This window comes from Haliotis cracherodii, unplaced genomic scaffold (assembly GCF_022045235.1).
Source record: "Haliotis cracherodii isolate W230 unplaced genomic scaffold, xgHalCrac1.p SCAF_15, whole genome shotgun sequence".
In the NCBI taxonomy this organism is placed as follows: Eukaryota; Metazoa; Mollusca; class Gastropoda; order Lepetellida; family Haliotidae; genus Haliotis; species Haliotis cracherodii.
Window position 1 is genome coordinate 8,698,712 of NW_027266270.1, and position 112,853 is coordinate 8,811,564.

Here is a 112,853-nt window from a genome sequence, read left to right on the forward strand (position 1 = left end):
GGTTATAGCCTAAGTTCCGGGTTCGATTCCCATGGAAACAATGTGTGAGACCAATTTCCATATGCCACATGGTGGGTACTGTAATGCGTGTCATTCAGGTGAGTGCAAGGTTTAGTTACTCGTGTCGACGATATTAACACATCAAAAATGTGTACAGTTTACAGTATACACACTCCCTAACCAAGTCTGTTGACTGGCATTAAGGATGATCTAAGTAAATACAATAATTGAACCAACACCAGTTCACGGACTGATATGCAGAGACAAAGACACTGATCCCTAGTTTGACAGGAGAGGGTAGAGCTCTTGACCCAAGCAGTGATAACTCACCGGATGCCCATTGTGTAATTCCTATTCTTGAATGAACTTGCAACTTGCTTCTCAATAAACGCTTTTGTGTATATATTCAAGTTGGCATTTCCGCTATCCAAAGTGTGCAGTGAAGCCGTCTTATCGTTGATAGTCATTTTGGAGACATAAATGCGAAGTTTCATTAATGCGAATAAAGATCACTCGCATTTTTTTATTTAATTCATGCTTGTGTAAATTTCAAGATTTACAGTTCTCTTGTTGCTATGCAGAGCGTACTTTTAATCAAATTAATATCATGCTTCTACCCCCATCACTTCAACCTACTCCCGCCTTGTTAACGGAACCACTGCTTTTAGCAACGATGGTTCGCGTCCATAAATCTAAGACAGCACGCCTCCAATATAGCAATGTATATTTGGGGATGGAAATCCAAGTTACCATAAAATACCACAGTATGCATGGTATACAGTATCGATCTTTCACGGCAACAAATCCCTGTTGACGTATGTTGTCAGTACCAGAATGACTTACAACAGTTGCCCACCAGACCGCTGAATCAACCACGGACTCCAATTCCAAGATGAATAGTTAAATGTCGTCTTTCAGCGTTACGTTAGCAAACGTCAAACGGCCTTGACCCGGAGGGCGTGGTTACCGGTTAGCAAAGTTAAAATGTATAAATGTAATGGAAAATAAAAAATGTTTCCTCAAAAATGCTTATAGTAGCTACTTGTTCGTTGTTTCTAATGTTGGTGTTTTTAAATTGACGCATCAGTGACATCGATGACAAAAGTGATGACCGATGCAATTCCCTATGATGACTTGTGCCATACTATTATGTTCCCGTGTTTTTGGATGAATAAATGACTTTCCTTTGCATGTATTTGTGACGGGTGCCACCGGTGGGACAGGGTACGCTTATCTTTTCGCGAACACCTGGTGCCATCACTAGTTGAAAGTGAATTATAGGCACCTGCTTATGATCTATTCGGGATCGTACAAGGGATCGTTCTTATGAATATGAAAATGTTTAGGTTGTTTATATTGAACGAAATGCACATCGTCCAAGAAAAACCTTCAATATGATGAAGATAACATATTAACAATCTGGTGATATGCTATTCAGGTGGAATGGCACCGTCCCTTATAAATGGTTTATTGTATAAACTGATAAACTTACACTTTTTTATTGTCATTGTTATTTCCGGATCGTCATCTGACAAATGATAAATGGTCCCTGTTTAGTTAAGTTTTTTTAAGAAATAAACTAAATGTTCTATTGAACGATAAACAACTCTCACTCGTCGTTTATTTCTTATATCAGATATCAACATTTTGTACAGCCTTTTTAATGATGTCAGTAAACTGACATGCTTTATAAATACTTACCTGTATGTCCATGATGATGACTCCCTGAATACAATCCGACCTCGGCAATTCGGACAAGTCCATGTCATGTCCAGCGGGATTATGTTTGGTAATCTCCCAATGTTCTCCCAATACCGATTGTCGTTTCTCGGCCACTTTTGGATGCGATCATTCGGCCAAAGCGTTTATCCACGTTATCCAGCTACATATACGGGGAACAACTCACTTTAGGAACTTCCTTCTAAAAAATAACGTCGTCCAATTTACGACGTCATCATGGTTTCCCGAGTAGCCAATGAGTGATTGAGCAATATCAAAATCGAGCCGGGGGACACCAGAAATGAGCTTCAAACATTGTACCGAAACGGCCCTGGGTCTTCGGCTTGACGAGCGAACGCTTTACCACTAGGCTACCCGACCTCTCCGAGTAATCTGTGGCAGCATGGCACGTCTCGCACCTTTCAGTTGTTCAAAGATCCGCTGAACATGTTCGAATCACTGATTCGGTCCCATAAGGATCCTTGGTTTGTTTGTACCAGATCCGTTCTCGTGGATTCACTAAGGTGGGAAACGTCGTAGACCTGCATCACTTTCGGGTTTTCTTCCACATCAATAGACCCACATCAATTTGTTTGTTTGTTTGTTGCTTAACGCCGCACTCAGCAATATTCCAGCTATATGACGGCGGTCTGTAAATAATCAAGTCTAGGCCAGACAATCCTGTGACTGACATCATGAGCATCGATCCACGCAAATGGGATACGATGACATGCATCAACCCAGTCAGCGAGTCTTACCACCCGATCGCGTTTGTCGCCTCTTACCACAAGAATAGTCGTCGCCTTTTACGGCAAGCATGGGTTGCCGAAGACCTATTCTACCCCGGATTTTTACGGGTTTCTTCCACATCAAGCTGACACGACGTGATATAACTGGAGTACTGTTTGGATGTCAAACCCTACTCACTCACTCACTTACCCAGTCTAGTGTCTCTAGACCCCTTATTCTTGACATGATGTGGAATTGAAGCAAGATGGGCGGCTTGGAAAACAATTCTTCAAAATGTAGAAAGCTGCACTTAACTAGCTTCGATCTGGATTGATCTCCCTAACCCTATCCTTAACCCTTTAACATTATCATCAACTAAACGAAAATCGCTTAGATTCCTATAATGTATGTATGAATCATGTAACTGAAACCTTGAGTTGCACATGTTCTTTATGAATTTGCAGTGACGTCGCCATGACAACGTTCGACAACCGGATCGGCTGTTTATGACGTCATGATCATGTCCTTGAAGTGACTGGATGTCAACAGATAGCCAACGACACCAAAGAATAAATGACATGTACATAAGGACTAAATGTAAAAAAGACATGTCAGTTTGTGAGCTACGAAATTTTATACTTTAGTACACACGTGATTGAGGTGGGAAATGTCAGAAGAGTTAAAATTGATCCTCATGACTTTTGTTCTACATATCCTTCAAGGCCGACGATCGACCTTTTGAGCTACGGATCAAAAAGGCTGTATATGATTGAGACGTTGTTGGCCAACATATAATCTCTGAGATTGATTTTAGCTTTTTCCTGAAATTATCTTATATTTTTGGCAGATATTCTGTATGAAAATGGAAAGGGTTTCTTTCTTTCATTTACAACAAAGTAAATCTTTATAAAGGCTGTGTTTTCTACGAGTGAAGTCGCAAACACATTATATTATACACATATAAATTATGTCTTGTCAAAAAACCGGAATGATCTTCCGATCTACCATTACTATTCTTCATGATTTAGTGATGTTACACATCTACCTTATCCATTACAAATACTGCAAAAAATAGTATGTCAGCGAAACCAAATCCACAAGTAGCATACAAACAGATGAACATGACGCCTGAGCTAAAACCAGGCCCTACATACTGTTACAGCATACCAGTGGGGCTCGGGGTTTCGTATAAACTAAATCAGTATCCAGCCTAGACTTGCATAAGTCTCGAAGGCAATAATTATTAGTTGAAATGATAACATCTAGATTATGTAAATGATAAGAACAAGTTGTCCCTATAAGAGACTGGAGCCCTGTCCACTTATCTAGACTTGCCTAAAGGGAGGATATAATTACTATAAATCCATGTACTTTTCTTTCAGCCATGGACTTTTCTTACAGCCATGGAGCAAGGCTATATCCAGCCCTGTCCAACACAACACACGTTAGACGTCATATCGAACGTTTAGGGAGCCAGAACATGGGGCCCCTCTGGATGAAAGATATGGAATGTTTTTGAATATGGAAAGTTATTTCACTGATTTATTTTATATTTTCAGTTAAATAGTGCTTCATCATTGATAAAAAATATATCTACATATGTATGTTTAGAAAGCTGTATTGTACTGTATCACAATTATACACGGTCAGTCTTTAACTGAGTGAGTGAGTGAGTTGGGTTTAACGCCGCTTATAACAGTATTCCAGTTATATCGCGGCGTGTCAGCTTAATGTGGGAGGAAAGCCCGAAGTAATGCAGGTCTCAGACGTTTACCGCTTCGGTGAAACCCACGAGCACGGGTATGGTGCTGACAAACCTAGAAACATAATCGTGGCGAACCGGGATTCGAACCCACAATCATAGGTTTCTGGCGTGTCCGAGGGACGCAATCTGTACAGCGAATCGAGGCGCCCTTGACGACTGCCCACCCACTCCCCCACCCCTATCTTTCATTGAGGGAATTGTTTAATTCCATCTCAGGAAATGGAATATATTTTACTAGCGGTTAAATAGACTCGTCTTGGTTCTTATACACCCTTGTACCGTTGTTTCCACGTAAAGGTTGTTTAATTCAAGTGAAATGTGCATCACATCAAGCAGAAAGGCGGCATCTTTGACAGCTATTTGGACCGATTCTCGACAGGAGGGTCTGCAACATCTTTGTCGTGTTTACATGATCTATACCTAGCCTGGCTCATCTATACCGACTCACAGTCGCCGGAGAGGTTTTGGATGTATTTTTGGCAGCCTAAACTATCCCACTTCCGGAAATACTTCTGTACAACAATGGCCCAAATGAAACTGACAATGAGTCGGTCATGGCATGTGATGCACACATCACGGCGTGGGTTGAGTACTTTACTCTATTTCATGTGATGTTGCCTCACGACGCGGGATGCATTCTTTATGGCGTAAGATGCGTAATTTTATGACGCGGGATGCATGGTCTATGATGTAAGATGCATACTCTATGACGTAAGAGTGAGTGAGTGAGTATGGTTTTACGCCGCTTTTAGCAATATTCCAGCAATATCACTGCAGGGGGACACCAGAAATGGACTTCACATATTTTACCCATTTCGGGAATCGAACCCGGGTCTTCGGTGTGACACGCGAACGCTTTAACCTCTAGGCTACCCGACGTAAGGGGATACTTTATGACGTACGATGATACTTTATGACGTAGGATGCATACGTTATGACGTAAGATGATACTTTATGACGTATGATGATACTTTGTGACGTATGATGATACTTTGTGATGTAAGATGATACTTTATGACGTAAGATGCATACTTTATGACGTAAGATGCATACTTTATGACGTAATGTGCGTATTTTATGACGTAAGTGGACGTGAAACTAGTTGGAGAACATAAAACATATCTGACTTTAAGACAACGATACAAAATGGAAATGGTGCCAGCAAGTTAGGCCACGATTCTAATGACCATGGGGACTTAAAATGCCTCTGCTACCTGCATGGTACCGCAGCAGGGTTTACGCCTCCCTCAGGCTACTGGCGAGTGTGAGTAAGCCCAAAATTCGTACTCCACGATTCTGATGCGTCCTGTATGACGCGTCATGTTTACTTCGTGACGTGCACATGGGATGAATACAATATGACATTTGATGCTTCTGTTTGACGTGTGACACGTACTATATGACGTAAAATGATACTTCATGACGTCGGGTGCATATTTCAAGACGTGGGGTACATATATAATGACGTTTAATGCTTCTTTATGAAGTATGACACGCAATGTATGACGTCAAATGCTACCTCTATGATGTGGGATGCTAGTTTCCTCACGTGAGGTGCATTCTTCATATGTGTACTGCATACTTCATGATTCGCATGACGTTGATTCTTCTTTCATGACATGACGTGAAGTTATTATCATATATTATATATTATTATTATTATCATTATCATTATCATTATTATTATTATTATTATTATTATTGAAATAGCATCTACGTGCACGGGCGCGTGTGTGTATGCTTGTAATAGTTTAAAGCCGGTTTTATAGTGCTAGCCTATTGATATACCATACCGCAGTTTAACATGGATACCCCATAGTGTGACTCCAAGTCGTCCTTGATTCATCTAGTTAATGCCGAGCGCAAGGCAGGGTAACAACAAGTACTTTCTTATAACGTCCCTTGTTGCGCGGCCGGGGATCGATCCCCGACCAACCGCTCTCCACAAGACCATGGAGACCACTCAGTATAGGAACCAACCGCTAAACATGAATGAGATACCATGTTGCATGTAGCATGTTGTTAAATTGCCACCCAATTTATATTGTAACAACAGGCATATTTTAGTTGGACCTCATGATTTAATGTGAAATATCTTCTGTATTAGATACAGAGGATACCATTTTTTGTTTGTTTGAAATGTCCATCAGTGAAATGCACAACATGCTGTCTGTTCCCTATGAGCTGATGCGACTCACACTGCATGGAGCTATGCTCTCCAAGCCTCGTTTACGATCCAAGATGGCGAAAGTGTGAAAAAGGTCAATACACCTTTGTTACCGTTGTTTCCATGTAAAGGTTGTTTATTTCTATTGAAATGTGCATCACATCAAGCAGAAAGGCGGCATCTTTGACAGCTATTTGGACCGATTCTCGACTGGAGGGTCTGCAGCATATTTGTCGTGTTTACGTGATCTATACCTAGCCTGTTTAATGCTTCTTTATGACGTATGACACGCAATGAATGACGTAAAATGTTACCTTCATGATGTGGGATGCGTGTTTTACATTCTTCATATGCGTATTGCATATTCATGATTCGCATGACGTTGATTCTTCTTTAGCGGCATGACAGTTCAAAATTATTGAAATAGCATCTACGTGCGCGCGCACGTGTATGTATGCTTGTAATAGTTTAAAGCCGGTTTTATAGTGCTAGCCTATTGATATACCATACCGCAGTTTAACATGGATACCCCACAGTGTAATGACCGTAACAACAGACACAGGAGGAGTATCAATACAGCGATCGATTGTCAGGGAGTAGACATTTATGCGAGACTTGTTAAAAATATTAATAATTCATGCAATTTGATATGTAGTAAATGACTGTATATTGTATACATTAAAGAGCGCGGTGGTGTAAATCGTTACATTGTTTAATTGATATGGTAATGTCACACAGACATAAATACCGGCTTGTTCCGTGAACAATGAACGAATGGGGATTTGTTCTTGGTTACATGGTTACATGGTTACATGATGAGAACTATGCGCGCCGATACATCGATATTTAAGTGACGTGCCGGACCTTTTTTTCCGATGCATAAGATGCACCTTTCATTGCTTGGTGACGTCAATGCATTATGTTTGAACAGAGAGAGGACACACATTCAATAGCCAAAGGGTTTTAGTTTATTAATATCTGCGGAAAAAGCGGAGGGTTAAGTATCTTGTGAAAACAATGGTAGGTTCAGAGGTCATATGAAGACAATGGTAGGTACAGACGTCATATGAAGACAATGGTAGGTACAGATGTCATATAAAGAAAATGGCAGGTACAGACGTCATATAAAGACAATGGCAGGTACAGACGTCATATGAAGACAATGGCAGGTACAGATGTCATATGAAGACAATGGTAGGTACAGATGTCATATGAAGACAATGGTAGGTACAGACGTCATATGAAGACAATGGTAGGTTCGGAGGTCATATGAAGACAATGGTAGGAACAGACATCACATGAAGACAATGGTAGGTACAGACGTCATATGAAGACAATGGTAGGTACAGACGTCATATGAAGACAATGGTAGGTACAGATGTCATATGAAGACAATGGTAGGTACAGATGTCATATGAAGACAGTGGTCGGTACAGACGTCATATGAAGACAGTGGTAGGTACAGACGTCATACGAAGACAATGGTAGGTTCGGAGGTCATATGAAGACAATGGTAGCTACAGACGTCATATGAAGACAATGGTAGGTACAGACGTCATATAAAGACAATGGCAGGTACAGACGTCATATAAAGACAATGGCAGGTACAGACGTCATATAAAGACAATGGCAGGTACAGACGTCATATGAAGACAATGGCAGGTACAGATGTCATATGAAGACAATGGTAGGTACAGATGTCATATGAAGACAATGGTAGGTACAGACGTCATATGAAGACAATGGTAGGTTCGGAGGTCATATGAAGACAATGGTAGGAACAGACATCACATGAAGACAATGGTAGGTACAGACGTCATATGAAGACAATGGTAGGTACAGACGTCATATGAAGACAATGGTAGGTACAGATGTCATATGAAGACAATGGTAGGTACAGATGTCATATGAAGACAGTGGTAGGTACAGACGTCATATGAAGACAGTGGTAGGTACAGACGTCATACGAAGACAATGGTAGGTTCGGAGGTCATATGAAGACAATGGTAGGCACAGACATCATATGAAGACAATGGTAGGTACAGACGTCATATAAAGACAATGGCAGGTACAGACGTCATATAAAGACAATGGCAGGTACAGACCTCATATGAAGACAATGGCAGGTACAGAGGTCACATGAAGACAATGGCAGGTACAGACGTCATATGAAGACAATGGCAGGTACAGAGGTCATTTGAAGACAATGGCAGGTACAGAGGTCATTTGAAGACAATGGCAGGTACAGAGGTCATTTGAAGACAATGGCAGGTACAGACGTCATATGAAGACAATGGTGGGTACCAAGGCCATATCAAGACGGTTGTACGTACAGACGTCATTTGAAGAGAGTGGTAAGTATAGATGTTATATTATGAACACATTGGCATACAGACGTCATATCATGAAGACAATGGCAAGTACAGACGTCATATCATGAAGACAGTGGTAAGTACAGACGTCATATCATGCAGACGGTGGGAGGACCAGACGCCATATCATGAAGACAATGGTAGGTACAGACGTCATATCATGAAGACAGTGGTAAGTACAGACGTCATATCATGAAGACAATGGTAAGTACAGACGTCATATCATGAAGACGGTGGGAGGACAAGACGACATATCATGAAGACATTGGCATACAGACGTCATATTATTAAGACAGTGGCAAGTACAGACGCCATATCATGAAGACGGTGGCAAGTACAGACGTCATATCATGAAGACGGGGGCAAGTACAGACGCCATATCATGAAGACGGTGGCAAGTACAGACGTCATATCATGAAGACGGTGGCAAGTACAAACGTCATATTATTAAGACAGTGGCAAGTACAGACGCCATATCATGAAGACGGTGGCAAGTACAGACGTCATATCATGAAGACGGTGGCAAGTACAGACGTCATATCATGAAGACGGTGGCAAGTACAGACGTCATATCATGCAGACGGTGGGAGGACCAGACGCCATATCATGAAGACAATGGTAGGTACAGACGTCATATGACGACAATGGTAGGTACAGAGGTCATATAAAGACAATGGCTCCCTCAGACGTAATATGAAGACAATGGTAGGTACATAGGTCACATGAAGACAATGGAATACAGACGTCATATTATGAAGACAATAACAGATACATACATCATGTTATGGAGACAATGGAATGCAGACGTCATATTATGAATACAATGACATACAGACGTCATATTACGAAGACAATGGCATACAGACGTCATATTATGAAGACAATGGAATACAGACGTCATATTATGAAGCCAATGGCATACATACGTCATATTATGAAGACAAAGACGTACAGACGTCATATTACGAAGACAATGACAGGTACATACTTCATATTATGAAGACAATGGCATACATACATCATATTATGAAGATAATGAAATGCAGACGTCTTATTATGAAGACAATGACATACAGACGTCATATCATGCAGACAGTGGGGGGTCCAGACGTCCTATCATGAAGACAGCGGCAAGTACAGACGCCATATCATGAAGACAGCGGCAAGTACAGACGCCATATCATGAAGACAGCGGCAAGTACAGACGCCATATCATGAAGACAGCGGCAAGTACAGACGCCATATCATGAAGACAGCGGCAAGTACAGACGCCATATCGTGAAGATGGTGGCAAGTACAGACATCATATCATGCAGACAGTCGGAGGTACAGACGTCATATGACGACAATGGTAGGTACAGAAGTCATATAAAAACAATGGCATCTTCAGACGTTATATGAAGACAATGGTAGGTACATAGGTCACATGAAGACAATGGAAGGTACAGAGGTCATATGAAGATAATGATATACATACGTTTTATCATGAAGACAATGACATACACACGTCATATTATGAAGACAATGGCAGATACATACGTCATGTTATGAAGATAATGAAATGCTGACGTCATATTATGAAGATAATGACATACAGGCGTCATATTATGAAGACAGTGACATACAGACGTCATATTATGAAGACAATGACATACAGGCGTCATATCATGAAGACAATGACGTACAGACGTCATATTATGAATACAGTGGAATACATACGTCATATTACGAAGACAATGACATACATACGTCATATTACGAAGACAATGACATACAGACGTCATATTATGATGACAATGGAATGCAGACGTCATATTATGAAGACAATGGCATACAGACGTCATATTATGAACACAATGACATACACACGTCAATTATGAAGGCAATGACATACAGACATCATAATATGAAGACAATGACCTACAGGCGTCATATTATGAAGACAGTGATATACAGACGTCATATTATGAAGACAATGACATACAGGCGGCATATCATGAAGACAATGACGTACAGACGTCATATTATGAATACAGTAGAATACATACGTCATATTACGAAGACAATGACATACATACATGTACGTCATATTACGAAGACAATGACATACAGACGTCATATTATGATGACAATGGAATGCAGACGTCATACTATGAAGACAATGACATACAGACGTCATATTATGAAGACAATGACATACAGACGTCATAATATGAAGACAATGACCTACAGACGTCATTTTATGAAGATAATGGCAGATGTAGATGATATACCATGAAGGAAAGGGCAGGTACAGATGACATACCATGAAGACATGGACAGGTACAGATGACATACCATGAAGACAAAGACAGGTACAGATGACATAACATGAAGACAATGACAGGTACAGATGACATATCATGACGTCATATTATGAAGACAATGACATACAGACGTCATATTATGAAGACAATGACATACAAACATAATTTTATGAAGATAATGGCAGATGTAGATGCCATTCCATGAAGAGAAGGACAGGAACAGATGACATACCATGAAGAGAAGGACAGGTACAGATGACATACCATGAAGACATGGACAGGTACAGATGGCATACCATCACGACAATGACAGGTACAGATGACATACCATGAAGACATGGACAGGTACAGATGCCATATCCTGAAGACAATGACAGGTACAGATGACATATCATGAAGACATGGACAGGTAAAGATGACATATCATGAAGACAATGACAGGTACAGATGACATACCATGAGGACAGGGACAGGTACAGATGACATACCATGAAGACAATGACAGGTACAGATGACATATCATGAAGACATGGACAGGTACAGATGACATATCATGAAGACAATGACAGGTACAGATGACATATCATGAAGACAATGACAGGTACAGATGACATACCATGAAGACAGGGACAGGTACAGATGGCATACCATGAAGACAATGACAGGTAAAGATGACATATCATGAAGACATGGACAGGTACAGATGCCATATCATGAAGACAATGACAGGTACAGATGACATATCATGAAGAGAAGGACAGGTACAGATGACATATCATGAAGACAATGACAGGTACAGATGACATACCATGAAGACAATGACAGGTACAGATGCCATATCATGAAGAGAATGACAGGTACAGATGACATATCATGAAGACAATGACAGGTACAGATGACATATCATGAAGACAATGACAGGTACAGATGACATATCATGAAGACAATGACAGGTACAGATGACATACCATGAAGACAGGGACAGGTACAGATGGCATACCATGAAGACAATGACAGGTACAGATGACATACCATGAAGACAATGACAGGTAAAGATGACATATCATGAAGACATGGACAGGTACAGATGCCATATCATGAAGACAATGACAGGTACAGATGACATATCATGAAGACAATGACAGGTACAGATGCCATATCATGAAGACAATGACAGGTACAGATGACATATCATGAAGACATGGACAGGTAAAGATGACATATCATGAAGACATGGACAGGTACAGATGCCATATCATGAAGACAATGACAGGTACAGATGACATATCATGAAGACAATGACAGGTACAGATGACATACCATGAAGACAATGACAGGTAAAGATGACATATCATGAAGACATGGACAGGTACAGATGCCATATCATGAAGACAATGACAGGTACAGATGACATATCATGAAGACAATGACAGGTACAGATGCCATATCATGAAGACAATGACAGGTAAAGATGACATATCATGAAGACATGGACAGGTACAGATGCCATATCATGAAGACAATGACAGGTACAGATGACATATCATGAAGACAATGACAGGTACAGATGCCATACCATGAAGACATGGACAGGTACAGATGCCATATCATGAAGACAATGACAGGTACAGATGACATACCATGAAGACATGGACAGGTACAGATGACATACCATGAAGACAATGACAGGTACAGATGACATATCATGAAGACAATGACAGGTACAGATGACATACCATGAAGACAATGACAGGTACAGATGCCATATCATGAAGACAATGACAGGTACAGATGCCATATCATGAAGACATTGACAGGTACAGATGCCATACCATGAAGACATGGACAGGTACAGATGCCATATCATGAAGACAATGACAGGTACAGATGACATACCATGAAGACAATGACAGGTACAGATGACATACCATGAAGACAATGACAGGTACAGATGACATATCATGAAGACAATGACAGGTACAGATGACATACCATGAAGACAATGACAGGTACACGTCTTGAATGCACGGATGACGAGTGAACACATTTTACATGTTCACTAGACACGTCATGGAAACGTTATGGTATGGACACATGCCACATTATGTATACGTCATGATAAGGACACAGGGCACGCCATGAACATGACATCTAACTCTCCTAAACTACAGCTATTTCATCAAGAAGAAATGTCTAATTGCAAGACGTATACGTGTATTAACGTCCTCTACAATAACACGACGAAGTGTGAGGCTGTGTCCTATCTTTTAATCTTGTTGGATTTTACAATCTGCATCAAACCTCATCCATATAGCCCAAACAAAACATATAAAAGCATGTTCGTTTGAATATCCCCAGGTGCCAATCAATTATGAGTAAAGCATGTTCATTTCACCCTCTCAAACATGACTTGGACACCGTCGATGTGCGAGCACAACACACGGGACGTCAGTATGGGCAGGATAGTTCGTCATTCTGATAATCACAACACAATAGACATGAATATTACGTATGCAGTTATTCTGTTCATCTCCGGCGCCTTTTTAATGGTATCTATTTAGTTGTGTTGTTTGCTCGTGTATTTGTCAATTGCATCGAATGCATCAGCATCAAAGCATTGAAATAGCTTCCCTTGTTCCGAACCCTCAGCCAGACAGAAATCGACATCATTATGCAATGTACAACGATGAAGAGATCTCTGAGGGGCAGTTGCCATTGCTGGGGTCAGATTGGGCTATGTATAACCATGCATGATAAATATGATGAAGTTATATATTTACATTGATCAATAAATATTTCTAATATTAAAAAGATGAAGATCGCGTGCGTCACGTTATCTGATTTCTAAATAAGGATAAGGATTGTGTCATCATGTCAAAACATCTAGGCGCAAATCACCTTAAGACTGCATTTTGTTTAATAAAAATATGATGTTCACATGTCGACCTTCAGTGATATTGTGTAAGGTACGGAAACTTATAAAGGCAATCACAATTGTTTTTAAATCACAAAATTTCTAATTTTCCATTTCCAATTGTGGAAGACATTAAGTTGACATTTAAAGATGTTAAGTGTGTTTGTATAACATACTAAGTTCAACGTTACGATGTTTTGATGCAAATGAAATGACCATTTCGACAATTTCTTTCAATGACCTCAACAGGCTTCCGTAGGACTGCGCAGTTTTTCGAAAAAGTGTAAGGTCACCCATGTACCTACTGAGGTGGAAAATGAAATCTGTCGTGGTATCATCGATTTAGACAGATTGCGTCTTGGCGTCTTTAACCGTGCATGCCTACTGCGTTGAATAAACTATATCCTTACACGCAATTTGCCAAACAGTGGCTCGTTTAATTAGATTTTTCTGTCTGCGTGTTGAAGAGGAAAAACCATCAATTCACCTTTTTTTCGAAACAGTTTCAAGGTGTTAAATTCAGTGTACATACACACTAAGAATATATTAGCTTATAACACTTGAGAAGCGGTAATTGAATCTGGAATGCGGACACATCAGTTTTTATGCAAATAGTGGGAGTCGGGTTGGGCAAGAAATGCTTTCTCCTTTCGCGAACACCTGGTGTCATTATGATTTGCAGTGATCCGCTCATATAATATGCACCGCTTTTTTAGGTCTTTTACGTACAATGGAATCTGTTTCGGTGGATGATCAATACTTGACAGGTTTTTAAACTACGCGACTACACTCCAAAAGGGCTGAAACGATATACTTTGTAGCGATACGATACATATTTCGATATTCATGTTGCGATACAATGCACGATACGATAATGAAGCCTCGATAATTGATATGTTAATGAGAAATTTCCATCATCAAATGAAATACACACTAAACACATTAAGCCGACTTGAATCAGTTCATAAAAATGACCTAAGGCCTCTTGTATATACAAATACAATTTTATTGTACAATCTATCCCCATATTTTTACATTGCACATCTGTATACAAGCGTACAGAGTGTGATGATGCATCGACTATTTGGTAAATCGTTACATCCCTTCCCCAAAGTAAAGATCCGGGGTAGAATAGGTCTTCCGCAACCCATGCTTGTAAAAGGCGACTGTGCTTGTCGTAAGAGGCGCCTAACGGGATCGGGTGGTCAAGCTAGCTGACCTGGTTGATGCATGTCATCGTTTCCCAATTGCGTGGATCGATGCTCATAATGTCAATCACTGGACTGTCTGGTCCAGACTCAATTATTTACAGACCGCCGTCACATAGCTGGAATATTGCTGAGTGCGGCGTTTGACAACAAGCAAATAAACAAACAATCAAAATTATAGATATGGAAAAAAATGTTTTTTTTTTACATTTTCATAACATTTGCAAAATAAATATATTTTACGGTTATGTTCTCTGATGCCTCGACCAATGATATTGCTATGTATATATTGAGATACGAAAGTCATCTGTTAAAATTAAGACAATATATATTTTAGACCAGCTTTGAAATGTAGTCAAATCACATAAACACAAACTTAAATCAACAAACAACCCCACACATCAAGTATTTATATTTACACACGTGTGTAAATAAGGAAAGTTGTGACAGATAATCGATGAACTGCATGTTTCCGGTAACTGTTTTCAGTGGATTTCAATCTGCAGAGGGAAAAGTTATTTCTCATCTATGGCGAATTCAATACCATAAAGACTTAAACGTGACAAAAAAACGAACGATTCGACAGCGTCAAAGCGTGTTTGCTTTAGTGAAAAATCAATTTTACCCAGTACGTAAACAGAAGGGAACAGAATGAGCTATTTGTAACCTGCTTCATGACAGTGTGTGACAGATCTTTATTTATGCAAAAAAGACGAAGAATGTTTAAGCCTACATTTCCTCAGAAGGCTTTTTATTTTAATTTACAGTTTGATTGATATTCACCATGGTTACGTATTCTTTTCGGCCCCAGAATCCCCATTGAGGAGGAGTTTAAAAAGGGTTTTAAGGCGCATTCACGATTTTTCTAAAGGGACTTTGACCAAAAAGTTTAACTTAAGCAAAAACAAAAATAATGATAAAAAATGATGCAATTCCTTATTTTGACTTGTACCATATTCTCACGTGTTTTGTCAGATGAACAATTGATTTGACTTTGCATGTGTTTGTGATCAGGGCCGCCGATGGGACAGAGAACGCTCATCTTTTCGCGAACACCTGGTATCATCACTATTTGATCGTGATTCATATCCACATGATCAGGATATAGTCGGAATCGTACAATGGACTCTGCTTTTAGCAGACATTTCTTAAGAATATGGACCGGATTTGGTCGCTGTCATACACGTGTAAAGAGAGGTAGCCAGACACTGTTTTATCCTTTATGCTAAGTACAAGGCATGGTAACAACAAGTACATTCTTTTAACGTAATTTAGCATGGCGCGACCTTGGGGTCGCACGGCCGACCTTCCGCTCTCCAGGCTGACGCTCTATCCACTAGGCCATGGAGGCGGTCGCACGGGCGAGGAAAGATACATGTCTACCTAGTATAAGTGACATTCCTTTCTCTGTATATATAGTGTCGCAGAAAGTAATAATTCGGGAAAATTACAAATGGGTGGGATTAGGGAAGTCTAACGAACAGCTTTAAATCAGGGGAGAAATGTAATTGTACCTTCTGAAGTTGTGGAAATTACAGGTCATTAACTTATTTAAGAGATCCGGAAAAAGCGCCATGACTACGGGTTTGTTTTATCAAGCTGTCATCTGTTCAAACAGAAAACCGGTCTCTAAATTTGGCTGGGAATAGGAAGTTCGATTAAAGGAACTGAAATAACAAACATTTTGATACACTTAGTCCTATCAGTTTGAAATTGGAACCGCCGTGGTCTAGTGTTAGAGCGTCCACCCGGAGAGCGGAAGGTCCGGGGTTCGATCCCAGGCCGCGTCATACCAAAAGACGTTAAAAGATGGTACTTGTTACCCTATCTAGGGCTCGGCATTAAGGGGCTAAAACAAGGACTGGTCGGCTCGGAGTCAGTATACTGTGTCTGAGTTGGGGCATGGTATCTCGGTGTGCTAGCACTATAAATCGACCTCAGTCCGGACTAGTACAAGCAGCCACACATACAGACACACGCGCGTACATACACGTCGCTATATAAGTGCAACAATCTTGGACGCGCGTTAAACCCTATTTCACCTCACCTCACCAGTTTGAAATTGCCACACACACACACACACACACACACACACACACACACACACACACACACACACACACACACACACACACACACACACACACACACATACACACACACGTATTTATGTATAGTCTATGTGACCTTGTTACTGATAAAGTATCCCAAGCGGTTATATTGTCATTGATAGGGTTAATATCAATGACCATACTCACCCACTCGCAGGTTCCGTGATCAACTTTTCACATGTCAGTCAGTTAACTAGTGCATTTGAAAACTGCCAAGATACTACAATGATGTAGGAAATCAGGCTATTGGGGAATCACAAACATCAGTGCCAAGGCATTTCAACAATACCCAGAGAACAATTTGTGGACTTTGGGTTTGATGTCGGCAACATATGGCACCGTCAGATCGTCCAAGGTCACGGAGACACCCCCCCCCCCCCCCGACCCCCATCAACACAGCAGCCCCGATCGCTGCATCCGAGACAGTCACCTTCGAAAAAGGTCACTCACTGCAACACGAAATCCTAGTTTACATTCGATATCTGCACATGCTGTCCGTTACCGTTTTCGAGCTGCCCGAACTTAAGCAAGTACATCCTACATTGGTCTTATGTTACATCATCATCGGCTGCAGTGGTGTCAATAAATTCATCATTGACTTCCCTCATCATAGGAATCCGTGTATATCGGCGTCAGAATGAGGCTTAAATACCGCTTGCAACAGGTGTACGTTATCGTGACCAGATCTCACGTCCTCGCTTTGTCCCTGGTCTGCAAGCACCAGGCACCATTTTGCAGCAGGACACTGCTCGCCTCCACACGACGCAAGTCTGAACTAATCTCTGAGAGCTCAGAACAGACACGTACTGCTGGATCTCAATTCAGTCGCACCCGTGAACATCCGAGTTAGAATAGGTCTTCAGCAACCCATGCTTGTCGCAAAGGCGACTATGTGTGTCGTAAGAGGCGACTAACGGGATCGGGTGGTCAGGCTCGCTGACTTGGTTGTTGCATGTCATTGTATCCCAATTGCGTAGACCAATGTTCATGATGTCAATCGCTGGATTGTTTGGTCCAGACTCGATTATTTACAGACCGCCGTCATAAAGCTGGAATATTGCTGAGTGCTGCGTGAATCAACAAACAAACATACAATTAAATTAACCACCTTCGGGATGACACATGAACAGACTTCTCTCTAAACGTTTGATGAATATTGTAAACTTCAAAACACACACACCATGTCTCACCTATCGCTTTTAAAGCAATGAAGAGTCACATATGCATTTCTTTTGAGGGGAGGACAGTTCCGACTTTTTTTGTGTATCTGGACCATCGTCTCTCACGAGACACAGCTACATCGTCTATGACAACTGGACACAGTTACATCGTCTGTCATGACTGGACACAGCTGCATCGTTTGTCATGACTGGACACAGTTACATCGTCTCTAACGACTGGACACAGCTACATCGTCTCTCACGACATGTCCTACACTACCGGTAGCACCCGACGCTCACACAAATTGGATAAAATAGTGAGTGAAGTAACTCCACAGAGAATACGCACCATGTGGACCAACACCGGCTCGGGGCCGATGCGATTCAGACGCAGCCAGGCAGCGACTGTGCGATACATATGCACATATCAGTATTTAACTGTTGGAATTGAGGTAACGTTCATACAAAAAACACACTTCATATTTGTGACCCATTAGAATTACTCACCCTTTGGTTTGATTGCCTGAATAGAAGTCATCTATCACTGATAGAATTTTGATACATTTATTGTTTGTTGTTTGTTACTTAACGCCGCTAAAAACCCCCCCAAAAAAACAGCTGTATGATGGAAGCCTGTAAATAATCGAGTCCGGTCCCGACAATCCAGTGAGTGAGCAACTCGTCGAAGTACGATGACATTCGAACAACATAGTCACCTTGTCTGACCACCCGATCCATAAGACCAGCATCGCTGGCAGGGGACCATTTCTAACCCGGAATCCCCACGTAGTCTTTCGATACAAACATTGTAACATGTAACATGAACCCACATAAAAATAGTGCGTTGTTCATGTGCACAGGCCTTATAAGTAATGTTCATAATAAACAAATGACAAAGAAACAATAAAAAACAAGGTTTCCATACGTTGCCCGTAATTAAATCAATTCGTAGAAAAGTGAACAAAGTGATGCTTTGATACCGCTAGTGCTTGCCCAACATTAGCCTGTCGCTGTCATGACAACCCTGTAAACAAAGACAAACACACGCTGAGGTCAAGAGAAGGCGATTTTCGGATGAACTATTGATTGACATGTAATCGTGTGTTGATTTCTGCAATGAGTGTTGTGTTTCAGGGCGGTGAGGTTGAAGGATGTTTCCGCATGACAAGAGGCTGGTCAACGCAGGGGTCAGCGGTCATGCTGGAGTATCAATTGCCACACAACGCGTCTGATTAATGCAAATACAACTGACCAGATGTATTCGATTTGCTTGACACGTCAGTGGGCGGGGGTTATTAATTGTAATCTCTCTCTCTCTCTCTCTCTCTCTCTCTCTCTCTCTCTCTCTCTCTCTCTCTCTCACTCTCTCTCTCTCTCTCTCTCTCTCTCTCTCTTATGGGCAAGAAAATAAGAAAGTATACATTTCATTCCACATATATTCAGAGATGTCTTTTGGAAATATCTAAATGTTGCATTAACCTTAATTTGATAAATGTCTGAAATGTACCTGATAAACAATTGTTGTTAGAATCCTCTATCTTCCAGATGCTCTCTCTTCCTGGGTCCCAGCGCATGATCTGAAGATGTACAGGAAGGACTTGAATATCTATTGCCTGGAGTTGTCACAAAATATGTCTTCACGAGATCGATTTTAGCTCCTGTATTTCAATATCAGTATGTCACTTAGTAAACAAACATAAATATGTTGCGTCAGGAAATAAATACAGGATACTATTTTGTACGGATATAAACTACTTAAAAGAACTCCAAGAACATTCGATTATTTCACATTACAATAGTTAATCTGTCGGTAGAATTATGAAAGAACCGGACCTTCGTTAACTTTTTTTCAGTCGTATCTATCCGCAAAAATAGCATTTTTCATGCCATTACAGATTACCTATACGTTGAGTAATTAATATATCAAAAGGCGACTATGCCTGCCGTAAGAAGCGACCATGCTTGTCGTAAGAGGCGACAAAGGGGATCAGGTGGTCAAGCTCCCTGACTTGGTTGATGCATGTCATCGTATCCCAATTGCGAAGACCGATGTTCATGATATCAATCAATCACTGGATTGTCTGGCCCAGACTCGATTATTTACAGACCGCCGTCATATAGCTGGAATGTTGCTGAGTGCGGCGTTAAACAAACAAACACACTTAATATATATTTAGCTTAATCAGTTTTCAGGTGAATAAATAGATGTGCTTGCTGTACTGGTGTAATAGCATGGGGTCGCGGCCGTTGGATCTGTATGAGGATGAGGATGAGGATGACGTAGGTGAGAATGGGAATAGGGGTGAACACACGGACCCATCTCAGTAGTTTCCGGTACCATTAGATTCTGAGAGAAAACAAGAAGCCCTGTCAGATTTTCACCAGCCCCGGATTAGCGGTCTACATGTAATCGAGTCCGGACTAGACGACCCCGTGAAGTGATACGCGATGCGTAAGTGGAATTTGGCTGCTGATGTGGGTTAGGATGCTGTGGATATGTTGGAAAAGAAATTGTCTTTTTGTAAGAGACTGGATAGTTTTTCGGACACGGCTTCAAAACATACTTCTGTCTTTGGATCTGAACAATTTAATCTTTTCACAACACAGGATATCCAGCGTTTCCAGTGAGTGAGTGGGTGAGGGAGGGTAAGTGAGTGAGTGAGTGAGTGAGGGAAGGAGGGAGGGAGGGGTGGGAGGGTGGGTGTGTGAGAGTGAGTGAGGGAGGTAGGGAGGGAGGGAAGGTAAGTGAGTGGATGTGCGAGTGAGGGAGGGAAGGAGGGTTAGTGAGTTGATGAGTGAGGAAGTGAGGGAGGGGGGTAAGTGAGTGGATGAGTGAGTGAGTGAGTGAGGGTGGGGGTAAGTTAGTGGATGAGTGAGTGAGGGAGGGTAAGTGAGCGGATGAGTGAGTGAGTGAGTGAGGGTAAGTGAGCGAATGAGTGAGCGAGTGAGTGAGAGGGTATGCGAGTGGATGAGTGAGTGAGTGAGTGAGGGTAAGTGAGTGGATGAGTGAGGAAGAGATCGTTAGCGTGTGGATGAGTGAGGTAGGGATGTGAGTGAATGAGTGAGTGAGTGAGTGAGTCAGGGCGGGTTTGTGAGTGAGTTAGGTAGGGTAAGTGAGTGGATGAGTGAGTGAACGAGGGAAAGTAAGTGAGTTGATGTGTGAGTGAGTGAGTGAGTGAGGTTTTACGCCGCTTTTGGCAATATTCCAGCAACATCACGGCGGAGGACACCAGAAATGGGCTTCTCGCTGTGTACATTGTTTTGGAAAGAATCCCAGCCCTACCATCCCAACATATGAAATTTGGATGAAGATGTACCAGCTTAGGTCCCCCCGACACATAAGAGACTGGGGTCAACACCACTCCTGAAGTTGAAGTCCAACCTCTCGCCTTTGCTGGCGGGACAATGAACTAACAAGTGGGAAGATAGTTCCGACAGGACGCGTTGATCGTGTGATACCGGAAACTTCGTCTTGTTAGAGAACATAACCTAGTGCAGTCATACTTCCAAGGCACTTAACGCCAGTTTCATAATAACTATATCACACAGCGCAGTACGAAACATGTGACTGCGTGAGTGTGTGTGTGTGTGTGTGGGGGGGGGGGGGGGGGTACAGAATGAGTGAGTGCATGTGTGAATGCGTGAGTGTGTGTAAGGCGGAATGAGTGAGTGGGTGTGGCTAGGTGAATGAGTGCGTCTGAGTCGGGGTTTGGGGGTGGGGGGTTAGAGTGAGTGTGGCTAGACGAATGAGTGTGTGTGTGTGTGTGTGTGTATCGGGGAGGGGGGGGGGGGGGTGTATGGAGGAATGAGAGTAAGATAACGGCTCCTCAGACTACTGAACCACCGAATCCCCGAAACGTGCACATGACCTCTGACCTGGTGTTGCTACTATCAATCACAATACCGACTATTTCGGTTTGACGGGTGTGAAGAAACTTTGTATCATCAGCACCGTTAACATCCGGGTTAGATCTGCGTTGTACCCTTCTCTAATCAATGTTCATGGTGTCAATCACTGGTTTGTCTGGCAGGTTATTAAGAAACTCGTTCTCAAGCTGAATGAGGGATTTGCGTATCAGTGTCTCATTTCCCCAATCTCATATTTACAAATACAACACTGTAGTTCTTTCGACAATAACACATAACATTCCATCGCTATGACTAACGTTGGCATCACTTAACACTGTACCTTTTTCGAACCTAAATATGCAGAATATTTTTGAAGCACGCTCAGTTTAAACAACGAAACAGTGCTTCCGCAAACGTCCACGCTTTGTAAACGTAATTGGTGCCAACCAATTATAATTAGTTAAAGAGTCTATCCGTTCCTCTGTTCATATATGTCTACAGGGAATGGATGAGGGGGCATGAGATTTACCGTCGCGTTCAGGACTATTACACATAAATAAAGCCGTGCATTAATGCGTAACCCGTGAAGATCCGGGTTAGATTAGGTCTTCGGCAACCTATACTTGCCGTAATAAGCCAGTATGCTTGTCTTAAGAGGCGACTAACGGGATCGGGTTGTCAGGCTCGGTGTCTTGATTGCGTAGTCCCAAGAGCTCTTTGTGGACCTGTTTTACAACAAATATAACCGAGTCAAGTTGAATGAACTTATAAATATCGTGTTTACCAACGCTATTAAAAACTGATTTTCAGTACCTATTTCCACATAATAGAGATGAAATGGTGAAAGCCAGTTCATATTTCGATTTATGGTTGGTTCATTAAAAATATACACTTAACGTTTACATCCGTGAACAAATCTGATTGTATTGCTTTGAATCGGATATATCATTTAATAATCAAAGGAATAGGCGTTAGAAATGTATCAGAGCTATATCCTGCTCATATTAATGTGTGTCTTAATAGGATCCGGTAATGTTACACCCACTGGCTACGTAAGCAGGATTTAATACGGTATCTATTCATATCATGGTTTTTCAGCTTGCCGTGCTAAAAGTCCAAATATGGGAATGTCACAGATGTTTATGGTCATCTTTATTTTAACATACGTTTCAACATAAAGATTATCAGTTATAGAGTGGAAAGGAATACTTGTCTCTCCCATCCATCCCCCTCTCTCTCTATCTCTCGTGAGAGGAGTAAGCTTTGTATAGATTTTAGCGTGGAAAAGAATACGTTTCTCTTTCGCATCCACCTCGCTCTTTCATGAGAGGTGTAAGTGTTGTATAGATTTTAGAGTGGAAACGAATACGTCTCTCTCCCATCCACCTCTCTCCCTCTCTCTTGTGAGAGGAGTAAGCTTTGTATAGATTTTAGAGTGGAAAAGAATTCATGTCTCTCTGCCATCCACCTCTCTCTCTCTCTCTTTCTCTCGTGAGAGGAGTATGTTTTATAGATTTTAGAGTGGAAAAAAATACATATCTCTCTCCCATCCACCTCTCTCTCTCTCTCTCTCTCTCTCTTGAGAGGAGTAAGCGTTGTATAGATTTTAGAGTGGAAAATAATACATGTCTCTCTCCCAACCCCCCTCCCCTCTCTCTCTTTCTCTCGTGAGAGGAGTATGTGTTTTATAGACTTTAGAGTGGAAAAAAATACATATCTCTCTCCCATCCACCTCTCTCTCTCTCTCTCTCTCTCTCTCTCTCTCTCTCTCTCTCGTGAGAGGAGTAAGCGTTGTATAGATTTTAGATTATCGAAACAGGCCAGCTCTGCACGATAATTGATATGTCCATATATTTCTCGTGGGTAGTTATTTCATTTAACACAATCGTCTCCACTTGGAGACCGCCTCCGTGGTCATGTGGTAGAGCGTCCGCCTGGAGAGCGGAAGGGCCGCGCCATACAAAAAGACGTTTAAAGATTGTACTTGTTGTTACCCTGTCTGGCGCTCGGCATTAAGGGGCTAAAACAAGGACTGGTCGGCTCGGAGTCAGTATACTGTGTCTGAGTGGGGTATTCATGTTAAACTGCGGTATGGTATCTCAGTGAGCTAGCACTATAAATCGGCATCAGTCCGGACTAGTACAAGCAGCCACACACACACATACACGTGCATGCACGTCGCTATATAAGTGCAATATTCTTGGACGCGACGTTAAACCCAATTTCACCTCACCTCCACTTGGACGAAACCTGGATTCGAACCGATCAGCAAATCCGCAACGGTCAAGGGACACCACTCAACACGACAAACTGCGCCGACTAGCCCCGAGGCTACCGGTGTCCCCGGTTAGATAAGAATTATCAATAAATCAATGTGTATTGTTTCAAGGCAAACTAACAATAATCCGTACAATCACAACGGCACAATGTTAACTGTGTGATTGGCATTCCAGAAGTTGGGGAGTGAGTAAGAATACGTACAGCATTCTTGATAAAAACTTCAGGTTTGTTGCATATAGTGACGTTTCGATGTAGATACTTACACCGTTATCAAGCTAGAGTACATTGTTGTATCACACGCAGTTGCCTGATATCACAACGAATCTTAAAGACATTATGTAAATATTTTCCTCACATGAATGGTCTATCAGTGCTTCCATTTAGAAATAATGACTCAATGCAAGCTTTATTGCGTAATATAAGTAGAGCAGGGTAGTCTTATTACGTAATGCGATTAGAACAGGGTACAGACATAATACGGAATGTACAGTCTTATTACGAAATGTAAATAGAACAGGGTACAGCTTTATTACGAAATGTAATTAGAACAGGGTACAGCCTTATTACGAAACGCAGTTAGAACAGGGTACAGCCTTATTACGAAAGTTAGAACAGGGTACAACCTCATTATGTAATGTAATTAGAACAGGGTGCAGCTTTATTACGACATGCGATTAGAAACAGGGTGCAGCCTTATTACGTAAAGTAATTAGAACAGAGTATAGCCATATTATGTAATGTAATTAGAACAGGGTGCAGCTTTATTACGACATGCGGTTAGAAACAGGGTGCAGCCTTATTACGTAAAGTAATTAGAACAGAGTATAGCCATATTATGTAATGTAATTAGAACAGGGTGCAGCTTTATTACGACATGCGGTTAGAACAGGGTACAGTCTTCTTATGTAATGTAATTAGAACGGGGTAGTCTTATTACGCAATGTGATTAGAACAGGGTACAGCTTTATTACGAAAAGTAATTAGAACAGAGCATAGCCATATTACATAATGTAATTAGGACAGGTTAGTCTCATTACGTAATGTAATCATGTCAGGACTTCGTACTTCTTCATATAATGGACAATGAAAGGGAATGTTTTTCATCTTTAATTAGGCTACACAATTAACAATTTGTTTCGACATCTTCATCGCACAGACCTTTTCTAACATTGTGTCTACACAGATAGTAAAACGAGTATCTAAACAATAGCAATGCCTTCCTAGATTTAGTTTTATTAACACAGTATAAATATACCTCTGACGTTTGTCTACATTCCAAAATGCTTAGCAACATGACTTTCCAGCAATAAGTTCCGAATGCCAGTTCTGCTCAGCAAGTTAAGAATCATCACTGTACTGTTTTGTTTATGTCAATATCTACCTCGACATTTGGCGTTCTGTATAATTCTGTTTGCTGTTTAACGTCACATTCAGTTTGTTCCAGCTATATGGAGGCAGCCGGTAAATAATCGGGCCTAGACCAGACAAGCCAGTGATTGACATCATGAGCATCGTTCTACGCAACTTGGATGCGGTCACAAACATGAACCAAGTCAGCGAGCCACAACACCCGATCCCGTTAGTCGCCTCTTACGACATGCACGGGCTGGTATTATTCTGTATTGGCAGCTGTTCAAACGGGATGATATATTTAGAGGATTCATATTTTCATTTTGAATTCTTAGTTAATTGTATTTCTTCGGTCAACGAATTTTTTCCAAAGAAGTACTGTTTCTCATATTTTTTTAACATCCGCCGCCAACCTGTGTCGAAAGTCTCCCCTCCCGTCTACAGTCGGGGGGGGGGGGGGGGGGGGGGGGTAGTTGGAACAAGGGGTCAGTGGTAGGAAGGATCTATCTATCTATATTATATATATATATGCTGTCATATATCCAGTTTAAACTGTTAGTTGATTGTATATCTACGGTCAACGAATGCTCTGTGAAAGAAGTACGCTTGTCCATATATTTTTAAAGAAAGGAATAGTTTGTTCCAAAAAATACAGGAAACAAATATTTTTGTACCAAAGATGTCATGTAGCCGGGCACGAAGGATGCTCTGAAGAAATTAAAATACATAAAAAAGTAATTAAATCAAGAAAAACCGTAAAAATACATGTTTCCAGAAATTCCGTGGTATTTTAAGTTCCGTAAAGTGCGTGACCTCTCTCACATTTTCGGAATGAAAACACAAAATCGTCAACAAAGATGGGGGATGGGGGACTTGCTTTACTGGACGCGACGTTTTATAACATAATCCTAATGAAAGTAAAGCTTTTCTGACGATTTAAAAATAATTTGTACCCATTCCAATACATCCAGTTTGCACAACCATATATCGCAGTTTAGTTGAAAGATCTTGTGCCATCTTCATCATCGTCTCCCGGCTTCAAAAGAATACCAAGCATTGCAACAAGCCCTTAGCCGAACTGGACCAGCATGCTATTTTTAGACTACAAGCGTATCACCACGGGCTGACAAAACACACTGCGCAACCGCTCCTGGGAAAGTCGCATGATCACGCTTACCTCACACAACTTTAAGTTGTAACAGTGAAACTGAAAACTCCCATTGTTAATATTTATCTATGTTAGATGACTCGAGTTTTTCAAAGAATTCCCTCTGTGATTCACTGCGGCGCGCCTCGTGACGTCACATCCGTTTAATCTGCAGGGCTCTCGCTTGCTCAGTCTGAACAATCGATAGCTGTGCTCAACAAGCCTACCAAGGATATACTCTCTGGATCTGTATTTTGTCGTGTGTCTGGATTAAGGATTAACTAATCATGGGCTTAGGAAGCTGTTACACCTGCATCAAGTATTTGATGTTTGCATTCAACTTTTTATTTTGGGTAAGTGATAATTTTTTCTGACGTGTCTCTCTTCACTAACGAACAACACTGGTCTTCTACTGCTTTGCGACTGTTTTCAACTCCGATCGTCTCCACATGCACATATTGTGACTGTACACTGCCTGTACGGGCCGCTCTGCTTACAGTCGTTCGTGACAAGTGCGTTTAAATGGATGTATACATTGACGGTGCTAAAATTAACTCTCACACTGGCTGGAGGCCTTTCAAGGTATCGCGACCCACTTTTCCCCACACACTGTGCCACAGCCCATGCCTGAAGATTGTTGTTGTAAAAGCAGACCACATTTTGCATTCTGCATTCTTTTTCAGTTTCGTTTTCACTTACAGGCGAGTGTGGACAGTTAATGTTTCTAGTCACCTTGGTATCTATCCAATTCACTTGATAAGAATAATCGTTGGTCTCGGCTTGAGATATTATTCACTTTGAAGCAGACAGCTGCAGCCTGTTTTGAATACAGCGGTTGTCGTCTGCTTCAACCTGTGTGTGTATTCACCACGATAACCACTTAAAAATCATGCATATCGTGCAGGAGTTAATTAGCTGGATAGAACTACAACGGTCGGGATTGTAACGGAATTTGTAGTGTTGCAACGGGCGGAGCGTTTGTTTTGAAAATGCAGACTGTTGAGACGGGTTTTTAACGCATGGATGCCCAAACTTGCCCTGTGTATGCCCGCCATTCGCCGCCCACCTGTGCCCAAAGGCGCGTCTCCCGCCTCCAGCCGGGGTGGGGGCTCGTAAGAGCCTGGGGGTCAATGATAGGACGGATGTTGGATAAGTTCACGTGGCCTTTTATTAGGCGATCGTTTAATTATTGGCATATTAACAATGACCACAACAGCTTTGTCATCTTGATGTGTGTAACTATGCTGGTGTATTTCACGCTGAACTAGCGCTCTCCTGTTTGGCCAATCATCACGAAGCCGAATGCGTTTTACTAAGTGATCAATATGTACGTTTATATTTGAGAAGGAACTTAGTAACGACAGCGATAGTAGTCTCATTATTGATCGTAAAATTCTCAAGAGACGTAAAATATTGTTGATAGTCGTAATTATGTAAAACGAATTGATATACAACCAGTCCTCACCAAATGTTATTATAAATTCGGAACAAAGTCCGGGAAATTTCGTACCACCGATTGAAAGCACACCTCGACCTTCAGACAAGACAAGTGTATTCATCTGATACTACACATTGCTATCGAGGCAGTGTTTGAGATAGAACTAGCTATATCAGATTGAATGTGATTTTAGGTTTTTGACAGTGGTTTTGTTTACGTTTCTTCAAGCAGTGTCTTTTTTTGCCTGGGACGTTTATGGTTTGTTTACTCGTCAGGAAATCTACACTGCGATCTAATAGTTTCACTTAAGAAAGCACCCGTGAGCTTGAACAACTTTATTTGTTGGCCGTGAAGGCTGTTTTTGCGCTTGAGGCATTTGAAAGTTGCGCATGTCATGATAATGTTATTGTCATGGAAGCAGTTATGAATGGATTATTGGTAACAAATCCTCAACGCCATGCTGCAATATCTTGATTGTGATTCAAATTTAAACTAAGCGCCTGGGTGTTAATTTCTTTCGAAGTACTTCATACACTGAAAGGAAAAAAATCAGTTTTGTTTTGATACATCTTCGAGGGTACATGTAAATTATGGAATTTTGTTGTGAAATATTACTGTACAAATATACTAGATCCAAATGGATCAAGGAAGATTGTAGTCTGAAATAAAATAATTTAAATATCCATCCATCATAAACGTTAAACATTTTAATGGCAAATTCGTTTTGTAATGAAATCCAAACTGCCTTGTTGATTTTGAAATTTCGATATTTTTGCACTGAGAAATGAATTAATTTTATTAGAACTAATTAGGGATTAGCACGAGCTTAGTATAATCCGATATTCGTGATATGCGCCTTTTCGTCATATTTCTGTATTTATATAAATGATCACAATTTCATTATTTTTATTCTACAATGCATAACCTTGAAAGTCCGGGGAAGAATAGGTTCCATGTTTGTCGGTGGGCAGGTTTCGTGACTGATCGCGTGTTTTCCTGCCCCGGTGGCATAAACGCTTGTTCATGTTGTCAGTCACTGGTTTGTCTGGTCCAGACCCGTTTATTTGAAGGTCGCTGTGATACAGCTGGAATGTTGCGTAAAAGTAATATTCTTTTAAACAGCGATAGAAATGGAACACTCTTAGTCATGTAGTCCTCATAATGATTGCAAAGCCCTTAAAATGGCACATCTCAAGTTGTCTTTTTGATAGTGGCAAGTTGCCTTTTTCAAAAGTGGGGCGGTTTGGCAATGGCTATATGACTAGAGCCAAATTCAGTCGCTGATTCATTCGCCCTGTAGTGTATAACCCTTAGGTTGGACTTTGAGGTAGCAGTTATTATCGCCCAAGGAAATAGGCCTACGCAATGGCGCTGAGTGCACGTGTAAATTATCTCATGTGGATGTGTATCCCAACTGTTACACGTGTATCGAGTCACCGTGACTTTTCTGCTGGTGAATTGTGAGCATGGGTTAAACATAGACCAAAGACGTATACCAGATACACTTGCCCAAGGCTACATCGGGGCTCCTTATCTTGATTTAGCGTCTCAGTAATAGCATTTCGTAACATCATAGTTTCGTCAGTGTAATGGGTTTAAGCAACAACCATCATCATCATCAACAACAACAAAATACCAATAATGACAATAATGACTTACAGGGATAGCAAAGTGGTTTATTCTGAGTGTCCCAAGGGACTCTCCTAAAATGTTAAAGGTTTCAGTGTACCAACAAGAATACTAGAATACTTCTACAAATAACAAATCTCCAGTTTAGTACAGTTTACTTGAGTAAAGGTTTATATTCATCATTGGCTTCATGTAATCAACACCACATGCTATTTTAGAGAAAAAGAGTCGGATATGTTGTCGATGCTAAAAGCACCAGGAACTATTCACCATTCACCGGGCTATAATGATTTTTACCAGCTTTTGGTTAACGCCACAATAAGCAATATTCCAGCAAATGGCGGCGATCGGTAAATAATCTAGTGATTGACTGGGATACGATGACATGGGTCAACCAGGTCAAAACCCTAACCACCCGATCCCCTCAGTCGCCTCTTACGACATGCATGGTTTGCTGTAGAACAATTAACGACGTCACGGTGAGGCGGATGATTGATGTTTGTTTGTTGTTTAACGCCGCACTCAGCAATATTCCAGCTATATGACATCGGTCTGTAAATAATCGAGTATGGACCAGACAATCCAGTGATTGACAATGCGCATCGACCCACGCAATTTGGATACGATGACATGCATCAACCAAGTCCTGTTAGTCGCCTGTTACGACAAGCATGGGTTGCTGAAGACCTATTCTACCCCGGATCTTCACGGGTCCGGATGATTGATGATGCAAGTGAACGTTCACGTTGTTGTTGATACAGGATTTAACGATGGCATTACTGCTCGTTCGTTTTACTGGGAATGTCCCTTTAAGTCCAGCAATTGATGGTCATAGGGTGTAATTAGCAAATGGATGTCTGACACCACAAAGACGGACAGAGATAATTGCACAATGTTATCAGGAAACGGGCGTTACAGAAATTGCATTCTGCCAGCTCGAGATTCAGATTTGCAGTCACGCCAAAATATGGTTGCATTAAAACAAAGACACAATATATCCAGGGCGTTGTGCACATTCCACAAAGGTTGTACGTACAAAAAATATTCGCGATGGTGCTGTGCTTGAATAGATGTGAATTGCGAGACATGGCATATAGCTATGTTGAAATATCAAGATGCTAAGTTGAAATTTCAAGATTCTATGTTGAAATTTCATGATACTAATAAGTTGAAATTTCAAGTTATCATCTCAAAACTTCAACTTAAGTAACTTGAAATTTTAAGTCAGTATCTTGACCATTTACCATTGTTTACCTTTCAACACAATATCTTGAAATTTCAAGAAAAAAACCCAGAAAAAATTGCCCTTTAAGGCTTCCGTACGTGAACCAAAGGTGGTGAATGATCAATTTGAATGTTCTCAAAATCTCATGGTACTCTGAACAAATTATCGCTACTCAGTTTGACATAATGCACGATAAGGGCGTTTGGACGAGGCGACAGGGTCCGGGATGTGTGTTATGTTAATTAAACACCAGTTTGTAAGTCAGGCGGTGCACACGAGAGGGTCTGGTATGCTGCTATATAAAACCTGACAAAACCACAGCTTGTGTCTTTCAGCCTGTTTAAAAATAGCCAGACTCATCGTTACACCTTTTGCAGAAATGATGAACAGGAAGCATTCGGCCAGTGTTGACGATATACGCAAGGGACGAGTGGTGCGGAAAACGAAAACATATGGTGTATATTTAGAGTTGTTCAGCATTATCATGATAATTGACACCATTGCTGTGACTTGAGGTCGATGCAATAGCAATGTTTTAGCCAGTGTTTTAGCGTCGTTTGCTTTTATTAGAAGGGAGGAACGTAGTTTTCTTTATGGCAAGATACATGTAGGTATTTTAAGGACAAGGCACATCGGAGAAAGTCAATTAACATTAAGCTAAACAAATGTCGAGTCTGATTTTTTTCTTTCGTTTGTTATACATAGAGATTAAGTTGATTTTGGTTTCTGAGAGAGAGAAAAAGTGATTACAGTAGCAATATCAGTTTCAAATCTAATTTGAAGAACTTTGTATCGATAATTTAGGGAGCACAGGTGGTCCAGTCATCTAAGGTGCATACCAGAAACCTATGGCCTCTGGTTCGAATCCCTGTTTAACCTGATTAAGATTGTTGGTTCGCCAACAACACACTGGTCGTTGATTTCACCTACTTGGTAACTATCTGAGACCTGCATCACTTCGAACTTGCCTCCCGCATCTAGATGACACACCGGGAAATAACTGGACCACTTAAATGTGATGTCAAACTCAACTCGTTCACTCGAAAATTGGGACTAGATTATATCACGCTGCTCCTCAAAGTGACGGGTCTCTGCGTAGAATTACCTCCCTTAGCTACCAGGATCCTATTAATTAGGTTTCGAAGATTGCCAAATTCACCGTGATTGCGATCGGATCTTTGTTGCCTTAATGGCAATGGTGTACAATCCTGTGTATTTTCTGCCACATTAAACTGACAGCTATGAAACGGGACATTGTTCAGAGCACACACACGTAAAGTGTCAATTAGACGACCCGAAGGGCCGGTAGTGCACTGAAAAACAAAATTGTTATTGATGAGAAAATGTGCTGATGTCGACTAAAGATCCCTTACATTTCTATTTAACAAAGCCTTTCCTTCAAAAATTCAATTCACGACATATCACCGACAAATTCCGACAATAACAATGACAGTCGAGTCAGTGATCACGACATCTGAATGTTGTAAATAATTGTTTCTCCTATCGTTATTCAGTTTAGATGTCGCCAAAAATGGAAACCCATGAAAAAGGAGGTGTGAGGATCAATATCTTCAGTGTGCTTATCGATTAACTTAATACTCAAGACAGCATGTAACTGTTGTTCATCCACGGATGACGAGACACCAACACTCATTTGTGATGCATTGTTTTAGAAACTGTGTCAGACAGCTGTCATAATGTTTAAAATCGACTGCGTCTGATGCCTCGGTCTTGTCCCTTTCGCAATCCGCTCCAGTTCAGGTCGATTCCTAAATTAACTTAATAAAGATGTTTCGTCATTCCATCAAGCTGTTAACGGTTGGTGTATTTTACCATGGCATCCTGGTTATAAACTGCATATTTTAAAAATAGTTTTTAAGCTCGCAAATTTTGAGTAATTATTTCAGCATGTAGAAATAATTTACTTTAAGTTGAGTGTTTCAACCTTGAACTCAGGATTAACGATATCCGCGTATTTGTACTGTGTATTTTAGGTGCAGTTTAATGTAGGATTGTCCTCGGTTGTGATGTATACTTTTTAAATGTTTCCCCTCGATATAACGCCCTCGAATGTGACTATAACGTTAAGCATGCGGAATCTGTGCAAACATTCTATGATGAACGCCCTACCGAACTATTTATGGTTTAGGTGCATGTATGCATTTTATCCGGTGATTTTAATATATGTCATGTTCAGCATGATCTCTGCGCTGTTGGAATAGTTTTTTTGTGTTTTTTTTTTATCGGCGACTATCTTTCTTGATCGCTTTATTTGCCTGGTCAGACAACTCTTTTTTATGCAAATTGTGTGAGTGGCGGGTGCTACACCGGTGGGACAGGACATTCTTGCTTTTTCGCGAACACCTGGTGTTATCACTGATTTTCAGTGATCCATTTATATAGTTTTCATCGCTGTTTTGTGTAGAGTCCAATAGACACTGTTTCAACGGAATTTCGAGACTGGCTATTCTCTGGCGTTGACGTTTAATATTATATTGTATAATACGGGCCCAATGATGAATGGTTTTGACGTTTTAAATGGACGCCCTGACGCCAACGAAGGCCTTGAAGTGTGACGCAGAACACATGCCCGAGTTTTAATGAACGCGGATAACACATCCTGACTTTGTCGATAGAGTTCACCTTTCCAGTTACACCATGTTCAATTCCTTATATACCGCGTAAACAACATGAAATAAAAAACAAAACTAATCAGAAATCCCCGTGTCATCGGTTAATGCGGTGTAGAATTGTTTCGTCAACGTGTTCTACAATTACGACATCGGAAGGTTAATCACTGACGACTACTTGAACTTGTCAGGTGTGTTCAACATGTTGCGCATGCTTGCGACTGTAGTACGTTTGGGTTTAATGTGTCAGGCATTTTACAAGGTCACGTCCGACGCTTTGATCCGGGTGAATTAAAACCCGGGCATTTCTCCACCGTCGGCACGTATGAGGATTCTCAACGCTTGGAAACCGACGAGATGACGTAGGAATGCCGATCACACCTTCTTGGGGCTATAAAACAGCATGAAGGGCACACCGTATGCCCTTTGGCCGCGGACTGATCTCCCGAGTCCCCATGCCTTAAAGCCAAGGCTGGAAATTATGGCTGTTGGAAGCCCGTGGAGATTTGTGAGAAGCGTGAGGTGTTTTACACTAAGCCAAATAATCAACTAGAAATAGTTCGCCTCACGGGGTTGGATTCCTAAATACATTGTTAATACTTGGTACAACATCTTTATAACGTTCGAGCGGACAGCTGACTTGCCTCTCATAGAGCAGCCTTGGGTGGGGTTTCGGTGGGAAAATAGTCGTGCCTGGGGGAAGGATGCAAAAGAATAATGTATCTCTTTATGTTTGAAAAAGTGCTTTTCTTCTTCTTCTCACAGGGGCGGCCGGGTAGCCTAGTGGTTAAAGCGTTCGCTCGTCACCCCGACGATCCGGGTTCGATTACCGACATGGGTACATTGTGTGAAGCCCATTTCTGGTGTCCCCCGCCGTGATATTGCTGGAATATTGCTTATAGCGGCGTAAAACCATACTCACTCAATCTTCTTCTCATCGCCCCTGACGGGTACAGCAGTGATTGTCTTGGGGAGGTTGATTCAGAGCTACAGATAAGCTGCGTATTTGCGCAAAACACTCCCCAAAATACTGAAAACCCAATTACTTTCAATCATCTTGCGTTCAAAAACGCGTACATTAAAGAAAAAACTCAAATGTATAAAAAACAGCACGCGTAAAAACCCAATGAAGCTTATTTAGCTTGCGTGCAACCTAATTGAAATAGAAACCCTAGAGTAAAAACTCAATTGCTCAAAAAGTTATCTGGAGCTCTGCTGGATTCTAAGTAAATTGTGATGAATTAATGAATCTCCGAAAACTCAAAGCATTTCATGATATTCCACAGAAAAAATACTTTCCTTTGTAAGCCGACCCGAAATTCAGCTGTGGCAGTTGCACCTAAACATCTTGGTGAATCCTGTTTCAGGGTTAAATCTGCACAGGGTGTGTCTGGTTATTTCAGAAATATGGACAGAAAACTGATCGGTTTCCTTGCGATTACTATGATACAACTGTAATATGTCAGTGATATATATGAACGCCACTCGAACAATCATTGATGTCTATAGTCAGCCCTTCAGAACCTAGTGCCTATTGTTTTATTATCAGTCACGCCATACCCTACTCATCCTCTTCTCAGCTCCAGCAACATATACCCATATACAGCTGGTGGCTTTTTGTTCAGAATCGCGCTTCCCTAAAACTCGAGAGTTCCTTTATGAAATTATTTTATTTAACCAAATACATTTCATTATTGACCCGTAAAGATCTGGGATAGAATGGGTCTTTAGCAACACATGCTTGTCGTAAAAGAGGTCAGGATCGCTGACTTTGTTGCATGTCATCGCATGCCATTTGCATGGATCGATGCTCATGATGTGAATCACTGGATAGTCTGGTCCAGACTCGATTATTTACAGACCCCGCCATATAGCTGAAATATTCCCGTGTTTGGCGTCAAACAACAAACAAACAAACGTAACAAAACTAACATTATTTCGGAAATCCCTATATGTTACGATTTCAACTCCAACTACACTGAAGTTGATATCGAGGTTATGTGTGTTCACTTGCAAAAATGTTTCTCAGTGTGTATATCGATCCGCTTAATTCATCTGACAGTGCTTTATTCACTCAATCTGTTGTGGCTATGCACCCAACCAATGCACCGTCCTGCTGTAGTCGGGCATAGGTATTGTTTGGTCATTATTGCTGTGCATGCGAGCATATTCAACCAGTCAATACATACATGCGTTAAAACGCTCTTAACGTTTGTAATTCATTGCGTCCCCAAGGCTGCTTGATAGCAGTTTATAGCGACAACTGCTGCGCGATGGCAGGCTAGACGTATATCGCTGATATATCCTGACATGAAGGATCGATACAGTTATATCCTTTGCTTGGATAAAAACCGTTACAGAATGTGCAAATTGGCCTGTCACTTACCTTCAATGCCATGATAGATGGTTGCCCTCCGCTGTTGACGTTCGAATTTCAATGTAAAATGGCATGTGTAATGTTACAACAGTGTGTGCACTTGTGCTGCATTGTACCCATAATATTGGTCCTCCATTTTTGGATTGGTAACTTTAAGGGAGTGGCATTTAGCTATATTCCAGCAATATCACGGCCGGGGACACCAGCAATGGGCTTCACACATTTTACCCATGTGGAGAATCGGACACGGTGTTCGGCGTTACGAGCGCACGCTTTAACCACGAGGCTACCCCACCGCACAATGTTAAGGGATTAACATTTAGAAACGTATGAGTGAGTGAGCGAGTATGGTTTTACGCCGCTTTTAGCAATATTCCAGCAATATCACGTCGGGGCACACAAGAAATGGGCTTCACACATTGTACACATTCGGGAATCGAACCCGAGTCTTCTGCGTGACGAGCGAACGCTTTAACTACGAGGCTTCCCGACCGACCCCAGAAACTGAAGAAAGCAGAGGACGTCATTCGACACATTTTTCTGCGATCTATTGGAGAATAATTGGAAAAGGTATGTTTGTTGTTTATTGCTGGCGTAAAAGAGGAGTTATTTGTTTGTTCTGCAACAACACTTGCATTCCCCCAACACTTACAGGAACTGTTGCCATGGTGACGGCATCGAGAAGTTATCAAGAATATTTTTGTCTCCTAATCAACATTAATACCCTCAAGGCATCGATCCCTCCATTGATGACTCGGATGATGTTAGAGCCATTAATGTATCCTGGATGGTTTCTCAGATGTTAAATGACAGGTTTACTGTGGGTTTAGATTCTGCCCACATTATTTGGTTAGGAAGTGTGTAGCCATGCACAGGATAGGACGACACAGTGAATATGCTGGAAATATTTTTTTCTGTTTTTCACAAGGATGTGTTCTAAAAAGAATATGTTGTGCGTCCACACAAATGATTGGCTCTAGATTTCAGATAGAAATATTTATGTTGGCTGGCCCCGTGAAGATCCGGGATAGAATAGGTCTTCACCAACCCATGCATGTCTCGTCCCGTGAATATCCGGGATAGAATAGATCTTCAGCAACCAATGGGATATAGGCGACTAACGGGATCGTATGGACAGGCTCGCTGACTTGGTTGAGTCATGTCATGGTATGCCAATTACGTAGATCGACGCTCATGATGTTAATCACTATTGTCTTGTCAAGACATGATTATTTACAGACCACTGTCCTACAACTGGAATATTGAGCGTCGCGATAAAAAACCACCCGATCCCGTTAGTTGCCTCTTACGACAAGCACAGTCGCCTTTTACGACAAAGATCTATTCTAACCCGGATCGTCACGGGTCTGCAGATCTGATGATGTACACGCCACGTGATATAGATTGAATGTTGCAGATAGCATCTCCATCACGCGCTGAATCTTTTAACTTAATTCGCATCAGGAATCCCAAAGGAACGTTTAGTTCATAAAGATTCATTACATGAGTTTTAAAGACTCTGATATGAAAATATTTTACAGAATAAACATGTCAAATTATCTCAATAAAATATACAACAGGAGCCCAGAGACATATATTTGAGAAACTGCAGTAATCTAGACTTGCTAACTGTTATAGACTTGCTTTGGACATATTGGATATATTTGTTTCAGAGTCAGAATGACGGACTACCACTTTAACGGTGACTAACTGAAAACCAACGTTTCCTGTAACGGAACCAAATGTCACTGCTCAACGCTCATTGTCTCTATTTGAGGGGAAATAGAAAAAGACCCAGTGCCTACACGTTGACATTTATCAGTTACATCTAAGATGTTATCACATGTATCAGATTTCGCACCTTAATTACTTCACAGGTTGACTCATCTCCAAGCCTAACCTTACTTTCGAAACAAATAATCGTGGTGGTTTTCTACGTGTATTTTTACTTAAACAGGTGTTTGCTGGTATTAGATGCAAATTTCATGATAAAGTGTCGTGATTGAAATTAATATGATTCCAGGGGATGGCTGCCAAGACCACATTCGTACACATTAAGGGTGTTTAAACATAATCACGATCAATCATCCAATTTATTTTGGTTGCATTCTCTTATAACAAAATAATGGATCCCGTGTATATACCCCAGATAATCGAGGATGGCTTGAATGACTTCAAACCTGCTTGGACGGCTAGTGCCAATTTCTATTAAAACATAATTTCAATATAGCGATAAATGAGTTTTAGGAATGCTAACCGAAGTGAATGACAAAAATTTATATCATGGAATTGTGTTTCGTTTTTCGTGTTAAGCCTAGAGGTTGGGCCTCGTCACACCGAAGGAACGGGTTCGATTCCCCACATGGGTACAATGTGTGGAGCCCATTTTCCGATTTTTCCCGCCGTGATATTGATGGAATACTCACTCACTCACTTGTTGATGATATTAATGATGATCGGGTGGTCAGTCTCAGTGGTCGTCACCTTATCCCAATTGCGTGGGTCGATGCTCATGATGTCAAACACTGGATTGTCTGGTCCAGATTCGATTATTTACAGCCGTCATATACCTGGAATATTGCTGAGTGCGGCGTTAGGCAACAAAGAAGCCACCGAGCCTGAAAACGTGCAGTTAGATCAATTTAGTGACCCTTACGACCAGCATAGGTGGCTTGGAACCAATTCCTTCCCGGAATCCTCATCGGGAGATCCGGGTTAGAATAGGTCAAATATAATGAAATCTTTTAATGTAATTTAGAAGTGACATACACTAGAGAGAGAGAGAACTTGTGGATGTCAACTTGATGAAGGAGTAAGTATATACTCCGAAACATTGTGTTCCTCATATTAATTGGTTGGTTTGTTGTTTAACGCCGCACTCAGCAATATTCCAGCTATGTGACGGCGGTCTGTAAATAATCGAGTCTGGACCAGACAATCCAGTGATTGTGTTCCTCATAATAGAAAGGTTGACATCCATAAATTCTTTCTCTCACTTATTATGGTTTTATCGTTTTATCATTTGTGGTGAAATGGGTGTGGGGATGTGTGTGTGTCTAAAGTCTGCTTGGTAATATGATCAGCGAGGGATAGGTCGCTAATCTCAAACGATACACCTCTTTAGGCAACGTATTTCCCAATAACCTAATGACCTTCCACTTCATTTTGTACATAATACTTTTGATAACGCATATGGAACAAACAATATGATCACGCCCTGAAATCGGCTGTGATAATCTTATTAGATACACTTCATTTGCCAGTTTGTTCTTTCTCTATTCCCAGTTATCACCTACGTCGGAGAGTATTAGAAATAATGGGGATTAAAACCAGCTCGCAGCGTTAGTCCCCCCTACAGTATTATTTATGCACGCAATTGCCGAATGACCTCCGTTAAGTAGACTTAAACCAAGGTTGTGATCACGTGACTACTGGATCGCGTATATCATCAGGTGTCTGCCTAAACTTTAAGCGAGCTCGAGTGCAGTGTTAATTACGTCATTGTTACGACGGGACGTTGTTGTTGGATACGACCTTGACCGTCGACGGTTTGACGTGGAATGATAGCGCATAGATTTACCTTTTTATAGCCCTCAGAAAGTATGTGCGTACCTGGCACTGACACTACATATTCACATGGTACTGTTCCGTCAATATATTTATGAGGAATGACAGGATGTATTTACCCATAACTTTCTGAAACATTACACATTGATCATATTTTGATACATACGCGGAAACAGCTGGAAAGTTGCTGAAGCGGCGTAAAGTAATACTATTGATTCATTTGATAAATGTTTTCGATGCAACTAATACCTGATGAGAAATTTGTAAAGCAACACTGTATGTTAGTTATTCTAGATGGATACAGGGATTTGTTCCTAGGATATATGATGCAAAGAAACAGGGAAGCAATGGAAGCGGTACTCAAATAACTATTGCGATGTGGCAGCTACAAAACATTCTATTAGATAATCGAGTTGAGTTTCATTATGAGTGAGTGAGTGAGTATGGTTTTACGCCGCTTTTAGCAATATTCCAGCAATATCACGGTGGGGGACACCAGAAATGGGCTTCACACATTGTACCCATGTCGGGAATCGAACCCGGGTTTTCGGCGTGACGAGCGAACGCTTTAACCACTAGGCTACCCGACCGCCACTCATTATTAGTATGTGACGTATTGAACTAAAGCAAGTGTGTCTAGTCAGACCGTTAATGCAGCACACATTTTGACTATAATGACTTTTTTTTTATAAAAATATTTTTAAGCGCTACTTAACATTTTAACAAGTGGGTATGTTTAAATGCGTGACCACCTTTATGTATTTCAATACTATTGTGACGTAGATTGAACACTGATCGCATTGTTATACGATATGTTGAAATCTATTAAGGAATGGTAAATGGGTCTGTTATAAATCAGTTTTAATAGCATCAGGCAAATATTAAAACGTTAGCTGTAACCCAATATTGCATGTGCGTAGAGTAATGTTGGAAAACGGTCGTGTTTTGACAGCTTGTCATATTAAAGGGTAATTTGTTCTTAGTTTAATTCTCTCGTAAATAAGGGATATCTATTTCTACGTTTCCTTGACATTGGTTACCAAGATACCACTGTCACCTTGTTCTGTGTCATACCCAGACGTCAGGGGTGATATGGGGTAGTACAGGTCTTCAGCAACCCATGTTTGGCGTAAGAAGCGACTATGCTTGTCTTAAGAAGCGACAAACGGGATCAGGTGGTGAGGTTCGCATACTTTGGTTGATGCATGTCATCGTATTCCAACTGCGTGGATCGATGCTCATGATGTCAATCACTGGCTTGTCAGGTCCGGACTCGATTATTTACAGTTAGACTAACATCTAGTCTCTGAAATGAACATATCGTACATAAAAAAATCATTTTCTGATACTGCAGTGATCTAGACTTGCCAAACATTATAGACTTACATGGGCTGTATTTGATATATATTTGTATCAGGGTCTGTAAGATAGTTTAATTCTCTCGTAAATAAGGGATATCTATTTCTACGTTTCCTTGACATTGGTTACCAAGATACCACTGTCACCTTGTTCTGTGTCATACCCAGACGTCAGGGGTGATATGGGGTAGTACAGGTCTTCAGCAACCCATGTTTGGCGTAAGAAGCGACTATGCTTGTCTTAAGAAGCGACTAACGGGATCAGGTGGTGAGGTTCGCATACTTTGGTTGATGCATGTCATCGTATTCCAACTGCGTGGATCGATGCTCATGATGTCAATCACTGGCTTGTCAGGTCCGGACTCGATTATTTACAGTTAGACTAACATCTAGTCTCTGAAATGAACATATCGTACATAAAAAAATCATTTTCTGATACTGCAGTGATCTAGACTTGCCAAACATTATAGACTTACATGGGCTGTATTTGATATATATTTGTATCAGGGTCTGTAAGACAGACTAATTTACAGTCCGCCGTCATATATCTGGAATATTGCTGAGTGTGGCGTTAAACAACAAACAAACTAACATCAGGGTATCCTGCATCAATATCAAACGGTAAAAAAAGAGATCTCCAAGTCTCCTGAGGCGCCACAGTTGGCAGTGCAGAGTTGCAAGACACCAGTGGAGACTAGCTTCGTATAGGCTTGTGGACACTCTTGCCTCGGGAAGACGTTCAGTGTTGGACAAGCCCGAAGCCCTCGACACTCGCATGACTAATGCTTATATACCTCTCCTATTCACGTTGGGTGTTTCAAATGACATTATCCAGTATGTAACAAATCTGATTTACCCATTGAAGTATCCACTAGGAAGGGCCGCTATTCACCACTCCCGGCCGCACTGCCCTCCCTCGATAGTATCCAGATAACTGTCACTTTGCTGGTGTTTAGATAGAAAGCAGCGTCTCATGATATTTATTCGTGCTTCCAGGCCGTATGTACTCCTCGGACACAGACCAAGACAAGTGTTGACATACACAAACGTATTCTATTTATTCAGCTTTTCTCGAATAACTTCGCTTTCATGTTGGCTTCGCGAGGTATCTTGTCCTGTGCATTAATCGTCTGTGCGAGGTTTTATGGGTTAGGTTTTCGCGCCATTTATACGACCTCACTCGAGTTTACTTGGTGTATTGTCAATCATCTAATAATCGCATAAACTCACTGAATCATTTTGGGTCTATACAAATGGTTTTCCTTTGGCATAAATACAATTATATTTTCAGTTAAGAAGTCATCTCGTGCATTTCTTAAGATTCACCTTCCGTGACGTCCATTTTGAAGTGTACACGTCGCCAAAGATATTGCTAAGCAACTCACAGACTTGTATCAAAGAGACTTTGTTTTATTATTCCCAGAACGAAAAGGTTATTTTTTGCTTCTGAAATTTATTCAGCTCCTCAAACAAGTATGGAGGATGTGGCAAAATTTACATTTCTCACCAGTAGTTGAAAATCACAGATAGTGTGAATATACGTTAACACTTTCACTGATAAAAAAACTAAATATAATTAATTCTCTTTAACCCCGACATCTTCAAGATAAGTTGAAACGTAATAATGCTCCTTTGTATATGTCCAGACGCTCCCAAAATTCCAGTGCGGGGATATCCGGACTGGCTTGTCTTCGTTCTATGAAGGTTATAGAGAGGACACTACACGTGCCCAGTGCTGTATGTTTAGTGTGAGATGTAACCGTTTGTGGTGTTTGAAGCATGCGGGGTTAAAGAAAGCGGCGACACTCGCCCACGACAAGCAGAATTGTGCAATGTTATCACGTCATTTTACTGTTGGGTTATTCGTTGTCATCCCTGGTCCGGATGGGACTTCCGTCCGGCCACGTATATTCTACATGCTGCGTGTATGGGGCAGCCCAACAATACAACGGCTTATCTTGCTATGCTCGACACCAGTATCCTCACATTTGCTTGGAGATCGAAAGACCGGAACGTTTGTAGAAACATACAGTTTTCAACTCAGAAAGGAGCAACTTATTTTGGACGCCTCGTCTCGCTTTGCAGAGTTCTGTCCCTTATCCCTGCCAGGACCCGCTCCGGATATAAGTTCAAATCCCACTTTTCCTTGGATCCATGCTCAGAAGCTTTGCATGACTTGTAACGTAACCGACTCGGATATATTCATGGCTTTGCTCTCATTCTTAGCCCACTTGCGTAGATCGATGCTCATGATGTCAATCACTATTGTCGGGTCCAGATTATTTACAAACCGCCGTCAGAAAGATGGAATATTGCTGAGCGATGCGTTACAAAAAAACATTATGCTTCCGTAGAAAGCGGCATTGAACATAACTCACTCACTCACTGCAAGTCATTTACGTATTCGTCAGATTGTATCAGCTCCCAGTACAATGCGGACGTTAAGTAATTGTACTGACGGTAGACTGATCCCGTCTGAATGGCCCTAATCAGTAATGCCATTGACTAAGTATCAGTGCAGCTAAAACTGGCTTTGTAATAGGCTAACTATCGGTGTGAAAGCGCAACAGAAAGTTCGGTGATTCACGGAAATGAAGTCAAACCGAACGCGACATAGAGGTATTTGCTAATATTTATCTTGATTAAATGAGGACCAACAGTTTCTATAGCTTCATCCTTGACACTGTAATGTAACTATCAATTTATGTAGAGCCACCGCAATTACATTTCCAGGTCCATTGATTCTCCCACATTCAGTGTGATATGACTAACCATGAGCGACACGAACAGCTGCTTCAGTAAAAAACATACTATTTAGGTTAATGTTAATACTTGTTCGCGTGCCTGCTTCCATGCGTGTACTCGTAGGATACTGCGCATGTGTACAAATGTCCGGGAAATTGAGCGGGAAGATCAGTTGATTTGTTAGATGAGGAGGATAAGGGTTTTTTATAAACATCCAGTGATGCATTACCATCATTACAACAGGTTGTTCTTTTCTCCGAAAATCTCTCTGCCCACGGGATTCTCGAGCTGTGCGCTTTTGACTGAGAACTTTCGAGTGCTACAATTGAAATTTCAGAATTAAAGTTATGTCATGTAAACAAAAAAGCATCTTCATATCTGTCGGTTTATAAGTCAGATATAAACCTTCTCCTATGGCTATCCGTGAAAATAATGCACTCCAGCGCAGGAAAAGCCCTTGGGCCTACGGCCCGCGGGCTTTTCCTTAACCGGACTGCATTATTTTCACGGATAGCCCGCGGAGGCGGTTTATATCCTTTACTTACACTATATACCGGGATATTAATGGTTCCCAGGTGGCCTAGTTGCTGTGCAGAGTCAAATCCCGGTGGTTCGAATCCTAGTTTGCCCTCATTGTTTCCAGGTTGCGTGCTTGTGTGTGTGTGATCAAAGTAGTAAACGTCCTTGACCTGCATCATACTGGACTTTCACCCCGCATCTAAAATGCCGTCACATAAAACTGTTCAAAGCGGTGTTCAACCCAACTCACTCGCTCATTCAACCCAACTCATCCTGTTGCTTGAATACCAACAGTTTATTTAACTTAACATGTACTCTAGGGTCTGGACGAGCGAATTCTTCGAAAACAAATCAGTCATTTTCTCGGATAATGGAGAACTTGATCCATGCGTTTATTTTAAATAGTTTGGAACGTTTTTATGACTGTTTTGACGCAGTTTCCACTTCAGGGGTGACAATCTGTTTTCAGCCAAACTTTATTTTGGTTCGTGGTCATAGAAACAAAACTTAAGACTTTTAATGAACCTCTATCAATATATTACACCACAGAAATTTCTATCAGCGTGGTCATCGCTAACATGTGAATATCATTCTTTGTCTCGTCATATGGCTGGTGTAATGTTAAAAGCGGTGTGAAGCCCAACACACTCACTCACTGAAGTCTTTTCAACGTTTCCTCAGTGAAGTAACCCCTTTCGACATGCGGAAATATTCTAAAAGCGTAGCTCAGACGTGAGTGCAAGCTGTTGTAAAGTACATGGGGTTTCACAATCCAGCTCTGTCTAGCAGCTGCCCGTGAGGTTAGCTATCGACCTCAGAGGACTGGATTACCATAAACCTTTCAACTGTATCTAGGCCGTCAGTTTGCGTATTCCGTGTACGAGTTGCTCTATTTCCTTAAATATGTCAGAAGACTAACATTTCCTCTCTCAAATGAAAATATGTATTGTCATGAATATCCCATGTACAGAAGAAAGGAGCGCAAGGATCTCTTCATTTTCAGAAAATGGAAAAAATCTAGACTTGCCAAAGTGTTGTAGACTTGCTTTTGTAGATTTGATTTTTTAAAATATATTTTTGTTACAGGGTCTTTATGAGAGACTGATAAGCTTAGCTTATGAATAGGATCGTTTCAAAATATTTATGGGTGGATTCGGGGCAGAATATCCCTTGGCTGACGTAGGATTCGGCTCTTATGGGATCCGGTGGCTACACTGGGTGGTCTGTCTGTATTGTATACCCCGACGCGTGTGTCGTGAAATTCAAATTAATTAATTGGGTTAGACCTTATGGCTCTCCTCATCGCAAGGTCAAACATACACATTTTCACCAGCCACAATGTGCTTGTCAGTTTTGTATGAATACAAACATCAACGTTCCTTCATTATGACCGATTTATTGACATCACAAGGGATACTCATTGTAAATAATTACGCAGACGAAAGCGTGAGTGGCTGCTTTTGTTGACGAGTACTGGTCGATTGAAATGTGATGATGTAGTCAGTTGGGGTAAAGTGGTATAAATCACTATTGTAGTATTTGAAATCGTTGAGGGCGGAACGCTGGACGCGTGGACGTTCGTTGACACATGTGACCAAATGGAACAGCTGTCGCACGTATATCTGAAATCCACATGACTCATCACCTGTCACAATGACTGACAGTTGATGTATATTCTTCTCCACTGGAGTGTTTGAAAAGGTGACGGCTGACGGTGACTAATACTGACAGATATATGTGATAACTAAAATCAAGCTGTGTCTTTAAATCCATTTTTGTCGTTACGTCTAAGTGAGTGAGATATACTAATCTTTTATATTCAACTCAGCGGGTGGTTGTCATTTGTGAAGCAACTTCTGTATATGCGTTGAGCCGAAGCGTCTATGTGCAATAACTTGGTGTTCGTGTCAGTAACTTTGTGGTTGAAATTTGTTGCTGCTTTATATATATTGTAAAACACAAGTTTACCTGGATGACTGCAATAGCGTTGTAACATTTCGTTTGTTTGTTAGTTTTTTTAACGCCGCTCTCAGCAATATTTCAGCTAAATGGCAGTGGTCTGTCTAGACCAGACAATCCAGTGATTGACATCACGAGAATCGATCCACGCAATCGATACACCTTCCCGAGGCAAGAGAGTTAACTAACTTTAAAAGTCCAGTTTCCACCCTTGACGAACTAGGCTGGAATTCCTGGGCTCGATCGTAGCGCCACCACTGGTTATTACGAGTTATGTCCCTTCTAAACCTCTCCTATGGACCAATCAGATTCCTACTCTCGTATCACTCAGCAATATTCCAGCTATATGACGGCGGTCTGTAAATAATCGAGTATGAGCCAGACAATCCAGTGATTGACATCATGAGCATCGATCCACGCAATTGGGATACGATGACATATATCAACCAAGTCAGCGAGCCTGACCACCCGATCCCGTAAGTCGCCTCTTACGACAAACACAGTTGCCTTTTACGGCAAGCAAGGGTTGCTAAGACCTATTCTACCCCGGATCTTCACGGGTACAAGCATAATCAGGTTGCTGGGAACGCGGATTCTACACGGGGAGACCGCGGTAAACTCGAATAACAACTCTGTATTAAACCTAGCCGTACCAAACATGTTTGGCAAGTTATGTTTTATGTGCATTCTCGGCCAAATGGGATGACTAGAGTATATTCATGTTAATATGGAGGCGTGGGCGACAGTCAAATGTTGTTGGATTCATATTTTTTGTTTGTTGTTTAACGCCGCACTCAGCAACATTCCACCTATTTGACGGCGGTGTTTTAAGAATCGAGTCTGGACCAGACAACCCAGTGATTGACATCATGAGCACCGATCAAATTGGGATACGGGATGCATCAACCAAGTCACCGAACCTGACACCCGATCCATTTGGTTGCCTATTACGACCAGCATTGGTATCTAGGGACCTTGTCTAACTCGTTATTCCCAAGGGATGGGAATTGATATAACGTGGACAGATATTGCCATTGCTCACACTTGTCTGACTCCCTACGAGGGTCAGAAGGTCGAACGGAACATAAACCGTTATGGACTGATAACAGGAGTCCGGGTGGTACAACGTGGACTGTTTCCTCGACTCTTTCACAATCAGTGACGTCCACTCGCTGTGTGAATGTGTTTCTTTATCAACTGTTATCATGATGTACAGATAAAGCATTTCTAGAAGGTAAACTTATGTGTAAGATAGTTTAAACACGAAGGAAAGATAGTGCTGACTTGCAGATTGTAACTTCAAACAAAAGTCAGTGCATCAGCGAAGTGTTGAAATGTTTCTGACGTTCTGACGTCGTCTCAGAATGAGAATGTCGCTTTTAGCAATATTCCAGCAATATCACGGCAGGGGACACCAAAAATGGGCTTCACGCGTCTCAGAATGAAAATAGTTTAAGATTTGCAGAGAATCTCTACATTTTCATAAGAAAACTTGACTTGTGGCGAGTTTCTAATTTTTGTTTCAGTCTCTGGGATAGATTACAAGGAAAGCGTAATTTACGCGTATCATATTATTAAAACCAAATATTAATCATGCAAAATAAGTTCATATGCAAAACACGTACGACATCCCTGACAAAAATGTTAAATTTATACTAAAATTTGCTCTGTCAGCAAAACCGAACAGACAGTTTTGGCCACACATGTGAACGTGTCCACCACCTGATTCCTTTTGTCAACAATACGTAATGCTCAATGCAGCGAATCACTCAACAGTGCAGTCACGTGATTATCAGGCAACAGGTGCTGGGCGTGGCTTTTACGGTGCCGTGTTGAATACGTTTCCATTTTGCCAGACTCGGTCAGCTATTTTTAGACGGTGATTCATATATTTATATCCCCAATTCCTCGAGGAATCAGGAAGCGGGCGGACGAGACGGGACTGATGCTTACGATCCATCACATGAGTACTTAACGAGAGGATAGAATTGCCACGAAATTGTCTCTGTTCTTTTGTGCATCTTCCAGCGGAAGTTCAGTTACTAGACTGACATTTGGGCTCCTTTCTGTGTTATCTAAAGAGACTGAATATAAGTCTAACATGTGATCAGCTTGCACTAAATGGGGGTACTGTATGTCAAGTGAGACACATTGCCGTGTGAGTGATGTAATCTGAGCGCTCATTGGTCTCAGCACTCGCTGATTCCCTCTCGCTGGAACCAGGCCGTGATTTCATTGGTTGGTTAGAAATACCGACCACACCACAGGGTTAGGTATACTGGTGTTTAACGTTGCGTTCAAGATAATTGCACTTATATAGCGACGTGCGTGTGTGTGTGTGTGTGTGTGTGTGTGTGTCTCTGTGTGTCTCTGTGTGTGTGTCTGTGTGTGTGACAGTGAGTCTTTGTATGGCTGCTTGTTCTAGTCCGGACTGACGCCGATTTTATATTGCTAACACACTGAGATACCATGCCGCAGTTTAACATGAATACCCAACTCAGACACAGTATACTATCTCCGAGCCGACCGGTCCTTATTTTTGTCCCTGATAGCCGAGAACCAGACAGGGTAACAACAAGTACCATTTTGTAAACTTCTTTTGGTAAGACGCGGCCGGGGATCAAACCCCGAACCTTCCGCACTCCCGGCGGACGCATGCACTTGTGTGTGTGTGGCTGCTTGTACTTGCACGGATCCGTGGCGGTGTTACGTTGTGGATTGACGATGCACATGAGGTAACTGAATCGTGACGCATCACAACCACAGAGCATACCGGCCTCGTGTATTCACGGGCGATGGAATAACGAAGTCCCAGTGACACATGAGTTTCACTGCACAGTGGCATTATCATCATATTTCAAGCGTATATTTTTGGGATGGAAAAGACGTGTCAACAAAGACGGGCAGCGGTAAATCACTTTCATACCAAGGTGTACCTACCAGTTGTGGATGTTGATGTTGTTAAACGTTCTCTGACGTCCAATCATATTTAGCACAGGAAAGAGGGCTTGGTGTCACAAGGGTGGAAACAAGACTTTGATAAAAGGCGCTCGCTGACTTGGTTGATGCATGTCATCGTATCCCAATTGCGTGGATCGATGTTCATGATATCAATCACTGGATTGTCTGATCCAGACTCGATTATTTACATAACGCCGTCATATACCTGGAAATCTGGAGTGCGGCGTTAAACTAACAAACAAACCAATCAACCAACCCATATGCATTTCAGGTCTGTGTAAGACCTATAATTGTTTAAAGGCGGGACATTACATGAATGCGATATGCGCAAGGAAAGCCTGTTGCTATCACAAGCACATCTTTGAAGGACATACATCGTACATTAAACATGGCACACACTGCTCTGACCCTTCCCGAGATTGATTGTTTAAATAACGCATGTAGTCGCATGTTTGGTGTATTTGTCTGTTGTGGGTCTCGGCTTGAAGGGCTCTTTTGTCTGTCCTGTCCGTGATGTGAGGTTTGACAGACTGGACATTCACTGACCTTGAGCTTATTGAAATAATAAAGCTTACAGTGTAACGCTGCATATGTTTGTATTGTGCAAACATGCGGTCGTCAGGCAAGGCATGTCTGTCAACAAGGCTGGGTTGTGTGGCGTGACAAATTACAAACACCATGTACTGTAATCATACAATCAGAGAAGGTAAATGAACGCTGTATTGTGGCTTTCCATGCATTATTCAATAGGTTGAAATATCGATGTAGTGTGCAAACCCCTCACCCAAAAGCAAACAGCACCAAATCTCCCAGATTTACACATTAATATGCAGCGTTGATAGAGATTCAACAGCACAATGTCCTCCAACACCCTACAACCAACAGACATGTCCAACCTGACGACAGCGTGTAGCCACCCCCCTTTCCCCATGCTTTAGTGAGTGAGTGAGTGAGTTGTGTTTAACGCCGCTTTGCACAGTAATCCAGATATGTCCCGGCGTTTCAGCTTGATGTTGGAGGAAATGCCGAAATGATGAAGCCCTCGATCACAGGTTTCATGCCTACAAACCAAGAAACATAATCGGGGCGAACTGAGTGAGTGAGTGAGTATGGTTTTACGCCGCTTTGAGCAATATTCCAGCAATATCACGGTGGGGGACATCGGAAATGGGCAACACACATTGGACCCATGTCGGGAATCGAACCCGGGTCTTCGACGTGACGAGCGAACGCTTTAGCCACTAGGCTACCCGACCGCCCCCGGGACGAACTGGGATTCGAACCCACGACAATAGGTTTCTGGCCGTGATCCAAGGGACGTAACTCTGCTCAGCGAATTGCGAGGCCTTAGACAACTGGTCCCGCCTCCATAGTGAAGAGACCCGAGTTATGTGACCTGGATATCGAGGAATGAAAGTGCAAAATTTGGCTGATTGTCGTCCTACCCGGCAGCGTGGATCTTGTGCTCATATTATCAATCACTAGTTTCCTTGGCTCAATTTGAATTATTTACAGGCCACGTGTACTGTGGTATGTCAGTACCACTGTACTTGTGCTGAATATGACGAAGCATCGAACGTGAACGCGGACGCATTTGTCGAGAACCGTTATCAGGCCTATGCAAACATCAAAGATAAATCTGTACCAGAATAAAACGTCCCTTTGATGAGATTTATTATGTATGTCAGTTTGTTTGCAGAAGTTATGTAACGCTGAACACATGTCACACATAACGGTAAAAAAAAAATTATGAGTGGATAAATGTCTACATCACAAGGGATTTTTTCTTAATGGCTACATCGGCATGCCGGTGCATACATCCATATGCCAGAATGCCACTTACAACTATTTATGCTGTAATGGCGTTCTATTCTGATAGTCTTTCGCGTTGGACTTTGATCAATTGGATTGGTGTGAAAAGTTTATTGATTTGAATAGGCTCGAGCAAAATAGCCATCATGCAATATTTGTAAGAACTGACTGTTAATTAGATTCCCAGCTGCATAGCTCGGCCATTTTCGCGAACGAGTACCCGCCGAGTAAATAATGAAGTGCAGCGTGTCTCTATGCGGCCGTTGTAGGTGTCGAATGATTGCTGATATCCATTGACAAAAACCTAACAAATCATCTCCATGATGAATCAAGGTTAAAACTGTGCACCTCTGAATCAAGACTTGCGTATCTCCAGCCAACAAACAATACTGCTTATCTTATCGGTCGAGTTTGGACTCATTGTTTGCCGTATCGACAAATGGCTGACCTTGGCGACGTCGTAGCTGACCTTGTATAGCGGATGGATTAAGAATTGAGCATGTCAGGTCACCTTGTAAAGACTCGGGCGTACAAACAGGCTGTATTTGTGTGTTCGCACTCACAAAGAACTCAAAACGTTACTTCAACACTGTGCAGTTAAAGGCGACTATGCTTGTCGTAAGAGGCGACTAACGGGATCGGGTGGTCAGGCTCCCTGACTTGGTTGATGCATGTCATCGATCCCAATTGCGTGGATCGATGCTCATGATGTCAATCACTGGATTGTCTGGTTCATACTCGATTATTTACAGACCACCGTCATATAGCTGGAATATTGCTGAGTGCGGCGTTAAACAACAAACAGACAAACTTCAACACTGAGAGGGCGCTGGGTAGCCAAGTGGATAAGGTGTTCGCTCGTCACGTCGAAGCCCCGGGTTGGATTGCTTACTTTGGTACACTGTGTGAACCCCATTCCTGGCCTCTCCCACCGTGATATTGATTGAATATTACCCTAAACGGCCAAAAACCACATTCACCCACTCAGCATTGACAGTGTTTGAAAAAACTTGACAACAGGTGCGTTGTATACATGGTCGTGTATATATCATGTCCGCGAATTTTCTATAGCAACTTCTGCATCGAACATGCTTTCGTGACAATGATGCAGCATCTTTGTCTGCAATAGGTAGCCCCCTTTATTCCAATTTCCCTGTTTCGGACTTCCAGTGTTCCCCATTGGGGTGTAGGTGGATCAGGTGTTCGCTTGTCACCACGAAAGCCCAGGTTCGATTCCCTACACGGCACAAATAGTACAATGTATGACATCCAAGTGTGGTGTCTACCGACGTGGTGTTCCTGGAACATTGCTTAAAGCGGCGTAAAACCTACTTCACTCATGTATATGTTTTGAACATACTTTCAGTAACTTAGTTCTTGGCTAAACCAGTAGACATACAAATGATCACATCCGACCACACGTAGACACATCTTACTGATGTGTGGATTGATGGAGATATAGCTAGGTGTGTTATGTCTGCAACAAGAGCAGTTTTTATAATGATTCGATCAAGCATAACTCAATATGTTCATGGCAAAATGGGGGTGCTGGTATAGCCTGGTGGTTAAAGCGTTCGCTCATCACGCCGAAGACCGGGTTCGATTCCCCACACGGGTACAATGTGTGAAGTCCATTTCTGGTGTCCCCCGCCGTGATTTTGCTGGAGTATTGCTAAAGGCGGCATAAAACCCTACTACTCACTCAGTCATAGCAAAATGGGCTCAATGAATTCAAATGTTTGTGGTGCGCTCGATTCTCTCTTACAGACCCTGAAGCAAAAATATCCAAAAATTCCCAGGAAAGTCTACATTTCTTCAGAATTTATTCAGTTTGATATCATCTAGACTCCTCATACCAACGTAGAACCTCTTTAATCTGTCCTAATCTGCCCACTTTTCTGTCCTCTTATTTTTTCTCTCCCGAATGTGGAATATAACTGGCTTGACTTGCTTTGTATATAATCTAGATTCGTTTCTTGTTTAAGAGAACATAAATATTCCACAGTCATGGTACAGGACTAGACTTCTCGCCATTATGTATTACAAGGCAACTGGAAAAATATTGATATTTTTTCATTTCAAAGACTTCATGTAAGTCTAGACTTGCTTATACTACCATTTGTCAAGACTGGCGTTATGCATTCATGGAATGGATATATATGAAAAAGCAGCTAAATGTAAAAAATCGAACACGAGTCGCATCTGTTGCTGACGGCTGCCAAGTTGATGTTCAGGATCTCTCCCCATGCTGATCACATCGCTCTTGGTATTCATGACGTGAATGTGCTCGGGGTATTGTTATTTCGCCAGCGTGAAGCTGTTCCATTGCATTGTGAAAGGCCATTTGGTCAGGGGATATGAGAGTTAGGTCATTTAGGTGGTAGACAAGATGCAATTTCGGTCTCATTGATTATAGATAGCACCTATACATGTAAATAAAACGTATTTAGTTTTTCTCGCATCATCAACCGATGGTCTTTTGGGAAGATACTGCTCTTTGTACGTAACAAAAGGGTCCAAGGTTTATTTTCACCGGATTTGAGCGTTAAACTTCCATTACACGTGCATGAGACTCCCAATCTGCTCAGTCTCGGGGTGACTAGTCAACAGGAGTAAACAGTTTCGGCCTGGTGATTTTCACGAGGGATCGACCATTTGGGGAGTATGTTTTTGTTTTAAGGAAGAATATTGTTATCAGCCCGTTGATATTCCGAATTACAATTGGTCCCTAGCTGGTCGTATGAGACGACAAATTGGATCTGATGTTCAGGTTTGGTGGCTTCGTTGACATGACGTACAGCCACGGCGTGGATCATTGCACATAATATCAATCACTAATCACTGGATTGTCTGGTCCAAACAAGCAATTGAGGAATGTAGAGGGGATATATCCTTTATGTACAGTGTACGATATATTTTGGGTTAAAATCAGGGGACAAGTTATCCCCCCCCCCCAAAAAAAAAAACAAGAAAAACAAACAAAAGAAACCCAGCCCCATCCCCCAATCGAAAAGGTCGCCACTTAAAGTATGAAGTCCATTTTTGCATGGCCTCGTACAAGTCGCGCCTTCACAGCGTTTCACACATGAGCACCACGTGCGGGGTGTGAAGTAATGTAGCCAGCGTGGAGAGGTGTGTGTTGTGTTAGATACAACAACGTAGGTGTGTTGCACATGACAGTGACGTTCCTGGCATTTCGGTGCTCACTTAGGGTCAGACGTGATGCAAATCACGCTATTGTGATACGTCTATGTCCTCGAACTGTGGGAACTGAGTTGGTCTAAAAACTCCGGCTAGACTTGCCAAAACTGATTTGAAGTGAGTAAAAGTGTTATCACACGTCTAAGCCAAATCCATCGTAGAAACGGGTAGGAATGAATGGAGTTTCCCCCTAACTTAGCACAAGCTTTCTGCGACCCCCGTTGCTTTACAGGGTCTAGGATTCCCGAAAGTCTAGCCAACTCGATTATTTCCACATCTCGAAGCCCCAGGCATCTCAAAAACTACCTGGAAGCTACAGTCATCATGAGACCCCTTTCTCTCGAATATTTTGCCATCTCGAATCTCCAGCAATTTAGGATGTCCAGCCATCCCGAAACTCAAGTCATCTCAACAACAACAACAACAACAACAATAACAACATCCCGAAACTCAAGTCATCTCAAATCCAGTCGTCTCGTAACCCGAACCGCTTCCAACACTTTTCTGTCACCTAGATCCCCTTCGTTATAGAGCCATGCAGAACTGAGTATCTCGAACTCCAGCCATGTCGAGACACAAGCCATCTCCAAACTTCCCAGATCTCGAAAACCTCTCTATTGGATTGGATGTTTAGCCATTTAAAAGAACCAAACTTGTTCTGCTGTATGAAAGGACACCATCAGTTATTGTTCCTTCATCTTACGTTAGACACAGGCATGGATGTTAACTGAAAAGTTAAGATTAACAGTGTAGTGAAGATATCGCCAAGCAAACTATTTTAATATCAACAAATCTTCCTCACATATGTGCAGATCCACCACATGCAGCACTCGGACCAATCGGAAGACATGCTGCCGCATTTAAGAACAGATTCCTTGAGGCATTGCAAACTCCAGACTCTGTCTGGCACCGAAATGCATCAATACCAAATTCGTTTGGCCGTAGTCGACCCAGTCTTAATTACGGCTCGTATGGCTATACTCTATTTGATCAGATGCAGCCGTTCAGTGACAACTAGAATCGAAATTCGTGGTTTTCCAAAAGGGCTGATATATAGATGTACCAGTACACGACATGCAACTCCTCATTGCAATGTATAGGTTCTGTCGAATACTGCTTCTTTTGTAAATGCAAATCTCCAGATAACCCAGCTAATGTCTAGCAGTATGCTCCTTCCGTTTCCCAAGCTGCCTGTTAAACCCGAACAGACGTCCTTTGAAGATAATGTAAATAAAAAAAGATAAGAAGGATAGCATTTAATAACTTTAAGTACTGTGTAATCAAGAATTCTCTTGGGCGAACAGATTCCATAACAGCCATACTGTCGAAAATAGAATTTGATGCTCACAATGACTTTTAAGTATGAATAGGTCCTCGGTATTGGCCCGACTTGACAAAATATTAACCCATTAAAGACCCTGCCATCGTTGTTCTTACCTTTATTGCCATTTTGTATGTCTTTCTAAGTCACCATGATAGCTCAAAGGCTTCAGGTATTGAAAACACTTCATGATCGTGCACCGTCACACCCCGGTTCGATGACGACATTCGTTGCTCGGCTATCGACCCCTGCCTCCCCACCCTAATTCGGGGTAAGAATATAAGTTCTCAGCAGCCTAAGTTTGCCGTCAGAGGCAATAAAATGGATCGGTATCCAGGATCTGTTTTTGGGGGATTGCGTGTCATCGTTTCACGATTGTGTGAATCGAGGCTCATGATGTCAATCATTGGATTGTCTGTCTCAGACTCGATTACAGTGTATTTAAAGGCCGTCGTCATATAGCTGAAATGTTGTTGAGTGTGGCTATAAACAAGAACCCAACCAAACAGTCATAACGCTACGATCCCTGTGTGTGTGAGTGAGTGAGTTTGGTTTTACGCCGCTTTTAGCAATATTCCAGCAATATCACGGCGGGGGACACCAGAAATGGGCTTCACAAATTGTACCCATGTCGGGATTCGAACCCGGTTCTTCGGCGTGACGAGCGAACGCTTTAACCACTAGGGTACCCGACCGACCCCCTGTGTGTCTGAACCAGACTCGATAACGTATCGCCACGACGTGACGTCAACAGTTCCCTTCCGGTGAACGTAACGCTGTTCTCCGCCATGTTTTGACGTTGGTTTATGGACGCTTCCTTGGATTGTGTGTTCAGTACCCACTTACAGTTTCAAGCCTCCGTGTCCCCGTCTGTTTAGAAAGTCAGATGACCATACTGCCTCCACATTGCACGCTACGTTTAACGTCAAACGACGCCTAAAGTTGTGCCGTCTGTTGTGTGTCTTGTAATCCCCCGTCACCCGTGTTGACACAGGGGTCAAGGGGGTGGGGCACACACGGATCGCTTGTAAATCTAGGCTGACAATGCGCTACTGTATACCTGATGTAGAACACTTGTCAACGGCTGTCAAGGTTAAACTGGGCGCGGTCTTACTGGCGCGGTTTTAGACAGTGTTTCCAGCTAATCACGTTGTGACGCACGTCAGTCTTGCTGCGCATACCACATATCAAGAAAAACCAGTTTGCATACCTTTTGTTATCCTGTATTACTCGACCAACGACTATTGCTAAAACTGTCGTTGAGGGTTTAAACTATTTTGACAAACTTCAAAGGCCAGTGGTATTCTTTCATTAATATACGTTTATATGACTTTATGATATACATGATGGGCAAGTGTTTTCTCAGGGTCACATCAGGGATGATTAAAGCTTAAATTGACCTGCCTGTCTTGTGTGTTATGGTAGACGTTAATAGATGGTACTTGTTGTTACCCTGCCTGAAAGGATTGGTCAGCTCAGGGGGATCCGTGTTAAAGCTGCAGCATTGTATCTTTGTGGGCATGTATCGGCGCCAGTCCAATATATAAGTGCAATAATCTTGAACGCGACTTTAAACCCCATTCGGTTCACCTCATCTCGAAGAAGAAAGCCCCAAGTGATGCAGAATTCAGATTGATAAACCAAGAAACATAATCAGGGCGAATATGGGAATCGAACCAACGATTATAGGATTATGACACGCCTAAGGGGCATTTGCCAGAGACGTCTTCTTCAAAGAGGGCTTATAGTGAGGACTTATGCCAACGTCTTCAGCACTGGCCGATTGTGAGGTGTGGGGGGGAGGGGGGGGGGCCATCTTTTGGGGCGATGTATCTCCACACTGATCCTGCCTTCATTCGACGACGTGAGGTTAAAGTCGATCGAATATTCGCTTAAATGTATTTACTTATACAAGACAAGTGGGAGATGGAAGCCCGAATCGATATGTCTAGCCAATAGATGGATATTCCATTAGGATATCAGTTTCATTGATTGATTGAAAATAACGGTTTCTTTGTGTCGCCCCCGTTGTCATTCTTGGGCAAAATAGATCCCAATTACCTGTGCTCGCCTACTGAAATGAGAATCGGAAGAAGACCATCCTGGAGGGGGCACGGGTGGCTCAGACACCCAAGGCGCCGCAATTCGCTCTGCAGAGTTGCGTCCAAGAAACCTATGATTGGTTCGCATCCCGGTTCACCACAATTATGTTTCTAGGTTTGTCAGCACCATACCCGTGCTCGTGGGTTTCACCGAAGTGGTAAACGTCTGAGACCTGCATCACTTGGGGCTTTCCTCCCTCATTAAGCTGACACGCCGTGATATAACTGGAATACTGTTAAAAGCGGTGTTAAACCCAACTCACTCACTCACTCACTACTTGTAGGAAGTTGCCAACTGCTTCGCTTGTCAAATGAGTTCAGATCATCGACCAAGTTGAATACTGACATGGTTTATGTGATTAAATACCACGCCACACGAATCCCATCACTCGGATGTTCTTCAGTCAAGTATGGCGGACAATTAATCTTACTCAGGTGTGTTAATGTTTATCGCAAGTCACGTGGTTTGACATGTTCCGCTCGGCTGGGTTAGGGTAAGATCGCCCGGGGACATAAACAGTGATGTGGACTCAGCAAAGTCAGAGAGACAGCTATGTCGGCAAGTTTGAAACATTCCTCCGAATAAACAACCTCTCTCGGCCTAGCCAATAGCCAGTGAAAACGATTCTTGTTTCTCGTGACTTCTTTTCATAACTGACTAGGTTTTCTCACTTATATTTCTTTCGTCGGATAGAAATATATAATAGTTAACTTTACGTTATATATTTAGGCACGTGAGCTTTAATTTGCTTTTTGTTTTGCTTTTTGCGTTCACGAACGTGTTTATCTGACTGTTGTAATTCACTTGTTTATCTGGTCACATGTTTGACATGACAGACAACTCTCCTGACCGAGGTTCGTTTTGTCTGCATTGATTGAAAAAATGAAAATGCGTTAAGATAATATTTTAAACACTGCTAATAAATCGGAGGTAGGGGCAGCTTTAGTGGGGGCTGGAACGGCCATGAGAAGCAAGACATGTATGTTTATTGGCAAGCCTTGACTATACACAAAACCGGCCTGTTGATGGCCATACAGGTTTTGCCTCGAATGATGTACGATATCATGTCTGGCGAGTAGTGTCATAAATCCTACGGGTTCAGTCATAGGAACTACATTCCACGTCGCTGTATCGGCAGGGGGCGAGATTCCACGGGTTTTCGGCCCCCTCTACAAAAATGTACCCCCTTTCTTACGCTGCTGTTGTTATCCTTGCCGAATACATACCTCTGTATGTCTGTGGCAGGGCGAGGGCGTTGTTGTTGTGTAAGGTGGAAACTGGCGGGACGCGCTACAAATACTGGCACGACGCGCTACAAATACTGGCACGACGACCCTGGAAATAGTTAGAGTTATTTCCCTTGGCAAGGAGTATTAACTTTAGATATTGACCGTCCATTTGCACTTTATAAGGTAACAGACCCCTCGTGCTTTGCTTCTTTCAATGAGTTGTTGGCAAGACTAAACAAAAATTACAAAAATGGTATTTGTAGTCCTAATATTGTGGCATGTTCCCCAAACAGACCAGTGTCAAGGTCAGTCTGTAGAGGTGCAATACACATTGTTGTCAGCAAATATTTCTGCTACTTGACATGTTGTATACTGTTCAAAAGAAGTTAACGAACACCCGATTCGTTCAAATTATGATTATATAATAGTCATCTGTCCTGCCATGGCAGATAAACTATTGAAATATGAAAGACTCGTGTGTATACAGTATATAATATATATATGGAAAACTCGTTTATCCATACACCTCGTAATGTAAGACAGGTACTTCGTTGACCTTGTTGTACTGACAAAACCCTTATTCATACGGTGAGATCTCGTATCCCCAAAGGTTAACACCCCATGCCCCCAGTGTATAGAATTACATATCCCTTCTTATTTCAATCCCGGATACCATCCATAGTATTTGCCATGCCTTCATATGTTCTGGCGAGGAACAAAGCTTACTCTGATCACACACGTGTGATAGAATGCGTAGCTAAATATATATAGATGAATGCGCGCTTTGTCGATCTACTTAACACGCTTACAGCTCTAACCACTTAACCCACACTAGCCTTGGCTAGGCTGTACTGAAAGAAAACTCCATGGATGTGTAGTAATTCTACCCTTCAAATTGGCAAGTCTAGATTTGTGGAAAGTACTCAAGTCTCTTTTTGGGACAACTTGTTATTTTTTACATAATTTAGAAACTATGATTTAAACTAGTAATTATTGCCTTAGAGACATGTGCAAGTCGAAACCCATCCCTCTGATGCAGTGACCTACATTGGATGAAGGTATTCGACTCATGAGTAGTTTTGATGTAATATACGCAGGCGATGCATGTACGCGTGTCGTATATGTTCTATTGAAACTATCATTTACATATATACTGGCTGATCGAATTATCAGATCTATAATGTGTTATCGCCTGATGATAAAGGTTTCAACGTGTGCTAAACAGATACAGGATATTATTCGTTTACATATAGATCTTGACATGCTTTCTCGATAATTATGTATATATGTATGTGAATTGTCAAGGGCCTGAGGCGATGTTTTCTTTTTCCTAAGGAATATTATGAATTTTAAAATGCTCGTTATCATGGAAGCAATATTGTCCAGGGCCTGAGGCGATGCCCAAGAAAGTTTTTTTTTTTTTCCCTAAGGAATATTATGAATTTTCAAATGCCGTTTATCATCGAAGGAATATGGCTGAAACCCCAGTTGTTATTTTTGAAGTAATGTTTAGCTTATATGTGAATACAATGTTGTTTAAAGCGACCAAAAGTTCTAATGATCAAAATCAATAAACACCATCACTAACACGTAATTGCAGTTTCATATCTGTTTATTTATTCATAGAAATGCATGTTTAAGGGTTACTTTGATCTGTTTTGGTCTGAGTGGTGGGTGTGTAAAATATGTGTTGGGCGATCAATTACATGTACAGTTGTAGATTATGTATGTACATGTACATTGCACGGCCGTTCCTAACCGCCCACTTCTACCATGGCAGGTGTGCAGTCGCGCACGGTCCCATCCTACGTTTGACTGACAATGCTTGGTGTTGATTTAACAAAGAGGTGTGTGCATTTCAAGCATGTCACGTGTGGCGCTGTTTGCTTCCGCAGGAGTATACCATTGTCTCAGAATTGTAATGTTACGTTAAGACAGGCTGCATATATGAATTATTTTATGATTTATCATTATTATATCAATTGTCAACATTTTGAAATTCGTGAACTTGAAAATAAAAATTGTTGATTAAAAATACATACCGGGTCGGGATACCACGCTTATCTTACAAGATGATCAGATTGAGTGGATATGGGGTCCGTTCCTCAAAGCGATATTAGCGGTAAGGTGATCGCAACATGGACTTACGACTATCGTAGCCCTGCGGTCTCGTCGTGGAACGGGGCCCTGGTGGACACAGTATGACATGGCTGATAATGGGAAGGTGTTAAAAGTTGCTCATGCTATCAACCACTGTTGCGACTGATCAAGCATGAGTAAGTTAAGGGCCGCCGCCACGCAACTTGGAAGCGTTCACTCCAACGTCATATCCTGAAACGAAGCTCCTACAGTAGATTATCCATTTCATATCAATATTTGCGACAATGATTGCTCGAGTGTTGGAGGTTAACCCATAAAACGTTCACAACTGTGAGAGCGAATATCTGGGGCTTGTAATCACATCGGAATCAAAGGAGGCTGAAAATAACTTTTAAGAGGGTTCACCAAAGAAAATATGTTTCTTGGTCAGCAAATCATATTGATCTAGCTATGTGTAGGCGGACAGAACTGTCTCAATCACATCAGATCACAGCATTTACTTCAGCGCCTGGTGTGTTTGTGTGGGTGGGTGAAGGGGGAGCAGGAACAGGCTCTTTTCAACATGATCTATCTACGATAAAAATATTTATTACTCAGAGCTGAAGAAAATATGATTTATTAAGACAAAAAACAACTTACAGAGTATGGCCCAGTTCCCCAAAGCAATCTGAGCTCAACGGTACCTTTAGATTATGTAAACGTATGGGAGTGGTCTGTCATACAGTCCCTGAAACAAATATATCAAAAATTACCCATGCAAGTCTATCCTAGTTGTCAAGTCTAGGTTGTTGAAAATAAGGGAAGCTGGGCCCCATTGTATTCCGGGCATTGAGACAGCAGCCATGTCATCCCTAGGCGTGTGAAAGGAAATGTTAAAATGTGTATCATCTCATTTTATTTTATTAATGTTGTTTTATTCACGTTGTTTTATTTATGTTGTCTTATAAAACTCAGCACCATACCCCTGACCGCGTGTTTCACCACATTGGTAAACGCCTAAGACCTTCCACGTCGGTTATCTTCCCGCATCAGGCTGACACGCAGGAAATGTATAATCCTGTTCTAAATGTGCGTTAAACCTAACTTGCTCACTCCATTAAGACTCCAATCCTTCAAGAGTGGTATGTGAAGGTTTTGTCCTCTTTGAGATTTTCTATAAGAAAACAATTACAATTTTCGAAATCTCGTTGTGAGACCAAACGTGTTTTAGCCACCGTGTTATTACCGCATCTTTGTTCATCACGACCCGGAATTAAAGAAATTCAATAAAAAACACTCACGACCGATAAACATTCTGACATCCATCATCCGCCTGTCAATTACAAAATATAGGTCACCTGACATCAACTCACCTCGAAAGTTCGCGTGTCGTCAAGCATTGGTTTGTTGACACGTTGCTTAGCAACAACTTCCACGAGCGTCTTGGCTATTCGCATGAATAACCAATGGTATTATCGACTTAGCTATAAATAGATTCTAATGTAGGGTTGATATGACAAGCTCAGGCAGACTGACACTTACAATGTTTTGATTGATTGAAATACGCATCGAATTGGTCGTAAGTTTCCGTAATCCTGGTAAGTTCTAAGATGAACTGGTTCGCAAGGATGAACTTGGAAAGATTTCAAATGTGAGGATTAGAGATGCACTGACAGATCTGTGTTACATGTAATTGGGTTGATTAAATTATTCAAACGTTGTGATGAGCAATGTCTTTTAGTAGAGAGTTTGTTTGTTTGTTTCATGTTGTTTAACGCCGCACTCAGCAATTTTCCAGCTTTTTGACGGCGGTCTGTAAATAATCGAATCTGGACTAGACAATCCACTTATTGACATCATGAGCATCGATCCACGTAATTGGGATACGATGATATGCATCAACCAAGTCTGCGAGCCTGACTACCCGATCCCGTGAGTCGCCTCTTACGACAAGCATAGTCGCCTTTTACGGCAAGCATGGGTTGATGTTTGGTAGAGTGAGTGAGTGATATTGTTTTCACTCGTTTTTGCAGTATTTATTCATTATGACGACTAGTATGACCAGGAATGGCCTTTAAGTTGTCAATCATTGTTGAACCATTCGATCACCTATCGCGTCATATCAAAAGGCGTTTAAAATATCATTTGTTGTTACCCTGCCTGGTCCTCGGCATTAAGGGGATAAAACAAGGTCGGCTTGGAGTCAGTATAATGTGTCTAATAAGGTCATCCATGTTCAACTGTGGCATGGTATCTCAATGAGCTAGCACTTTCAAACGGCATTTGTCCGGACTAATACAAGCAGCCACACCGGTACGCTCACACATATATGTTGCTGTATAAATGAAATAATCTTGAACGCGACGTTAAACCCCATTTCACCTCACCCTTGTTAGAGACAATATGTTTTGGTACCACTGCGAAAGAACCGACACTTGTCTCTCTGAAAGGCGGATGAAAACAGGTTTCGTTCACAATGCATTTTCCAGGACAACCAGGACATGAGGCAAAATGTTTTTCCACAATTTTCAGGAACAACTTCTATTTCCAAAGCTGCCCAAACTCCCCTCCCCAAACCCCCGAACATGAAGTTGTTGCTCTCCAAGTACGGTCGTGATTATCCAGAGTTTGATGTTGAAGGTTCCGCTAGTCCCCAGAGAACCATTCAAATTCAGGTGTCAAATGTATCTTATAGCGGAGAAGTAGGTTAACGACCAATTGCACTTTGTAACAGCCCGTCTTTCATATTGTATTCAGGGAGTTATCTCACTTCTGCAGAGATGAGAGTTTACACGAGGTTGAACAGACCGAGGGGACGATTTACCCAAATGAAATATTAATCCTGCTCTCATTGGTGTTGTACTGGAGGCTCGGTGGGTTCTTTGATCTCGTAATTACTTTACACTGTTTAATAAAGATTATCGCCGTTCTTATTACGCCCGAGTGGGACAGTGGAAGATAGGGTTAGCGATGTGGTGTAGCTACACACGAGGCGGTGCCCATCCTCGGTTGTCCAGGGAATTATAATTTCCTTCTTTGGGATAAATACCTTGGATCCATTCTCTGGTCACACTAGACGTCATAATGAATAAATACTGCAAAAAGCGAGTGAAAACAATACCACTCACTCACTCTACCAAACATCAGCCGATGCTTGTCGTAAGAGGCGACTATGCTTGTCGTAAGAGGCGACTCACGGGATCGGATGGTCAGGCTCGCTGACTTGGTTAATGCATGTCATCGTATCCCAATTGCATGGATCGATGCTCATGATGTCAATCACTGGATTGTCTAGTCCAGACTCGATTATCTATACAGACCGCCGTCATAGAGCTGGAATATTGCTGAGTGCGGCGTAAAACAACAAACAAACACACAAATCATAGGGAAGAGGAGATCGACATTTATTAAGGGTATATGTCCAATGCTGTAAAAAGTACCTGTAACTAGTGGCCTGTATCCAGGCTTAACAATACATTCTGAACAGATGTTCACACAATGCAATGTTATACCTGCTTTCCACCTACAACCTGTTCCAACGGAGATATTTCCACCACGTCGTTATTCAGCAACAGGGCACAACGCTGAGTGCAATCGGGAAGACATCTTGTAATCTCATTCACTGCCTTTTGCTTCCGTGTCTGATTGACTTGCGATAGAGTGGCGCAACTCAGTCTTTGTTGACCTGGAACCTTTTAGGATCAGTGATCCCTCAGGCTCTCTATTCAAGAGACAATACCATTACCTGTGATCGTATTCAGACAGGGTAGTCAATTCCTGCTCTTGAATCATGAATCCGAATGATGCCCACTGTTTCCTTGTGAGTAGTTGTGGGAAGGATTGATTCCTCAACAAACCTATGTGCTGTGCAGAGTTGCGCCTATAAGATAGAATCCGCTTGTCTTGGTTCGAATCCCTCATTCGATTAATTGTTACCCTTCGAATGACGGAATCATGTAGGGTTTTGTTCTGTGCATAGTTGCGTCCCTTGGCCGTGAAAGAATCCTCGGATATTGGCTCGAATCGAAGATTCACCATGATTATAACTGATTTTGACAGCACCCTACCCATGCTCATTTGTTTCATGGAAAAGGTAAATATCGACTTTCATCACGCTGGCTTTCCTTCAACGTCAACGTCAATGTACTGATGTAACAGAATTATCATCTAAAACGGCGTTAATGCATGGCGTTGACTAACTTACTCACTCACAATCCGACATAACCGCCTCCGTGGTCTAGTGGTAGAGTCTCCGCCCGGAGAGCGGTAGGTCCGGGGTTCGATCCCCAGCCGCGTCATACCAAAAGATGGCACTTGTTGTTACCCTGTCTGGCGCTCGGCTTAAGGGGCTAAAACAAGGACTGGTCGGCCCGGCGTCAGTATACTATGTCTGAGTGGTGTATTGATGTTAAACTACAGCATGGTATTTCAGTGGGATGGCACTATAAATCGGCTTCAGTCCGGGCTAGTACAAACAGACTCACACACACACACACACACACACACACACACACACACAGACACACACACACACACACACACGTGCATGCACGTCGCAATATAAGTGCAATCATCTTGGACGCCCATTTCATCTCACCTCACCTCACAATCCGACATATCTCGGCACGAAATGGTAAATGCGACGTCTGTTTTCATGGAGTATGTTTAACTGGCCTGTAGATATATCCGTATCCGTTACCAGTTCTTATCGTGCCGTGAAAGATGCTCTGAGCTCGAGATTAGAGAGTTCAAAGACAGCGTTGACCTTGAGTAATGTATATTCGAAACGAACAATCTTTCAATGATTATCTGCACTGGCGTTCCCTGCTGTTAATGGTATCAACGAAGGAATCGGATTCTTATGGTAACAATGACTATGTGAAATCGACAGGAAATACGCCTGCAGATCTGGAGACGTTATCCGCACAAAGGCCCCTGCTGTTATGGACAGAGTGAATTGATTTGAAAACGGACACGAAATGAACACGATTGGTGTGAACGCCCTCTGCGCGTGTCACGTCGACATATCATCTCTCCGCACACTGTTACTTCTCAAAAACAGTGTGAGAAGTTCTTGGAGAGCACCGACTGAGAACCGACTGGAGTGAGGTCTTGAGTGGCTGTCGTAACAGCGAACATCTTAGATTGGTGGAGGCACCCTTAGCCCGGTCGTCTGCATCCCCTGTGCAGATTGCCGTCGGTTAGGTGAGTGAGTTGGGTTTAACGCCGCTCTTAACATTATTCCAGTTATATCACGGCGTGTCAGCTTAATGTGGGAGGAAAGCCCGAACTATGCAGGTCTTAGACGTTTACCACTCCGGTGAAATCCACGAGCACGGGTATGGTGCTGACAAACCTAGAAACATAATCGGGGTGAACCGGGATTCGAACCCACAATCAAAGGTTTCTGGCGTGTCCAGGGGACGCAACTCTGCACAGCGAATCGCGGCGCCTCAGACGACTGGGCCACCCGTGCCCCCCGTCGCTTAGGCGTGCAAGAAACCTATCATCGTTTGTTGGAATCCCACACCCCGAAATTATTCCTGGGTTTGTCAGAATCACATCCGGGCCTATGTAACTCTCGTAGTGTGTTATGCGACCAGCCTAACGTTTACGCAGGTTTGGAGAAGTGCCGATTGAGAGAGGGCCTTTTGAAGGTTTACTGACGGTGATGATGAAACTGTGGGCTGACCATATTATATAAACCCGTAGAACCCATGACGTCAGATTGGACATCTTGGTGGTGTAACGAGGGTGATAAACTTACAGGGTCCACATGCACAAAACGATCTTAACGTCACGATTATTTCATTTGGATGTTTCAATATGTACTTGCGATAGTCGTAGAGCTAAGATCTTTTTGTGCAGGTAGGGCCCAGTCCCCGTTTATTAAGGTGATCTTAACTCGAGGACGACTTCAGCATAGACTTACGACAGACTTAGTACTAAGATATTTTTGTGGAAGAGGGCCCAATACACTGTTACAGGCACTAGCATCAGAGTTGGACAGTTTGCTGTATAACGAAGGCGATGTCAATTTACAAGACACACACACGCTCATGCAGTCAACAAATAATACTTTCCTAGCTTCACCGCTGATGTCCGTGTGGAATATTTGTTTCGACTGGCCCTATTGGCTTACTGGCCAGTGGTCACGTTAGGCAAATGACCAGTACTCTTATCTCACTTGACCCTAGACGTTTCTTAATCGATAACCGCCAAACCTTTGCCAACACCGATTCTTCTTAATCCTAGCACTTATTCGTGTTCAATTTAATCAGAACAGAACCTTTCAATGCTGGCACATATTGCTAAACGGCATTTCCGGAAATGTTAACAGCTTTCTACGATGGCTTCATGCCGGAGTCTTCAAGCGATGGTACGGGAGTACTGGGTCCTCATTAACGTAATGGTGACGCTGTTGAATTATATCACTATATTATCATCATTGTCACTGTTGGTGTCTCTTGGATAATCTCATCGTCATTATCATTATCTGGGTAGAATGTTTAAAGCCCATTTTTGATGTCCCCCAGATCATCATCATCTGGGTATAATGTGGAAATCCCATCTCTGATGTCCCATCATCATCATCTTCATCATCATCATCATCATCATTATCATCTTTCAAAGCTGCATCGGTGCCCCCACTCGTATTAGCGTCCCAACTCGCTGTCCAGACTTGATCACATGTTCGAATCCCTTGATTTTGTTTTTAAGTTTGCCTGTACCAAAGTAGTTCAAAGCGGCGTAAATACCAACTCACTTACACACCATCATCACCATTATCATCAGCATTGTACTCAAGACAAATATCAAATTTCCCTTTTCTGTCACTTCTGAGAAAGTCTTTCGGGGGAAAAATATCCAAACGTTCTTGTTATGTTGAAGAATAAGTCTTTACCACCAAGCGGACAAGTTAATGCCAAGTTGGAAAAAAGTAACTGAAGAAAATAAATTCTCAGGCAAAACACCTTCTGTCCTGTAAGTCCCCTCCCTAAAGATAAAGTGGCTTCTCTCTCCTGACCTGATTAACTTGGACATGACTGCGTATAAATCACAGCCTACACAACGTCACACAAAGCCTTGAGACAGTACCCGCCAACATGACACATTCCAGAACTGTCCCATGACATCGTTCAGTTCATCACAGATGACAGAAGCATGTTCGGCATACCGCACGGATGACCACGTCGAAGGCCCTGAATTTATGATTCCAAAATAAAGAGATAATTATTGTGGATGTCAGATCGCTGAGGAACTCGTTATGATGTTCAACAATCATCCGCTGTAATAGCCTTTGGAGGAGTCTTTGTTCTCAGTTGTCGGGCTTTGGGGAATGTCTGATATGGTAATTGATGCCGCTATTGACATGATTGAGTTAATTATAAACATGTGGTGATTTGTATGTAGATTTTCATAATAAGCATTGTCATACGAGAGTCAGGAATGAGAATCTGCCTGTTGTGCAGAGCTGTTGCGAATATGGGGTCCCGTGAACATCCGGGGTAGAATAGGTCTTCAGCAACTATGGTTATGGTAAGAGGCGACTAACCGGATCGGGTGGTCAGGCTCGCTGACCTGGTTGATGCATGTCATCGTATCCCAATTGCATGGATCGATACTCATGATGTCAAACACTTGATTGTCTGGTCCATACTCGATTATTTACAGACCGGCGCCATGTAGCTGGAATATTGCTGAATGCGGCGTTAAACAAGAAACAAACAAACAAACGAAACGAATATGGGTGGTGTGTATTGTTTTATTTTAGGCCGCAGACCCATTGACCGCAGTGTACGTACATTGTTCGTGGCAACATTGCAATACGAAATGAGTCACATAGATTAAAAAACAGGTTAGGCGTTGTAAATACACGCAAAAAAAGAAGCTGGATGTTTATGTAACATTGTCGGATAATAAATGATAAGTTTAAACATATGAAACTGAAACAGTACACGATTACGTCGTTTACATGAAACTCAAGTCTGAATTGTAATTGTTACAGTTTGTGCCGGGTACAGATTATTGGACAAGCTTCTAATGTCGATTGTTGTTTAACATTGTGGTTAAAGTGTTATTTGCTACATCCGGCGTAAACTTTACTCACTCGTTGACTAGTTTTACGCCTCCAGGAGACAAAGGTTGGTTTCATACATGCGTACAATTTGTGACATTTATAATATGGTTTCACCAAAGTGGTAAACGTCTGAGACCTGCACCACTTCGGGCTTTCCTCCCACAGTAAGCTGACACGCCGTGATATAACTGGAATACTTTTCAAATCGCGTTAAACACACCCCACATTATTATGTAAAACACTGTTACAGTTCTACTAAACTGACTACCCCACAATGAATGAAGCCCACGTCTAGTGTCCCCGTCGTGATTTTGCTGGAATACTGCTAAAATGTGGCGTAAAACCAATCTAAAAACATCCTCCACCGTCATCATCATCATCGTCATCGTTGTCGTCGTCGGTCAAAGAAGCATTGGGGCCCCAGTCGTCTATGGCGTCGCAACTCGATGTGCAGACTTGGTTCCCTGATACATGCCAGAAACCTTTTAATCGGGGGTTCGAATACCCACTCACTAACTCACAAACATTACCAAGTCAACGTTAAACCCACCTGATGACCCATTCAAGTTTGTGACATTGTTGTGGGCAGAGAAAAAAAGATGTTTGGTCCACAAAGAGATTCAGTAGTGAACTTCCAATATTTCCTCTGTTGTCAACCCTCAGGATACGACGTGTCGGGGTACTCAATAACCACGCCCAATCACTGTCAGTTTTTACAATTCGCATGAATAGTCCTCAACCCTCTCAGTGTATTCGTAGTGGTTTCATTCAGATAATTATCGGGCTGTTCTCTCATTTCCTGAACGATTGTCCGATCGATCTCCATTGCCTGAAGGTCTAGAGGTGCTACCTTGGCTCACAAACCTTTGGGAAATCAATGAAGAAATCTCACGATGAGAGGCCTCAGCTGTATGGTGGTGCTAGTGCTCTCACAAACTAGTCTTTCATGACTACTGTGAGTTTGACGCGTCCGATATCGTTTTTGTTAAGGGCTGACATAGATTAACCTGCCCTTGGCCCATTACGAGATGATGGTTGTTTTAGAGGACGAGCAGCCGTGGAGATTCAGACATGTTGTTAGGACCCTTTGTCATGGAGTTTGGACATGTTTATGTCGTGAAAGCTGTATAGTTGGTATAAAACAAGCAGTTATATATGTTTTATTGTTGTTTAACGCCGCATTCAGCAATATTCAAGCTATATGACTGTGGTCTGTAAATAATCGAGCCTGGACCAGACAATCCAGTGATTGACATCATGAGAATCGATCCAAGCGATTGGGATACGATGACATGCATCAACCCCCCGATCCCGTTAGTCGCCTTTTGCGGCAAGTATTGGTTTTTGAAGACCTCTTCTACCCCGAATCTTCACGGGCCAGTTACATATGTATTGCTGTTTACCGGTGGAACATACAGTTCGAGTGCAAATGTATTTCTCTTCTCGTACAGTTGTGAATACGGTTAATATTCTCACCATATTCATCTAGTCAAGCTCAGATCATTAACGAGGGCGCGCGTGGCACAGTTATCAAAGGTGCCACAATTCGATGTCAGAGTTGCGTCCCTTTGACACGCCATAAACCTACGACCGTGGGTTCGAATCGCGGGCAGACCAGATTATGTTTCTGGGTCTGTCAGCACCATACCCGTGCTCATGGCTTTCACCAAAGTGGTAAACGTCTGACACCTGTATCACTTGAGGTGTTTCTCCCACATTACGCTGATACGCCGTGATAAAACTGGAATCCTGTTCAAAACAGCATTAAAACCAAACTTACTCAGACCATTTGCAAATTAGAAAGATATAGAATCTATTGTGTGACAAGTAACCTTGCTCCAAGGCCGTACTGAAAGATAATTCCAGGTTAGCGGACAGTATAAGGCCGCCAGTCTCTTATAGGGACAACTTGTTCTTATTACTTATGTTATGTAGAAAATAAGATTTAAACTAATAATTATTGCCTTACACATTTTGGGCAAGTCTATCTAATAAGCAATATGACTCCTTTGCATTATGCCTGTGTGAGGCGGACCGACGCATTGTGTCAAACCAAGACCAACACTGCTGGGCAAATAAGCCTTTGGGACACTGTTAGATTTGCACAAGAATCTAAGGCAATAATTATTAGTCTAAATAATAATTTCTAGATTAAGTAAATAATAAGAACAAGTTGTCCCTAATAAAGATTGGAGTCATTAGACTGTTCACACATCTAGACTCGCCTAAGAGGAGGAGAGAACTACTAAACATCCATGGACTTTTCTTTCAGTACAGTCTTGGCGCAAGGCTTTGTCAATGTGCATGGCACTGGTGGTGCGGGTGTTGTAGGAGAAGTAAACGTGAAATGTTTGTCTTCTGACAGTTGACCAGTCCTTGCCCAGAAGAACTACCGAAGCAGACAAACGTCATGCGTACAGCAGGGATGGGCGACTTGCATATTGATTTCATATTTTACGGACATTAAGCATGCCATGTTTCTATACTGGGAGGATATAAATGCAACGGAAATGACACCCAGTGATTCCGGTATCCGGCTTTGATGTGTTTTCCGTCCACAAAAGATAATCTGCTGTCATAACTACTTTGCTGAATCTGTTTAAATTGTCACATTGAAACTTGTTAGTACAGTGGCAAAACTGTTCACTCGTCACACGGATTTTCTATGTTTGTAAAAACCCACCCCAGTTTGGCGTCCATCGGGTGGTCATACGGGTGACATATGGCGTAGTACCCCGATGGCGCAGATCGTTGCTCATAATATCAATCACCGGTTTTGTTTGCCAGGACACTGCTCCTAGTACTCACAGGCCGGAATATTCCTAAGTGCGGCGTTAAACAACCAAACATAACAGAAACAACACGGCTTCTAAACTCTTATTGCTTCGCGTATTGTTTTGTCTCTTGCTGTCCTGTTCGTCCACCTCTTGTATGGCAAGTGGCCCAGTCGTCTCAGGCGCCGCGATTCACTGTGCAGAGTTGCGTCCCTTGGGCACGCCAGAAACCTATGGTTGTGGGTTCGAATCCCGGTTCACCCCAATTATGTTTCTAGGTTTGTCAGCACCATACCCGTGCTCGTGGGTTTCACCGAAGTGGTAAACGTCTGAGACCTGCATGACTTCGGGCTTTTCTCCCACATTAAGCTGACACGCCGTGATATAACTGGAATAATGTTAAAAGCGACCTTAAACCCAACTCACTCACTCAATCACTCTTGCATTAGGCAGAACTCTAGCGACAAAGAAACAAAAACTATGCCACCAAATTTTGTATAAATTGAAAAAAATATACGAAGACATGAAAGCTTCACACCAGTATATAACTCTACCAGATTAGATCAAAACACAATGAATCATAATTAATTCATAATCCCACTCTTTGAAAGCAGTGTAACATGCGCACCTATTATCTTGTAGAACACTACTGGAAAAGCCTGTCCATTACTAAAACACCCTTTGCTTCAGTTGTCCCTTGCTATCAACGTAGCTGTCACCGACAGTCGATACAAATCCTGTTACCATCCTCACCTCCAAGAACCCGAGTGACGCTCCAATCGTCTCTTGGCGTATTAACCCACCATCCTGCGGTCAGTATTGGCCATCGGCTCATGGCCATGTTTCGATGGTCAGTTTTCGCCCACGGTCAGTTCTCCGAGAGTGGTCCTGTGTCCCTGATCAATGAAGTCGCTGGTCACTTATCGCGTGTCTGCGAGCTCGTGCTGAAAATTAGCTTGTTTTGTCCCCCGGCTCAGAAATACGTCCTTTGATCAGTACTAGTGCTTTCTGCTGCGAAAATAGACCAGCAAATAGATGAATTGATTTCGTGTTTTGGGAAGAGTCGAAATTTAATTGTCAGTAGTACAACACTCATGTGTTGGTATTCTGTGATCTTGAAGTGTGGTTTGTAGATTAATTGCATTCTGTAATGTCGTTTCTGCTCTGTACACATGTGTTGTGGTATTGGTTTGGTGTTTTGGAACGAATCGGAATTTTGTCAGTCGTATAGAACTCACCGTTTTGTGTCTTGTCTTTGATTTTGAAGTATGGTTTGAAGATGTAAAAACATTCTGTAGTATTGATAACGCATGGTGCACATACATGTATATGGTGTACGTACATGCATTTGAAATACACATTTTCGCGAGGCAAGGGAGTTAACTGACTGTAAAGATCGTGGAAACTTGACTGTTGCAGTCAGTTAATTTCCATGCCTCGCGAAGATGGTGTCTGTTAACCCTTTAACCATGTGTGAAATTCACACTGCAAGGGGGGTATGGGAAAATATGTAAATTAGCTGATATGGAAACTTCATGGATTTGGAACACAAAACTTAACACCATAGGTCTACCCCTGAAACTGTGGTATACGATTTGCAACAAACAAAAGCACGTCATGACCTTAACGCATAACCCCCACCCACCCCCACCCCCACCCCCACAACACGCTCTCCTCCCAAGAAATCCGAGAAAATTATAAGAACTGGACTTAGTAAAGCCTTTTTATTGCGAAGATCTTTACGAACGCGAGTATTTGGACAGTGATGGGGGCTTTATTCCGACAATAGCGTTAAATAGATTATGTCGACAAGATCGCGTCTCTCCGTGTGCCATGATCAGATAGTATCAGAAGCCTTTCCAGCTCCGCCTGTGGGTATCGATCTTTCCACGACAGTGTTTGACGCTGAATTCCAATCTGAGACCTTCTTATTAGAAACTACTGATTGAGAGTCGCTTGACGCAACGATGTTCAACGATATTTCGTTTTTGTACACTGTCTGGTTATAATGTGCCTTGCAGTTTCAGGTTTTCTCTCCTACTTTTGACAAGACGTTATGTTGCCTCGCAGACTGGATTACGACTTGCCATATTCGACGTAATAAGCGCCCAGGGCGCTCTCAAAATTAGAAATAGGGGGCTCTTATTAGAATATATACTTGTCGCAAAAAAAGAGTTGAAAGATAAATTCCGTGGTTTATACGACAGATATATTTTCCCAGAATTTAATTGCCCATAATTAAGGGTGCATATTACACACGAGTGCGTATTATACACGCATATGTGTATATTGATCAATCGGAAGGGGTGCTAATTGGGATTATTCACTAGCCAATATATTACATTAGCGCCTGAGCGCTTATTACGTCGAATACGGTAATATGAAATGAAGACATATAGAGCTAGGGTAGAAACCGTGTGTATTTCCATTCACATGTTTGTGTGAAGGTCAACGGTCACGTCAGAGATGGTTGTGTAGCCTTGTGGTTAGTGTGTTTTTTGGTGAGGCAAACATCCCGGGTTCGTTTCCCAAAATGGATCCTATTCGTGATGCCATATCTTGGTCATAGGCCTTGTATAGGTGGAAGAGTGCCTTGTATAGGTGGGATAGTACCTTGTGTAGGTGAAACCTGTCCTTGTAAGGTGGAACAGCTCCTTGTAAAGTGAAACACCTCCTTGTACGCGGGTACAGGAGTCTTGGCAGGAGGAACAGTGCCTTGTGCAGGAGGAACAGTGCCTTGAGCAGGTGAAACAACTCATTGCACAGGTGAAACAGTTCCGTGGACAGGGGTAAGGAGTCTTGACAGCAGGACCAAACCCTTGTACAGGGGAAAAGAGCCTTGTCCAGATAGATGCAGTAAAACCTGGGACAGGAAGGTTACCAAAGGAGGTGGGAAACTCTCACAAGGATGCTAAAGTGTGGCATGGTATCACATATGGCCACAAGGTGGTGGTGATCCAGTAGCACTGTTGGTGTGTGTAACCTTTACTGACTCCAACCACCTTCATCTGTCATCTCCCAGAAGGTTCAGAGGTCGAACACATTTGAAGAACTGTCTGACCCTTCAACTTTGATCAGTATGTGATCGGGGCTAATAACGCAAAATACAAAACAAATTGGTATTTGTGAGATCAAAGTATTGCCGTGTGACGCTGTCTTTCGGTTCTAAAATGTATAGTAAATGGTAGCACAAGCTACGAGCCGGTGCAGTCGTATACATGATAGAGGGTACAACATGCACACTTTTGTTCTTAGTAAGGTAATTTTGTTTTAAGCCGCTACACCACAGAGCCTGACCACCAGTACTCATTTATCTGCTGTATAATACGCATACGAAATGGCATTCTTTTCTGGAAAGTATGGGAATTTGTTTTACCGGACTCCCTGCTATAAGTCAGGACAGTAGCTGTCTATATATTACATATTTCCGCTGGCTTATTTTATTGAAACGAAATGTTTAAATGTCGTTTACCTTATATGAGAGGAACTGCAACAGAAATAAATAATTTGAAATATTTTGCAGAAAAGGTATATGAATCAGAAAATCAGAAAAATATAATTATTTTTAGCAATTTATTTTGAAACCTGGTCTGTTTCCGTTCTACGCCGCCTATGGAGAAGTTCCTGGGAGTTCTAGATAATGTTCACGTGTTCATTCCAAAGATACTTGGACCATGTTGAGGAGATGATGCGTTTCAATATAGATACTCAAATCCAAGTCTAAACATGCAGCAAAGACATTTGCTGTTACATTAATTACACAACTATTCCAGATATTAGAGCAGCAGACCTGGGATCGCCTGTGAGTCAGTTTGGTTTAACGCCGCTTTGAAGAGTGTTTCCGTTATAGGGCGGCATGTCCGCTTTGTGTGTGATGACAAACCAAGAAACATCACAAGGGCAAACCGGGACTCGATTACACTCCTAAAGGACGCAACTCTAGACTGCGACATCTTAGATAGGCTGGGCCACACGTGTGTCCTCGCCTCCTCGCCGTAGGTATTGTCTTGTAAAACTGAGGGAGGGTGATAACTTGACCTCGTTCCATACTACGAATACCGAAAGCGAGTGTTAAAGTATGTGACTTACGATCACCAAGATAGGTTTGTGGAACGGGGTCACGGCGTTTAAATCGTCCTCGTCTCGCCAAAGGCCCGGTTTCTTGTAGAGTTTTCGAAGTCTATTTCTGCTGTCCCTCGCCGTGATATTGCTGGAAGCGGCTAAAAAACGCACTCACTCTCGCTGAACGGAACTCCAGTTTCTGTATGGCCAAGTTGTCTAATACGCCGTAATATGCTGTGCAGAGTTGCGTCCCTTAGGCGTGCCATAATCTTGTGATGGTATGTTCGAATCTCAGAGATGCCAGCGTGTGTTACCATTGCTCTTGGATTAACGTCGTGGTTAACGTCGAAAACCTCTAACACACACACACACACACACACACACACACACACACACACACATACACACACCTCCCATACCAAGCTAACGCGCCGTGATATAACCGACACCCTGGTCACAGAAGCGTTAAACTCACTAACGCTTGTTTACAGCTGATGGTTCCGTTTCTCATTCATAGAAACCCCACGTGACTGTTCTAGTTGAACCGTAACCATGTGCCACATCTGTGAACGCTATGGCTGAAGGTCAAGGTCACGGCCGCAAATCAGACAGTCTGTCAAAATACCAGCACACCAACTTGACGATGAGAAACACGCCGTGCTAATATGTGAACAGGATGCGTCTCGGATACGAAATTGATTTCACATAGACGTGAGAGCTTCCGACGTTTTCTTTTGAGCAGAAATAAAAGATCGATAGTTAAAACCAAGTTAACAAACAATGACATATCCGATATGAGTGTTCGTGATCATGATAATAGTCATGCTTAGGATGATGATAATGATGATGTTATACTTATCCCTACATAGTTCGCGGGGGTAGAGGAGGGCGGGTAGCGCTGGTTTATCTCACTGTATACCCAGGTTCGATTGCCCCCTCCCCCCCCCCCCCCCCCCATTGCGTGAAGTCTGTGCGGCCTACGGTGCAATCACGTGAAAACATTGACACGGGAAGCCAGGTCTGATTTGAGTCGAGTATAAAATAATGGGGCACCCGTGAAGATGCGGGTAAGAATTGGTCAATTTCACCAGCATAGATGGCTGGGACCAATTCCTTCCCGGAATCCTCATGGGGGAGATCCAGGGTAGAATAGGTCTTCAGCAACCCATGCTTGCCGTGAAAGGCGAATTTGTTTGTCGTAAGAGGCGACAAACAGGATAGGGTGGTCAGGCTCGCTGACTTGGTTGATGCATGTCACTGTATCCCAATTGTGTGGATCGATGCTCATGATCTCAATCACTGGATTGTCTGGTCCAGATTGCATTATTTACGGGCCACCGTCATATAGCTAAAATATTGCTGAGTGCGGCGTTAAGGAAAAAGCAAAAACATTAAATAGCGGGGGCCTAGATTTGTTTTTACTGAATTTAAAATGCTTGAATATAAGTTTTATGTTTTAAAAACATAATTGTTTTTTTATATGACTCCGGGAATATTCGTTGGGCTTTATTTATCTTACCTTTGTTACACGTTGCAAAAGAGGCGTTGCTGACGTAGAAAAGCCACTATGACGTCAAACGCGTTATTGATAGCCGTAATCTTGATTCAATACCGGCCACAGGGCGACAGAATGTCATCCGATAGACAGGGCTATCTTTGGAATATACGTTGCTGTAATTGACGACTCCCTGTCTATCATGACGGCGGCCTTGACACCGAGACTGATGAGAACAAACAAAAGGGCCCCGTTTCACAAACCGATCTTAGCGCTAAGTTCATCGTAACTCACATACTTTAACATAGACTGTCGTATCGCTAAGATCGCTTTGTGGAATAGCGCCCAGATCTATTGTTAGAGGCAAGCATCCATGTAATTGCAAGTGCATCCTCGATTATCGGAATTGCAGTGAACAACAGATACCACAATATCTCTGTGACGTATAATTCCTTTCACGGAAAAAACAACAACATATCACCAACATTCTTCGGACGTTCTATTCCTTTTTACCCTGTCTGGTTCTCGGCATTAAGGGGCTAAAACAAGGACTGGTCGGCTCGGAGTCAGTATACTGTGTCTGAGTGGGGTATTCATGTTACACTGCGGCATGGTATCTCAGGGAGCTAGCACTATAAATCGGCATCTGTCCGGACTAGTACAAGCAGACACACACACACACACGTGCATGCACGTCGCTATATAAGTGCAACAATCGTATTCTCTCAATAAAGTACTTTGTTCTGCGGTAAAACACGTTCCTTGGGTATAAACACATTTGCCATCCACCCAATACCATCAAACAGATCAACATTTGTCGATTGCCATCTAATATTTGGACTGTCTAACATTATTATAATAAAAGCCACTAAATCATATTCAATAAACAGATCGTATTTCATATCAAGATACATAACAACAGAACGCTGTTTTCAAACCATCTCAGTCTTGTGAATGTCAGATCGTTGCCAATAGCGATAACAACAACTGTTGTTTGAACAACGTTCGCCAAATATAGCCGTATAATATGATCCCCCCTCATACGTCAGAGGTTGCCGAATCCGTCCAAGTGAGGTATACGATGCCCAGCAATCGGCATTACTGAATGACAATCAGTCACCTTAATAACCCCGGAGAAATGGAGGCTGCTATTAATAGACCCCTTGTTAAGTCAAGGCTCTGGTACCTTGCTATGAGGCCTTCTTTTCTGTCCACACACAAGAAATAGGTCGGCCATTAAGGAGGCGACAGATGCTGAGGTTGACGTCGCTGTACTTACGTCTATTCGGTGATCGGTCGGGGGTTAGGTGGGTTCTGTTCCCGAAAATGGAAAAAAATCTTTCGGCCTCCCTGACATAATTAGTTGTACATTCTGGATGTTTTGAAACAATTATTAACCTATTTGTAGAGAAAACACTGTTTGTAATGAATCTCTGACTGAAATATTACGTGTCCCAATACCTTCCCTGCCCCTTCCAACCCACTCGTCCCCCCCATGTTCCATGTTTTTGTTTCCGAGAAATAAAACTTGGAGTTACTGTGATCTGGCTTTATGTGTGACGTCATACCGGTCGATGAGGTTTGTTCCAACTTTTGACTCCTTTTTCCGATTCTGATTGCCTTGCCTGTCAGAAGAATTGGCTGTGATGGATTGGGGTGGTCAAAATGGCTTCAATATCATGGTCAAATAGAGGCTCAATAACTGGTATAGCTGACGTCGGCATAAAACAATATAACCTCACTCAGTTTATCCGAGTCAAACTACATGTAATAGTGGGCACGGGTGGCAAAGTCGTATAAGGCGTAGAGTTGCGTCCCTTAGTCTTAGAAACTTATGATGGTGGGTTTGAATCCCGGTTCATCCTGATAATGTTTCCAAAGCCCAACATAGAGCAAGTCTAGAATTTCCACAGGTTCAGGTTCTGAATCTCCCATCTCTCTGGGGCTCTTTTCACTTTAAATTCAGCTGCTTGTTTCTATCCATATTAGACCGCCTCCGTGGTCTAGTGGTAGAGCGTCCGCCCGGAGATTGGAAGGTCCGGGGTTCGATTCCCGACCGCGTCATACCAAAAGACGTTAAAAGATGGTACTTGTTGTTACCCTGTCTGGCGCTCGGCATTAAGGGGATAAAACAAGGACTGGTCGGCTCGGAGTCAGTATACTGTGGGGTATTTATGTTAAACTGCGGCATGGTATCTCAGTGAGCTAGCACTATAAATCGGCATCAGTCCGGACTAGTACAGGCACACACACGTACATGCACGTCGCTGTATAAGTGCAATAATCTTGGACGCGACGTTAAACCCCATTTCACCTCACCTCACCTATCCATATTATATATGTTCAGAGATTAATCGTCAGTCTAGGTCATGAATATTAATGTCTCCACCAAGACAACAAGAGATGACGTATCAAAGCAAAAACTTTAAACCCGGATTACCAGATACAATTGTTCGACTTAGATCATAATCGCAATTGTCAACCAAAACATGATCCCATCACGTATGTTCCTCTGTCTGTGAGCCTAACTGCCCTGACAAACGTATCAAATATAGTGCTGGCCTGCACTGGGACGTTTACAAGACCTCTTAAAAGTGATCCAAATCTGTGATAAAACACACTATTTGCTGACGAGTGTTTTCGTTGATGTCGTGGCTTGTGCTCTCATCACGTTCACACGTTGTCGTCCTCCTGAAAATATGCCCTTTTTTAGCCGTGTGTACTCTACGTAGCTGATGATACCGGCTCTGATGCATTCACGTTTACAAGGAGCACGAGTTGACAAAGAGGCGATTAAGATCTCATTTGGCAACAGCGTATGATGTGACGATGTTTCAGCGATTGCGGATTATGGCTTCCAACTGTTTGGGTCTTAAGGGTCATGGTTTTCTTTTGACACAGTGAGACACAGATAAAAGAATTTAGCCAATGAGATATCTGTATTTTGTCACGAGATTTACTTATACACACCCCGATAGAAGTCGTCATATAAATGCGTTCTGCACGTGCGTTTCATGAAAGATGTCAGACCGTGGTTGAAGTAACGCTGTGAGTGAGTGAGTGAGTGAGTGAGTGAGTGAGTGAATGAGTGTGGGACTTGGGTTTAACGCGCTTTGTTTGTGTGTTTGATGTTTGTTTGTTAACGCCACACGCAGCAATATTCCAGCTATATGAAGGCTGTCTGTAAATAATCGAGTCTGGACCAGACAATCTTGTGATTGACATTAGATCCACGCAATTTGAATACGATGACATGCATCAACCAAGTCAGCGAGCCTGACCACCCGATCCTGTTAGTTGCCTCTTACGACAAACATGGGTTGCTGAAGACCTATTATATCCCGGATCTTCCCGCGCTCTGAACTGTCTTTCAATAACTGGTATGTCGTGGTGTCAGTTTAATGTTTGAGGACCGCCTAATTATATACTGGGCTGAAACTACTATTAACGTGTAATCCACGATCATGTGCGAGTTTTGACAAACTAAGTATCATAATATTTGAGAATTTCGGATCGGAAAGAGACGCAGCAAGACACAGTGTCATCACGGTGCCTTTAACACGGTATCACCCGCGTCCCTTGGGTATACACGTATTTAGGTTTTGTATCATGTTTCGCGTTTACGATAACCTAACGACAAGACCTGTGTATAATTAAACTAATTACGATCATGCCGATTGGTTCCGGCACGGAAATATTTGTGTCCTCGAGGGACGAGCCCTGTCATTTTACGTATTTGTTTTTGTGGTAATTGCTGTAAATGGAATGCTAACGGTTGGAACAGGCGCGACAGTTCGGGTAATGAGTGCAGTCAGCGATACGAGAAACATGAGTTCCATCAGTTGCTTTAAATAAAGCTCTGTGAGGACTCGTCTACTCAGTCATTGACAGATAGTGTTATCATTTCCAGCAATAAGTGATGCGATTAGGAAAATTAAGTGTCAGATTATATTTCCTGAAGGATCTCTGCGATGTTTTAAAGTACACCATTATGTTTCGAGCTCTGACCGCGCGGCTGTTTCATACACTTAATTCGCGCTGTTATCTCACGTATGTGTAAATATATTATGTCAAGTGATGTAAAGATGTATGTTTCGTTTAAACGGGGTCTACTTCGTTTGTCACTTTCTCCCTATCTGTTCCTCATCTCTTCTCTCTCTCGGGGTTTGGGATAGCCTAGTGGTTAAAGCATTCGCTCGTCACGCCAAAGAGCCGGGTTCGATTTCCCACATGGGTAGAAAGTGTGAAGCCCATTTTTGTGTCCCCCGCCTTGATATTGCTGGAATATTGTTAATTGCGGTGTAAAACCATACTCACTCACTCACTCACTTTTCTCTCTCCCTATTTAGTGGCAGTATGAACTTAAATCTATATCTACCCATATCTTGTAATTGCACGCTCTCGCTGCCTGGTGTATAACTGTCAGTCGGTCTGTCTGTCTGCCTGCCTGCCTGTCTGTCTGTCTGTCTCTTTCCCACTCTCGTATTCACTATTAGCCGCGCACCCCACCCCCACCCCACCACACCACACCCCACCCCACCCAAACCATCTCTCCTATTCATCGCAAGACCACATCAAGACAACATTTTAGAATATATGTGCGCGGAAAGACATATTTTACGAACGCTTTAGTGACTCATTACCTGGCTAGACGGTAAAGATACTGATCCTCGACAATCAACAATATCATATCGCGAATATTTTTATGATAAACAACCTGAAACCATTCGTTCCCAAAGCTCCGCTTCTGAAGTGACTTCACCATATCAATTTCTCTTATTATGAACTCTTAAAAGAAACCCCGTGAAGATCCGGGTGTGAAATAGTCTTCAGCAAACTATGCTTGTCTAAGAGTTGACTAACGGGATTGGGTGGTCAGGCTTGCTGACTTGGTTGATGCATCATCGTATCCCAATTGCGTAGATCGTTACTCATGATTTCGACCACAGGAATGTCTGGTCCAGACTCGATTTTTTTTCAGATCGCCGACATATGGCTGGAATATCAACCATTGACATTTCTGTTTTGGGAACAAAAAATGCAGGGTGTCAATGTTCCAACATCGGTGCTTTTCAGAGCGCAGTATTTTGCGATCGTAAAATCCTGTACGATTGATCACTAATTTTATCCTTTTTTATCATTGCAGCTGCTTGGTATGGCTATTCTGGCTATCGGCATATGGGTTCGCGTCGATCCTAACTTTAGCCAGTACATGGACCAGACAGTCAGCAGTAACCCCACGTATGTAGCAGCTTACCTCTTCATCGCCGTCGGCTGCGTCGTCGTAGTCATCGGGTTCTTTGGATGTTGTGGAGCCATCAGAGAGAGCCAGTGCCTGCTAGGTTTGGTGAGTGGGGATTTCTGTTCAAATGAATACCTCCATGCGGATGGGTTACAATTGTCCCCGATACCTTTGCTGGTCGCAAGAGGCAAGACCGGTGAAGATCGGGTAGAGTAGGTGTTCAGCAACCCATGCTTGTCGTAAGCAGCGACTAACGGGATCGGGTGGTCAGGCTCGCTGACTTGGTTGATGCATGTCATCGATCCCAATTGCGTGGATCGATGCTCATGATGTCTATGACTGGATTGTCTGGTCCAGACTCGATTATTTACAGACCGCCGTCATACAGCTGTAATATTGCTGAATGCGGCGTTAAAGAACAAACAAACAAACAAACGTATGAAGCAACCAAATGGACTGGTGGTCATCCTCGGTGACATGGTTGTTGTCGTACTCCGACGGCGTGTATCGTTGCTCACAGTATCAACCACTTGATTTTTTGGTCCATATTCAGTTATGTACAGTGAGTTGGGTTTAACGCCGCTTTGAACAGTATTCCAGTTATATCATGGCGTGTCAGGTTATGTGGGAGAAAAGCCCGAAGTCATGCATGTCTTAGACGTTCACCTCTTTAGTGAAACCCACGAGCACGGGTTTGGTGCTGACAAACCTAGAAACATAATCGGGTCGAACCCGGTTAGAATAGGTCTTCAGCATTCCATGCTTGCCGTAAAAGGCGACTATGCTTGTCGTGAGAGGCGACTAACAGGATCGGGTGGTAAGGTTCGCTGACTTGGTTGACACAAGTCATCGTAGCCCAATTGGGTTGATCATGAAGTCAATCACTGGGTTGTCTGGTCCAGACACCACCATTTACATACTGAAATTATACAGCTGGGATATTGCGGCGTTAAACAAACAAATAAACATAAATGCTGTGCAATAAAATGTTGACACTGATTGATATATACTTTTCAAAAGAAGTTAAAGAACAACCGATCTTTCATCTCTCCCCCCCCCCCCCCCCCCCCCCCCCCAAATATTGCTAGAAAACTAGTCAAGGGGCGTAAGACTTTACTCTCTACACTCACTTGTTTACTTTACAGTGGCGGTTTAGTAGCCTAGTGGTTAAAGCGTCACGCCGACGACCCGGGTTCGATTACCGACATGGGTACAATGTGTGAAGCCCATTTCTGGTGTCCCTGAATGTTGCTAAAAGCGGCGTAAAACCAACTCATTCGCTCACCGATACAGAAATCCCCTAAACACAATTTTGCATTGAAAATACACAGAGTACTTACTGTCTACTGTGTAGAGTTGCGTCCCCGAAAGCCTTATTCACTCACTCACTCATTACAATGTCAAAAATAATGATTTCTGTTTCAGTTCTTCATCAGTTTGTTCATCATCTTCTGCGTTCTACTCGGTGCCGGCATCTACTGCGTTGTCCAGAAAGACAGTGTAAGTATGAAGTTTTTATTGCGTGGCGATTCCGGGTTAGAATTGGTCCCCAGGAGCCTATGCTGGCCCAACCGTTTGAATCCCGGGTTAGAATTGGTCCCCAGGAGCCTATGTTGGCCCTACCTTATGAATCCCGGGTTAGAATTGGTCCCCAGGAGCCTATGCTGGCCGTACCGTATGAATCCCGGGTTAGAACTGGTCCCCAGGAACCTATACTTGCCCTACCGTATGAATCCCGGGTTAGAACTGGTCCCCAGGAGCCTATGCTGGCCCTACCGTATGAATCCCGGGTTAGAACTGGTCCCCAGGAGCCTATGTTGGCCCTACCTTATGAATCCCGGGTTAGAATTGGTCCCCAGGAGCCTATGCTTGCCCTACCGTTTGAATCCCGGGTTAGAACTGGTCCCCAGGAGCCTATGTTGGCCCTACCTTATGAATCCCGGGTTAGAATTGGTCCCCAGGAGCCTATGCTGGCCCTACCGTATGAATCCCGGGTTAGAACTTGTCCCCAGGAGCCTATGCTTGCCCTACCGTATGAATCCCGGGTTAGAACTTGTCCCCAGGAGCCTATACTTGCCCTACCGTAGGAATCCCGGGTTAGAACTGGTCCCCAGGAGCCTATGCTTGCCCTACCGTATGAATCCTGAGTTAGAACTGGTCCCCAGGAGCCTATGCTGGCCCTACCGTATGAATCCCGGGTTAGAATTGGTCCCCAGGAGCCTATGTTGGCCTTACCTTATGAATCCCGGGTTAGAATTGGTCCCCAGGAGCCTATGCTGGCCCTACCGTTTGAATCCCGGGTTAGAACTGGTCCCCAGGAGCCTATGTTGGCCCTACCGTATGAATCCCGGGTTAGAATTGGTCCCCAGGAGCCTATGCTGGCCCTACCGTTTGAATCCCGGGTTAGAACTGGTCCCCAGGAGCCTATGTTGGCCCTACCTTATGAATCCCGGGTTAGAATTGGTCCCCAGGAGCCTATGCTGGCCCTACCTTATGAATCCCGGGTTAGAATTGGTCCCCAGGAGCCTATGCTTGCCCTACCGTATGAATCCCGGGTTAGAACTTGTCCCCAGGAGCCTATACTTGCCCTACCGTAGGAATCCCGGGTTAGAACTGGTCCCCAGGAGCCTATGCTTGCCCTACCGTATGAATCCTGAGTTAGAACTGGTCCCCAAGAGCCTATGCTGGCCCTACCGTATGAATCCCGGGTTAGAATTGGTCCCCAGGAGCCTATGCTGGCCCTACCGTATGAATCCCGGGTTAGAACTGGTCCCCAGGAGCCTATGCTGGCCCTACCGTATGAATCCCGGGTTAGAACTGGTCTCCAGGAACCTATGCTTGCCCTACCGTATGAATCCCGGGTTAGAACTGGTCCCCAGGAGCCTATGCTGGCCCTACCTTATGGATCCCGGGTTAGAACTGGTCCCCAGGAACCTATGCTTGCCCTACCGTATGAATCCCGGGTTAGAACTGGTCCCCAGGAGCCTATGCTGGCCCTACCGTATGAATCCCGGGTTAGAACCGGTCCCCAGGAGCCTAGGTTGGTCGCAAGGGCCGACTGTATGGACCGAGTGGTCAGCCTCGATGATTTGGTTGATTGCATGTCAATCTACACCAACGGCGTCGATCGTTCCTGATATTATCCATCGCTGGTTTGTCTGGTCCAGGCTCCTATATTTTCAGATTACAATAAAAAATGCAGCAAAGAGGTTTTTTTGTGATCCTGGCACAGTCAGACTGGTTAGGCTCATCATCAGCTCGCCCCCTCTACACGCAGCCCAGACAGCGAATGGAACTTCTCCCAGGAAGCGCTGCCTAGTCCTGTTTTTTATGTATATATTTTTTTATTTTGTTGTTGTTTTGGCAGATTAAAGATCTAGTGGGCGACTTCCTCCAAAAGTCGGTGGATGATTACAGGGAACGACAGCAAGCCAAGGAAGCGATGGACAACATTCAGAAAAATGTAGGTTCTTAAAATCAAGATTAGAGTTGGTCTTCAGCAACCCATCCTTGTCTTAGGAGGCGACTAATGGGATCAGGTGGTCAGGCTCGCTGACTTGGTTGATGCATGTCATGGTGTGATCTAGACTAGATTATTTTACAGACCGCCGCCATATAGCTGGAATGTTGCTAAGAACAGTTCAACAACAGACAAACAAACAAATCTAATATCTTGAAGAGGTTTGGTCATCACAACTGACTGTACGTCTTGTTTCACGGTTGGACGAATGGTCAAAGGAGCTGTGCAGACCTGCGCTTCAGGATCCGCTATTCGTGGGTTTCATCCTGATTCACTCAGATTATGACCATTGGATCTTATTTTAAGATGATGGGACAAAGGGGTTTCAACGAAGTGGCTACAACCTGCATCACTTTGGGCTTTCTTTCAACATTAAACTGACAGTCCTTGAAATAACCGAGTGTTCAAAGCGGCCTTAAACCAAACTCATTTACCAATTCATGTGTGTTTTCGCGTTACCAAACCAACATCGAGTGTGTGCACTGCCCATTCACTAACATTTTGTTTGTGTAGTTAGATATTTGATCCTACCATGAGCATTAACAATTAACTACAGCTCACAGTTATAGCTGGCCTTAAACAACCCACAAACAGCTCAAAGTTAAGCCCAACTTACTTTTAACAGCTGTTTGGTGAATGACTGTATTGTTTCGGGACAAGGGTATCCCATTAGTCTAATGTACCGCATTTCGCTGTGTCATTAGACGAGCCAGAAACTGATCGTGTGTTCGAGTCCCTGTTCACCCCGATCATGTTTCCAGGTTTGTCAGCACCATACCCGTGAGGTTTTCACCAAAGTGGTCAACATTTTAGGCCAGCATCACTTCGAGTTTTCCTCCCACATTAAGCTGACACGCCGTGATATAACTGGAATACTGTTCAAAGCAGTGTTTCACCAATATCAAAAGGTCAAGAACATTTTTGCATGCACGACCATGAATAGTTTCAGATTATGACTGACAATGGAATTAAATCGTTGTGGACTGTTTTGCATAAAAAGCAGTTTTGACTTCCGTAATTTAATACTGGATGTTATTAATTGCAGATTACAGTGTTAAAACTGCGGTTAACAACTTTCAATCACTCATGTATCATCAAACAAGTTTTGCATGTTAAACAAGGGACTCTTAATTTTCCACATTAATATGATTGAGCAAATACAAATCACGACCAAGGCCGCCTCTTGACCGGAAGCGCGAATCATGGCCGTTTCATTTCTTATCCTGCCAAAGTGCCGTCGATCACATTTTCGTGTTTGGACAGTTATGTGAAAGGTGACAGTAGGAATTCTGGGGACAGTTACCTGATGAAGGATATGCCATTGACATTCACAGTAAGTATTCTTCATTCAAAAGTTATGTTATAAGCAGTTAAAGCTTTGCTGAATATCAGTGCTTGGAAATATGGCAGCCACCGATCACCACATGCCATCATCCGTTCAACAATTAATCCCAGTTTTTGTACATTCCCATACTGGAGGCTACGAATCACCCCGTGTGAAATACCCTGCCAATGGATGCTACAGTATTTACATCACACTTCTACATCTTCGACCGGCAACAAATCATGAAATCTTCATAGCAACCTTAATCACCATGTATTGAAACATTTCATCACATCTCAATAAAATTCCATAACGAAAACTAAAAACAGGTGCTATTAATTATTCTTTCGTAGGAGCCGCCATCTTGTTTTCCAAAATCCTTGCGGCTTTTGTTTCATTTTATCGATACTTAGCCTCCGACAAGGGGAGATAAACATGTCAGCATAACCGCCCGTGAGCTCATTAAATGCAAGCCCCATCCTTCACGTAAAATTATGAGTGAGTGAGTGGAGTGAGTATGGTTTTACGCCGCTTTTAGCAATATTCCAGCAATATCACGGCGGGGGACACCAGAAATGGGCTTCACACATTGTACCCATGTCGGGAATCGAACCCGGGTTTTCGGCGTGACGAGCGAACGCTTTAACCACTAGGCTACCCGACCGCCCCTGTAAAATTATGAGGCTAAGATTGACTTACGTGTTCAATATTTACAATCTCATTCCGACATTTTAACTGATTTGTGTGCCGTTAGAATTTTAGTTTGGTAAATACCGTGAAATGTGAATGGGATTCAAACTTTCCAAATTCAGGAAGTTGTTCCTCACAATGTCAATCAGTGGAAGGACCATCTCGTCGCCTGAAATCAGACAAGCACCCTTGCGCCATCAAATAAAAGCGGCCATAGCCGTTTCCGTGACCTTGGTCAGAGGCGGTCTAAACGTCGTTGTAAGACTGCATGTATTAATATCAAGAGTCCCATGTCGATATTTCATATAACAAAATTGCTACTAACAAAACATTGCTCACTCCATTGCTCACTTTTATCAGCTCAACTGCTGTGGATCCAAACGAGGAGCTGATGATTATCCCATCACATCCGGAATTCCAGACAGCTGCAAAGCAGAGAATTACAAGAAGGTAAGTTCTCTTGGGTGGTCACAACGTCTGGCGACAATATATAACACATGGTGACTAGTAGACTATAGAAGTACCACTGATATAATGCTAAAAGTGAAAACGATGAGCCGAAATATTAAAAATATACATCTTGTTTCAGACAATTTCCCTTTTCCCGAAGGTCTGAAGCATAATTATTTTGTAAAGCATTTTCTGTGATTCGGCCGACTGAATATACATTTCTTTCCCTATGTACAACCACATACCGATAGTATAGCTCCCGTTAAGCTCTTCCTGAAATATCCCTTGAGTTTTGATTACTGTTCTTGTTGTACATTAATTTTTTAACTTTGCTACATATATTATCATTAACTTTCAGCCCTGCGTTGAAAAACTCTTCGCGACATTGTCATCTCACCTCATCATAGTCGCCGGAGTCGCTATCGGCATTGCTCTAATCATGGTGGGTTCACAGTCAACAACGTTGTCCATTTTGTATTTTTTTAATTGTCTACAGTTTCTCACAGGCCGACCGGTCATAGACGAATTAAGAAGTTACGTTTGATCCTTTAGACTCGAACTTGAACCAAGGCGTCTTTAATAACTGCAGTTGAAGAGATATCCTGACGCCTATTTCTGTATTTTATGCAAGTGACGTGAGGTGAAAAGGGGTTTATCGTCGCGTCCCAGATTATTGCACTTATATAGCGACGTGCATGCAGGTGTATGTGTGTGGCTACTTGTACTTGTCCGGACTGATGCCCATTTTATAGTGCTAGCCCACTGAAATACAATGCCATTGTTTAAAATGAATAACCCACACAGACACAGTATACTGATTCCGAGCCGACCAGTCCTTGTTTTAGCCCTATATTGCCGAGCACCAGGCAGGGTAACAACAAGTACCATCTTGAAACGTTTTTTGGTATGACGCGGCCGGGGATCAAACCCACGACTTTCCTCTCTACCACTAGACCACCAACGGGGTCGTCATGCAATTGAACATATATCTTTATAATATCGGAAAACAACCTCTACCCATTCTGGGGATTGTAAATGTGTGAAAACAGATGATGCTTTGCTATTCCACGTAAGAACGTATTATTTATAACATGGAGATGTCTCTATGTTGCTTTGGGGGCACGGGTGGCCCAGTCGTCTAAGGCGCCGCGATTCGCTGTGCAGAGTTGCGTCTCGTGGGCACGCCAGAAACCTATGATTGTGGGTTCGAATCCCGGTTCGCCCCAATTATGTTTCTAGGTTTTTCAGAACCACATCCGTGCTCGTTGGTTTCACTGAAGTGGTAAACGTCTGAGACCTGCATCACTTCGGGCTTTCCTCCCACATTAAGCTGACACGCCGCGATATAACTGGAATACAGTTAAAAGCAGCGTTAAACCCAACTCACTCACTTCTCTATGTTGCTTTACTCTTTACCTACCATAGAACCATCAAAATGATCTGTAATATGAGGCACTTGCAGTGCAGAGTTGTGTCCCTTGGGCACACCAGAAACCTACGATTGTGGGTTCGAATCCCGATTCGCCCCGGTTATGTTTCCATATTTGTCACAATAGCCTTGCTCGAGGGTTTAATCAAATTGCTAAACGTCTGAGGTCACTTCAGGCTTTCCTACAACAGTAAGCTGATATTATAACTGCAATACTGTTCCAAGCGTTAAACCCAACTCACCCACTCACGCCAAAGGCATGGGTACAATGTGCAAAACCACTTTCATATGAGATTCTGAAAGTGACATAAATCTCATTCACTACTATCAAAGAATACTTGATAATATCTTCATCTTCATTTTCAGATTTTGGGAATGATCTTCTCCATGGTATTGTGTTGTGCCATCAGAGACGTGAAGTAAGTCAACAGGTTGAATGTTATGCTTATGATTAATACTTTTTATGATGATGATGGGCATTATGATAACATTGATTCTTTCATTTTCAAACGATAACAATATGAGCATATTCCCAAGAGAAGTAAGGTCTTTCGAGCATATATCTGATTAATTTCTCAGCTTGATGTCCATTGTTCAGAATTACGTCATACAATTATACATTGACCAGTCGTGACATTTCATGATGATGAATAGTACTGGGAATAACTGTTCTTAAATGTATTAACCGATTTGAAAATGAAATATTGATGTATTTTTTCATGTAAGTAATGTGATTAATCTCCCGGTGTGACCCACATTGTGTTCATGCCATCCGACATTTCAATCACATGTTTTCTGTATGTCAATAAAGTTAGAAAATATTTTAAGATTCTATTTTAAACTTTTCTCATCCTTCCTTTTCAGCGCGTGAACATCCTGCAGCTATGAAGAACAAAGAGTTACTTTTCTATTTTAAGTGCTTGGTTCAATCCTAGAATGAATTAGTTGCAGATAACGAACCTAAACACTCTGGAAAGTGATTTAGGACCTAAACGCTCTTTATGAGAACTAGTTGTGCTTGTAAGTGTTTTACAAAGGAGGTTTTGTTTTGTTGTTTGAAATTCCAGGCATTTCAGTGTAGTCCAAATAAGGTCCATTGCTACTGGAAATGTACGATGTAGTTTAGTTAAGTTTTGATTAAGGAAGTGTACCTGTACATACTGGTACGTTTTAGTTTTTCTCTACCAGCAACAACAGATATGTCTGTATATCCTTAAGCGTCGATCGCTTCGGATATTTTGATCAGAAAGAAATCATTTTGACCTCCTCTCATCAATTACCAGTTTTGACCTTGACATCGCCCTTGACCTTTGTGTTTGTCAAAGGGTTATCGTACGTTTTGACATGTATCACAGCATGCGTTATGTAATAATTTTACTTATATTTATTATCCCGTAATTTGGCAATATATACATCTAGCTTGTATTATTTTTTCCTATTTATTATCAAAAACATTAAATAAAATCAAAATATTTTCATGTTCCTGTTTTGTCAGTCGTAACAAATGACATTAAACGTTATTTTGTGTTTTCAAATAGTAAGCGTTCCCATAGTAAGAGGTTGTAGGATGAATTCGAAAAAAAAACAGTTCTAATATCTCGTTTCTCCACCGAGACAAATGCAACTCGGCTTCACAACGAAGATCGTGTCCTTGCCAGAATATTCTCTATCTAGGATACTGAAGGTTGACCAACCAGATGTGTTGAACAAATGGACAATGAACCACTTCAATATGACAGTGTCCTTCAATCCTGTTTAGTTTGTGATTAGATCATGAAAATTGGTTTGTCGCTTTTATTACATGACCGTATTCAAGGGAGATAACTCGAAATGGCTTCTGCTGTAGAGTGATGCAAGATTTGTTGACCAACGCCATGAAGTTCTAGAACTGAAGTGCGAGGCAAGGGTATAAGTAATAGGTAGAGAGGCCATAACAGAAGAATGGGGTCATGGTATTAGAAATGACTAGATCCCATTACAGTTTTGTAATAGAAGGCAGCTTGTTGTTCGTTTGTTCTTGTGTATCGTTGTGTACAGAGTGTGTTGTGCTTTTCGGATTTGTCAAGGCTTAGTGGGGTCGACATCTGACTTTTATGAATATTTTGGGGAAAATAAAGCTAGTTTCTTTTAGAAACAACTGATTTTGCATAACAAATATTCAGGGCGAGTCCTGCAATTATTTTCGTTTCACAACTGATAATATAACAATGTAATTGCGTTTTATTTCAACTGAAAGTTTATACTAAACAATAGTTTCTGTGTGTTCAATCCTTAACCATGGCATGTACATGGTATCACGTGCACCACGTGCTTGTATGACTCATCATCTGTCACTGAAGTTGATTTATGTGAAATATACACCTTTCACGTGATATGTTGAAGTTCGCGTGGTTTGCAGTGTCGAGGCTTAATATATATTTAGAATATTTTCATGCTGCTGGACACAAGGAACTGTTTCATTCTATTCTTGTACATTAACTGATGCGATCATCGTGTGTGAACTGCTCACAATCCGCAATCTATTAAAACGCATTTAGGGCAACATTTCATTTCCGGAAACCCAATTTATGAAAGAAAAAAATCCCTTTTTGCTATTTACCTATTGTTATGATTCGAGCTGTTTAGGCTTTAGTGACAACCAGGTATGTTTTTCAAAGATGATAGCTGGGATTGTAGAAAGGCCGCGACATATTTAAAATGCCTTTGCAAATGTTCGATCATTCATTTTGCCAATGTTACCATCGTGTGGGAAAGAATGCATATAATCCACCATCCCTGAAACTTGTGTAGGCATTTTATAACTGTTGTATTATCTTTGTATCATTCTATCACTCTTTGTACCCAATGTAGAAAGGTATACTGTACATTTCGGCAGGTACTCCAAACATCTATATTTCTGTACCCAATGTTGTCGACAGCATCTAGTTGTTTATCAGCGGCGCAATGTTTGTTGTGCAATATCAAATTATGTATTAAAGAAAAATATCTGAAGAAATGGTATCATAAGTCGTTTAAATTGTATTATAATTTGAACATTTGATCGTTTTATATGAATTTTAACTTGAGGACGTTTTTCGTGTTTTCATTTTCTCCCTATTCGAGATTACAATGCAGATACCGACTTGTCGAAGCTTTCGTAACATGGATATACCACGGATACCATTTCTTTAAAGAAATATAAATTTTTGACGGAAATTATGTTGATCGGGAGACAATGAATTGTTATCGTTTGGCAATAATCAATAAATAATTTAACTGTGTCACAAACAAAATGTGTATATGTTGGTTATTTGTAGTATCCTGTCTTCTGAAAAAGCGCTTTGTGCGCATGCGCTGTCTGAACTATCTACCAGGTGTTGTGAATTTTAAAGATATTTTGAGCTTGTCAATATGCCATGTTTTCTATTAAAACCTCTCTCAAATGGTGTGGTTTGTTCTTTATTTATCGTTCGTCCAATTAACACTCCACGGACAGACAATCCAGTGATTAACAGCATGAGAATCGATCCACACAATTGGGATCGATGACATGCACCAACCAAGTCAGCGAGCCGGACCACCCGATCCCGTTAGTCGCCTTTTACGACAAGCAGTCACCTTTTACGGCAAGTATGGATTGCTGAAGACCTATTCTACCCCGGAATCTTCATGGGACTTCCGCGAAGAAAATACTCTTGTCTTCTAATGGAGATTCTCTCCTTCATATGACCATGAGATTCAGGAGTTGTTTTTTTAAACGAATACACCACGGAGTCTCTGACATAATGTCAGATGGTGCTAACTGACTGATGGCATCACATCTGATGGATGAGCATACGACGTTTACATATCAACTCAATGATGTCTGACAGGGGTTTCAAATGAATTCTGACGTATGCCAGAGTCCCTGTAGCTGTCGCAAAACGAATATATTTTATGGTGTTTTTCTTTACTTATAAACAGCAAAATCTCTGCATAGTTTTTATCAGTTTCAACAAAATCAGTAATGATACTCTCGTGTCACTGGATGGTTCATCGATCACTTGATTGTCTGGTTTGTTTCCAGACTGACGTCGCATGTCGCTGTGCTGCGTCAGGCAATAAATACTAACTTTGTTTATGCTAATTGTATGAATGACGGGTTCTACCTGTAGAGCAGGACCTGCTTACCCTTTTCGCGAACACCTGGTGTCATCACTGTTTTTTCAGGGGTCCTTTCATATAATTTCCACAGCTATTTGCTCTTTACGCCACGTTTAGGCAGAAAACCTAGTATGGTTATTCTCTTGCATTGACAATTTGTATTTACTAAAGTCGATAAACAACGCATAGAAGTTTCTTTCAGTTGGTAGGTACGGGTGCACAACAGCTTGTAGTGTTAATATGTTGTCAGTGGGCCTAGTATCCTTCGAAACTCTGCTTCAGATTGAGCAAATACTGTTTTGACATCGAGCTGCATCACTGACTGAAATAGGTCTTTGTTTCAATACCGCTACATTCGGCAATTATTGAACACATATGCTGGCCTGTAAATAATCAAGTATGCACAAATCAGTATGTGTTTTAAGTACGTGGACAAGCAATCACATCAAGCCTGGCCATAGGATTAATTTACGACAAACATAATGTAGCTATATAGCGATGCTTGCTTTATTAAATAAGGGTAGAATAGGTCTTCAGCAACCCATGCTTGCCGTAAGAGAGACTATGCTTGTCGTAAGAGGCGACTAACGGGATCGGGTGGTCAGGCTTTGTTGATGCATGTCATCGATCCCAATTGCATGGATCGATGTTCTTGATATCAATCACTGGATTGTCTGGTCCAGACTCGATTATTTACAGACCGCCGTCATATAGCTGGGATATTGCTGAGTGCGGCGTTAAACAACAAACAAACACAATCTTAGAAAAATACCAGGGGAATGTGTGACCTATTTTCTCTGGATATATCAAAATCGTATATTACAAATATATGGATATAACGATTACATCAACACTATGTTAAAATTTGAAGAAGTTGACTAACCTTTAGGCACCATGACCCTTGGCGCTTCTGCTTACCTTATGCTCGTGATGTTCTTGTTAAGTACCTGTACAGAAATTAGCCTAGTGGTTCAAGCGCTCGCTCGTCACGTCGTAGACCCGAGTTCGATTCCCGACATGGGTACCTTGGGTGAAGCCCATTTCTGGTGTTCCCCACCGTGATATTGCTCGTATGATACTAAAAGCGGCGTAAAACCAAACTCACTCGCTCGCCGATACAGAAATGGCCTAAACACAATTTTACATTGAAAATACACACAATACTGTCAGTTGACATTTTATAACACATCTGTTTCCAACACAGACTGAAATGTTTGAACATCTAAAAATCTGATGTGAGATGCCTTGTAATCGAGGGTGATGTAATTCAATCTGTGTAGAGTTGCGTCCCTGTGGTGTGCCAGGATCCGAGATTGTGAATTCGAATCCCAGGTTCGTTCCGATAATGTGAAGGCTCGTCCCATATGAAGCTGACACGTTGTCATATATTCTAAAATTTATTATACTCTCAAGTGGCCCGGGCGTCTAAAGCGCCACGATTCGCTGTGCAGAGTTGCGTCCCTTGGGCACGTCAAAAAGCTATGCTTGTGGGTTCGAATCCCGGTTCGCACCGATCATGTTTGTAGGTTCGTCAGCATGAGACCAGGAACACTTCGGGCTTTCCTCCCACATTTAGCAGACACGCCATGATATAACTAGAATACTGTTCAAAGCGGCGTTAAAACCAAACTCACTCACTCACTCAGTCACCTGTAAACAGGGTGTGTATACTTTCTTATACATGATGCGGGTTTATGATGCTAAAAGACCAGACATGCATGTGTGCAATGTGTGACGACGTTTCACATAATTTATAAAAAAATGATATGCGATGGGTAAAATAGGTCCCCAGTACCTATACGTGTAGGAGCTAACTCAGGTCATTTGTACCTAAGCTGATTTTGTGTCACCTTCTCACAAAGGCGGGGTACTTTGTAAGAACCATCAACCACTGCTTGCCTTGGAAAGGCTCGATCATAGACATTCAGTCATCGCCCTTCATCCATCTCCCTGGGGCAAGCGTGTCCACAAGCCCATATCAAGGCCTAGTTTCTACCCTTGCCACATCAAGGCCACTTTTCTTCGCTAGACCCTGGCGCCACCTCGCGTGTATCACGAGTTGTGCCCCTTGTAATGAAAACGCGATATCCAATCAGATCGCGGTTCTTATCTCGTATAGCTGCACAAAAATAACGTCAACCATAGGCAACGACCCCCTCGATCAGATAACGAAAACATTCGCGATTTCATCCCTGACATAAAACATATCATTGAGGGATTTAAAACATGAAAAAGACATATTCGTGTCGACAAAGACAGGCAGCGGTAAATCACTTTCATACGAAGTCGTGGATGTTGATTTTGGGAAACGTTTTCTGATTGGACTATGGATATGTGCGATATTCCAATCATATTTAGCACAGGAAAGTGGGCTTGATGAAGCAAAGGGTAGCAACAAGACTTTGATGAAAAGGCTAGTGGACACTCTTGCCTCGGGAACAAAACCTTCATGATGAGTCGATCCACCAAACATCTGCTTGTTGGCCATGATAAGGGTACAGCTCATTATTAATATTTGATACATCAAAGGTACCACAAACACCATAGATCTCACTTCATGTTATCTTTTCAGCTCGAGTGCTGTGGCGCCAAAACGGGATCAGAAGATTATCCAATCGCTACTGGAGTTCCAGAAACCTGCAAACCAGTGAACTACAAGAGGGTAAGTGTCTTGAGGCTAAACAGTTGGTCACAATATCTCCTGATAATGGATAATATTATGATGCTTATAAGGACCACCAAATCTCAGCTGTGCAACATTTGTTGGGGACGCGACCAGTGGCTCCGACGATCGACCGCTGGATTATTTGGTCGAAAAAACACAACGTTGAGCTCATTATCCAACGCTTTTCATTTACATAATTTGACTTTTATTGATTTCCTTTGATAAAATATATTAGTAACTTAATAACATGTATTATCAATGATGTATGATGTATTTGCAGCCCTGCGCTGAGAAACTGTTCAAGACATTGTCATCCCACCTCATCATAGTCGCCGGAGTTGCTATCGGCATTGCCCTGATCATGGTGGGTCCATATTCAACATTGTTGATCATGGTTGCATTTTGCTGGTGTTTCTCACTGGTCTTCAGGTCCTTCTGTAACTGCGGACCAAGACTAAAAGAAGTATCTTGTATTCTTTGGGCGGGAACCGTTTTCCAACGCGTCTCTAATAACTGCTGACTGTGAATAACTAAGTTCAAAATAAGTGGTTATGCTCTTTCCTGAAAGGTACCGTGAATAAAGGAATAATTTGAAAGTATGGGAAAACAACTTCACCCTTTTATTTAGCCGGGGGATTGTATTTTTGTGAAACAGCTATTGCTCGCCTATTACACGCGAAGACGTATTTTATATATTTGTATGTCAAGTTTGAAGGAGCGTTGGGGTTGTGGACGAGCCTGATGGTTGACCGTTACCTCGCCCTGCCAAAGGCCAAGGCAGGGTAGTGTATGGAAAGACTGTTTTGGTGTGTGGTTTTCAGAAAATGACATAAAATCCTTCCCTTTCGCCCCTGACAGGGAATACTTGATAATATCTTCATCTTCATTTTCAGATTTTGGGAATGATCTTCTCCATGGTGTTGTGTTGCGCCATCAGAGACGTGAAGTAAGTCAACAGGTTGAATGTTATGCTTATGATTAATACTTTTTATGATGATGATGGGCATTATGATAACATTGATTCTTTCCTTTTCATAAGATTGATCAATCTGAGTATATTCGCAAGAGAAGTAAGGTCTTTCATGCATACATCTGATTAATTTCTCAGTTGGATGGCCATTATTCAAAATTTCGTCATACAATTATACATTGTCCAGTCATGACATTTCATATCACCTACATTGTATTTTCTTGATGGATATACATATAGGTAAAGATAATGTTTATAAGACACCATTTAAACTTTTCTCATCCTTCCTTTTCAGCGCGTGAACATCCTGCAGCTATGAAGAACAAAGAGTTACTTTTCTAATTTGAGTGTTTGGTTCAATCCTAGAATGAATTAGTTGCAGATAACGAACCTAAACACTCTGGAAAGTGATTTAGGACCTAAACGCTCTCTATGAGAACTGTTAGATCAACTAGTTGTGCTTGTAAGTGTTTTTCGAAGGAGGTTTTGTTTTGTTGTTTGAAATCCCAGGCATTTCAGTGTAGTCAATAGAAAGATGATTGCTACTGGAAATGTACGATGTAGTTCATATATATTTTAATAAGGAAATGTCCTCGTAAATAATTGCTATGTTGCGTTTTTCTATGCCAGCAACTACAGATTTCTCTATATATTGCTTCGGGCATTTGTAAAGAATAAACTCATCAATGATCTACTTTTGACCTTGGCATCGACCTGGACCTATGCCTATGCTTATCTTACGTTTGGACATGTATCACAGCATGTGTTATGAAACAATTTTACTTATCGTATTATCCCGTAAGTTGTCAATATGTCCATCTGGCTTGTTTTAATTTTCTTTATTCAATATCGAAAATGGTTATTATTCGCATCTTCTTCTTTTTAACAGTGTGTCAAATAATCGACTTGTGTTTCCTTCATTCGTTGAGTTATAGTATTTACTTGAAGGTTGAATTCGAAAACAGAATATTCTATGTATCGAACTTAACACAATTTCTGAAATCTGATCTCGTTGAACTAATGGATAGCGAACCATTTAGATCTAACTGATTATAGGGACCATTACAATTCCGTAATGGAAGGCAGCATGTCGTTCGTTTGTTCTTGTATATTGTTGTGTACAGAGTGTGTTGTTCTTGCGGATTTGTCATTGCTCAGTGTTATCATTATGGGAACAAATCTAAAAGATGAATGTCCTTTTCAAACCAATTGCTGTATAATAATTGTCTAATGTGATTCCTAAAAATATTGTTGACTTTTTGTTTTAAAAATGATACTTTAACAAAGGATGTGTGTTTTATTCAACTGAAAGTTTATACTAAACAAAACGTGTTAGTTTCTGTGTGTTCAATCCTCAACCTAAACATATACATGGTATCACGTGGACCACGTGCTTGTACTGAGAGTGATTGACGTGAAATATACACCTTTCACGTGATATGTTGAAGTTCGCGTGGTTTTCAGTGTCGAGGCTTAATATATATTTAGAATATTTTCATGCTGCTGGACACAAGGAACTGTTTCATTCTATTCTTGTACATTAACTGATGCGATTATCGTGTGTGAACTGCTCACAATCCGCAATCTATTAAACGCCTTTTGGGCAAAATTTCATTTCCGGAATCCCAATTAATACGTCAATATATCAATGAATACATTTTCCAATTCAAAAGATATTTTCTTGATAACAGTTCATTATTTGTAATGATTCAAGCTTGTTTTTCATAACCTCAGAGATCCATAAGTATTTTATTTCAAAAGCAACATCCCGTATTGTAGAAGAGAAGCGACATATTTCTGATGACCTTTGGGGCGGTCGGGTAGCCTAGATGTTAAAGCGTTCGCTCGTCAAACCGAAGACACGGGTTCGATTCCCGACATGCGCACAATGTGTGAAGCCCATTTCTGGTGTCTCCCGTCGTGATATTGCTGGAATATTGCTAAAAGCGGCGTAAAATCACACTCACTCACTATGATGGCCTTGGAAATGATCGAGCATATGTATGGTCATTTTTACCATCGTGTGCCAACCATATTACCCACGAAGCTTGAAACTTGCCTCAACATCATGTATCCGTTGTATTATCTTTGTATCATTCTATCACTCTTTGTACCCAATGTAGAAAGTTATACTGAACATTTCGGCAGGTACTCCAAACATCTATATTTCTGTACCCAATGTTGTCGACAGTATCTAGTTGTTTATCAGCGGCGCAATGTTTGTTGTTCAATATCAAATTATGTATTCAAGAAAAATATCTGAAGAAATGGTATTATAAGTCGTTAAACTTTAACATAATTTGAAATTTTGATATTTATGTATGAAGATTTACTAAAATACATTTTGTGTTCTCGTTTTGTCCCTTGTAGAGGCCGACGTTGCTTGTCGAGACTTTCGTACATGTCGATATACTAGGATGACATTTCTTTTAAGTTCAGAGTCGGATAATTCTGTGGATAGGTTCGCATTAATTTTGACGGGATTTGTCTTGATTAGGAGACAATGATTTTCTATCGCTTGGCAATAATCAAGAAATAATTTACAACTGTGTCACGACCAAGATGTGTATATGGTGGTTATTTGAAGTTTCCAATTTAATGAAAAAGCGCTTTGCGCGCACGCGCGGTCTGAACGTCTACAGGGTTTTGTGAATTTTGAACATATTTTGAGCTTGTCAAAATGCTATTTTTTTTCTATTAAAATATCTCTAAAGTGATGTAGTTTGTTCTTTATTTATTTACTCGTCCGCCCTGATAACATTCCGGAGTGTGGAGTGTGGAGTGTGGATCACGTTCAATACCCTGCAATGATATAAAGGATGGTAGCCCGTGAACCAAGCTGCCCACATCCACACCACTTTCTCGAAGGGCGCTGGGAAACATGTCAGAGACTGGCAGTAATCTGGTCTTTCATAAGACGATGAGATTCATGAGGGATTTTGTGAAAACAGTACACCACGGAACCATGGTCTCTTAAATAGAATAGAAGCGACAAAACCCTTTCCATCAACATACGACATCTCCGTGATTTTCCAGTGTACCACTCCAACCATATCATGAACTTGTGTTACAAAATTACTATGAGGATAACAGGTGTTTTCGAAAAGGTGAGCTCATTTTCGGCACAATTCCATTACTGGAAACCCAATGTAACATATGGTCTTTACTTCAATCAATACATTTAAAATTATTTTTTTTAAATATTTCCCTGTATTTCAAAGGCAACGCCCCGTATTGTAGAGGAGAAGCGATGAGAATAAGTCTTCAGCAACCCATGCTTGCCATAAAAGGCGACTATGGTTGTCTAGAGAGGCGACTGACGGGACCAGGTGGTCAGGCTCGCTGACTTGGTTGATGCATATCATCGTATCCCAATTGCGTGGATCGATGCTCATGATGTAAATCAGTGGATTGTCTGGTCCAGACTCGATTATTTACAGATCACCGTCATATAGCTGGAATATTGCTGAGTGCGGCGTTAAATACGAACCAAACCAAACAAAACAAAAGCATGTTTATGATTATCTTGCAATGTTCGAGCACGCATATGACCATTTTTACCATCATGTTCATGACAATGCATATAGTCCACCAGTTTTGAAACTTGTCCAGGCATCTTATAACCGTTGTATCATCGTTGTATCCTTCTGTCACTCTTTGTATCCTATGTAGACAGTTATTCCCGACGGTTAAATCTATTTCAGTTTTTGATGAATATTGCAGACAGAATTTATTTCATTTGTAGCTGCGCGATGTATTTTGTGCAACACCAAATTATTTATTAAAGAAACATATTTAAATAAATGGCGCCAAGAGTCGCATTAATCGTTTACTATTATTTGAAAATTATATATCAATTTATGAAAATTATTTAACGACAAAATATTATTCCTTGGTTTTGTCCCCTTTCTCGATTACAAGGTAAAGTACTCGCGGAAATGAAAAAAACACACTCTTTTTTCGACCTCAGATCTTAAATAAATGCAGGTAATATACAAATATGTAAATATTCAAACAACCAAATTAGTACTAATTGGGGCGTGGCACAAATACAGCGTATCAAATGTTTTTATGCCTTTTTACACGTAACAGTGTACACGTAACAGTGTGTAAAAATGTGAATAAAACAGACTATTGTGAAACAGGGCATAACCAGGTGTAAGTAGATCAAGGTGACCTTGACGACAGGTGAGAACAGGTGCATAATGGCAATAGTCTGTTTCTGCTATGTCAATTTGGACTTAATTTTATTTTTGAATGTTGAAAGTGCCGACAAATTACCTCCTGTAAAGTACATTTTGTATTGTTCAATGAGATCAAACTAGAAAATACAGCTACATAACACTTTGTGTCGATTTTTAAATTGAGAAAAACAGTTTTCATTTCCGTGAGTACTTTTAGTGACTCATATCCAAGTCTTTTCAGTTCATCTCTTCATACGAGTTCTCATAAAGTTGAATTGAAAACTATAACCATTACCAGACAATGTATTGAGAAATATTGGATTGCCAAGGCCAAGATATATGTTAATTATTCTAGTTTCCTGTCTTCTGAAAAAGTTCTGTGTTAGAATGAGCTGTCTGAACAATCGACAAGGTGTCAATATGAAAATATGTTGAGCTTGTCAACATACCATGTTTTCTATTAAAACACCTCTCGGATGACGTGTTTTTTTCGTTTGGTTGCCTGGGTAACCTTGAGTTGGACAAAGGATGGTGTGTTTGCTGGTCAGCTGGTCTGTGCTCCAAGCTCCTCACAACGGAGGTAGAGGTGTCAGGCACTCGAACGGAGCTTGTCTCATTCGGGTCTCTTCGGGTTTTCCCGTTGCCTAGTTGACATCATTTCCCACCACTCGCCCCTTTCGCAACAAGCCGTGATACCATTGAAATAGGTTACAAAGCTTTATCATTTGAACGTCAATTTGTCCTTGTTTGATCTGTGTTCTGTATACCAAAGGCCTCACTACAGTCGAAAACAACAATAGAATTTACCGTATTTTCTCTATATATGGCACCACAACTTGCAATATAATCAAGAAGCGTTTGTCATTTGTGCATTATCATTCCAAAAACCTGCTTGGGATATTTAGTAACTGTTTTGTCATCGAGTAGCATTTCTGATTGAACTAAAACACATTTGTTTAAGTCCTTATAGCCATATATTAGTCGCATGACGTCAGCCTGTGAGTGAGTGAGTGAGTTGGGTTTAACGCCGCTTTTAACAGTATTCCAGTTATATCACGGCGTGTCAGCTTAATGTGGGAGGAAAGCCCAAAGTCATCCAGCTCTCAGACGTTTACCACTTCGGTGAAACCCACGAGCACGGGTATGGTGCTGACAAACCTAGAAACATAATTGGGGCGAACCGGGATTCGAACCCACAATCATAGGTTTCTGGCGTGCCCAAGGGACGCAACTCAGATATAACGCCGCGATATCGGGACATGCAGTCAGCCATATCATTAAGCCTGGACACTCAGATGCTTCAGTGGGTCTATTCTAAACCGCAATCCCAACGGGGTTGATTCATTTGAAAGAAATAAGGGTACAGTATAGATAGCATAAAGCTTTGTCTGTACTCCGGGGCTGGCAAAACATGAGATACAACGGGTGCTCAATTTGTAGATGAGAAGAGTATTTTGACTAGTACCATATGTACTACCTCCGTGGTCTAGTGGTAGAGCGTCTGCCCGGTTCGATCCCCGGCCGCAACATACCCAAAAGACGTTAAAAGATGGTACTTGTTGTTACTCTATCTGGCGCTCGGCATTAAGGGGTTAAAACAAGAACTGGTCTGCTCGGAGTAAGTATACTGTGTCTGATTTGGGTATTCATGTTAAACTGCGGTATGGTATCTCAGTGGGCTAGCACTATAAATCGGTATGAGTCCGGACTAGTACAAGCAGCCACACACACACACGTGCATGCACGTCGCTATATAAGTGTAATGATCTTGGGCGCGACGTTAAACCCCATTTCACCTCACCTAACCTTGTTCCATATGTTCCCGGGTATTTTGCAGGTGAACAATTGAGTTACCTTTGCATGTGTTTGTGACGGATGCCACCGGTGGGGCAGGATACTCTCACCTTTGATTTATCACTTTTTGATCGTGATTCATAAACAGATATTACTGACTGTAGTGATAAAGCGGATATGTTACTGACTGTAGTGACTGATAAAGCTGGGATATTACTGACTGTAGTGATAAAGCTGAGATATTACAGACTGTAGTGATAAAGCTGAGATATTACTGATAGTAGTGATCAAGCGGATATGTTACTGACTGTAGTGAGTGATAAAGCTGAGATATTACTGACTGTGGTGATGAAGCTGAGATATTACAGACTGTAGTGATGAAGCTGGGATATAACTGACTGTAGTGATAAAGTCGAGATATTCCTGACTGTGGTGATAAAGCAGAGATATTACAGACTGTAGTGATAAAGCTGAGATATTACTGACTGTGGTGATAAAGCTGGGATATTACAGACTGTGTTGATAAAGCTGGGGTATTACTGACTGTGGTGATAAAGCTGGGGTATTACTGACTGTGGTGATGAAGCTGAGATATTACAGACTGTGGTGATAAAAGCTGAGATATTACTGACTGTGGTGATAAAGCTGGGGTATTACTGACTGTGGTGATGAAGCTGAGATATTACAGACTGTGGTGATGAAGCTGGGATATAACTGACTGTAGCGATAGAGCCGAGATATTCCTGACTGTGGTGATAAAGCTGAGATATTACAGACTGTAGTGATAAAGCTGGGATATTGCAGACTGTAGTAATAAAGCTGAGATATTACAAACTGTAGTGATAAAGCTGAGATATAAAAGACTGTTGATAAAGCTGAAGTATTACTGACTGTAGTGATAAAGCTGAGATATTACTGACTGTGGTGATGAAGCTGAAGTATTACTGACTGTAGTGATGAAGCTGAAGTATTACTGACTGTGGTGATGAAGCTGAAGTATTACTGACTGTGGTAATGAAGCTGAAGTATTACTGACTGTGGTGATGAAGCTGAAGTATTACAGACTGTGGTGACAAAGCTGAGATATTACTGACTGTGGTGATGAAGCTGAAATATTACTGACTGTGGTGATAAAGCTGAGATATTACTGACTGTGGTGATGAAGCTGAAGTATTACAGGCTGTGGCGACAAAGCTGAGATATTACAGACTGTGGTGATGAAGCTGAGATATTACTGACTGTAGTGATAAAGCTGAGATATTACAGACTGTGGTGATGAAGCTGAGATATTACAGACTGTAGTGATAAAGCTTAGATATTACTGACTGTAGTGATAAAGCTGAGATATTACTGACTAGTCATAAAGCTGCGATATTACTGACTGGGGTGATAAAGTTGAAGTACTACAGACTGTAGTGACAAAGCTGAGATATTACAGACTGTGGTGATGAAGCTGGAATATTACTGACTGTAGTGATGAAGCTGAAGTATTACTGACTGTTGTGTCAAAGCTGAGATATTACTGACTGTGGTGATGAAGCTGAGATATTACAGACTGTGGTGATGAAGCTGAAGTATTACTGACTGTGGTGATGAAGCTGAAGTATTACTGACTGTGGTGATAAAGCTGAGATATTACTGACTGTGGTGATGAAGCTGAGATATTACAGACTGTGGTGATGAAGCTGAAGTATTACTGACTGTGGTGATGAAGCTGAAGTATTACTGACTGTGGTGATAAAGCTGAGATATTACTGACTGTAGTGACAAAGCTGAGATATTACTGACTGTAGTGTCAAAGCTGAGATATTACTGACTGTGGTGATGAAGCTGAGATATTACAGACTGTGGTGATGAAGCTGAAGTATTACTGACTGTGGTGATGAAGCTGAAGTATTACTGACTGTGGTGATAAAGCTGAGATATTACTGACTGTAGTGACAAAGCTGAGATATTACAGACTGTGGTGATGAAGCTGAAGTATTACTGACTGTAGTGATAAAGCTGGGGTATTACTGACTGTGGTGATGAAGATGAAGTATTACTGACTGTAGTGATAAAGCTGAGATATTACAGACTGTGGTGATGAAGATGAAGTATTACTGACTGTGGTGATAAAGCTGGGATATTACTGACTGTGGTGATGAAGCTGAAGTATAACAGACTGTAGTGATAAAGCTGAGATATTACTGACTGTGGTGATGAAGATGAAATATTACTGACTGTAGTGATGAAGATGAAGTATTACTGACTGTAGTGATGAAGCTGAGATATTACTGACTGTGGTGATGAAGCTGAAATATTACTGACTGTGGTGATAAAGCTGAAGTATTACTGACTGTAGTGACAAAGCTGAGATATTACTGACTGTGGTGATAAAGCTGGGATATTACTGACTGTAGTGATGAAGCTGAAGTATTACTGCCTGTAGTGATAAGGCTGAGATATTACTGACTGTGGTGATGAAGCTGAAGTATTACTGACTGTGGTGATAAAGCTGAGATATTACAGACTGTGGTGATGAAGCTGAAGTATTACTGACTGTGGTGATAAAGCTGGGATATTAATGGATGTGGTGATGAAGCTGAAGTATTACAGACTGTAGTGATAAAGCTGAGATATTACTGACTGTGGTGATGAAGATGAAGTATTACTGACTGTAGTGATGAAGATGAAGTATTACTGACTGTGGTGATGAAGCTGAGATATTACTGAGTGTGGTGATGAAGCTGAAGTATTACTGACTGTGGTGATAAAGCTGGGATATTACTGACTGTGGTGATGAAGCTGAAGTATTACTGACTGTGGTGATAAAGCTGAGATATTACTGACTGTGGTGATGAAGATGAAGTATTACTGACTGTAGTGATGAAGATGAAGTATTACTGATTGTAGTGATGAAGCTGAGATATTACTGACTGTAGTGATGAAGCTGAAGTATTACTGACTGTAGTGATAAAGCTGAAATATTACTGACTGTGGTGATGAAGCTGAAATATTACTGACTGTGGTGATAAAGCTGAGATATTACTGACTGTGGTGATGAAGCTGAAGTATTACAGACTGTGGTGACAAAGCTGAGATATTACAGACTGTGGTGATGAAGATGAAGTATTACTGACTGTAGTGACAAAGCTGAAATATTACTGACTGTGGTGATGAAGCTGAAATATTACTGACTGTGGTGATAAAGCTGAGATATTACTGACTGTGGTGATGAAGCTGAAGTATTACAGACAGTGGCGACAAAGCTGAGATATTACAGACTGTGGTGATGAAGCTGAGATATTACTGACTGTAGTGATAAAGCTGAGATATTACAGACTGTGGTGGTAAAGCTGAGATATTACAGACTGTGGTGATGAAGCTGAAATATTACTGACTGTGGTGATAAAGCTGGGATATTAGTGACTGTGGTGATAAAGCTGAGATATTACTGATCGTAGTGATAATTATACATCTGTGAGGTTTAAGTTGATTTTGACAGCACGGGCCAAGTCGGACCCAACACAGACAAAACACTTCTGATAGAGACTATGTTGAGAATGTAGAAGGAAAAGGGCTTCACGTTGAGCACCTTGTTTTCTATAAATACGATGTACTGAGACATTATAAAGTGGTATATAGGTAAAAAAAGTGAAGCCCTTTTCCCTCTCCATTCTCAACATAGTCTCTATCAGAAGTGTCTGGCTTCTGTTGGGTCCGACTTGGCCCGGGCTGTCAAAATCAACTTTACACACACAGATGTATAATCAAATGTGTTTACATCTATAGATTAGTATTATATTTACCTTTATACTACTTTATAATGTCACAGATCGCGGTATTTAAAGGAAATAATGTGCTCAAAATTAAGCCCTTTTCTCTCTACCTTCTGAACATAGACTCAATCAGAAGTGTTTGGCTCAATTCTCATATTGTTTCCATATCATTATATTGCACGTGTTTTAAAATAAACTTTTTATAATGTGCCTTTCTTTTTATGTTGAATGTACTTGTGTGTTTTGCACTTATTGTGCATATACTTTGTAGTTTGTGATAGTGTAATATTGCCACTGTTTCTTCATGGAATGTTACGCCATTCATATCTCATCTTAAACATCTTTGTTGTGTGATATTTTGTTACAGTTGTGTACGGGGGCACGGATGGCCCAGTCGCCTTATGCGCTGCAATTCGCTATGCAGAGTTGTGTCCCTTGGGCACGCCAGAAACCCATGACAGTGTGTTCGAATCCCGGTTCGCCCCGTTTATGTTGTCAGCACTATACCCGTGCTCGTGGGTTTCACCAAAGTGGTGAACGTCTAAAACCTGCATCACTACGGGCTTCCCTCCCACATCAAGCTGTCACGACGTGATATAACTGGAATTGTACTATTCAAAGCGACGTCTCACTCACTTACTACTCTTGTGTACGGTTCCGTTTGGTTAGCTGGGTTTGTGTTGTGATTACTTCCGGTTTATATTTGAAGTATGTTTAGGAGAATGTTAATAACTATTTTTAAGCCAAACATCGTGAATACTTTACATACAGTGAACTACTTGAAACTGTGCTCAAATCTGCACAGCAAGCACCATACATGTGATTGTGCAGACGAGTAATTACAAATTTCTGATATCGAACCCGTTGTTTTACATGTGTTGTTTATTGATCAAGTCATTCTTCATAGAAGCCTGGTATTTAATCTAGTGGAACAATAAGTTGCAATTGCAGTGTGAAGGGAGAATGATTGAGTGCGCGTTACATGCTTGACCTGAATTCCTCCCTGTAACCATTCTCGCTGACTGCCTGAATAACATAAGTTACATTGCAAAGGTAGTACGCAATAGAGCTGTCATAGCGACTGATTTATGACTACCATTGTCTGCAGTACATTTGACTTCAAGGGCAATTTACCCTGTAGCCATGTCTCCATAACTTAATTGTCTTTACGTTTTAGGCGCTAATCCCCGTTGTTAATCCTCACCAACATTTCATTGTATTTTGACTGTCAGTCAGCCTGGACTACCAATTCACTTCCCTTTAACTACTGCTTTTTATAGTATGGCATTTATTGCCCTAATTGATCATCCCATGAACTGTGTTTGTTAATCACGCCCATATGTCCAAAGCAACGTCGTTGTCTCTTTGTCTGTCCATTGTTGTTCATTACTATATATGTGCTACCATTACACAGTTACTAGGGTGTTAGTCAGACTTGGTATTCCGAGTGCTGGCATAGGGACGACTTCCAGCAGGATATGCTGCTCGTAGGAAACGCCCTGAGGTGAGCTGGAGCTCCGCTCACCTCTTGTACGCCTGAGCTGGAAAGTCTGCTCATTGCTGTGTTTGTGTCGTCAGAGCAGGTATTCCGCTCATTGTGCAATTGTTGTTTATTGTTTACATGTTGTGCATAAAGCGTTCCGGGACAGTGATGTCGATTTTGTCCTTTATTCCCCCAAGAGCTAATTCCCCGTCAACATGCGCGTTGACAACTGGTGTTAGAATCCGGCTGGAGTAACTTTTGAGCTTACTCCCGATCCCGTAACCTCTCTGTATGCCTACCACCCTGAAGAACAATCATCAACTCGAGCCATGAAGAAACAAGATTGAAGAAAACAACAGGAATCTCTCCGAATCTCTCAAGATTTCGTTCATACACAGGACCAAGGAAGTATAAACGCCTATCCCGCAGTGATCCTGACCACAGCCATCATGATGCAGATCATACAGAAACCGCCTCACGGGCACCTACAAGATGGACACTGTGTACAAGATATCTCATTGGGACTTACTAATTTGTGTTTACTTACATGGACTCAATCCAGGATATATGATGTGTGACTGTTGATAAGTGCAACCAGGTATGTTTAATCAAAGCCAGTATATTAATGCCAAAATGTGTCTTTCCAAAATTAATTTTTATATGTGCAATATACTCCAATTCCATGTTTAGTCACGCTAGATCTTTGAAGTTATTGTGTAGGGAATCTTGGAAATGTCTCTAGGCCACGCCAGACATATAGATACAGCTAGGGCCCAGACAAACCTAAGCTGTAGGGTTATCGAGTCACACCTGAAAGTTAGACTCGTAATTTCAAAAATCTAAACGACCAAATTTGTCATTCGTTACAAGTTTTTAATGTGCACAGTTTGGTACAAAATTGAAAGTATTGTCTTGGACTTTGAATATAGATTAGGGATTTTCTTGGGTTATCCACCCACACACATGTATATTGTGTGTCAGTATTTAGTAATTAACAGCACAGCGGTATTCAGCATTTCAGAATTTTGATGTCGGAATTAAGGATTATTATTTTCCTTGGGCATAGCACCCATAACATATGGACAAGCTCCGTTAAAGACACGGGAAGAGCACCCATTGTACTTAAAAGGGCAAACGTACCCACAAGTAACGTTTGAGTCGCGCGGTAAAGTTAGACTCCTGGTTTCAAATTTCTTTATGTGAAATATTTGCTGAGATGTTTAATTTGTACTTTTTATGACATTACTCATTATCATTATTCAGTACTGAGTCGCACCGCCAAACCAGACTCCTGAATTCAAAGAACCTCAATAATATATTTATTGAATCTGTCCAAAGCGGTAATTAACTCGTAGTGAATTTGCACATTACAAAGATCACTTTCAAACTGGCACTTAATCAAATTGGCTAGATGACCACTTTCATACCGTCATTGCATAGGTATATTTGTTGCACAAGAATTTCAACGATATCATGAATTCATCTAACTGATTTTGTTCACATTTTGCACTATTGTTTCCGTTGGTGAAAAAGTTCACACATATCAATTTGGACTTGTCAAAGCTTGGGGTCCAAGCTTCACGGAACGGAGGGAAGTTGTCATAGCGACTGATTTATGACTACCATTGTCTGCAGTACATTTGACTTCAAGGGCAATTTACCCTGTAGCCATGTCTCCATAACTTAATTGTCTTTACGTTTTAGGCGCTAATCCCCGTTGTTAATCCTCACCAACATTTCATTGTATTTTGACTGTCAGTCAGCCTGGACTACCAATTCATTTCCCTTTAACTACTGCTTTTTATAGTATGGCATTTATTGCCCTAATTGATCATCCCATGAACTGTGTTTGTTAATCACGCCCATATGTCCAAAGCAACGTCGTTGTCTCTTTGTCTGTCCATTGTTGTTCATTACTATATATGTGCTACCATTACACAGTTACTAGGGTGTTAGTCAGACTTGGTATTCCGAGTGCTGGCATAGGGACGACTTCCAGCAGGATATGCTGCTCGTAGGAAACGCCCTGAGGTGAGCTGGAGCTCCGCTCACCTCTTGTACGCCTGAGCTGGAAAGTCTGCACATTGCTGTGTTTGTGTCGTCAGAGCAGGTATTCCGCTCATTGTGCAATTGTTGTTTATTGTTTACATGTTGTGCATAAAGCGTTCCGGGACAGTGATGTCGATTTTGTCCTTTATTCCCCCAAGAGCTAATTCCCCGTCAACATGCGCGTTGACAGAGCCATTCGGGCAAGGCAGATAATCACCCACTTTCAGTGATACAGCTTGAATAAGATACGATGTACAACATTGCAAGGTCACGAGGGATAAAGCTCGATACTACGCATATAAAGGAGATACTCGCTCAATGCGCAATAGTTTATTCTTACAAATATAGACCGGTTAACTTTAGCGAAAGGAGATATACACTCTTCGAAAAAAGAAACGCACCGGTAGTAAATTTATTGTACCTAATAAAGTCGATATATTTAATTTAATATCATAGATACAAATATGAAATTTTGGAGTCCGATAGTCACGTGTTGTCGTTGTGCAAAGGCATTGAACTGTCCATTGTCATGTCACATAAAGCAACAAGGGTGCGCTGAACTCAGTATCTCGTGTGACCGCCCTTGGCAGCAATCACGGCTCTGCACGTCACCAGCTATCAATATACAAAACAGAATAATACATCAAGATGGCATTTTTCATGTAAAGATTAAGTATTTCTTAGCAACTTTAAGATACATATATCTAGATATTGTACATATCTTTAAGTTGCTTAGAAATACTTAATGGAAACTGCCATCTTGATGTATTATACTGACTATATTGTATATTGACAGATTGTGATTAATTGTTACCAGATCGCTCCAGCTGGGGTAGCAGACGACACACTTTCCAATCAGGCAGCGAAGGCGGTGACGGTGACGGCGGTGAAGGCGGGGAACTCGAGGCCCAGGCCCGTTACAGTTATGATCGTTGGATTCGCCACATCCACTTTAAATTTTGTTGTTTCGTAAAGATGACACTGTTACTAAAAAACTTTTATAAACGTTGTTAAACCCAACTTCCTCCCGCCCTCCCTCCCTCACTCAGACTCATCCACTCACTCACTCACTCACTCACTCACTCACTCACTCACTCACTCACTCATCCACCCACCCACTCACTCACTCACTCACTCACTCACTCACTCACTCACTCACTCACTCACTCACTCACCCACCCATTCACTCACTCACTCACTCACTTACATATCCACTCACTCATTCATCCACCCACCCACCCACCCACTCACTCACTCACTCATTCACGCACTCACTCACTTGCTATCTCACCCAAATTCCCATCCACTCACTTACTCACCCATCCACTCACTCACTCACTCACCCACCCACACACTCACCCACCCACCCACTCACTCACTCACGCACTTACACTCCCTCACTCACTCTATTCATCTGTGTGTGTCACATAATGACGTAGTTTTCTCATTTGTTCGCTAATACACAAGAAACAATAAACTCGTCTTGTGTTTGAGCTGTAAGGAAGCTGTGAAACTGTTTTTTATCAGAT

The 112,853-nt window shown here is 41.9% G+C and overlaps 1 protein-coding gene across 2 annotated transcripts; it reads left to right on the top strand.

Moving 5' to 3' along the window:
* Positions 1-27,177: 27,177 nt before the first annotated feature.
* LOC139462235 (CD9 antigen-like) lies at positions 27,178-100,770 on the top strand. 2 transcript variants are annotated; one of them, XM_071243832.1, is made up of 8 exons: positions 27,178-27,430; positions 82,788-82,988; positions 84,309-84,383; positions 86,251-86,346; positions 96,991-97,080; positions 97,364-97,447; positions 97,977-98,029; positions 98,349-100,770. In XM_071243832.1, exons 1-8 carry the CDS (start codon positions 27,365-27,367, stop codon positions 98,353-98,355), a joined length of 672 nt encoding a protein of 223 aa, XP_071099933.1. In that variant the 5' UTR covers positions 27,178-27,364; the 3' UTR covers positions 98,356-100,770. The 2 variants fall into 2 exon arrangements, with proteins under 2 accessions (XP_071099933.1, XP_071099932.1); XM_071243831.1 differs by lacking the exons at positions 96,991-97,080; positions 97,364-97,447; positions 97,977-98,029; positions 98,349-100,770 and adding exons at positions 88,778-88,867; positions 89,226-89,309; positions 90,663-90,715; positions 91,161-93,712 and having other exon boundaries at positions 27,209-27,430.
* Positions 100,771-112,853: the final 12,083 nt, after the last annotated feature.

Bases quoted from the DNA above. Each gene is read 5' to 3' on its own strand.
- LOC139462235 (XM_071243832.1), top strand. From the start codon at position 27,365: ATGGGCTTAGGAAGCTGTTACACCTGCATCAAGTATTTGATGTTTGCA. The intron at 27,431-82,787 runs GTAAGTGATAAT...TTATCATTGCAG, and splicing joins CATTCAACTTTTTATTTTGG to CTGCTTGGTATGGCTATTCT. The intron at 84,384-86,250 runs GTAAGTATGAAG...TTGTTTTGGCAG, and splicing joins GCGTTGTCCAGAAAGACAGT to ATTAAAGATCTAGTGGGCGA.